Raw genomic sequence first — 144,179 nt, 5'->3', positions numbered from 1 at the left:
TATTTCTTCTTCGTGTCTCACTAGAGCTACGTATCGGGTAGTGACAGCAACACTGCCCCCATGGTTTCCAGTGGTACTGCTCCATTTGGGCGTAAGCTTTATGGAAATGTGCAGAAATATGGACGAAATGAACGCGGAGCACGGACAGAAGGCTCCGTCCGGATCCGTATCCGTATTTAACGTCGAGAAAAAATGGGCCTTTAAGGTAACCTTAAAACAGAAACTTTATTTTGAAAGGACAACAAGCTCCATAATAAAACTGAAGCTCAAAAATAATTTGCTAAAGAGAGTTTTAAACAGATTTAACCACGTGTTAGGAAAGAAGGACACTAGGAAAATAAATCTTTCCTAATACTGCCTTCGTAATAAAACAACAGTCACTTTAGAGTGGATAACTCTGAATATTCAGACATTTAAAGTCAACAAACTCAGACGACACCAGGGTGACTCAGTCTCTTAGTACGCTTTATTTCTGGTACAAATGCTGTGAAAATAAACCAATTTAACATTCACCACATGTAAATGGAAACAAGTGCTTGTTTCACTGGTAAAGCAGCATCATTAAAGGTCTTTAACCTTGGCCCACATGGAAACTATAATTAAACATTATTTATAATACGGCTTCTGAATGGAGCCAACAGGGAAATGATGTTATTTCATTTTATAGCCAGAAATATCACATTATAAAACATCCTTCTAAGTCACTTACATCTCACAAACTTTAACTGCCTCCATATCTGGAAGCCCGTTTTGTGCAGTGATCTCCGATACAGCCCCGTTATTCCAATAATGTGTCACATACTGCTCCAGGAGTTCCCTCGCTGCTAAAACATTCCAGTTTAAATTCCCTGGATTTTCCGTGTCCATATCTACGCTGAGGGATATTGGGATTCCTGATTAAATGGGGTTGATGTTTGGGGAATGGGACTGTCAGGAGTCTGAGCCAAACATGGAGCACTTGGTATTTTTCCAGTATTTGTTGATGTCGACTCTGAGAGACTAGCAGTTTGTGAACGAAGAGATACTAAGGCAGTCAACCACTGTGGCACTTAACATTATAAAGGCATCTGTGACATCACAAAAACATCTTCGTACAGTCATTAGTGGTACGTCTAGCATTAAGATAAGCTACATTCATCCTGTTTGCTCTAGCGGTTTGACGTCTCAGTGAGAACACGTTTCTAAACACATTAATAAACGTCTACGCAGTTTAATTTCCTGTACAAAGAGACCGCCACAGTCCTGGGACGGTCCGAGTCCTGTTCAAATACCTCCCTCGTTCCCCTCGGTATTCCCTTTACAAACAACGAGAAGCTGCATATTTATCACAGAGACACAGGGAACTTTAAAAAAAATGTAGAAGGCCACGGCTTGTATTTCATTGACAAGACGGATCGGTTCTCTAAACTGGTTAAACTGGTGTGTTAGAGTAGATCGCTTCAGCCAGCAGCAGGATTTAATGGCTTTAATGTCATCCTTCCTCTGCCCAGTCAAACATCTCTGTCCTTATTCAGCAGTAAGGTTAACCAGACGCCAACGTTACCATTGAAAGTCAGCTACTGGTCATGCTCTCCAACGCTACAATGCACCCCTGAGTTTTGCAGCCAGAACAACCACAATCACCTTTTAGGATCAAATACGTTCCTCTCCAAAAGTATTGGAACGATAAGGCCAATTCCTTTATTTTGTGTTGTTGACTGAAAACATTTGGGTTTGACATCAAAAGATGAATATGAGACAAGAGATCAACATTTCAGCTTTTATTCCCAGGTATTTACGTCTGGATCAGATACACAACTGAGAAGATAGCTTTATTTGTAACGGAACACCACATTTTAAGGTGAGCTAAAGTACTGGAACAGATGGACTTAAATAGATTAAAGACTTAAAATTTCGTTGCAAATATTTTGCTTGCAATAGCTGCATAAAGCCTGTGACCCACTGACCTCACCAAACGTTTGCTTTATAATTTGAGATGCTCTTTCAGGATTTCAGCCTCTTTCAGTTGTTCTTTTTTGGGGGAGTTACTCCCTTAAATCTACTTTTAATTAATTAATTTATTATTTATTTATTTATTTATTGCAAAAATTAAAAGTCAAAATTTTAAGGAAAAGACTACAAATCTTTGAGATTATAAAGTTATATATTTACAAGAAATCAAGCTCATAATGTCAGAGTTTAAATAGTCAGAAATTTTTAGAAAAAACTACATTTTCATGGTTTGAAAGTTTCTTATTTTGACAACAGAAACTTAAAATTTCTACTTTTAAAATCGGAAATTTACAACAGTAAAGTAAAAAGAAAAAAAGCTACAAGTTGGATTTTTTACTTTTCAATTGTATAGTCTAAAAACATCTTCATCTTGGTTCTTGTGCATTTACAATTTTTAAAGTTAAAAAAAAAAAACTTTTTAAACAAATATTCAAACTGAAAATTTAAGTTTTTTTTTAACTGAAAATGAACATATCCTCTATATGTATATATTTCTTGAGTGGGCTCTAAAACAGCGTTGTAATGATGGATAGTTTAACAGTGAGTGTGGGTAGGCCTATTATATTGGGATATTCACAATACCAACAATCAAAGCTGATGTGTACTTTTTCCAACTTGGCCCTGAAGGACGCTTAGGTTTTCTTAGATATGAGTAGTGAGGCTCCAAGTCAAAAAAGGTTGAGAAACAACTACTCTCTAAGGTTTAAGTCTGGATATTTACCTGGCCAGTCTAAAACCTTCCACTTCTTGCCCCTGACGAACCCCTTTGTTGTTTTGCCAGTGCGTTCTGGGTCATTATCTTGCTGCATGATGAAGGATCTCCAAATCAGTTTGGTTGTGTCTTTCTTTAAAGACAAAACAAAATGTTTTTGTAGACTTCTGAGTTAATTTCTGCTGCCATTCTGTGTTACATTGTCAGTGGTGATACCTTCACTCCTGTCCTCTGGAGGTTGTTGTTGACGTCACTAACAGTAGATGGTGATACCTTCACTCCTGTCCTCTGGAGGTTGTTGTTGATGTCACTAACAGTAGATGGTGATACCTTCACTCCTGTCCTCTGGAGGTTGTTGTTGACGTCACTAACAGTAGATGGTGATACCTTCACTCCTGTCCTCTGGAGGTTGTTGTTGATGTCACTTACAGTAGATGGTGATACCTTCACTCCTGTCCTCTGGAGGTTGTTGTTGATGTCACTAACAGTAGATGGTGATACCTTCACTCCTGTCCTCTGGAGGTTGTTGTTGATGTCACTAACAGTAGATGGTGATACCTTCACTCCTGTCCTCTGGAGGTTGTTGTTGACGTCACTAACAGTAGATGGTGATACCTTCACTCCTGTCCTCTGGAGGTTGTTGCTGATGTCACTAACAATTGTTGTAGGGTCTTTCTTTACAGCTCTCACAATGTTTTTGTCGTCAACTGCTGATGTTTTTCTTGGTCTTCCTGTTCGCCGTCTGTTCCTTAGTACACCGGTGGTTTCTTTCTTCTTCAGGACTTTTCTAATAGTTTACTGGCTATGGCCAATGTTTGTGCAATGGCTCTGTTTGTTTTTCCATCTTCTCTCAGCTTCACAGTTGCTTGTTTTTCACCTGTAGATAACGCTCTTGCTTTCATATTGGTTACGCCTCTAACTATAAATGCAGTCTGACCAGGCAAAACCCAAATCTGAATCTGAGTGTAGACATTCAGCGCTATTTATCATTTGAATAATCAGTGTAATAGGACACACCTGGGCAACAAAACACACCTGTCAGTCATATGTTCCAATACTTTTGCTCACATGAAAAATGGCTGGGTGCAAACAGAGTGCTATCTTCAAAGTGTTGTTAGATCCAGACTTAAACACCTGGAAATAAAAGCTGAAATGTTGATCTCTTGTCTCATATTCATCTTTAATGTAAAACCCAAATGTTTTTAGTCTACAGCAAAAAAGACGTGACCTCACTGTGCCTATACTTTTGGAGGGGACTGTATGTACTCTTGGTACCCCAGCTGAAGGGGGACAAAAAGGTAGGGCGGTACAGATCAGTTATGTTGGTACCGTCTCCAACTTTTGACAATTGAAATACAAGCAACTGCAAGGAATATAAAATTGAACGGAACCAATCCTTTTGTTGGGAACACATCTTGATTCTTTCGTCATTTTATTCCAGTTTCAATGATTTTGTTTGCAGAGTGACGGTCATTTCACAAAAAAGCGTATTTTCGAGCTTTAGAGTAGCTTAATTCAAAGCTGCTGTAGGGAATTAAAAGTGCTGTCATATATTTGGAGTAAAGTAAAGTTTATGCAAAGCCCAGTTCAGACCAAAGATTCCCAACTCAACAAGACTGTTTTAGAGTGTTGCAGTCAACAGTTGCAGCTGAGGCTTTGCAGCTCCGTTCAGGCAGGTTGACAGGGTTGTCTGCAACCCAGCTTGTCATGCTGCCTATGGATAGTATGTATGAATGTATGTATGTTGTGTTTCAACAGCCAGTCAGAGCCCAGAGAGGAAGTCAGCTGGTCATGTCCATGCAAAACAATCAGTAATGTAAATAAAGCTATGCCATGAAAGCAATGCTTCGTCTCCAGCAGTTGTAGCAGTGTGAATTGACAGGCTTCCTGAACGTTTTAGTCACAGCCCGTTGTAGTAGTTGCTAGTTTCAGTTAATCTTGTTGCAACCTTTTAGCCTAAACTGGACTTTACTTTTCCTTTAAACATATCAAAATGTTGGCTGCAGACCAAGAAAAGAAATACATCCCTGTGTTTTCATTGTACATAGAAACCGTACATCCTTACAGTGGGAATATGGAGGGAAGAGTCCATCCGGAGAGTCCTGAAACAGGCTCCTGCTTTTACAACAGCCGGTTGTGCAAGAACAGCAACTTTATTCTAATCTCACTAAAGATTAAACATCACTTCCTGCGCAGACAGGAAGCTGGAGGGAGAAATACTGTGTCCATGGAGGAATATACAAATGGAACAGAAAGATGGATGAAGGGGTTGTTTAGGTAATGCGTTATCAGGGATTAAAAATGCATTTTGGGTATTCAGATACCAAGTGAGATCGCTGTAGTCCATGCGTCATCACTCTGCAATAGCAATCTGTCTTCAGTGACCTGATATCAGAAGTGTAGGCCATAGTTGGCAACTTTTCCAAAGGTTGCCAACAAAAGACGATCAACAGAGAATAAAAGATGGTTGGTCTATATGTGTAGGTATGCATTAGTTTATATGTATAATGGCTGCCAATTAGCCATTAGCTAAGATGCTAATGGTGCCTCTTTAACAGCTATTCTCCCTCAAGTTGTCAGAAATAGTACATCTTGTTTACTAGCTAGCTTGAAATGACAACTGGGGGCCCAGACTTGCCCACATGTAAAAGACAAGGATGGAATGTTTTACTGACTTCAGAGGATGACATAATCTTCCTAAAGACCATTTAAGTCTTTGAGGACAACATCATCAGAGGATGGAATGTTGGTGAAGTTGGAGACTTTTCCAACCATTTTTCTCAAATAGTTGGCAACTTTTCCAAAAATTGCCATAAAAGGACAATAAACTTAAGGGAAAGGTGGTTGGTATGCATTTTAATAACTGGTGCCAATTAGCCATGAGCTGAGAGGCCAGTGATGCACATGCAAAATGCAAGGATGGAATGTTTAATAGACATCACGCCTCTTTAACAGCTTTTCTCCCTCATATTGTCATAAAAATGCTTTTAAAAGGCATGCTGATGTACTACTTGGCTAATAAATCTTGACTGGTTTGACTGAAATGACAACTGGGGGCTTAGACAGGCCTGCATGCAAAAAGCAAGGATGGAATGTTTTATAGACATAAAAGATGATATCATCTTCAAAGGCAAGGGTGGGATATTTTATAGACAAAAAAAGATGACATCATCTTCAAAGACATGGATGGAATGTTTTATAGACATAAAGGATGACATCATCTTCAAAGGAAAGGGTGGGATGTTTTACAGACATAAAAGATGACATCATCTTCAAAGACAAGGATGGGATGTTTTACAGTCATTATGAAAGGCTAAGGGCAGAAGGTTGGTTTTGTTGCATCCACACAAAGCATGAAGCTTTACCACCTGGTATCTGAATGCTCTCATCGCTAAAAATCCCTGTTAATGCATTGTCACAAAGAGGTGGGGAAAAAAAAGATCACTGATGCAGAAGTGTTCTGGAAGAAGGAAACAGATGGAGAAGAAACAAAGACTGGTTCACAAAACATGTCAGAAGAAAAGAACCTGGATTTAAGGAGCAACAGAGGGAGAAAGGAACAGAGAGAAAGGAAGAGGTGGATTGTTGGGCTTGGAGGGCTGATGGTGAAAGGGGGATCTATGGCTCTAGCTGGAGATGGACAAGATGGCCGACGTCTCTTTAGCCTTGTCGAAGAAGATGGACGTCTCATTGGCTGTCTTCAGTTTGACCTGGGCGGAGCTTGGCGAGCCTTGAGCCGCGGTTGGCTGACATTCTTGACAGCAGCAGCAGCAACAGTCCATGAAGGCCTGACCGAGAGCCTAGAACACAAAAACACACACCGTTACGCCTTTGTTTATCACGTCGATACAGAACGTTTACTGTCTTTAGAGTTCTCTGGCCGCTTTGAGCTCAAGAGCGGAACAGAGGAGTGTTTTCATGGAGCTATTCACCCTTTATATGCACTGTTTCCATCCATCCAAGCTCTGTTCCAACAGATACAATACAATCCTATACAGGTGTCAGATGTTGGAGAAAAAGGGGAATGGGTGTATGAAAATAAAAAAAATGGGCATAAATTCAAAAGCATTTATAGAAACTTTTAAATATGACATACTGAGTTTACACACGGTCTTTTAATGTCCACAAAAAGGATCCAAAATGTGCTTTTGCATGAAAAGATGGCTCACTGACCTGAACCAGGTCATATGGCCTTTAGAGAGCTTGCTGAAATGCCATTTCCTTTCCTGGGTGCTCTTATTTTGAAATGTTGCTTCAACAGGAAGTCATGTATTTCTTTAGGTCTGCTAGAGAGCAGACAGTAGAGATTTGCCATTCGAGTTTATATTATATATTTATATTTACTAATAATAGTTCTCTTCATTTCTTCACCATCTTAGCTGCTTATGCTAATACTAATTATATCAATTCCTACCAAATGAGGGACAAGTTCACGCCATAAATTTGTCTCTCATTTGTAGTTTTGTTGTTTCTCTTGTCCCTCTCCTCTTCCTGCTTGTCTTCTGATGACTGTAGCATCAGGCTGCAACAGAACATTTTCAAAAAAGTGACAGGCGTCTGAATAGTCTCTGAATGTGCTGTATTTTGGCTTCGCTCCTAGGCAGCTGTTGTGTTGTCCACCTTAATACACAGTCTACAGAGCTAGCTGGTACCCCAGAGTTGTCCCAGGTCATTGGATCATGAAAGCATAACTTGGGGATCCTGCCTACTTTTTTTCTCAGACATACCTTACAGAGACACAGCAGCAGCACCGGCGTCACCGATGACTTGAAGAACAACAGGAAGTGATGCAGTAGCGCCAGCATGGCGGCCGTGTCCTCGGAGACAGTGATGTGCGTATAGGCCAGTGTGATGTTACAGACGTGTTCGGGCAGAGCGCAGACGCCGTACACCACGGCTAGCGCCAGCAGCGTGCAGTTCAGCTGCCGCTCTACGGCCTGGTGCTGCTGTCGCTTCTGATTGGAGGAACGGTCGTCTTGGTTGCGCTGCTTTTGGGCTGAGCTGGAGTCGCTGTTGACGTTACGGGTGGCCATTTGGCAGAGGATGGTGAAGAGGACAGGGAGGCAGAAGTAGCAGCCGAAGCACCACCACATACGGCCCTGAAAGACAGACACAGAGATTTACATGGTTAAAGTCTTCACTTAGTTGGTTAAAAATCAGCTGTGTAGCTCTTTAGTACCGCCTGTTCCCACCCTGTGGAGGAATCCTTCTAGTGCAGTGGTTCTCAACCTTGGGGTCGGGACCCCATTTGGGGTCACGAGACACTAAGAGGGAGTCACCAGATGCCTTAAAAAAAACTAAGAATATCTTTTAAGTTACACTCTTGCCACTTTACACCAATTTGACCAAATTTTTTGCACATTTTCATCACTTTTTAACACCAATTTTGCCAATTTTAGCACATTTTTGCAACTTACAACCTATCTGGGTCAATTTTAAATCCTTTCCACCACTTTGTTCTGCCTGTTTTTGTCATTTCTAAACCACTTTCTGCCTATTGTTGCCCTATTTACCACTTTTTGCACCCCTTTTGCCCACGTTAACCACAGTTGTCCTATTTTTGCCGGTTTATATCAATTTTTCCTCCCAGTCAACCCATTTTTTTGCCAATTTAGTCCATTTTTGGTTATTTTATGCCACTTTCATCTAACTTTAGCCACTTTTAACCCATTTATGTTCTTTAAAAATCTAATTTCAACACCTTTCCCACCTTTTTCCGCCATTATTATTATTATTTTCATTTTAAGAGGGTTATTTACCACACAAATGAATAGAAAAAGATATTTGTTTCTTTGATAAGAGTGGTTTTCATTTAGGTCAAATATAAAATGTGATTTTCACAGCTTAACTTCACAATGGACCATGATTTTGCTGATCTCCGTTGGCCCCCGCTTTGCAAACTGTATTTACTTACACTGCAAGTACACCATGGTTCTCTTAAACCGCACAATTGCGACCAAACGACACAGAAAAGGTGGTAAAATATGAGACAGCCAGTAAGCTCTGTATCACTTTTATCCTAACAGAGAAGAAGACCCTTGCAATGAAGGAAGGGGACTTCCTTTCCAGTGGGTGACAGCAGCTGCCTTTGCAGTAGAGATGACTTGTGCCATATTGATTTAAAAGATCTTCCCACTGGCAGCGATGCACGCCCCACTCCAGAACTTTCTCCTTGTTGTCTTTAAACCATTTCTGTGTAGCTTTCTCTGGATGCTTCAGCTCATTGTCGTACTGGAACATTAACCTTCTCTAAGCCGAAGTTCTCTGTCAGACTGAATAAGATTGTCCTCCAAGATCTTCCTTTATTTTGCTGCATTCATTTTACCCTCTACCTTTACAAGCCTTCCAGGGCTGTCTGCTGAGAAGCATCCCCACAACATGATGCTGCCACTGCTGTGCTCCACAGTGGGGATGGTGTGTTGTGTGATGTCAGTGTTTGGCGTCTTGTCTGATGGTCAAAAAGCTCCATTCTGATCTCATCAGACCAAAGAACTTTCTTCTTGACCATGGAGTCTCCCACATGGCTTTTGGTGCACTCTAGTCCAGATTGAATCTGAGTTTTCATCTGTCTTCATGGTGTAATAGTAGCCATGAATACTGATGAACCAGAGACTGGACCTTCCTGACACAGGTGCCTTTATACTACAATAATGAGACTCTTGAATTACGTCACTTTAAAGCGGGTAAATATTTATGCAGTCACGTATTTTATGGTACATATTCTCACTTAATTGATATGAGCTAAATTATTGTGGGTAAATCGCTCTGTAATTTGCAGAGTTGTCGAATTGCACATGATAAAAACTGCAGACATCCTTCACAATTAGTACAAAAAACCTGAGGTCCACTGGTACTCCCAGGTAAAAAAGGCTGTAGTCTCTTTTGAGCAGCTCTTCACCTCAATCTAGCCAAACTGCAACCATTTAATTGAGTTGAATAAACCCAGTTTGATCAGGTTTAGTTGTATCTTAGTTTGAAAACAGCAGAGCAGTTACCTAAAATATGATGGACTGGAAACCGAACATCTAAAATGTAATCCTCCTCTTGTGAGTTCTTTCAAACCTTCCTGTTCGGCGTCTTTCATGTCCTCACCTGGTGGTATCGGAGCAGCAGGGAGTGGAGGGAGTCAGGCAGGTAGAGGGTGAGCGGGGAGGACGGGGTGATGGTGCAGGAGTCCACCAGGCGTCCCGTGGATGGGGACACGGCCTGGCTCAGCTGCCACAGGAAGATCTCGGGGCTGGACAGCAGCAGAGCGGCGAGCCAAACCAGGAGAAGCTTCAGCAGGACCGAGCGGCAGCGCTCCACCCGCCGTGCCTTCGGCTGGGTCGAGGAGGTGGCGGCGTGGAAACGGTCGATCCCCAGAGCGCACAGGGTGAAGGAGGTGATGCCGAGAGACACGGCCTGCAGAGACGACAAGGAGAGAACGGCGGTCAGAGAGGAAAATGGAGGTTTCTGTCCCCTGGTGATGTTTTCAAATTGATCTCAAAATATAAACCAAAAATTCACCTTCTAATGTTTGTTTGATTGCTTTATATTAAGGATGTGCAATTAAAAGTAAATTAATCCTCAAAAGACCCAAAGAAATTAAAGAAAATTAGAAAGTCTAAGAGATGGACCAGGATGTATGCCGTAGTTTGTTAGCTTGATGCTAACAGCATTTAAAATATGAACCCAGCTGTACATTTACAGTAAAGACTTAAAAGCCAAGCATGGTTGTAATAGGATAAAATCAAATATGAGCATATCTGACTGTTGATTGGCCGTCAGAGTGACTCTGTGACTGTTGTCAAACAGGTGTGTTTGATCAGTAGGGTTAGCGCTGTCCTTCCAGCTAACATTTGCCCTTTTTGGAGCATATAAGTGTTCACAAGCTAGTTTTTAGCATTTTAGAGAAGCACTCTTGTAAAAGACTGTCTAAAATTTGTGAAACGATTTCAGAAAAATGTTCCTTAATAGTGAAGATGAATTTCCCACCATCTACAATATCATCAAAAGATTCAGAGAATCTGGAGATGCTGGTGATCTTGGGGCCCTCAGGGGCCACTGCATTAAAAACAGGCATGATTCTGGACTGATATCACTGCATGGGCTCAGGAACATTCCAGAAGTGGCAGTTAAAATAAGTTTAAGGTGGCAAAAATGGTCAAAAAGTGGCAAAAATGGATGGGAGGTGACCAAATAATGAGTTAAAAGTGACAAAGTCATTGCAAAACATGAGTGAAAGGGCAAAAAATGCAAAAAGGAGGATAAAAGTGACAAAAAACATGGAGAAAAATGAGTGAAAAGTGACTTAAATGGGCACAAAATTAGAAAAAAATAAGGTGGGAAAACTGGGCAAAAAGCATCAAAGAGTGGCAAAATGGTAAATCAGTGGCATTTAATTGCAAAAGACAGCTTAAATGGGTGAAAAGTGGCAAAAATGGCAACAAAAGGGGCAAAAAACTGCAAAAAGCAGGATAAAAATGCCAAAAATGGATGGAAAGTGACCAAATAATGAGTTAAAAGTGGCAAAAACATTGTAAAAATTAGTGAAAAGTGACTGAATTGGGCAAAAATTGGCATTTAAATGCAAAAGGCAGCATAAATGGGCAAAAGTGGCAAAAAGTTGTCTCATTGTCTGTCAACACAGTTGGCCGTGCCATCCACAAATGACAGTTAAAGCTGGATCATGGAGAGAAGAAGCCATATGTGGACAGGATCCAGAAACACAGCCACCTTCTCTGGACCAAAGCTCCTTTAACATGGACTGAGAAAACATGGAAAACTGTTCTGTGGTCAGAGGAAACCACAGACGCTGTGTCCTGTGGACTAAAGAGGAGAGGGAGCATCCAGCTTGTTCTCCTGGCTCAGCTCTAAAGCCTGCATCTCTGATGGTATGGGGTTGCATTAGTGCCTATGGCGTGGGCAGCTCTAACATCTGGAAAGGAACTATCAATGCTGGAAAGTAGAGAGAGCTTTTAGAGACACATATACTCCCATCCAGACAACGTCTCTGTCAGGGAAGGCCTTGACTATTTCAGCAAGACCATGCTAAACCACATACCACATCCATCACAACAGCATGGCTTCACAGGAGGAGAGTCCAGGTCCTGAACTGGTCTGTCTGCAGTCCAGACCTTTCACCAATGGAAAACATTTGGAGCATCAGAAAAGGAAACATCCAGCAAAGAAGATCCAGGACTGTTGAGCAGCTAGGATCCTACATCTGACAAGAATGGGACAACATTCCTCTCCCAAAGCTCCATCAGCTAGTCTCCTGACTTCCCAGGACGTTTACATTGTTGTTAAAACAAGAGGGGATGCTACACAGTGGTAGACATGGCCCTGTCCCTACTTTTATGGAATTGGGGTTGTATTTTCCCTCATTTGGTTCCAAATGTTAATCAAACAGACTCAGTTTTACTGAAGCAACAGTAAATTGTGTTTTTGTTGCTTTGGTAAGAAAAGTTCATATTGAGGTAAGAAGCAACTTTGACCACGTTTAGATAACCTCCATGTAGCTCAAGCAGCACTGTGGCGGTTTTACCCTTTTATTGATTTTATAAATCAATCATGGTCAATATAATTTGACAAAAACTGTCAATTAAATAAAAATCTGTACTGTAAAACCAGTGACAGCATAAATACTCACCCCCTTTAAAGTGGCTAGTGCTAGTAGTCTCACAGGTAGTGATTGTAGAATAAAGATACCTGTGTCTGGGAGGTCCAGTCACTGGTTCATCAGTATTCATGGCTACCATTACACCATGAAGACAAAAGAACACTCAGAGAAAAGGTTATTGAAGTCTAAGTCAGTGGTTGGGTATCAAAACATTTCCATGTCTCTGAGCATCCCCCAGAGTTCAGTTAAGTCCATCATGAAGAAATAAATGAATATGTCACATGTGTAAATCTGCCTAGATCAGACCGTCCTCACAAACTGAAGGAGACTAGTGAGAGAGGACACCAAGACCCCTGTGACTACTCTGAAGGAGTTCCAAGCTTCAGCAGCTGAGATGGAGAGACTCTGCAGACAACAACTGTTGGCCGGGTTCTTCACCAGTCAGAGCTTTATGGGAGAGTGGCAAAGAGAAAGACACTGTTGAAGAAAACTCAGATTCAATCTGGACTAGAGTTCACCAGAAGGACTGTGGGAGACTCCATGGTCAAGAGGAAGAAAGTTCTTTGGTCTGATGAGACCAGAATGGAGCTTTTTGACCATTATCACAGCATCATGCTGTGGGGATGCTTCTCAGTAGCAAATATAGGAACATCCTAGAGCAGCGGTTATCAAAGTGTGAGGCGGGCCACCCCTGGGGGGCGCCACAGAACTTCAGGGGAGGCTCAGAACCATAAACCAGAAAAAAAAGTGATTTGCTTTGCTAACGTCTTCCATGCATGGAGCAAAATGAATAGACTTATGGTTACTTTAAGGCAGTGATACTATGAATTATTTGTGGCTCTTTTATGTCTTGATTTTAAATATTATTCCCCCAGGAAACCTTAAAGAAGGGAAACTTTTTTGCCCTTTGTACCTTTAAATGACACTTTTCATCCAATTAAGCTACCTTTGGTCATTAAATACCTTTTTTTCCTACTTTTTGCCCCATTTTTGCCCCATTACACAATTTTTTTTTTTTTTTTGCCATTTTTGGCTCATTTACTCATCCTTTTGTCACTAAATCCAACTTCTTTCCTACTTTTCGCCACTTGTTACTCATTTCATGTCACTTCTCACCCTTCTTTTTTTTTCACATTTATCCCCATTTTTGCCTATTTTCACCCATTTTTGCTGCTTTTTGACCATTTTTGCTATCTTTAACTTATTTTTATTGCTACTCTAAGCTGTTTTAGCCACTTTTCACCAATTTAAGCATCCCTTTGTCATTAAAAAACACTTTTTTCATACTTTTTGACCATTTTGGCCACTTTTTCTTGCCACTTTTTTCCAACTTTTGCCCTTTTTACCATTTTTTTTCACCCATTTAAGCATCCTTTTGTCATAAATACTGCTTTTTTCCCTACTTTTTGCCCATTTTTGCAACTCTTGACAGGGTTTTTAACTAATTTTTTTGCCTTTTTTTGCCACCTTTGGACCATTTTTTTGGCCACCTGTTACTCATTTTATGCAATTTCTCACCCATTTTTTTCACTTTTTATCCCCAGTTTTGCCCATTTTCCCTCATTTTTTTACTGTTGTTTGACCATTTTTGCTATCTTTAACTTTTTTTATTGCTATTTTAACCAGTTTTTGCCACTTTTCACCACTTAGATTGACTCTTGCAAAAAATATTTTCTAACAGTTTGGCTCTTTGGTTGAGTAAGACTGCTTTAAGGATTATCAGAGTAGAATAATCAGGTAGTACTGGCAATAAATTCATTACTGAAACCAAATAACTGATTAGCGATTGCAGACCGAAATATCAAAGATATAAAAATGTTAAAATATTTAAAATTAGACATAAATGTTTGAAAATATGGTTACGTTTTTTTTTTTTTTTCAATCTGAATCTTTATGTGGGTGGGGTCCACAGAATTAATAATTTTCTCTTGGGGAGGCTCACTCTCACACACTTTGAAAACCCCTGACCCCTGACAGTCTCACATAGAACTACGGCTTGGGAGAAGATTTCTTTTCCAGTAAGACAATGAGCTGAAGCATCCAGAGAAATGTACTCAGAAATGGTTTAAAGACGACAAGGAGAATGTTCTGGAGTGGCCGAGTCAAAGCCCAGACCTCAATCCAATAGAGGCAGCTCACGCCTGATCCCAATCACTTTTCACTTTTGCCATCAAAGAGGTTTTTATTTACATTTTCTTGTCTGAAAAAGCCAAATTACTCTGGCCATGATTGATTTCATAAACCTATAAAAGGGTAAAACCTCCAATGGGGTGAATCCTTTTTTGTAGGCACTGTAATCTACATAAAGAGTAGATTCAGAGAATACGTCAACAAACAGAACTCAGCAGGCCGCCATTGTTGTAGTCCACCTACTCAGACGTGTGCAAAAAGTCTCCGTTTTTTTAGAGGGAACTCCAGATTACCAGTATTTATGACAGCTGTACTGAAAACTGACCTGTATCCCAAAGATTCCACTCAGAAACCCTTTTTTCAAAAGTTGTTTCCTCATTAATGAACTGCATAAATGCAACAAAAGGTCGTTTTCAGATGATATCATTCAGTAAATGTGGCTGTAATTCTCCCCAACTTCCTGTTTGTGGCTCTGAGCTCCTCAACTCTAAAAATAAGCTCACAGCACGATACTAGGCTGATTGTTTTTCTACAGGGCCAAAATAGTCCATTGATTATCTTTTAAAGAGGCGTCTTAGAAATTAAATGCACATCAAGACTGGACATAACTCTCAAAACAGGAAGTCTACAACATACAGATCATTCAGAAAGCATTCACTCTTTTAATTTGGTGACGTTGCAGCCTGATGCTACGGTTGAAAAAGTATTCAGAGCCTTTGCAGCAACACTGTTAATGTAGCTCAGGTTTCTCCATTTCTCTGATTGTTGCTGAGATGTTTCTACACCTTGATTGGAGTCCACCTGTGGTGAATTACACTGATTGGACATGATTTTAAAGGCACATTCCTCTCTATAGAAGGCCTTACAGCTGACAATGATATCAGAGCAGAAGCCAAGCCATCAGGTCAAAGGAGCTGTAGAGCTCAGAGACAGATCTGGGGAAGGTTACGGAAATATTTCTGCTGCTCTGAGGGTTCCCAGGAGTACAGCGGCCTCCAGGATTCTCTAACGGGAGACGTTTGGACCAACCATGACTCTTCTAAGAGAGTCAGAGAGGAGACCAAGAACCTGATGGTTCCTCTGACTGAGCTCCAGAGATCCTGTGTGGAGATGGGACAAAGCTCCAGAAGGACAACCATCACTGCAGCCCTCCACTGATCTGGGCTTTATGGCAGAGTGGCTAGACAGAAACCTCTCTTCAGTGCAAGAAACATGAATACCTATGAAACCCGCTATGTTTGCATAAACCTCCATGTGAAAACCAAGCGGGCAGCTATCAGAGCAGTCTGGGCTCAGCATGTCGTTTTGCCTCAACTATTAATGCAAAAGGAGCCCAGACCAAGTATGTAGTGCAGAACAAGGTTATAATAGTTTTGGAATTTTCATTAGTTTTTATCTTTATTTTGTTTTCACTTTCTGTGTTTGATTTCAGTTTAGTTTTTATTAGTTTTAGAGTTGGTTTTAGTTTTTTACAGATAGATGACGAGACTGAGTGAATATAATACATTTTTAAAAACATTAAAACATGCTACTCTTCACTTGTCATTTTATTTATTTAATGGTGATGTTTGAGTACAACTCCAGACATAAATCCACCACTTTGTGAAGTCTTAACCAATCAGATCAGGCCATTTTACTCTCCCTGGACTTGGGTGTAGATCCCAGTCAGTATGGTTGTGTCAAAGACTAAAACTAAGTATTTTGTCTCCATTTTTATTTAATTTTATATTAGTTTTCTAAGCACACTATACAGTTTTAGTTAGTTTTCATTTTTTTGGTAAAGCTTTGTTACATCCACCAAGGAGGTTATGTGATCGGGTGGGTTTGTTCATTTGTTTGTTAGCAACATAACTCAAAAAGTCATGGATTTTGATAAAAATTTTCAGGAAATAGCAGAAATGGCATAAGGAAGAACTGATTACATTTTGGGACTGATCCAGATCACCGTCTGGATCCAGGAATTTTTTAAAGGATTCTGTACTATTGGGAGATAGGGCTAATGGCAGAGGTCTGCGCTGTTGCCGCTTTACACCAGGAGATGGCAAACATGAGTAACTTCAATCCCAGCAGCATTTTTGGGTGTGTTTCTGTTCAAAGTTTTGAAGTTTAAAGAGTTTGAAAGACGCACGCCCGGTCAAGGAGACAAGTCGGAGCATAACAGAGAGAAAGACAGCGAATCGTAGCGAGAATACTCACAATGCTGGTGGGAATAGAGGAATATTCACCCTCTGCCCTGACTTCCAGTCATCCAATGAGACCATGGGTGCATCTAATGGCAACCGTAGCAAAAGCCAATGCTTTGCCTCACCGTGTTTCCACCCTACTGGGGAGGGAGTAATCGACGAATGCCGTGGTGGGGGGCACATGGGGATGGATCCAGGAATTTTTTGAAGAATTCTTCACTATTGGGAGATAGGGCTAATGGTGGAGGTCTGCGCTCTCCGAGTGCTTTTCTAGTTTTTATTTAGTTTCAGTTAACTAAAATGATTTTTGAATTTTAGTTTTAGTTATTTAGTTAGTTTTACTTAACTAGAACAACCTTGGTGCAGAAATTAGTAGAATTTTCCAAAAGTAGACATTTCTGTGCTATAAAGTATTTCCTCAATTGGTCTCAAAGGGTGAATCAGCCAGCTCATCACTTATTTACAGCTTGCTACCTGTTTCCTATTATGGACTTACAACACACCCGTTTGTGCCCCTTTGGAAAAAAATGGGTCATTACATACATTCGGCTATAAAAACATTATACACTATTTTTTTTATTATTTTATTTTGGATATTTTTTCAAAAACACCACTTCCTCAACTTAGAAATATTAAATATCCATTGACAAAATAGAGTGGGAGTGTGAATATCTGCACAGAAACATTACAAACATAGTCACTTCCATTCCAAACAGACGTTTCCCTGCGACCAGGGGCAGAGGGCAGAGAATGAAGTCCCAATAAACACACACACACTCACATGCCCACACACATACTTCCAAGTCTCGGGTATAGAATAGGGGAAGTAAACAAGACAAGACATTATTCTAAATATTCATTGTTTTTCCCCATTGACCACAATAGGGGAAATGGCACCATCTGGTGGAAAAAAGTACAAATGACAACTTTTATAAAAGATACTGAAAATAGTCCCCTGCATGCATGTATTTATGTTCTAATGGCTCCAGGCTCAAAAAATCTAATTATAATGGAAGTAGATGGGACCAAAATGGACACTAAAGACACAAACGTCAGGATTTTTGTACACAGGACATTATAGGCATGGGGTATGAATCAAGGCTACGTTTTAGAAATGCCACAAAAATACACAAAGTTGCCATAGCTCATGCCTGAGGCCTGAAAACTCATAAAATGGTGTCAAGACGAAAATAAATTTGTCCCAAAAAGGTTCAAAGGGGCACATGAGGATTAAATCCAAGCCAAATCCAAGGATTTTTTATTTTCATGAGCTGTAAGCCATAAAAATGAAGAGAACAAAAAAAGCTTTAAATATTTTACTTCATGAATCTAATAAATGTTCAAATCTAAAATTAAATTAGAAGCAGCATATTCTACTTTTTTAAATCCACCTGTATGTCACAAAAAGAGCAAATCAGTTTTACCTCACTTCAAAGCCCCACCCACCTCCATATATGGCACCATACGGCAGGTGATGTCACCCAGGATCCTCCTATGGGAGAGCTGGTTGAGGACCACCACAGGAAGGCAGAGCACCAGCACCAGGAAGTCCCAGAATGCCATGCTGGCCAGCAGGTAGTTCCAGGCGGACCTCATGTAGTAGTTGTTCCAGACGACACACATGACCGCCATGTTTCCCACCACGCCCACCGCCAGCACCAGGCCGGCCAGGAAGAGGACCGCGTAGGCCGCGTACGAGCTCTCCACCAGCGGGTAGAATGGATTGAAGAGTCCAGGGCCTTCTTTGTTGGGTCTAGAGGAGTTTCCATGGTTATCGTTGTCATCGTCGTTGTCATCGCCTTCTCCTACTTTCGTCCCATTGTCAAACTCAGTGTCCTGCGGCGCCGTCACAGAGTCGTTCTCAAAGGACTGGCTGAAGGTGGACTGTTGCTCGTCCTCATCTGCGCCACGGACCTGACGGCGGCGCTGCTGGTCCACGTCAAGATCCAACATCTCAGGGAGGGGGAGGCTCTGGTTTGGGGCGTTGCCCCCCGTCCTGAGATGTTTGGCGATCCAAACGGGTTCCAGTTTGGTGTTGGATGGTTTGTCAAGGTTGTTGCGTTGACCATCAATGCTTTTACCATCGGTAAAGAGCATCGGCAGGCACAGACACACCCACAGACCAACAAATGGAGCCATGGTGCTGATTTAAATGTAAAAAAAATCCTCTTAGATGTCAAAGGTACAAACCAGAATGTTCCAGGTAGGATTATTTACGTCCCTCAAAGGGTTTGACCGCTGAATAAAAAAGCAGAACGTGGTGAAACACGACAATAACACTCCAGCAAATGTTCCCAAAAAAGCGGGAAAAAATTGTCAGCTGTTTTTTAGAGTCAAAAAAGTTTCCCAGGCAAAAGAGTCTCCAAAGTTCCTTCAACAAAGAAGACGAAGCTTATTTGAATTACCCCAAAGTTTGCTGCTGCTTACACGACATCCATCAGATCTTCTAAATGATGAAGATTGATGTTTGTAAAGGCATCCAAAACTTCCTAAAAGTCCACAGAAGATGAGATTCTCCCCCAAACTTACCCTCTCCTCTTCTCCTCTCATTAAACTCCCACACCTCCAAAGTTTCCCTCTTTAAACACCGACTTTCTTCCTCCCATCCATCAGTAATCCAAACAGCTGCTGGAGCTCCAGGAGGAGGGGGAGCATCGAGGGCGTGTGTCCGTGTTCGGGCTGCTGTGACTGGGCTGTGGGCGGCTGAGAGACTGGGCGTCCTGGAGCTCTGAGGGTCTCTGGGTACAAACAGCCCTCTGCAGTACGGCTGGATGGAGTCTTTGTCAGGACAAACACAAAAAAACACAAATACACACACACAAACACACACCGACGCTGTGACAGGCCTGCAAACAAGGTTGGCACTCACACAAATACACACATTTGTCTGCAGGATCATGCATGCATACTTTCTTTGGCTTCTTTTGGCTCTCACTTTCTTTCACACACTCACAAATCACAGCCTTCATCTCTGCTGCCCCCTGGTGGAAAGTGGAGGTTTCACAGGGGACCAGAGCCAGTTGAGAAACATGTCTGAATTTAATACATATAAAAAAAAAACGAGAACATTTCTGCAGTACGGTGTCCACGTAAGGACATTCTTAGGTCTCAGAGTCAGGCTTCTATAAACTCACATGTCAAGACCTTATACCTTTTTCCTAAGACCTTATCATTTTTGTCCTGAGACCTAATGCTATTTGTCCTTAGACCTAATGTCTTCTATTCTGAGACCCGATGCCTTTTATCCTAAGACTTGATGCCTTATGTCCTGAGACCTGATGCCTTTTGTCCTGAGACCTGATGCCTTTTGTCCTGAGACTGGATGCCTTTTGTCCTGAGACCTCACTTCTTCTGTACTGAGACTTGATGCCCTCTCTGAGTGCTTGCAGTTACACCTATTGGATGACTCTAATTTATAAGGCTCTCCTTGGCTTAGCTCCTTCCTATTTATGTACTCTTCTTCAAAGAACTGGAAGCCATTATGCCTTGCGCTCTAGCAGCATTGTCCATCTGCTCGCTCCTCGTGTCAGAACTGAATTGGGGAAAAAAGCGTTCAGTTTTGCTGCCCCCTCGGCATAGAACTCTCTCCAGACTGACTTGAAATTGTCTGAACTCATTTCACTTGGAGCATTTCGTTCGGTCTTAAACGACAGACATCGTGAGACCTCAGGACAGTGCCTGTGTTTATAGATTTGTTTCTGAGTCATTTTCCAGCACTTTATCTGCAAATACCTGTGCACTTTCTATAGTACTATTTGTTTTTAACTTATTGTTGCGATCTAACACTGAAATGTATTATTTATTATGACGTGTGCTGTTGACCTCTTGGCCAGGTTGCCCTTGTAAAAGAGATCTCGATCTCAATGGGAATTATCTGGTTAAATAAAGGTTAAATAAAGATGCCTTTTGTCCTGAGACCTGACTCATTTTGTTGTGAGACCTGATGCCTTTTGTCCTGAAACCTCACTTGTTTTGTCCTGAGACTTGATGCGCTTTGTCCTCAGACCTGATTCCTTTCGTCCTGAGACCTGATTCCTTTTGTCCTGAGATTTGATGCCTTTTGTCCTGAGACCTGACTCCTTTTGTACTGTGACCTAATGCCTATTTGTCCTGAGACCTGATGCCTTTTATCCTGAGACCTGATGCCTTTTGTCCTGAGACCTGATTCCTTTTGTCCTGAGACTTGATGCCTTTTGTCCTGAGACCTGATTCCTTTTGTCCTGAGACTTGATGCCTTTTGTCCTGAGACCTGATTCCTTTTGTCCTGTGACCTAATGCTATTTGTCCTTAGACCTAATGTTTTTTGCCTAGCAGCCTGATGCCTTTTGTCCTGAGACCTGATTCCTTTTGTCCTGTGACCTAATGCTATTTGTCCTTAGACCTAATGTTTTTTGCCTAGCAGCCCGATGCCTTTTGTCCTGAGACCTGATTCCTTTTGTCCTGGGATCTGTTGGCTTTGGTCCTGAAACTTCACTCCTTTTGTCTTCAGACCTGATGTCTGCTGACCTGAGCCCTAATGCTATTTGTCCTGAGACCTGATGTCTTTTGCCTGGAGGCCCAATGTCTTTTGTCCTTAGACCTGATGTCTTTTTTCCTGAGACCTGATGTCTTTTGCCTGGAGGCCCAATACCTTTTTTCCTGAGACCTGATCCCTTTTGTCCTGAAACCTCACTCCCTTTGTCCTGAGACCTGTTGCCTTTTGCCTTGAGAACTGATGCCTGACACCTTTTGTCCTTTAACCTGACTCTTGATGCCCTTTGTCCTGATGCCCTACTCATTTTAACCTGAGTAGTATAAATAGTGAATTTCATCAACTTTATTAAAAAAATTGTGATATAATGGCAGCATGGGTAGGGAACAATTATTTTACATTGACAGATTTGTTCAACTTTATTATTCAGTAGTTTTATGTTTTGTGTCCTCACCACTAGAGGTCAGTGTTGCTCAAGTTTGGCAAGACTGATGACCAGCAGGATCCACACCACATTCTTTGATTACTGATGCAGGAAACAGCTGATAGTTAGGCAAATATCATAGTACAGGGATCATGTGCTGCAGTAAAACTACAAATACCAAAACCAAACATGAGTTCCTAAAAAGTTGGGATGTTCTATAAAACCCCGTACTTGAAATCTGACTAAAAATCCTGCAAAGACAACATGAAAGTGAGAAATGGTTGTTTTGGACAATGGTGCATGCGCAGCCTTGGATTTGATACCAACAGCATTTTTCAAAAATGTTGGGACAGAGGCAATAAAAGGCTGGAAGAGTTGAAATGCTTGATAAAGTTGATCATGTAATCACTAGCATAAAAATAATCTACAGTGAATAACTGACAAGTTAATCATGGAATCAGTCATCGTAAAAATGTAAATTCCATTTCTGAAAAACAGGATTATGCCTGGTTAAATGGCTGAAATGGGTTAAAAATGGCAAAATTGGAAGAAAAGGTGGAGAAATTGGATTTTAAAAGTATCAGTAAAGAATTAGAAGTGACAAAAATGGGATAAGAGTAGCAAAATCGGCAAAAAGGGTTAACAGTGGTAATTATGATTTGGATGTGGCAGAAATGGGTGGAAAAGGTGGTGAAATGGGATTACAAGGTGGGAACATTTGGTATAAATTTGCAAAAATGGGTTAACTGATGCAGAACAATGGGCAGAAATGGGTTAAACTGGCAAAAAAGTGGTGAAAAGGGTCAACAGTGCAGAGAACCCGGCAGACTGAAGCGATTCAGGTCTGATGAAGCCATCGGTGCTAGGATTTCCAAAGGTTGTTTTATCAGGATGTCATCATGTCTCTGTGTAAACTCGGTGTGACTAAAGGCATTTAGAGGAGAGATCAGCGTGTTGTGACAGCGCGGTGATGGCGTGAACATGATCTGCACGTCCATGTGGATGTGAGGTTATCGTATTGGCAGAGTGGGTGGTGTTTGTATAAACCATCCTCGGTTCAGTGTTTGCTAAATGGGCGGTGTGTTTGTCAGGGTGCCAGTCATCTTCAGGTGTTCTCCCATGATGCATCAGGGCAGTGTTGTAGTTTGCATTCGCTCTCCAAACACTTACATTGAAATCTAAACTTGATCCTGCAAAAAACACTGTACCCATACCATCCTCCTTAATCTGGTTCAGACTGACGATTCCTGAATCTCATGAGAGCGTTTTTGGAGAGATGCAGCTCATATCAGGCCAGCTGATGGTGCTGCAGAAGAGCTCAGAGCCTGGAGTGTTCTTTTGTCTTCACGGTGTAATGGTAGCCATGGATACTGATGAACCTGAGACTAAACCTCCCAGACACAGGTGTCTTTACACTACAATCACTAATTAGGTAATTGAATTAGGTAAGTCACTTTAAAGGGGGTGAATATTTTTGCGGTCACTTAGTTTACATTACAGATTTTTATTGGATTGATTTTACTTTGTAGAAATCTGTTTTTATAATTAGATGAGTGCTGAGTGATTTATAAGCTTTGCAGCAGTTTATAAAGTCATTTAGATTAGCTCCACCTTTATCTGCCGCCGTATTAAAGTGAGTCATTAAAGAGCAAACAAAGAGAGCTGCTTATGAAATACGCTCCTATATTTAGGTCAGCCGTTCTTTGGAAAGTGGTGCCAGCCTCCACCGACCAGGATAAACAACGGAAAAAGAATTTCCAGGAGATTAAGTGTAATATCATTAAAGCCCAGAGTCTTTTACAGCTGTACGGTCCGCATTAGGAGGAAACAAATAATGAATCTGCTGACTCAGCAGGAGGAGAACGCTCCTCATCTGCCAGGGCGAGTCCATACGTGCCCGGATGAATAACACAAACATCCACTGTAACTGATTTAAGATTCCCTGTCTACTCTCTGCTGACGGTCTGTCAGTGTTATCTAAAGTCGGAGTAACAGGGGACCTACAGTCCACAGCAGCTCAGCATGCGTGTTCTACTGGATCAGGGGTTCACAGCGTTGGGGTCGGGACCCCATTGGGGTCGCGAGACGCTAAAAGGGGTTCTCCAGATGCCTTAAAAAAAACTAAGAATATAATTGAATTATACTGTTGCCACTTACCACCAATTTTTAACACATTTTTACAACTTACAACACTCAACGTTTGGCTCTAGAGCCACATGTGGCTCTTTAATGTCTTAATTTTGATTATTACCTCAGAAAACCTTTAAAAAGGGAATCTTTGTTGCCATTTTTTTTTTTTACATTTTTGGCCACTTTTTATCCATTTTTGCCCCTTTTCACCTTTTTTGCCAGTTTTCACCCATTTAAGCTACTTTTTACCATTAAATACCACTTTTTTCCTACTTTATGCCCATTTTGACACTTTTTGCAACTTTTACCCATTTTATGCCACTTTTGTCCCGTTTTTGCCCTTTTTCTCAATGTTTTTTCCATTTTTTTACCCATTTAATCTACTTTTAGCCATTAAATACCACTTTTTCTCCTACTTTTTGCCTCTTTGACTGCTTTTTGCAACTTTTGACCCATTTTTGTCCCTTTACTACCACTAGTTTCATCTTTTTTTTTTGCCCGTTTTTGCCACTTCTTTTTGCCACTTCATCCCATTTTTGCCCCTTCCAGCATTTCTTCTCACACTTTTCACCCATTTAAGGTATCTTTTGCCTTTAAATACCACTTTTTCCTACTTTTGCCCATTTTGACACTTTTTGCCACTTTTTATACTTTTTGCTGCTGTTATCCCAGTTTTTTGCCCCTTTTCACTTTTCTTTTTTTTTTTTTGCCAGTTTTTGCCCATTTAAGCTTTCTTTTGCCCTTAAATACCACTGGTTTCATCTTTTTTTGCCCATTTTTGCCACTTCTTTTTGCCACTTTATCCCATTTTAGCCCCTTTCACCCATTTAAGCTACCTGTTGGGATTCATTATTACTTTTTCCTAGTTTTTGTGATTTTTGCCACTTCTTTTTACAATTTTTATCCCATTTTTTCCATTTTCAACATTTTTGCCAGTTTCCCCCATTTAAGCTTCCTTTTACCACTAAATACCATTTGTTTCCTATTTTTTGCACATTTTTTGCCACTCTTGACTGCTTTTTGCCCATTCTAGTCACTTTTCACTCATTTTTTCTGCCACATTTAGACCATTTTGTCACCTTTAACTCATTTTTTTGTCACTTCTCACCCATGAATTGCTACTTTCTGACCCCTTTTCCACTTTCCTCCCCATTTTTACCCCTCTTCACTCATTTTTGTTGCTTTTTAACCATTTTTTGCCACCTTTAACTTATTGTTATTGCTACTTCAAGCTTTTTTGCTGTACCACTTAGACTGTGGCTCTTGCAAAGGTATTTTTCAACCATTTGGCTCTTTGGGTGAGTAGGGTTGAGTAACACTGATCTAGCCATGTGGGGGTTTCTAGCCATGTGCTTTCTGGAAAGTCAAAGCATGCTGATGTCTGGCAGGGAGCATCTTTAGAGCAGAGCCTTCTCCGGTGACTAAAACTGCAGATCCATTTAGCAATGAAATGGTTGAATGTATGACGAGAGTGTTCCTGACTTGAAGTAGTGACCTCTCAGTCCACTTCAGCTCCACCTTAGTGCCTTATAATGGCCACTTCTGCCTCCAAGAAAGCCCATATCTGAACTTAACCCCTGCATAACTGAATCATTTTGATGTTTTTATGTTTATATTTCGATTGGCAGGCTGGTCCCAGGTGTTTAAGGCCCCCAGGTGAGCAGCCAGGCCTGATATGGACAGACGCTTGTCTCTGCAGCTGCAGCTCTATATAAGGCGGCCAGAGTCTCTGCTGGAGAGAGATGGAGGGCAGCACAGGTCAGTGCTTACACCTTATATGGGAGAGAAAGCCGCTGGAAAATGTTGGTGTGATACAGCGGAGCGTGAAATTCCTCCTTTGCCTTAAATCCCATCTAAACTTCCCCGAGCCGACAGTCCTGTTTGGTTTGGAGTGAAGCGTCGAGCTGCAGCTCAGAGATGACCTGAAAAATGATCTGCAGAGATCTAACCCACATCCACTCATGATCAATGTTCGCTTCACATTAGCAGCTTGCACATCCACACCGCGCTGTCAGAGGAAACGCCAGGCTGAGTTTTCACCTGCTGCCTCCTGTGACACGTTTTCAATTAATGATGAATGTTAAAGACAGCCTTTATGTGAGGTTTGGTACCAAAACAGCAGGATGTGGAGCGGATTTCATCGACCAAATTTAAAATAGAAGAGATTTAGATGCAAAAGTTTTGGCGACTGTTATCATCATCAAATATTGTATCGGAAAATAACCCTTTAAAATGTACCTTCCTCTGCAGGCTGAATGAAACTCTTAATTACAACCTCAAATTCCAGAAAAGTCGGGACACGGTGTAAAATGTAAATAAAAACAGTAGTCGATGATTGTCAAATCTCATGAACCCATATTTTATTCACAATAGAACAGAAACAACATATCAGATGGTGGACCTGACACGTTTTACCATTTCATGAAGCAGTACTACCTCATTTTGAATTTGATGGCAGCAACCCATCTAAAATAAAAACTCATTACCTAAAGCAAAATAAAAGTTTTACCAGGATAAAATTAACAACTCAGTTTTGGTCTTTGATCTGACTCGTCTGACCACAGAACAGTTTTCCATGTTTCCTCAGTCCATGTTAAATGAGCTTTGGTCTGGAGAAGACGGCAGTGTTTCTGGATCCTGTTCACATATGGCTTCTTCTCTCCATGATCAGCTTTAGCTGTCGTTGGTGGATGGCACAGCCAACTGTGTTGACAGACAGTGATTTCTGGAATATTCTTGAGCCCATGCAGTGATTTCACTGCAGAATCATGCCTGTTTTTAATTCAGTGGCCCCTGAGGGCCCCTTCAGCCTTGTCCCTTGCTCACAGAGTTGGGGGCCATTTTTCTGAAATCGTTCCATAAAATTTTAGACCCAGTTTTTCTCAGATTGGTGAATCCCTGCCCATCTTTCATTCTGAGAGGCTCTGCCTCTCTAAAATGCTCCTTTAATACCCAGTGATGTGACTGACTTGTTGACAGTTAACGTTATTGGTTGCAAAATACTCCTCCAGCTGTTTTTCCTTTAAACACCAATTACTTTTCCAGCCTTTTGTTGCCCTGTCCCTACTTTTTTGAGATGTGCTGCTGCCATGAGATTCAAAATGAGCTAGTTTTACATCTGATATTTGTTTGTGTTCTATTATGATTAGAATATGGGTTAATGCAGTGGTGCACGGGGGCGGGGGTGGGCTAAAGTGTGTGCTAAAGTGTGTGCTAAAGTGCCCTCTTTGGAACCAAAACACTTGCTAAAGTGCCCTCTTGGGAGCCAAAACGCGTGCTAATGTGCCCTCCTGGTTGGCAAAACACGCCTAACTGCCCTCTTGGTTGGAAAAAAACACACTAAACTGCCCTCTTGGCTGGTTAAAACATGATAAACTGCCCACTTGGTGGCAAAAAGGCGTGTTTTAGTACCCTCCTCATTGGCAAAACACACTAAACTGCCCTCTTGGGTGAAAAAAACCCACTTAATTGCCCTCTTGGCTGGGGTGAAACATGATAAACTGCCCTCTTGGGTGATAAAAACGCGTGCTTTAGTGCCCTCTCAGTTGGCAAAACACAACTGCTCTCTTGGGTGGAAAAACACACTAAACTGCTGCTGTTGGATGGAGAATATTGATTCCAATGAAGGCATGCAAGCTTTCCCAGAGTCATTAACAAGTTAAGCCCTGTTTATGTTCAATACACTTTGTATGGCCATTAGCCCATATTTTCTGTTTTTTTATTTTTATTTATTTATTTATTTATTTTTTGCAAACGGCCAATGGGCTAGTAAATTTTCTAGATTTTATTTTCAATTTACACTTTAGGTTAGGTCAGTTAGATTCATCGTATTTAGTAAATGATGGAATAAATTGATAGCTGAATTGTGGCTGTATATCAGTTGACATATTTACATATGAAATACAGTTGCATAGATGCATCCTAGGTCTGCTGCCTGATATCTCCCTAAAGCGCTGAGTGCTGATGTGTTGGATTTTGGAGCAGATCTGATTCTAGTAGCACCTTGGAGTCTGATCCAGATCTTATAATAAGACCAGAGCTGATACATGAGTCTACTTTATTTCCTCTCTACCTTTATAATACCTGAAAGCAAGGATTCATTGAATTTAACTTTTTTACAGCCAAAAACAGCACAAACTTGGAACTCTTCACTGCTATAATAATAATAGGTTAAATATAAATCCTTTGGCTTAAATCTCTGCTACGAAGCTCCTTTCATTTTCTTTCACTTTTGCGTTCTAAATCTTTAAACTCCTGTTTTTCCTCCCTCATTTGTTCCACTTTTCCTCCTCGTCTGTACCCTGCAGAGAAGTTTGTGTTGTTTTTCAGTTCAGATGGAAAATCTCCCCTCTTTTTTTTTTTTTTTTTTTTTTTTTTTTTTAGATCTTCTCCCTTTTTAGACATTTGTCTAAATCTGTCCATCCTCTGAGCAACCAGCCTGCATGGTTTCAAAACACAGACACAACTGTGTCACAATCACATATGAACCAACAGGCCAGCTACAGCCCAGATCCCTGAAGTACTGAGGCTTAGGAACACTTTTACCCAACTATGTCAATGATCAGAGACAAGTATTGATCTGATAATTATAAATAACTGTACATTAATGATGTTTAAATTATTATAATGAAGTCTGGGTTAAAATACATCAGTCTGATGACTGAATGCCATTTCTTACCGCAGTTTTCCCTTCAGTCAACTCTCCATTTATCTACTTTGATTTAGCCTCTGAGACCAGCCTGACCTTTCAGGTTTACAAATGATCATTTAGAGGAAATATTTTAGTTTAGTTATGCTTTATACATGAATCCTGTGGAGGGTGCTCTTGGAGTATGGGGTACTGGACATGATAAGGGCTGTTCGGTCCCTGTACCACCGATGTCAGAGCTTGGTCCACATTGCTGGAAGTAAGTCAGACATGTTTCTGGTGCGGGTTGGACTCCACCAGGGCTGCCCTTTATCACCGGTTCTGTTCATAACTTTCATGGACAGAATTTCTAGGTGCAGCCAGGGTGTTAAGGGTGTCCGGTTTGGTGGCCTCAGGATCAGGTCTCTGCTTTATGCGGATGATGTGGTCCTGTTGGCTTCATCAGACCGGGACCTCCAGCTCTCACTGGAACGGTTCGCAACTGAGTGTGAAGCTGCTGGGATGAGAATCAGCACCTCCAAATCCGAGGCTATGGTCCTCAGTCGGAAAAGGGTGGAATGCCCTCTCCAGGTTGGGAATGAGATCCTGCCCCAAGTGGAGGAGTTTAAGTATCTCGGGGTCTTGTTCACGAGTGAGGGAAGAATGGAGCGGGAGATCGGCAGGCGGATTGGTGCGGCGTCGGCAGTGATGCGGTCTCTGCATCGGTCAGTCGTGGTGAAGAAAGAGCTCAGTCGAAAGGGGAAGCTCTCAATTTACCGGTCGATCTACGTTCCCACCCTCACCTATGGTCACGAGCGGTGGGTTGTGACCAAAAGAGCGAGATCCCAGATACAGGCGGCAGAAATGAGTTTCCTCCGCAGGGTGTCTGGGCTCTCCCTCAGAGATAGGGTGAGAAGCTTGGCCATCTGGGAGAGACTTGGAGTAGAGCCACTGCTCCTCCGCGTTGAGAGGAGCCAGGTGAGGTGGCTTAGGCATCTGGTCCCGGATGCCTCCTGGACGCCTCCCTGGTGAGGTGTTCCAGGCAGGTCCCACTGGGAGGAGGCCCCAGGGACGACCCAGGACACACTGGAGAGACTATGTCACTTGGCTGGCCTCGGAACGCTTTGGGATCCCCCGGGAAGAACTGGACAAAGTGGCCGGGGAGAGGGAAGTCTGGGCTTCCCTGCTTAGGCTGCTGCCACGCAACCTGACCCCAGATAAGTGGAAGAAGATGGATGGATGGCATACGGAATTCTGATGTATTTTTCCACTTATTCCCATAAAGAGAACACATTTCACATTTCTTCGTTTGTTTTCTGTTGAGTGAACCTATCTTATGTACATGTTGCTAAATTCTGAAGTTTTGGAGTCCAGGAGGTCAGTTTTTTTGTTGCAAACAAATGTTATTTGATTTTAACTCTTTTGATAATTTCTGATATCATGACAGCTCTAGTTAAACCTGACCTGAGTGTTGATGAGTTCAGTGAAGATAGAATGTTGATGACTAAGGATAAAGTTTTCTTCTAAAACTCCAGCAGGTGTAAACTGGACTCCGGTCTACGTGTGCCTCAGTCGTCTCACGTGCTCGGCATAAACACAAACTCCAGCCCTTACGGGTCCTGATTTATTCCTCAGCGCCCCAGCGGAAGTTTCCCGCCCCCCGTGAAACAAACGTGCTCTTGGCCTTTTCTCACAGTCTGCATGGAAACCACAGAAGCTCTGGCTGCCTGCTGTCACCATGGGCACCACACACAGACACCGTCTCCATACTATCAATCTCTGCTGGGGCAGAGAGGTGAGTGAGCAGACTACTAATGAAAACATCAGGGTTTGGCCTCTCTCCTCTTTACAACTTCATCAGACTTCATCTGTTATTGTTTTCATCATTCAGCCTGTGCAGTGGAATAACACATGAATAGTGTTGGGGCTTTTATATCCAGCTGATAAGTGTTGAGCACTAGCAGAACAGTAAAAAAAAATGTATATATGGAAATTAATTCTAAAAAAGGAGCAAAGGTGAGCAGTGAAAATCAGACTGAGACCTTCATGGCTGAAGATAAAGCCAGTCCTGAAGTTAAAAAAAACGAGCTGCAGTCCACCTCATGTCCACTAGAGGCTGTCTGCAGAAGAAGCATAAGTCTCATCTACAGCCATGTTAAAATGTTCTTTTCTATAGCAGAGATAGATAAACACGTTTACAGCCTGGTTAAAAAAAACACAGGTCAGAATAGTTCATTTTTTATTGACCCACTGAGGATGAGGGGGATTATTTATAACTTGGCTAATTTGGTTTAAAGAAGGATAAAAGTTACGAACAATTAGGGGCATGGCTGAACTCAAGCCACCATGTATGCAAAGGGCAGAGAATGGAATGTTATTGGCTTCAAAGGATGACATCATCTTTAAAGGCAGAGGATGGAATGTTATTGGCTTTAAAGGATGACATCATCTTTAGAAGCAGAGGATGGAATGTTTTGAAAGCTTTAAGGATGACATCATCTTTAAACGCAGAGGAAGGAATGTTTTATAAGCTTTAAGGATGACATCATCTTTGAGGCAGAGGATGGAATGTTTTATAAGCTTTAGGATGATGTCATCTTTGAAGGTAGGGGATGGAATTTTTTACGAGCTTTTAGGATGACATCATCTTTAAAGGCAGAGGATGGAATGTTTTATGAGTTTTAAAAGATGACATCATCTTCAAAGGCAGAGAATGGAACCTTTTAAAAGCTTTAAGGATGACATCATCTTCAAAGGCAGAGGAAGGAATGTTTTAAAAGCTTTAGGGATGACATCATCTATAAAGGCTGATGATGGATTGTTTTATAAGCTTTAAAGGATGACATCATCTTTAAAGGTAGCAGATGGAATGTTTTATAAGCTTTAAGGATGACAACATCTTTGAGGCAGAGGATGGAATGTTTTATAAGCTTTGAGGACAACATCATCTTTGAAGGTAGAGGATGGAATTTTTTACGAGCTTTTAGGATGACATCATCTTCAAAGGCAGAGGAAGGAATGTTTTAAAAGCTTTAGGGATGACATCATCTATAAAGGCTGATGATGGATTGTTTTATAAGCTTTAAAAGAGGACATCTTTGAAGCTAGAGAATGGAATGTTTTCTGAGCTTTAATGGATGACATCATACTGAAGTCAGAGGATGGAATGTTTGTGAAGCTGGGGATGCTGGTCTTTTTTTCCTCCATTTCAGCTCAATAGTAAGCCATAGTTTGCTTTGTGTGAGGTCCTCGCCAGCTCCACCCACTTTTCCAAAAGAAACCATCAAAGAACCGTCGATATAAGTGAGAGAAGATCATATATCTTTTCTAATAATGATATTTTTTATAAATTAATGATGTTTTCATAATGAGAGATGATGTGTGTTTAATCTGTTTGTCAGGAGGCTTAAAACTGTGTCCTAATTAGATGCAAAACAAGTCAGTGACAAAATAAACATGGTTACACTGACACCTTTTATCCTAACAGCATTCCATTAGTTAAGCACTGGTATGGTTCTTTCCCATCACAAGGTACCATTTTCACCTTTCTGTCGTTTGAATTTTCATGGGAAGGAAACAAGGAAATAGACGATGTGATATATTTCACTTGTCACATGTCATTATTCTACCAGGAAAAAAAAAACAAACTTTTTTTAATTTTAAAAGTTAGACATTTCTAGAGTCAATACTTAACATATTTGAGATAATAAAGACAATGATCAGCGAATGCATGGAAGAAAGTCAGACCAGGTGAAACTGTTTTCTCACAGTTACTGCAGCTTAGAAGCTGATAGAATTACACTTTTACTGCAACTGATGAAAACAGAAATACAGAAGATTTTTTATTCCAGAATCATACAGTCATTTTCATCTGGACTTAAAAAGCACATTTCTGTAAATTTGGAACTGTTGAACCACAGTTTCATTTTGTCTTCCTGTAAATTTATGACTTCAAAAACTTCAGATTTCTGAGTTAATAAAGTCAAATTAGTGATTTTTAAAAATTGGAAATTTTAAGATAAATTAATGGCTTTTTAAACTGAAAAATTCTAAATTTTGATCACATATTTAACAGTGCGATAATAATAATAACAAAAAAATTCCCTTCTCAAAAATTAAAAAATCCTCTTTAGTTTTAATTTATTTTGTTTTATTATTTAGAGTGGCTCTGAGATGCTTTTTTAAGCATGTAGGAGAGGAATTAATGATTCAAGAAGTGCAAAAGTACCATTACACTGGCAACGACTTCCTGCAGTTTAGGCAGCATGTCTGCTGGTTGTTGCTGTTGACTAACAGGTGTGTTTCAGGTTGTTTTATCTGAAGTAGAATCATGTTCAGGTCTTTGTTTTTAGCTCTAGATTATAGAAGTTAATGTTGTCTGGTTTAGATAAAATACGTCATTTCTCCCTCCTCTCACATCCCATAATAATCCACTCAGACTTTCCCTGAACTTTTCAGATCTTTAAAAGTAGACAAATGTTTGAGGAGAGTTGTTAAACCAAGTTAACACAGACCTTCAGCCAATCAGGAGAGAGTATTGTGTTTGTTCATGCTGTTAACCTGTTTGTTCTCGTGTTCTCGGGCAGTTAGAGAACGTCACATAAAGAGAGAGGCTTTAGACCAAAGAGAACCACAGAGAGAAACTGAAATACTAAAAATACTGGAAATGCCCTGAATCTCCACCGTGACCACGACAAAACCACTGAACATTCACGGGGTCACAGAGGTCATCCTTGTCTCTGTGGTTAAAACCCCAGTCAGACGAAAGGCAGCCCGCTGCTTTAACAGCACGTACAGGAAGTCCAGTCAGCATGACTCCACACTCACAAATGCACAACAGCTACACAGCATCTACACATCTATGCAACATCAACACAACAGCTACACTTCTACTCATCTATACATGTACACATCATCTACACAACATCTATACATCATCTACACATCTACACAACATGAACAAAACATCTTCACAACATCTACACATCTACACAACATCTACACATCTACACAACATCTACACAACATGAACAAAACATCTACACAACATCTACACATCTACACAACATCTACACATCTACACAACATCTACACAACATTTTTTGCAGACTGCCTCACAGTTTCTCTCAAAGGTCAGTTTAGAGTCATTAACTGTTTGTATTTGTAACTTTCCACACATTTTTATCATAGTAGGCTGGTGATTTGGGGCATGGGCTCTAAAATCTAAGATCATTTCTTTTGTCTTGGGGGCGGAGGGAATGGATTTTTCTGCTACTTGAGGGGATTGTGGACAGGAGAGGGACACATATTTTTGTTAGAAAAGCCTGAAAAAGAGATTTTTGCATAATATGTCCCATTTAAAAATCACTCTGGACCCATCCATCCTGACAGAGAGCTTCATTCAGTTGTCTCCTTTAGGTGGCTATGAGGACAAACCTGTGCCCTTATGTGTCATATTTCCATGGTTGATATCCACATAACACACGGACAAACCACGGTGTTTAAAGTGAGGTCATGGTGTGAGAGAGGGAGAGAGAGAGAAATAACCTCATTATTATGGGAGAAGCAAAGTTCCTTTTGCTAATATAATAATATTTAGGGATGCACGATATTATCGGCCAGATATTGCTATCGGCAGATATCAAAATTTTTGCCGATATTTACATCCCATATTTTGGCTGTGAAAAAAAAGTTTTTCTTTTTTCATCCCCAAACCTATAATTGTGTTCAAAGGGCAGATGTCAATATCGGCTAAAATAAATCTGTAAATATCGGCATATTGGATATCAGCAAAAATCCAATGTTGTGCATCCCTAATAATATTGATATTATATATTTAATAAGAGTTTGCATCATATGAAGGCTGTCAGACATGTAAACCAACATTTTGACTCATCTCTAGAGTGAAACTAAAATCCATCTACAGCACCAGATATCTGAGCGTGATGAGATGAAAATTCTTTGCAGCACACAGTGAGGAACATTTTCTATCTTTCAACAGCCATGAATCAAATACTTAGAGAGTGCTAACAGTACGTGTACATTAAGGATTTGTTACCTGACTTTTCACGCTTTATTTAATGTCATGGAACACCTTGAGCCTAACAGAGATCAGGATCTCTTCACTGAGATCCTATCCTTTCTTTATCTTCTGTTTTTTTAAGCTTTTTAAAATGTCACTAAATTCAGGTCAGTTACAGACTTCATTATCCAGGATTTGGTTGCTTAGAACTGTGCTCATGCTGGACACAGTTTCAGATTTTTGCAGTATTGTCATACTTCCTGTCTCATCTTTTCTGATACCAATATATTCATAGTTCTGCTCTAAACACCGAAGACTTCACACTACAAGGTTAAATACTGCAGAGCATCCATGCATTCTGCAGATATGCACAACTGATACAGTACACTGGCGGTAAATATCTGCAGAAATTTTAGGTTTAGGAATTTATCAGGTCAGCCTGTTCTACTCCAGCCTCCTGGTAGAGAGGGCAATTTGTTAAATTTTTCTACTCAGAGAGCACCAGAGAGGGCACTTTGTTATATTTGTCTACTTAGAGAGCTCCAGAGATCCTCTCTGGTGCTCTCTAAGTGGACAAATTTGACAGAGTGCCCTCTCTGGTGCTCATTTAGTGGACAAATATGACAATGTGCCCTCTCTGGTGTTCTCTTAGACTTAGACTCTTAGACTTTAATGTTGTATTGGTTAAATCATCCATCGATTTATTGCTTGTGTTTGCTGAAAAATAGATTAAAGAAGAACCTTAAAAAATAATTACATATTAAATTGAAATTGCAATGTTGGGGGAAAAAATATCCCGCTTTAATTGTTTCCTCAAATTACTCAGTCCTAAGTATTTTGAGACAATGAATGGAAGTGCAAGATATTCAATTTTAGCCAATATGCAAAATGCTGATATTTTTATATACATACACTCATTAGTCACTTTATTAGGTACACATTACTATATTTGTGCCATATTTTCTAAAAGGTGTTGGTAACCTTTCTCAGAGATTTTGGTTCATATTGACATGATAGCATCACACAGGTGCTGCAGATGTATATACGTTCCACCACTTTCCAAAGGTGCTCTATTGCAGTGGTTTTCAAACTTTTTTTTGCCAAAGGCAACCTAAGGTTGAGCCAGAATCTCAAGGCACACCATGTTTAAATCGATAGAGACTTTTAAATAATGTTACAGTCAAGGTGGCCTATGACGGGAGAAAAGGGTAGAGCTTTCTGGGGCCCAGCCAACTGGGGATCATAGAGATGTGGCGAAACAAAGTCAGAAATGGGCAAAAGACAAATTTGACAAAGCGCCCTCTCTGGTGCTCTCTTAGTGGACAAACTTGACAAAATGCCCTCTCTGATTCTCTCTTAGAGTATAAATATGACAGAGTGCCCTCTATGGTTCTCTCTTAGTAGACAAATTTGACAAAGTGCCCTCTATGGTTCTCTCTTTGTGGACAAATTTGACAAAGCCCCCTCTCTGGTGCTCTCTTAGTGGACAAACATGACAAAATGCCCTTTCTGAATTTCTCTTAGTGTATAAATATGACAGAGTGCCCTCTCTGGTGCCCTCTCTGGTGCTCTCTTAGTGGACAAATATGACAAAGTGCCCTCTCTGGTGCTCTCTTAGTAGACAAATATGACAAAGTGCCCTCTCTGGTGCTCTCTTAGTGGACAAATATGACAAAGTGCCCTCTCTTGTGCTCTCTTAGTAGACAAATATGACAAAGTCCCCTCTCTGGTGCTCTCTTAGTAGACAAATATGACAAAGTGCCCTCTCTGGTGCTCTCTTAGTAGACAAATATGACAAAGTGCCCTCTCTGGTGCTCTCTAAGTGGACAAACTTGACAAAGCGCCTTCCCTGGTGTTCTCTTAGTGTACAAATATGACAAAGTGCCCTCTCTGGTGCTCTCTTAGTGGACAAATTTGACAAAGTGCCCTCTCTGGTGCTCTTTTAGTGGACAAATATGACAATGTGCCCTCTCTGGTGCTCTCTAAGTGGACAAATTTGACAAAGTACCCTCTCTGGTGCTCTCTAAGTGGACAAATATGACAAAGTGTCCTCTCTGGTGCCCTCTCTGGTGCTCTCTTAGTGGACAAATATGACAAAGTGCCCTCTCTGGTGCTCTCTTAGTGGACAAATATGACAAAGTGCCCTCTCTGGTGCTCTCTAAGTGAACAAATATGACAAAGTGCCCTCTCTGGTGCTCTCTAAGTGGACAAACTTGACAAAGCGCCTTCCCTGGTGTTCTCTTAGTGTACAAATATGACAAAGTGCCCTCTCTGGTGCTCTCTTAGTGGACAAACTTGACAAAATGCCCTCTCTGATTCTCTCTTAGAGTATAAATATGACAGAGTGCCCTCTATGGTTCTCTCTTAGTAGACAAATTTGACAAAGTGCCCTCTATGGTTCTCTCTTTGTGGACAAATTTGACAAAGCCCCCTCTCTGGTGCTCTCTTAGTGGACAAACATGACAAAATGCCCTTTCTGAATTTCTCTTAGTGTATAAATATGACAGAGTGCCCTCTCTGGTGCCCTCTCTGGTGCTCTCTTAGTGGACAAATATGACAAAGTGCCCTCTCTGGTGCTCTCTTAGTGGACAAATTTGACAAAGTGCCCTCTCTGGTGCTCTTTTAGTGGACAAATATGACAAAGTGCCCTCTCTGGTGCTCTCTTAGTGGACAAATATGACAAAGTGTCCTCTCTGGTGCCCTCTCTGGTGCTCTCTTAGTGGACAAATATGACAAAGTGCCCTCTCTGGTGCTCTCTTAGTGGACAAATATGACAAAGTGCCCTCTCTGGTGCTCTCTAAGTGAACAAATATGACAAAGTGCCCTCTCTGGTGCTCTCTAAGTGGACAAACTTGACAAAGCGCCTTCCCTGGTGTTCTCTTAGTGTACAAATATGACAAAGTGCCCTCTCTGGTGCTCTTTTAGTGGACAAATATGACAAAGTGCCCTCTCTGGTGCTCTCTTAGTGGACAAATATGACAGAGTGCCCTCTCTGGTGCCCTCTTAGTGGACAAATATGACAAAGTGCCCTCTCTGGTGCCCTCTTAGTGGACAAACTTGACAAAGTGCCCTCTCTGGTGTTCTCTTAGTGGACAAATATGACAAAGTGCCCTCTCTGGTGCTCTCTAAGTGGACAAATTTAACAAAGTGCCCTCTCTGGTTCCCTTTTATTTTAACACATTTGACCTCTATGGCGCCCCCTAAAGTAACCCCTGCTAACTCTAACAGCTCCAGACCCAGGCTGTGAGCAAAGCTTCACACAGATAGACTGATTATAGATTGACTGGGTGTGAAGCCTGTTGTGTTTCCTGTGTATGAAATGTCTTTTTTTTAAGTTTTACTTAAAAAAAACCTGGCAGCTCTCCCTCTCTCATTTATGAGGATGTGTCACCTGAAGTTTGCGCATTAGATGGGGGCTAATTCAGGGAGCGTGTGTTTGCGTGCACGTGCCCTATAGGCATGTCCGTGCACGCTACGTGTAGGCTGTCACACCCGGGTTACACACGTCATTGTGTATTAATGTGTGTATCTTCGTGTGTGTTAGTCCCTGCTGTCTGTCAGCCTTATCAACACCTCAGCTCACTTCCTGGTTTTTAAAGTCTTACCGCGTTTACGCGCACATGCACGCCCACATACACACTGAGGTCGCGCGGAGGCAGGGAGGGAACAGAAGTGTGTGTGAACACTTTAACCTCCTGGACGACACGCACACACACTGCTCGGAGGGTTTCAGTCCGTCAGCCGCGTTTCTGTTTCTGCGGCGTAGAAGTTTAACTTCTCTAGAAACTTCCCCGGAGGTTTTTCCAGATCGGGTCCAGGCTGGAGGAAGAACCCGGCAGTGAGGGAGTCTGAGCCCGCAGGTCCAATGTGAAGACCTGCGTCTGCTCCTCTCTGGACTTTGTGGACAGGAGCAGGAAACGGGGCTTTTCTTGTGAAGTTCCCCCAGCAGGAGAGAGTCTGAGGTCTGGTTCTGTTGGAGTCTGAATCAGCTGCAGGATGTCGGACTCTGCCTCCAGTTTCCTGCATATCGGGGATATCGTGTCCCTGTACGCGGAGGGATCCGTGAACGGCTTCATCAGCACCCTGGGGTGAGTCTGCCTCTCCTATAGTACTCTACCTGAGAATGTCTGAAACACTCAGAGCGGACTGACGGTCTGCAGCCATTCATTAGGCTTCTACCTGCCAAGGTGGTCTACCTTCACTTCATGCTCCTGTTTGGTGGCACGAGATACCACAACACATGGTTTAGGAATCGATATATCGCGATATTTAAGAGGGCCAGCCAAAATTACAGTTGTCATGATTAAAAACCACCTACTAAGGCTATAAATGAAGTTTTTAAAACTAGGTGGCAATCTTACTAGACTCCTAGGGATTGGGGTTTAAACTATCCCATTAAACCTGAATTTATCCTGATGTATTATTCTGCTTTAGTCCAAAAAAAAAAAAAAAAAAAAAATACTAAGCGTCTTTGGTGGCCACTGTGTTGGCAGAAACTAAGAAAATTGAAATGTAAATATTTGTGTGAATTTTTGTAAAAACTCCTTAAATTGCAATAAGCATTCACATTTTTCAAATTATAGGTGTAATATTCCTCTGACATGAAATGATAGTCAAAATAAAAGTTTAATACACTTTCTATGCAGCAAAGATGTTATGTTTAACACATTATGCAAACACTCAAGTGTTGCTTTTTTTCTAGAATTATTTCCAAAAAATCCCACATTTCTCATTTTTGTGTAAAATCTAAAAAGGAGGGTATAACATAAAAATGAGCAATACCTTCAATGCAAAAATTATAATCAAATTTGCATTAGGGTAAAAAAAACGACAGAGTATTAGGGCCACAGGAAGAGAAAAATATATATATATATATTTTTGACATTACAAGAATAAATTCATAATATTACAAGAAAAAAAGTCATAATACTACAAGAATAAAATATTACAAGAAAGAAACTCTGCCGGGGCGCCGCCTATGTTAAAATGAGCAGTGTTGAGCATCTTGTGAATCTGTACTTTAGTATCGGTTACACAGATAAGGAAATAGGCTACTTCATCTTTTGGCACATCAGCATCAAATTATTATCAGAATCAGGACAATACTCCGTCGTAGATACACGGCGCCGCAGCAGACTGTCTTTCTTGTAATATTTTATTCTCGTAATATTACGACTTTTTCTCTTAATATTATGACTTTATTCTTGTAATATATATATATAAAAGATTTAATTCTTTTATTTTGTTCTCTTCGTGTGGCCCTAATACTCCATCGTAGTCAAAATGATCACAATTAGATATTTAGATATATTTTCAACATAGCTCAGCCCTACTTTTATTAATTTAATGTTGTATCGGTTAAATCATCCATCGATTTATTGCTTGTGTTTGCTGAAAAATAGATTAAAGAAGAACCTTAAAAAATAATTACATATTAAATTGAAATTGCAATGTTTGGGGAAAAAATATCCCGCTTTAATTGTTTCCTCAAATTACTCAGTCCTAAGTATTTTGAGACAATGAATGGAAGTGCAAGATATTCAATTTTAGCCAATATGCAAAATGCTGATATTTTTATATACATACACTCATTAGTCACTTTATTAGGTACACATTACTATATTTGTGCCATATTTTCTAAAAGGTGTTGGTAACCTTTCTCAGAGATTTTGGTTCATATTGACATGATAGCATCACACAGGTGCTGCAGATGTATATACGTTCCACCACTTTCCAAAGGTGCTCTATTGCAGTGGTTTTCAAACTTTTTTTTGCCAAAGGCACACCTAAGGTTGAGCCAGAATCTCAAGGCACACCATGTTTAAATCGATAGAGACCTTTAAATAATGTTACAGTCAAGGTGGCCTATGACGGGAGAAAAGGGTAGAGCTTTCTGGGGCCCAGCCAACTGGGGATCATAGAGATGTGGCGAAACAAAGTCAGAAATGGGCAAAAGTTGGTAAAAAAAAAAAAAGGTGGCCAAACAAAAGGAAAAAAATTGGCAAAAACTTGTTGAAGGTGTCAAAAAGGTGGTAAAATGGGTTCAAGGTGATAGAGAAGGGCCAAATTAGGCAAAAAAGTGGTCAAACAAAGAAATAAAGTGGGTGAAAATTGGCAAAAAGGTGGCGTAAATGGGTTAAAAGTGTCAAAAAGGAGGCAAAATAGGTCACAAGTGCAGAAAAGTGGCAAAAAGTGTTTAAGTTGCAATAAGGTGGTAAAAAGCGGTTAAAGGGATTAAGGAGTAAAAAAAATGGACAAACATTTGCAAAATTGGCCTAAAAGTGGATAAAAGGTTGCCAAAATAGACAAAATGTTTCAAAAAAGTGGCAAAAATGGATCAAAAGTGGTAAAAAGAAATGGCAAAAGTGCAAAAAAGCATCAAAATGGTTTACGCTATCAAAAAAAACCAATCAAATCAACCCAAAATAAGCTTGCTCTAAATGAGGTTACTTTTAGCCTGGATGCTAGCACCAATGCTACTGATCCAACCCACATACACTGATATCATTAATAAATCACAACAGGGGAGGGCCCATTTTCTGTTTTTTTTTTTATTTTTTATTTTTTCCCTGCCAGATCTGTGGGCAGGCCTGGTTACAGTAGGCTACTTGCCATAAAGTCGTAGTGATAACATATGAATGTACAAGTCTAGGCACACCTAGACTTGTCTCAAGGCACGCTATTGTGCCACACCATCTGAGAACCACTGCTCTACTGGATTGAGATATGGTGAATGTGGACACCATTGGAGTGTGGTGCACTCATTGTCATGTTCAAGAAACCAGTTTCAGAGTGACATGATGCATTATTCTGCTGGAAGTGTCCACCAGAGGATGGGTAAATAATCCTCAGGTAGGCTGTGGTGTTTTAAAAATGCTCAGTTGCTACTGAAAGGCCTAAAGTGTGCCAAGAAAATCTCCCCCACACAATTACGCCACTACCAGCCTGAGCAATTCATACAAGGCAGGATAGATCCATGCTTTCATGTTGTTTCGCCCAAATTCTGACTCTACCATCTGAATGTCTCAGGTGATATCGATATCCTCCAGTCTTCTAGTGTGCAGTTTTGGTGAGCCAGTGTGAACTGTAGCCTCAGTTTCCTGTTCTTAACTGGCAGGAGTAGGACCTGGTGTTCCACGTGTTGTTTTCAGAGATGGTTTTCTGCTGACCTTGGTTGTAATGAGTGGTTATTAGAGTAACTGTTGTCTTTCTATCATCTCAGACCAGTCTGCCCATTCTCCTCTGACCTCTGACATCAACAAGGCATTTTCATCCACAAGACTGCCGCACACCGGATATTTTCCCTTTTTCAGACGCAGGGGTCCGCGTCTATGGGGCGTGCCTTTAACCACTAGGCCACCTGTGCCCCCTAGGTGGTGGAATTCTGCAGCACTCCCTTCAATGAAATTCTCAACCTGCAGATAAAGCCATGCTGTTGTGACTTTTACTGAAGTACTCAATGTAATCTCTTCTTCTATAACATCTCTAATCTATTCTCATATCACCCTCAGATACCTTATTAAGGTTACCTAAGGTCATTCACTCATAAAGTCTCCAAGAACCTAAATCAGTCGTTCTATCCAAGTCAGCCAGATTTATTAAAGACAAATAAAAGAAAGATTCATAGAAAGACTGGTAGAACGGACCTCCTTAAATGGCTGGAGTGAAACAAAACTCCTTATGTAGTCGTGTTCAGGCTTCACAAAGATCCAGATCAGAGCTCAGGATGTAAGGAATTAATGGAACCTTTGATTTCACCTTTGGTAACTGATATTCAAAAATCTGATCTACATTGATGTCCTGTAGCTCACTACAAATATCTGTTTAGAGATACGCTTTAAAAAAGTGAAAATATCAACCTTTTTAATGCTAAAGTTGGCTCCATAGATGTGTCATGTACTTTTAATACCTTTGCAGTGTACACTCTTATTCTGACATGTTGTTAGAGGACGCTTTAGACCAAGACTGTTCTATGATCAATCCTAAAGGGTCAGATATAAAACTGAAGAGTAAGATGGCTCACTGACAGCCTTCTTTTGCACACATTGTCCTTGCTCTTTAATTCAGTTTTTCTTTTATTGGATTTATCTGTGGTGGTTGGTCGCCTTCGGCCCATATTCAGCCCGGTTCATGCTCTTTCTACTCCAGAGTCTGAATTAAACCCAGCAGAGACCCACCTTATCGAGAGGTTTCTGCACGTTTACTTTAGTCCACACCAGAGTTTGATTCAGCTTTCACACAGCACAAACCCACTGCACCAACTCTGCAATCAGACTGGAGTTCATTTCAACTGGACCTACCAGGTTTAGTGCTGTACTGAAGCAGGTTTGACCCCCCCCCCACCAAGTCCTGGCCTGCCCGGCACTTACATTGGTTTAAGCCCAACACAGCCTGAGCACAGACACATCAAACCATCACACATGAAGCTTATTTGGCTTATTTTGAGTAATTTTGGTCAAATACATCTTTTTTAACATCCTGTCATTATTTAAAAGGATTGTCTAGAGCAGGGTTGTCCAAACTATGGCCCAGTGGCCAAATGTGGCCCATTTTTGATTGGCCCGCAGCAAATTCTATAACAGAAGTGAAAAATGGCCAACATTAGAACATGAAGCCTTCGCTTGACCGTATATTTTATCTGTGCTTTCTAATCTCCGGATGATTATAATTTTGTGTTGCCTTGGGGGCTCGTCCGGGACGGTAACACTAAACTTTACTCGTCTGCCACTTAGAAAACACAGACAAAAATATAGCTTGTAAAGATGGTATGAATTTATTTGTACTAGTGTTTATTTTAGTCTCGGCACAAGGCAGTGCTACTATGCTAATTCTGTAGACAAACATTTTGACTTAAACTGAGACAACTCTTTAAATTCTCTGATACATGGAGCATCATTCTCATTATGACCAGGGCAGATCTGGTGATAGCCAGGCTCAACCAGGGTTGAATAAAATCTGAGAGGCCTTCTTAAAATCCTTGAAATGACTGGCTGTTTGAGTTGTTAGCCATGAATTAGCCAGTTAAGCATATCCAATCACCAAGCACAGCTTTACCTAAGTTAGACTGGATTTTCTGACTTCTCTATCATAAACCAGGGGTTCTCAACCTTTTCAGCCGGTGACCCCCAAAATAAAGGTGCCAGAGACCGTGGACCCCCACTGGACCTGAAGGTGGTTGAACACAGACATGAACATCCTAGAATCCTAGAATAGTCGTGTGCAGACAAGGCCGTCCATAAGGGGGATAAAGGGGAGAGCTTTCTGGGGCCCAGCCAACCTGGGGGCCATGGAGGTCAACAAAGTCATGGTCTGTTGTAAAGTTAATCTGTGATATCCATGTTTTAGTTTTAACCTGAAAAAATAACAACTCCTATCAATGAAACAAATCTCTTTTTAAATCATTTGTGTAGAATATAGCCTTCTTAAAAAGGTCTGTTTTGTTAAAAAAGAATTAAAATGGGTTAGAAATTGAAAAAAAATGGGTTAATAATGGCAAAAAATGGTGGGAAAGGTGGTGAAACTGGATCATAAAAGTAGCAGAAATGGGTTAGAAGTGGCAAAAATTATATGAGAATGGCAAAAAATAGCCGAAAAAGGCAAAAATGGGCATAAGTAGTGGTAAAAGGGGATTAAAAAGTGGCTGAAAATGCTTCAAATTGGCAAAAATGGGTGGAATTCCGGTGAAATCGGAAGAAAAATCGATCTGAACTGGCAAAATAGTGTTAACTGAGAAAGAAAAGATAGGCAGATATTGGATATTGGTCAAACTGGCAAAAACGGGCTTGTCAGATAGTGAAATGTGGATAAAGTGGGAAAATTGGGCAATAAAAAGTGGTAAAATGGGGTTAATAGTGGCAATTATTGGTCAACAGAGGCAACAATAGGCTTAAGTGGCAAGAACAGGCAGAAAAAAGTGGTGGAAAGGGTTAAAAATTCTAAAAATAAGTGTTAAATGGCAAAAATGTGTTAAAATTTGTGGGAAAAAAAGGATAATTGATTAAATAAAACTTGACAAGCTTGGTGTGAAGTGGCCACAAAAATTTTCTTAGTTTTTTAGGGAATCTAGAGACCCCTCTTAGTTTTTCGTGACACCCAAGGGGGTCCCAACCCCAAGGTTGAGAACCACTGTCATTAACTAACCTTATAGCGTCCAGTATGTGGCCCTCAGTGGAAGAATTTGGACACCCCTGGTCTAAAGGGACGGTTGTATTGATTATACGTCACATCCATGCAGCACTGGTGCTCGTTCACATGTAAGGGCAATCATGTCGTGCTGAAGCACACCTCCAGAGCTAAGACAGTGAGTTATTGTTGGCACAGATTGTCTAATGCAGGGGGTTTCAAAGTGCGGGAGAGTAACCCCCTCCCAGGAGGAAAGAATTTATTCCATGGACCCCCACCCCTTAAAAGGAATTAAAAAAAAAAAAAAAACTGTAAGCAACTATAATTTCAAACTTTTATGTCTCATCTTTAAACATCTTATTTGAACTCTTTCTGATGTTTTGGAGTGCATGTGTAAACAGGCAGTCAGTTATTTAGTTTCAGTATCACTACCTGATCATTTCACTCTAATTTAAAAGGAACTATGAGTTTGCATCTGGTGCAGGATTGCATAAAAGCAGATCCTCCTCCACTTTCAGCCTTTCCTGCTGCTCACTCTTGATTATTGTCGACATTGGCGTAGCACGGGGGGAGGAAGGGTACTGATTACGCGGGTCCACGGTAGGGGGGGGCCCTGGGAAGCCTGCAATGAAAAGTGTGTTGTTATTTATTATTTCTTAGTAATAAGTGTCGTTATTGAATCGAAAGCAGCTAAATGAATGGGTCAACAGACTGAAATTTGTATCAAATAGAGAGAAATAAAATACTGGGGGGCTCGCTCCCCCCTCAGAAATGTCTAAATCAGGGGTGTCAAACTCAACCACAGCAGGGGCCGAAATCTGACTGTAGTTCTAACCTGAGGGCCCAACAGGGTCAACATTTAACCATAAACTGTAAACCGCGTTTTCACAGGCAATTAATTAAAGGGATACTTCATCATTCTGGCAAATTCGTCCATTGCCATAATCCCTATAGTCTTAGTAATAGCTTCGTTGCCTTCAGTTGTCGGTGCAAGCTGTTTCTAGATTGGCCGCTGCCGAGTTCAGACCTGCTGTGCCAACTCAATGTAAGCAGACGGTATTCCGGCTTTCCTTCATCAAACTCATCAATTACACAATCCAACAACTCCAAAACGCTCTCGTGGACAAGTTGTGACCTGCACATTCATCACGCTATGAAATAATCAGGGAACATTACCAGACGGAGATGTTTTAAAGTTAAATGCAAAGCCGGAGCTACATTCCAGACATGGCTGCTGCACTGTGTCACTCCGCCCAGTGATTCACTCAAGAAATAGTTCTGAGTATTTGCTTCATGTGTTGTAATGTTACATAATTATACGTTATTATTTCATAGTGTGGTGAATGTGCGGGTCACAACTTGTCCACGAGAGCGTTTTGGAGTTGTTGGATTGTGTATTTGATGAGTTTGATGAGGGAAAGCCGGAACTGTCTGCTTACATTGAGTTGGCACAGCAGGTCCAAACTCGGCAGCGGTGATCTACAAACAGCTTGCACCGACAACTGAAGGTAACAAACCTATTACTAAGACTATAGGGATAATGGCAATGGACGAATTTGCCAAAATGATGAAGTATCCCTTTAAGGAGGAAAAAACTGATGATAAATGATTTGAGATTTATTTTAAAAAAGTCAAAATGATAAATTTAAAGGCTCAAAATCTGAGATAAAAAGTCAAAATATTAGTTAAAAAGGTCAGAACACAAAGTTAAAATGTTTTCAAAAGGCAAATATATGAGATAGAAAGTCAAAATCATGAGTTTAAAGGTCAAAATATGAGATAAAATACAAAATTATGAGTTTCAAAGGTTGAGATATAACTTAAAATTTAAGATTGTGAATCTAAAAGGTCAAAATATGAGATTAAAATATAAACTGTGATTCCATAAGGAGCTTGCTCTGGGTTTTTGAAATACCCCAAAATCAATAACGTTTCAGCTTATCGAATGCTATCGAGTCTCACAGGCTCTGTTTACCTAACATCATTTTAAGATAAGACTGGTGTAAAAACATGCATCAGTTCTTTCAAGGGGAACATAAACTAAAAGCACATTAATATTGTTCATCACCAGAATGTACAGTGCTTATCAAATGTATGAGACCACCCGTCCAGTTTGTCTCAGAGACCATCCAGCATCATGAAGTGCTTTAATGCGGACTCTTCCATTTTCAGTCAGCTCTCCACGTTTTACCATTTTGAACAGGAATGAGGAATTTCAAACTGAATTCACCCAAATTTGAGCCGGCTCACTGGGCTTCTCTGAGAAGTCAGAAATTAATCAAGCATAACATTCAACCACTAAAACTATTTTTTCTCTTCAGGAATGACAGTAAATAACTATAATTTGACAAATTAATCAAGAAAAAATAATGTGCTTTACTATTTTTTCAGTTTTTTTGTAAACCAGTAAAATTGAAAATTCATGGATAACAATAATAATTTTATTTTAGCATTAAAAATATCATTTGGGTTAAAGAGCTTCTACATATTGGTGTATTAACCGTTGCAGAAACATCAAAAATGATTTTGGTAATTACCAATGCTGTTAATTTAGGGCAGCTGTTGCATAAACCTTACTTTGGTTAGGGTTAGGGTGGTCTAATACATTTGTTAAGCCCTATATATTTGAAACTGATATTTATTTACAACAAAAGAAACTCTTTTAGTGAAAATTCTGAATTTGAATTAGTATAGATAAGTAAGTAAAATGGTGATAAAGGTAAGGTTTTTATTTCAGGAAACTGTGCACCTTTTACAGTTCATGTAACTGATAATATAAGTGGCCCCTTAATAAAGAGAGACCCTCTTTATAAATAAAAAATAAAGATAAGAAAAAAATAAAGCTCAATGATATCCAGCCAGTAATAGCACACAGACTGAAGTACAGAAAAATAAAAAAAAACATCTGAACGCACCACTTTGAAAATATTTAGAAAAATTGAGCTAAAAAATTCTGGTAAAAAATATTTAATTGCAATTATTTTGACTTGTGTTGCAAATTTGAAACAACTTGTTTAATTGAAATGAATGATCATTTTCATTTTGATTGAGAAAAACTTTTTTGCAAACAAAAAACTGACACATTATTGTTTTCCTTAATGTGAGGAGCAGATCATCTCCGCTGCTCTGCAAAAATAGCTCATATCAAACTGTTGTTTTTGGTTTTTATAGATAAATTTCTCGTAATGATGGAGAAAAGCGGTTAAAAATGTAGGAATGTTACGTGCTACCCTCAAAGCGTTCTCTCCTCTGCAGAGCAGGAACATGCAGCACAGTTTCACCATAAAGGAACACATAAAAACATTTGAATCTGGATTTCAGTGCAGGGAAATAAAGAACATGAAGGGGATTTGCAGATCTGCATGTCCTGTATAATCTTATTGTCTGTGTTAGCCGTGCTCTGTTGGTTTATTGTCCCTTATCTCTCTGTAGTGTTTTATCAGCAGTGTTAAACTCCTGTCTGATATTCGACAGTGTCTCCTTTGTCTGTTGGAACTCTCCCTGTTGAATATTCTTCATATCTGTTTGTTCTGTGGTTTATGTGCTGGGAGAGGTTTGAGCGTTTAGGAGGATGCACAGTCAGATTTCTGTGTTTACATTTGGACGGTCCTGCGATAAATACATTTAAATAATAGTAACTCTGATGAAGTTACCATGTTTACAGCCTTCCCTGCCACCCGATAAACGCCAGGTTAGTTTTGTCTGTTAGGACTTAAAACCTTTTATCAGGTATTTTGTCCTGAAGGCGTCATGGAGTTTAGACTAGTTTGAAGTGTGTGTAATTTATTTCTAAACTCCTCAGTCATGTTCACACCTTTAAAAACCATCTAAAACAGCGTTACTCAACCCTGCTCAACCAAAGAGCCAAATTGTTGAAAATTACCTTCACAAGAGCCACAATCTAAGTGGTGAAACGTGGCAAAAACAACTTAAAGTGGCAATAAAGATAAGTTATAGGTGGCAAAAAGGTTAAAAAAGGCAACAAAGTGGCAAAAACAGGGAAAGAAAGTGGCAAATATGAGTGAGAATTGACAAAATAATGAGTTACAGGTGGCAAAAACAGTCAAAAAGCAGCAAAAAATGGCAGGAAAATGAGTGAAAAGTGACTAAAATGAGCTAAAAGCAGCAAAAAAGTGGGAAAAGTGGGCAAAAAGCAGCAAATACTGGCAAAAGCAGCAAATACTGGCAAAAATTGATCAAGAGGGGCAAAGTAGGCATCAAATGGCAACAACTGGGTGAAAAGTTCCAAAAATAGGCAGAAAAAGTGGCAAAGTAAGGGCAGGAAATGGCAAAAAAGGGTGAGAAGTGACACAAAAATGGGTTACAGGTGGAAAAAAAATGGTCGGAAGAATGGCATAGACATGGCAAAAATGAGTACAAAGTGAATAAAACGGGCAAAAAGCAGCAAAAACATGGCAGGAAAATGAGTGAAAAGTGATTAAAATGAGCTAAAAGCCGCAGAGAGTGGCAAAAATGGGTAAAGAGTAGAGCCTGACCGATATCGGATTTTTGGGGCCGATACCGATACTGGGGGCTAAAAAAAGCAGATATCCCATAAATTGGCTGATCTATGAAATAAGAACATTGATATACACAGGATATATACTGTACATGAACACAAATTCTTATATCTATATTATCTTTGTTTATTTCACAAAGATGCAACTTAGCCGACGTTAAAACGCTGTATAAGAGTCTTCGATTAGATAATGGTGGACATGTGAATTAACTGTTGCATTTGTCATTGTTTATTCTCGACTCTCTACTCCTCTAAGCAGTAGAGACGCAACTGGTCGACAACTCCCACAATGCTTTGCATGTCAAACAAATATGGCTGCCCACTGAAGAAAGTCAAAGTACATGATTGAAAATGGATTAAAAATGGATAAAAAGACGCTTGTTATCGGATGTAACGCTGTGGATTTAATCTCCAAAGACCCTGAAAAGTCACCAAAGTTCCGGGCTCACTACAATGGGGTCCTTTAGAGCTATGGAGACTTGGATGGTAGCAAACGAACGGCAAAATGGTCAACTTTCAGAGGAAAAAAAGAGTACGTTTCTATGACTTACGGTTCAGAAGTTATCAATGTTTTATAAACTGCGTCACGTATTGTTGTAGAGGACAACACCGTCCTCAGAGACTCTGGAAAGTCAGCCAAGTTCCAGGCTCACTAGAAAATGTTCTGTAAGAGCTAGGAATGCTTGGAAGACATGATTAGAAAGGCACAACGGATCTCTGCCACGTGAGCTCTAAGGGTTAATATATCGGCGACATATTGGCCGATGTTGATTGATCTGTGATGCGCTATAATTGGCCCAATTAATCGGCCCGCTGATCAATCGGTCAGGCTATAATCACGAGGGGCAATGTAGGCAACAACTGGGTGAAAAGTTACAAAAATATGCAGAATAAGTGGCAGAATAAGGGCAGAAAAGTGGCAACACGGGTGGGAAGTGACAAAAAAAATGAGTAACAGGTGGAAAAAGTAGTCAGAAGAACCGCATAGACATGGCAAAAATGAGTGTAAACTGAATAGAACAGGCAAAAAGCAGCAAAAAGGTGGGAACATGGTCAAAGAATGGGGAAAACGTAGCATTAAAAGGCAACAGTGGGCTTAAAGCAGAAAAAATGGATTAAAGGTGGCAAAACATTGCAAGTAAGGACCATAGAAATATACGGACAAAAATTAGGATTGACAATTAAAGCAAGCTCTGTAAGTGTGAGAAACAAACTGATTAATGTGACTTGCAATGGATAATTTCTGAGGTCAAAGTTTCCCTCTTTTTAAGGTTTTCTGGGGGAATAATATTTCAAATTATGACATAAAAAAGCCACAAACCATCGCTGAAGAGCCAGGCGTTGAGGATCACGGGTCTGAAAGCTCTCAGGGGTGACAGACAGGAGTATTGAGTGAGCGGTGGAAACATTCGGTGACATGCTGCTGTGAGAAAAACACCTTTAGACTGCCGCTATCTCAGAGTCAAGGTTAGGAGAGGATTTGTTTTTGGATTTGTCTGCAGTAAATTTCCTCTGTGGTTCAGCGGTTCATGCAGCCGCCTCAATTATTAGAATCTCTGTGTGGAGTTTGAAAGTTCTCCCTGATAGCTCTTTGTATCAGCTTCCCTACACTCTGGTTTTATGTTGAAATATGTTTTCAGAGTTTTTTTTTTACACCATCAGCCGTTGAAGAATTCTGAACTTTTAGATCCAACATGGCCAAGTCCAGTAAAAACATCCTGCAGCAGAACAACTCTTCTTTTTTCATGTATTAACTGTAGAATTTCTGCCTTAATGACGGTGTAGTGTTGACATAAATACAACCTTTAACACTCAGACAGACGGCAGCAGCTGTGTGTGGTTGTATGGCAGGAAGAGGAAGTGGTAGAGAGTATGTCCAGGAGAGATTTCCACTGTGCCAGTTTCTCTGTGAGTGTGCGTGTTTCCTGTGCTGTGGTCTTACACCCACCCTCCTGTGTGACTTCATCTTGGCCTTTACAGCGTCTCCGTTTAGCCTTTAACTTGTTGACTTTCACTCCCTCCTACTGATCCGAGGGGCCGCCGTCAAAACAGTCGACTCTGTTTTTAGCCGAGCCGGCGTCAGCGTCATCCAGGATCAAGACTTAAATATCAACCACTTTAGGATGGTTTGGCCCGGCTTACATTTCACATTAACGATGCATTTTGGTCTTTCAGATACAGAGTTAGGTCACTCTAGTCCATGCCTCTAAACAGCCAGGAGTTAAGAGGCTAGTGGAGCCTTTTTAACAGCTTTTCTCCCTCATGTTGTCATAAACATGCTTGTTAAAGGCATGCTGATGTACTCAGTATTTCTTTTGGGGTACTGGTAGGACTGGAATACAACTGGGGGTCTAGACTGGCCTGCATGCAAAAGGGAAGGATGGAATGTTTTATAGGCTTCAAAGGATAGAGTCATCTTTAAAGGCAAGGGTGGACTGTTTTACGAAGTTCAAAGAATTACATAATCTTTCAAAGCAAGTTTGGAATGTTTTAAAGCTTCAAAGAAGGACATCATCTCTAAAGGCAAGAATGAATGTTTTATAATCTACATATGAATACAACACATTTAAAGACAAGAGGGAAACGTTTCATGAACTTCAAATTTTTGCATATTTAAAGGCAAGGCTGGAATGTTTTATAAGGTCCAAGGAATTACATTATCCTCAAAGGCAGGGATGTAATGTTAAAATGATGACATCATCTTTGAAGGCAATGATGGAATGCTTCATTTTCTTCAAAGAATAGATGTTCTTCTAAGGAAGGGATGGAATGTCTCATGCACTTCAAAGGATGGCATCATCTTAATGCAAGAGGGGAATGTTTTATAAGTTTCAAAAGATGACATCATCTTTAAAGGCAAGGCTAGGATGTCTTACGAGGTTAAAAGAATTACATTATCTTAGTGGAATGTTTTATTAGCTTCAAAGGATGATGACATCTTAAAAAACAAGGATAGAATGTTTTATAAGCTTCAAATGATGACATCATCTTTAACGGCAAGAAAGGAATGTTTTATAAGCTTCAAAGGATGGAACCATCTTTAAAGGCAAGAACAAATAAATTAGAAACAACATAAATGTAAGAAACAAAAAACAAATGAAAAACAACACAAATGTCAGAAACAAACAAATTAAAATAAAAATAACATTAATGTAAAAAAAAAACCAAATAAAATAAAAACAACATAAATGTCAGAAACAAACAAATAAAATAAAAATAACATAAATATAAAAAAAAACAAAATAAATTAAAAACAACATAAATGTCAGAAACAAACAAAATAAATTAAAAACAACATAAATGCAAGAAAAAAATCTAAACAAATGTAAACAAAATGTAAAACAAAATAAATCAAAATCAACATAAATGTAAGAAACAAACAAAAAATAAAAATAAAAAACATAAATGTAAAAAACAAACAAAATAAATTAAAAACAACATAAATTTCAGAAAATATCAAAATGAATCAAAAACAAAAATTTAAGAAACAAACAAAAAAATTTTTAAATCAACATAAATGTCTGAAATGAACAAAATAAAATTAAAACAACATAAATGTCAGAAACGAACAAAATGTATTGTGTCTGAAAATGAGCAGGTAGAAGATGTGACCAGTCTAACGCTGGGATTCCTCTAGATTTAGTGCTATAATGACCCTTTGGTGATCCATCATCATGAAGAATCATGAAGTCAGGCGGATTCCTCTAACTCCATGCAGCACCATAACAAAAGTTTTTAGGACTAAATCCTGCAGCAGTAACAGCCCTCAGCATCAGCTCTGTACATGCAGCATGCTAACATGCTAACCTGTGTCTGTGACCATAATGAAACATTAACTTAAAGCTGTGTGACACAAAGAGAAATGTCAATAATCCGCGCCTTTGCTGAGCGTCTGACCGTGTCTGTCCCCCGCCTTTAATCAAACAAATGAAACCGCCCCGCCTTAAAGTCCTGCAATAAAAACATAAAGAGGCCAAACAGAGAGAAGTGGAGCTTTATTATGTTTAATGGAGGGCTTCATCATGTGATTGGGGGATTCTTCTTCTCTGTTCTTCCCTCCATAGTCTCAGAATGTCCTGATGTAATCTCATCATACATCTACAGCGTGACAGTTTGTTACTTTAGAGTTTTCATTCCTGACTCCAGTCATCTACACTGAAACCTGTAAACATCTGGAAAGTGAGGAGACAGTTGATGGGAGAGGAATGTTGTCCCATTCTTGTCTGACGTAGGATTCTACCTACCCAACAGTCCTGGGTCTTCTCTACGGGATTTCCTCTTTTTCTGATGCTCCAAATGTTTTCCAGTGGTGAAAGGTCTGGACTGCAGGCAGACCAGTTCAGGACCTGGACTCTCCTCCTGTGAAGCCATGTTGTTGTGATGGGTGTGGTATGTGGTTTAGCATGGTCTTGCTGAAATAGTCAAGGCCTTCCCTGACAGAGACGTTGTCTGGATGGGAGTATATGTGTCTCAAAAAGCTCTCTCTACTTTTCAGCATTGATAGTTCCTTTCCAGATGTTAGAGCTGCCCACACCATAGGCACTAATGCAACCCCATACCATCAGAGATGCAGGCTTTAGAGCTGAGCCAGGAGAACAAGCAAGCTCCCTCTCCTCTTTAGGCCGAGCATGCGCTGCAGTTTCCACCAGACTTTAACAGTCGTGGTGCAGAGTCAGTTCATGTTGGGTGCAAAGACATTCTTACTGTTTCATGCTGGTTTAGGATGCTGTCTGACTGTTTGCACTGGAAAAAAGACTAAAAGTTGAGGATTCTGCTCGTGGTTCTGCTTTCAGTCTGAGAGTTTTATGGAGTTGCACAACCAAAATATCAAACATCCAGCAGCGGGCTGTTGTCAGGTCACGGTTGGCTGTTGTATCTCTCTGTACGCAGCACGACAAACGGCACACAATCCACCTGAAAGTCGGCACGACTTCCAAACGAGTCTTGGGACTTAAAATATTAGTCTGAATCGGATGAAATTTACACAGTGTTTGCCAGGCATAAGTCCACAAAACACGGTGTCTGTGGTTTCGATTTATATGACCACAGAACCGTTTTCCACGTTTCCTCAGTCCGTGTTAAATGAGAGAAGACGACGGTGTTTCTGGATCCTGTTCACATATGGCTTCTTCTCTCAATGATCCAGCTTTAACCAGAAATGCACAATATTGAATTTTTGCTGATATCCAATGTTCCAATATTTCCAGATTCATTTCACCCAGTGGTTCTCAACTGGTCCTGCCTCAGGACCCACTGGTCTGTCATATAACAGATGGTGACCCACGTTTCCAAAAAAATGTTCAACAATTCATGTTTATTTTATTAAAGGAATACTTCATAATTTTGGCAAATACACCCATTGCAATAATCCCTATAGTCTTAGTAATAGGTTCATTTCCTTTAGTTGTCATTGCAAGCTGTTTCTAGATCTGGGGGGAACAATAAACCAGCTGCACAGCTAACGCTATGGACGGAGACGGAATTTTTTGCTTTCCCTCATCAAACTCATCAAATACACAATCCAACAACTCCAAAACGCTCTCGTGGACAAGTTGTGACCTGCACATTCACCACGCTATGAAATAATCATGGAACATTATGAGACGGAGATGTTTTAAAGTTAAATGCAAAGCCAGAACTACACTCCAGACATGGCTGCTGCACTGTGTCACTCCGCCCAGTGGTTCACTCAAGAAATAGTTTGGAGAATTTGCCAAAATTATTAAGTATCCCTTTAAATATGTTGCCATTTAGAGCATGAATTGACCACAACACCTGATAATAAGAAAAGGGACAAAACTGACAAATCTTAAACCCTCTTTCCCCATCATTATATGTTAATTTTTGCCAATTTTTCAGAGAACTTGTGAAATTACTTCATTGTAAGGAGATAAATTAGTTGAAATATTGATCAAACATTTAAATTTACCTAATTTCACAGTAAAACAGGGCAAGATAAAACGCATCGATGCATGTTCAATAAGGACGTCAGGACTTTTAGACCCAGTTTTTCATAGATTGGGGAATCTCTGCCCATCTTTACTTCTGAGAGACTCTGCCCCTCTAAAATGCTCCTTTTATACCCAGTCATGTTACTGACCTGTTGTCATGCTAAACTAATTCGTGTCCAAATGCTCCTGCAGCTGTTTGTTATTAGTACCACTTACTTTTTCAGCCTTTTGTTGTCACATCTCTACTTTACTGAGATGTGTTGCTGTCATGAGATTCAAAATGAGCCCAGATTTTTCCTAAAAATATCTTGGTTTTAATATCTGACATGTTGTTTCTGTTCTATTGTGAATCAAACATGGGTTTGTGAGATTTGAAAAACATTGACTTCCATATATTTACACTCAACACAGCGCCCCAACTTTTTAGGAATTGGGATTGTATTTTTACACCTCACCACTCTCCTGACATGGATACTGCGTACATACATGTGTAGAGCATGATGTCTAAATGCAGAAATGTAGTTTTCATGTAAAAATGGCCTCTTTGACGTCTACAGACAGGAGAGTGAGGAGGTCGCTTCACCCCCCGTTCACGGGACATTAGGGGTTGCAGATGTCACACCTTGGCATGGCAGTGATGTCATCAGACAGGTTCAGGTGTTGTGGATGCTCATTTCCCTTCCACTCTCAGTCTTCCGGCGTGTATTTTCAATCGTCACAAAGAGAGACGTTTGAATACCTGCCAGGTGCGAGAGAGAGGGAGAGGGTGAGTGAGGGACCTGATGAATATACGGGGGGGGTTAGAGTGGACGAACCTGCTGCTTTCCCTACATGCAAATATCACGGCATCAACACAAACAGGATTCAAACAGGACACAGCAGCAGGAGCTCTGAGCGCTCACACAAACAAGCATGAGCGCCATCTCCTCTTTATTTACTCTTCTCCTTACTCTCAGAGCGCTTGTCCTCCATGTTTAACTGAAAACTGACCTCTCCTTCCGTAATGAGCCTCATCATTAGTGTGGTCACTCTCATCCTGTAGGTTCATTAGACTCCCTGAGGTGGAGGTGGAAAACTCTGTGCTGGTTTGACACACAAATCTTTATTCAAATCTGCTTTTCTGTAGAGCACGGAGGAGAGTGAGAGTCCTGGAGAGAAAATGACTCAGTGTTTACAGATGAAGAGTCTAGAGTCTAACAATACCGACTAAAAATATAAGACTTAATATTATTCCCAATAAATTAATTTAAACTCTGTGCTGGCTTTGCATAGAAACAGGAAGCAGCAACAAATGTCACATTTTCAAAATTAAATATTTGAGTCTGCAGAGAACAGCAGCACAGGGCTAATGCAGCAAACTGAATGTTTCAAATAGAACCGTCGAACTGTGTGAAAAGTAAACCTGTAGAAATAAGTATCAACAAAAATAAAGTAAAAACACACTCTTCAATTAAAGAAAAGGAAACATAGATTCCACCAAACAGCAGATATCAAGGAAATGTTGAAGCAGGAAGCAACAAGTACAAGTTTTCAAACTGAAAGCTGACATACAAGTTTAGCTGCTACTAAAAACACTACTTCCTGTGAGGACATTCACAATAAAAGCACTCAAGGAAAACAACAACTACAGATTTTATTATGAAGGATTTGTTGAAAGCAAGCCCATCCACAGGATTGTCTAGGCCCCTGATAAACTCAGAGAATGGACCCTGATAAACCCTGAGAATGGACCCTGATAAACCCAGAGAATGGACCCTGATAAACCCAGGAATGGACCCTGATAAACCAAGAGAATGGACCCTGATAAACCCAGGAATGGACCCTGATAAACCTGGAGAATGGCCCCTGATAAACCCAGGAATGGACCCTGATAAACCAAGAGAATGGACCCTGATAAACCCAGGAATGGACCCTGATAAACCAAGAGAATGGACCCTGATAAACCCAGGAATGGACCCTGATAAACCTGGAGAATGGACCCTGATAAACCCAGAGAATGGACCCTGTTAAACCCAGAGAATGGACCTTGATAAACCCGGAGAATGGCCCCTGATACACCCCGAGAATGGACCCTGATAAACCCGGAGAATGGACCCTGATAAACCCAGGAATGGACCCTGATAAACCCAGAGAATGGACCCTGATAAACCCCGAGAATGGACCCTGATAAATCCGGAGAATGGACCCTGATAAACCCAGAGAATGGACCCTGATAAACCCTGAGAATGGCCCCTGATAAACCTGGAGAATGGCCCCTGATAGACCCGGAGAATGGCCCCTGATAAACCCAGAGAATGGACCCTGATAAGCCCAGAGAATGGACCCTGATAAACCCAGGAATGGCCCCTGATAAACCCGGAGAATGGCCCTTGATAAACCCAGAGAATGGCCCCTGATAAACCCAGAGAATGGACCCTGATAAACCCGGAGACTGGACCCTGATAAACCCAGAGAATGGACCCTGTTAAACCCAGAGAATGGACCCTGATAAACCCAGAGAATGGACCCTGAAAAACCTGGAGAATGGCCCCTGATAAACCCAGAGAATGCCCCCTGATAAACCCAGAGAATGGCCCCTGATAAACCCAGAGAATGGACCCTGATAAACCCAGAGAATGGACCCTGATAAACCCAGAGAATGGACCTTGATAAACCCAGAGAATGGCCCCTGATAAACCCAGAGAATGGTCCCTGATAAACCCCGAGAATGGCCCCTGATAAACCCAGAGAATGGACCCTGATAAACCCCAAGAATGGACCTTGATAAACCCAGGAGTGAACCTTGATAAACCTGGAGAATGGCCCCTGATAAACCCAGAGAATGGACCTTGATAAACCCGGAGAATGGCCCCTGATAAACCCCGAGAATGGCACCTGATAAACCCCGGGAATGGCCCCTGATAAACCCAGAGAATGGACCCTGATAAACCAAGAGAATGGACCCTGATAAACCCAGAGAATGGACCCTGATAAACCCAGAGAATGGACCTTGATAAACCCAGAGAATGGCCCCTGATAAACCCAGAGAATGGACCCTAATAAGCCCAGAGACTGGACCCTGATAAACCCCAAGAATTGACCTTGATAAACCCAGAGAATGGACCCTGATAAACCCAGAGAATGGCCCCTGATAAACCCAGAGAATGGACCCTAATAAGCCCAGAGACTGGACCCTGATAAACCCCAAGAATTGACCTTGATAAACCCCGAGAATGGACCTTGATAAACCCAGAGAATGGCCCCTGATAAACCCAGAGAATGGACCCTGATAAACCCAGGAATGGACCCTGATAAACCTGGAGAATGGACCCTGATAAACCCAGAGAATGGACCCTGATAAACCCAGAGAATGGACCCTGATAAACCCAGGAATGGACCCTGATAAACCTGGAGAATGGACCCTGATAAACCCAGGAATGGACCCTGATAAACCCAGAGAATGGACCCTGATAAACCCAGAGAATGGACCCTGATCAACCCAGAGAATGGACCCTGATAAGCCCAGAGAATGGACCCTGATAAACCCAGGAATGGACCCTGATAAACCCCGAGAATGGACCTTGATAAACCCAGAGAATGGACCCTGATAGACCCAGAGAATGGCCCCTGATAAACCCAGAGAATGGACCCTGATAAACCCTGAGACTGGACCCTGATAAACCCAGAGAATAGACCCTGATAAACCTGGAGAATGGCCCCTGATAAACCCAGAGAATGGCCCCTGATAGACCCAGAGACTGGACCCTGATATACCCAGAGACTGGACCCTCCCCAGTTGTGTTGTGGATCATTAGCATTGGTGTTAGCATCCTGGCTAACAGTTTCCTCATTTAGGAGCTGATCAGTTTATGACGCTGTTATTGGGTTCCGCTGTTTGAAGTTTTTTTTTTTTGCCACTTTATTTACCGTCTATTTGAGACCATTTTTTCCACCCTCAAACAATTTCTGCCACTTTTCATTTCTTTTCACAATATTGCCAACCTTTTTTTTTACCCTTTCTGTCTCCCTTGACCCATTTCTGCAGTTTTTATTGTTTTTTCCTCTTTAACACATTTTTGCCATTCTATGCTCATTTCTGACACTTTCTAGATGCTTTTTAGGCTTTCCACCCCTTTTCACTACATTTTTTGCCGCTCTGAATCTATTTCTGTAGTCACTATCCTGGTTTTGCCTCTTTCAACCAGTTTCTGCCACTTTTACCCCATTTTGCTTCTTTTTCAAATGCTTTTCACACTTTTTCCATCAAGTTTTGTCGTTACAAGTTTTTGCCTTCCTTAACCCATTTTCTAGCATTTATTCTGTTTTCGCCTCTTTCAACCAATTTTGCTGATTATGAATGATTTTTTTCAACATTTTCCACCCGTTTTCACCCTTTTTTTGCCTTGTTTAGTCCATTTCTGCAGCTATTAGCCCATTTTTGCCTCTTTCAAACCATTTTTGCTAACCGCTTTTCACACTTCCTCGCCTTTTTTCCTTCGTTAACGATTCCCGAAGCTTTTCTTTTGTTTTTGCCACTTTCAACCAATTTCTGCCACCTTTAACCCATTTTTTCCACTTTTTAATGTTTTTTTTTTCATTTTCTATCCATTTTCACCACTTTTTTGCCTTTTTAAATAGATTTCTACAACTATCATCCTGTTTTTCACTCTTTTAATCCATTTTTTCCCCTTCCTGTTTTTACCTCTTTTTTCTGCCAAGCGTTATCCATTTTGGCACCTATTTCAATGCTTTTTGTCTTTAAATCAGTTTCTGCAGCAATTATCCCATTACTGACTCTTTTAATCCATTTTATCTCTCTGTTACCACTTTGTACCACTTTTTGTCGATGATTTTTGCCATTTTGCTCATTTTTGTTGTTTTTATTTTTGGAATTATTTCATTATTTCTCTATAAAGTTATTCAAGTTTCCTCTACTTTATTCTCTGGCATGCTGGCGTTTGTGAACACCATACCAAAGCTATGAAGTCTGACATTACTTTCCTCATCTTTAAATCAATCTACATTTTTAACATTAGTAGCAAAAACATAAAGGCTCTAAATATCAGCTCTTGCTCTATAGAAAGGCTAATAATCTGTGCTGGTATCTGCTCTGAGACATCAACATAAGTCAATCATTAGTGTTTTAATGCACAGTAAAGATGCAGACACTAAGACGAAACAGACTGAAGGAGCGGACTGTTAGAATGCTGTCTGACAGATTTACTGTCCCGTTTATTCTGGAACATGTTAGTGAAGGGATTTCTGTTCAACATTAGAAACATGTCAGAGAACATGTTAGTCACTGAGTCAACAAACCAGCCCGTCTGTCTGACAGCTCAGTGAATAGAGCAATCAGCAGACACACGGCACTGAGAAAGGAACGCACACACCTGGGACACACCTGGCAGGGAGACAAAAGACGTGATTGGCTGTTGTGGTTTCAGCGGCGGCCGACTCTCTGGGCGGTCGAGGAGGAAGACGAGAGGAAGGGGGGGGAGATTTAAAAGACGCAGAGCGAGTCAGAAAAACACTTGAGACTGAAAAAATAACAGGAGAATGAAGCTCTGGCAGATTCAGTGGTTCTCTGTTCTCTAAAGAACGTTCTGATCAAACTGAAGCTCTGGCAGATCCAGTCAGGTTCTCTGTTCTCTACAGAACTTTCTGATCAAACTGAAGCTCTGGCAGATCCGGTCAGGTTCTCTGTTCTCTACAGAACTTTCTGATCAAACTGAAGCTCTGGCAGATCCAGTCAGGTTCTCTGTTCTCTAAAGAACGTTCTGATCAAACTGAAGCTCTGGCAGATCCAGTCAGGTTCTCTGTTCTCTACAGAACTTTCTGATCAAACTGAAGCTCTGGCAGATCCGGTCAGGTTCTCTGTTCTCTACAGAACTTTCTGATCAAACTGAAGCTCTGGCAGATCCAGTCAGGTTCTCTGTTCTCTAAAGAACGCTCTGATCAAACTGAAGCTAACTTGAAGACAGATGGAAACAGCTGCAGTCTGAGAACAAAAACAGCTGATCCCCCGCTGCTAGCGTCTGTGTGAGTGTGGTAATTAGAGTAAATCTCTTCATCATCAGTGTTTAGTCAACAGAGCGGCTCTGCAGCCACAGAGGCTCACCTGGCCTCCTAATGAGAGTTAATGGACAGGTAATCCTGCTGTCTGCTCGCTGCATGAACAAATACTCTCTGAGCAGCTCCAGTGTCCAAACTATGGCCTGAGGGCAGAACAGTCCACCGATAATCTGCAGTCTATACACTTTAAGTCTAAACCAACCAGGATTGTTATTTAGTTCATTGTTTAAACCAGCGGTGCCAAACTCAGTCACAGCAGGGACCAGGTTCTGGATTTAGGTCTAACCTGAGAGCCTAGCAGGGTCAACATTAAACCATGAACCATCAACCTCATTTTCACCAGGAACAGTTATGGAGAAAAACTGATTTTAAGATGTAAAAAGTAAAAATGATTACTTTAAAGAAAATCTAAGATAAAAAGTCAAACTTATAAGTTTAAAAGGTCAAAACTCGAAATTAAAAGTCAAAATAATGTCAAATAGATTAAATAAAATTAGAAATAATGAGTTTTAAAGGTCAAAATTTGGGATTAAAAGTGGAGAAAATATTTTTTAAAGGCAAATAGATGAAATAAAATTACAAATTGTGAGTTTTTAAGGTCAAAATATGAGATAAAAGTCAAGAAAATGTTTTTGTAAAGGCAAATAGATTAATTAAAATTAGAAATCGTGAGTTTTAAATGTAAAAAATATGAGATAAAATTCAAAATCATGACCTAAAAATGTCAAAATATGACTTAAAATTTTAGATTGTGCATTTGAAAGGTCAAAATCTACGACATGTCAAAAATATGAATTGAAATAGAAATACAAAATCATAAATTTGATACGTTTAAGTTGTATTTGTGAGATACAAAATTGAAAATATAAAATGAAAACATAACTTAATATCTTTCCCACATTCCTGACTTTGTATGTAATTATTTTTAATCTTTAATTGTTTAGATTTCATGATTTAAGGATATTTTATACCATCAAGGTTAAATTTACATTTTTATACTGGAGTGAAATCTGCAGACCTCATGCTGGGGGGACAGTTAGAATAAAAATATGATCTGGTTTAAACCTTTTCCTCTGTAGCTTTCTCTGGATGCTTCGGCTCATTGTCTTACTGGAAATTAATTCTTCTCCCCAGCAACAGATCTCATGGAGACCGAATAAGATTGTCCTCTAGGATTTTCCTTCACTCTGCCACATTCATTTACCCTCTACATTAACAAGCCCTCCAGGGCCGGCTGCTGAGAAGCATCCCCACAGCATGATGCTGCCACTACTGTGCTTCTCAGTTTGGTCTCATTGGACTAAAGAACTTTCTTCCTCTTGACCATGGAGTCTCCCACATGCCTTTTGGGAAACTCTAGTCCAGATTAAACCTGAGCTTTTTCTCTTCTTTCACGCTCACTCAGTTTGTGAGGACGGTCTGATCCAGGCAGACGTGGCATATTCCTTCATTTCTTCATGATGGATTTAACTGAACTCTGGGGGATGTTCAGAGCCTTGGGAATGTTTTTGTCTTCATCCCCCGACTTAGACGTTTCAATAACCTTTCCTCTGGAGTGTTCCTTCGTCTTCATGGTGTAATGGTAGCCAGGAAAAACAAGTAGCTTTGAGGGAATAATGAAAAGAATGCTGATAATAAAACAGAAAACTATGTCACTACCAGTGGTGTTTAGTCATTATTTGAATGAGGCGGTGACTCCTCGTATTACCAGAGTCAAAGTTTTGCATTCAAACAGGCTGAGTCGAAGGGAACCCACATCCTTTAAACAAATCAGGAGCCTGGAGTCAGTGCCAAACATGCTGCGTTTACTGACTCGTGGTTTATCTGATCAATAAACCCACAGGATAAACAAAAACACCGGCTGCATTTCTTTAAACCCTTTTTAAAATTTATTTATATATGTATTTTTTATGACTCGCGTGTACTAGTATAATGCTCAGTAAGATATCTATTTGTGTGCATGTTGTATGTTTGTACTGTAACTTCATGTCTTATTGTGTTTTTTGTGCTTCTCGCTGCAACCCAGTTTGCCCTCTGGGACACTAATAAAACTGAATCTTGATTCTTGAATCTTGAATGACTCCATAATAGATGACTAAATACACTCAATGATGTCTGCTCTGCAGCACAGTTAGGGAAGCATTAAACAGGGTCAGGGACCATATCATTTTGAATAATTTGCACAGATTTAGAGAGTGCAAAAACCGCGCAATCATTGAAATACAATGCATTTATTGGTGGAGATAACAGTACATTCCCTCCTCTCTCTCTCTGTGACTTTTAAATCGATGTACGCATTCCTACTCTGACATTTTGTCCTGTTGTCTTTGTCTGTAGGTTGGTAGATGACCGATGTGTGGTCGAACCGGCCGCTGGAGATCTGGAGAATCCCCCGAAGAAGTTCAGAGGTAAGACCGAGTCTGTGGGGTCAAGGTTTAAGGGTCAGGGTGTCTTTAATAGAAGTGAAAAGGTAAATTTGTCAGATGTTGTTTTTAAAAGGCAAGTAGATGAAATATAATTAGAAACCATGACTTTTAAAGGTCAAAATATAAGATTACACTCAAAATCACGACTTAAAAATGTCAAAATATGAGCTAAAATATCAAGAAAATGTTTTAAAAAGGCAAATAGATGAATTGAAATTAGAAACTGTGACGTTTAAAGGTCAAAATATAAGATTAAATTCAAAATCATGACTTAAAAATGTTGAAATATAAGAAAAAAAGTCAAGAAAATGTTTTTAAAAGGAAGGAGATGTGGCTTACCCTCCTTCTGAACAGTGTTAATGAATCTAGAATTTCTAAAGTTTAACCTTTTTTTAAAGAACTCTTTAAAGATATTCTCATTCTTTTTAGATGCACCTGTAGGTCAAAGGTCACATCTTATTTTTTATCTGTTCTGTACTTGAGATGAATAAAAATATCAGGGAATCCTGGAGAATGAGGAACACTGGCTGTATCTCTTTACAAACAACCACAGCAGCTGTTTATCTGTGATCTGGTTTAGTCACTTTGTCTCGTCACTCAGCAGTGTGAATATTTGGTTACCTCGTAGTGACTGGTTTTAGTGGTAGAACCAGTTTGAAGTGAGAGTACGATGATTAAAAACATCTGGTACAGCCGAGCGCAGGATCAGAGAGTCATCATCCTCACACTGACAGTGGAGTCTGAGCGTCTGGGATGTTTGCTGTGATGATGATGATGAGCTGCAGGAGGAGGAAGAGTTATTCTAGAAACAGAGGACACATGGTCTCCTCTGTGAACGATGAGTGAAATATAAATAACACGTCTGATGTGACTCCAGCGTCCGTCTTTAGAGGCTGCTGCTGACGTTTCCATCTCTGACGGGGTCACGTATAAAAACACGGGACGCCATCTGCTCGCTGCTCGTTTGGGTTTGGAGCAGCTGAGGTCTGAACTAGTTCAGAAGTAGATCACAGGAAGTGACTGGCAGAACCAACTTTATCCCATAGAGCGGATATCACATCATTACAGATCTAAAGGTGAGCTAAACCCGGCCTCCTTTAGTAAACCTTGAGACAGGACCTTAGACCGGGTACTCACCAGGTCCTACAGGTACAGGTGAGACATGAGAGCTCATTTACATAAAAGTAAACACCAGAAACATCACTTTAAAAAATGGAAGTCATGTTTTAAATCTTAATGAAATATCTGATCACAGATTTTTAAAGCCAATAAACAAACTCAGCGAGAAGATTTACCATAAATTACACGTCACCTTTCATCATTTATTTGATCTGACGGTGTCACGGTTTAACTGGTGTTAGATTAAATGGTAACACTACATCAAACCTTCTATTAGGCTGCTTCCTCTAATCAATTTTATTCTGTTCATTTAACTAGAGGAGGATAAGGGCAAGTAAATATTTTTAAGATCAAATTTATTTTCAGACCCAGAGATTAAGGGCAGATTTCTGAGAATAAAGTCTGAATTCTGAGATTAAGTCATAATTCTGGGATTAAGGTTTGAAGTCAGAAGTCTGACATTTTGTAAGTCTTTCTGAAAGTTCTGACTTTAATCTCAGAAACCTAAATTTAAGCTCTAAATTTGGAATTTAATCTCAGAATTTTGACTTTAATCTCAGAATTTTGTCTTTAATCTCAGAATTGTTATTTTAATCTCGAAGTTTCTGCTTCAATTTCAGAATTGTGAATTTAATCTTAGAAATTTGACTATAACCTCAGAATTTTGACCATAATTGCAAAATTTTAAATTTAATCTCAGAATTCTGACTCTAACCTCAGAATTTTGACCATAATCTCAAAATTTTAAATTTAATCTCAGAACTCCGACTTTAATCTCAGAATCCTGACTTTAATCTCAGAATTTTGACTGTAATCTCAGAGTTTTAAATTTAATCTCAGAATCCTGACTTTAATCTCAGAGTTTTGACTTTAATCTCAGAATCCTGACTATAATCTCAGAGTTTTGTCTTTAATCTCAGAGTTTTGACTATAATCTCAGGGTTTTGACTTTAATCTCAGAATCCTGACTGTAATCTCAGAGTTTTGACTTTAATGTCAGAGTTTTGACTTTAATCATAGAATCCTCACTATAATCTCAGAGTTTTGACTATAATCTCAGAGTTTTGACTTTAATCTCAGAGTTTTGACTTTAATCTCAGAGTTTTGACTTTAATCTCAGAGTTTTGACTTTAATCATAGAATCCATACTATAATCTCAGAGTTTTGACTTTAATCTCAGAATCCTGACTATAATCTCAGAGTTTTGACTTTAATCTCAGAGTTTTGACTTTAATCTCAGAATCCTGACTATAATCTCAGAGTTTTGACTATAATCTCAGAGTTTTGACTTTAATCTCAGAGTTTTGACTATAATCTCAGGGTTTTGACTTTAATCTCAGAATCCTGACTATAATCTCAGAGTTTTGACTTTAATCTCAGAGTTTTGACTTTAATCTCAGAGTTTTGACTATAATCTCAGAGTTTTGACTTTAATCATAGAATCCTGACTATAATCTCAGAGTTTTGACTATAATCTCAGAGTTTTGACTATAATCTCAGAGTTTTGACTATAATCTCAGAGTTTTGACTATAATCTCAGAGTTTTGACTATAATCTCAGAGTTTTGACTTTAATGTCAGAGTTTTGACTTTAATCATAGAATCCTGACTATAATCTCAGAGTTTTGACTATAATCTCAGAGTTTTGACTTTAATCTCAGAGTTTTGACTTTAATCTCAGAGTTTTGACTATAATCTCAGAGTTTTGACTTTAATCCCAGAGTTTTGACTTTAATCTCAGAGTTTTGACTTTAATCATAGAATCCATACTATAATCTCAGAGTTTTGACTTTAATCTCAGAGTTTTGACTTTAATCTCAGAGTGTTGACATTTATTTCCAGATTTAAAAAAATATTGTCTGAGATTTTTCAGTGGCCCTAATCCTCTTTGACCCTTATGTGACCAGGAATAACCTTGAGATTAACAGTCTTTATATTTAAGAGCATCCTGGAAAGGACAGGCAGCAGCACAGTTAACCAGCAGCAGTCATTCACAGCAACCTTAACTCATTGAGTGCCATTGATGTATATATACGTCAAAGTGTTTTTTTTCGGCGGCTGGCACAAGGGGACGCTCTCACGCTCCCTGTGGGTAATTTTGGGGCATCTGGGATATGTAGTCGGAACACTACAGTCGGAAGTGACGGTAGATCAAACGTCAGAGGTGGGCACCCTGGGGTCAAAGAGCAGAGCGATCATTACGGAGGTAATCTAAGCTAAAAGTTCTAACTTAGACGCTGGAAGAAACTTTAAACTTTTGCCTGAGAAATCGTTTGCTCACTGAAACCGACACTGAACTTAACCACAGCAAATCCAGGGATCGGCGCTTTTATTGATCTGCCTCGGTCGGCAAAGAGGCTAAAGAATGCCGCAAGGTTCCCCCCCGTGCATCACAGAAATAAGGCAGCCTCTCGCCAGCTGGATGCATACAGCGACAAGCAGGAGAGGACGTGGGCGTATAGGGAGGTCCTATGGAGGCCGTCCAGTTCCATAGTGTGAATGGTATAGCAGTGACTGGAAGCATTGTTATTTATTTTACAATAAAATAACATTTGTAATACAATTTTCAGATGTCTTTTATGTCACTGAAGGCAAAATTATAACATTCAGATTACTGCTCTGCTTGACAGACTCTCTTTCAAAAAAATGCATTTTCTCAGCTTTCTAGAAGAAAAGTGGTCTTTTTGGTGAAACAAGCCTCTATTCAATTTCAGATAAATCAAGAACAGAACAAGCTACAAACGTTTTTTTCCATGATGAAGTAGAGAGTTCTTTCATTTGAGCTATTTGGTGTTTTCAGAATCATAGTACAAAATATTCTGTGGGTCTTGAAAGGTGACTCAAAATGGCCAAAAACGCTGGCACAAGGCATTTCCCATTTTATAAAAGGGCTGGCACTGAATGAGTTAATACAATCGACAGAGACGACATTCATTCACAGACACCAGATAAGAGATTTTTAGCGGAAAACATCTGACAGAATCAGCCATATCTAATCAAAACAAGTTTCAGGTCTTTTCTAAGTATTCCAGGTAAAGAAGCAGCGAACTTAAACTCTTTTCCTAGTTCAGCTCTGAGCTTTGGCACACAGAAAGAATAGATTCTGAGACAGAAGATTTTAAGTTCCTGTGCTCCTCAGACTGATGTGGGTCAGGAGAGATGAAGGAAGTAGTGGAGACTGGCCTTGTAAATAAGAACACACCACTGTTTTAGTCTAAGACCATCCAACATGTCAAACAGTGAGGGCTTTAAAGTCAGAGATGAACCTCAGAGCTCCATGATGAGTAGAGTCCACAGCTCTGAGACGAGGCGCTCGTCTCCATAGTCCAGCTCAGACGTCAGACCGGCATCATCCAGACTCTTTTTACTCTCCAAAGAAAAGCAGAGTTTGATCCTGATATAAACACACAGATTGAGTTTGAACCAGCTGAACCACGCTCTTATCATGATGGATTCAGTCAGTCATGTTTGCTTTAACCTTTTAATGTTAGTTTTTAGTCTATTTTGTCTGATTGTGTCTAGAACTGTTAAATTAGTGCTGCTGATATTATTTTTTTTTTATCTGAGGATCGCTGAAGCTCCTTCTACCATACAAATTTACCTTTTTAGGTTCCAATAAAAATATCTTTAACCTGAGAAAGAGAGTCATGGATTACAGTATGATGATATCTGGAACTGGAGAAGGACAGGATAGACTGTGGAGGCTCGTTAATCGTGCTTTAATCATGCAGATGCTTTTCTATCAGCAGTATGATGTTTTTATTTCAATATTCAGTGTCTAATTCTATTCAACTGCATTTCTTTACACACAAATTCTTCATTTATAAATTAAAAAATCAAGGTAAATACTTAGAATCCCTACTGTGGAGCACGGTGGTGGCAGCATCATGCTGAGGGGATGCTTCTCAGCAGCTGGCCCTGGAAGGCTTGTAACGGTAGAGGATAATAACTTACCATGTTATTCAGTCATTTAAAATTCTCACATAGGTGTTATACAAGTCAATAAATGTTCTCAGTCTCAGTCATAAAGCCATAATTAAGCAGCCCTTCAAGTCACTTTGTGTTCAAAACTGATTTTTACGTCTTTATTTATTTAATCAAAGGTAAAAATGCAGTCATCAGGACAGTGAGTGTGTGTTTGCTATGAAAAACAGGCCTGTGGTTGTATTTGAGGTGATTTCAAACCCACACATCTGTTAAGATCTTCCAAACATGAAGCAAAGTGCTTACTCAGGCAAATAATGTTTACTCTCTGAAACTGTTGGTGGAGAGTCAATATTTACCTCTTTGTTTCTTCCTTTATGCCTTTAGTCCAGCTTTATTTACTGAATTTCTGCTTCCCTGCAGCCTTAGTCCTCATGCATCCTGTTTGCGCTAGCACGGTGGTTCCCAACCTGGGGTCCGAGCACCCCTAGGGGGGGCGCCAAAGATCTCAGGGGGACGCTGGACCCCGTCCACTCTGACGTTGTCAAAATCAGATGTAGAGTTATATTTTTTAAAACCATGATTAGAAACATAATGAATTAGGACAAACCTAAACGCTGAAAAATGAAATATTTTTACCTTATAGACTCACAATTTAAAATTTAAACTAATATCTTGACCTTTTTAACTTATTTCAAATTTGATCTCACATGTTGACCTTTTAAACTTCCAACCTTGACTTTTAATCCCATATTTTGACCTTCTAGACTTACAATTTTAAATTTTATCTCACATTTTGACATTTTAAACTAACTTTTTAACATTTTATCTCATATTTCAACCTTGAAAACATGATTGTAACTTTTTATTTGATATATTTGCCTTTTTGAAACAGTATCTTTACGCTCAATTTCATGTAGTGACCTTATGACCTAATAAGTTAAAGTCTTATCTTAGATTTCTTAGCTTTTAAACTTTAATTTTGACTTTTTTAAAATCTCAGGATCATTTGTCATCTGTGATAAGTTTTTCTCCTCATAATATGAAACAGAGGTTGACAGTTTATGGTAAAATGTTGACCCAGTAAGGCTGTCATGTTAGACCTTAATTCAGAATCCGGCCCCTGCTGTGACTGAGTTTGACACCTCTGGTGTAAAGTAAAAGAAGAAAGCTGTGCATTTACTACTTTTAAAGTAAAAAAAATTCTACTTTTTTACTTTTAAATGACTTTTCAGCCTTAAGAACTTTGGGTTTTTTCTACCAAGTCTTGCACTTTTGGCTCAGGTAATATACGTCATCACCCCAGCGTAGAGGTCTGCTGCTGAACGCCTCACCATGGAGGTCTGCAGCAAGATCCTCTTGAACCATCGCAAACATTATGGACTAAACAACATTTATAAATAAAAGATCAGAGGTCTGATGGACCTGTTTTAGAAGAAGTTATAGTCGCTTATCCACGTTAGCTTTAGCCCCTGGAGCACCAAAGACAGATCTGTTAGTTTGGTGTTTTGGGGATACTTTAATGGTGATGCTACAATGCTAAGCTAAGTTTACAGTCTAAAATTCTCTTAACGACAATCAGCGTTAACGTGTTGAACATTATGAGATTAACATCTGAAATGGATGCATTGGTTTGTTTTTGTAGCATTAATGCTATTTTGTTCTTTTAGTGCTCTTTAAGAAGCTACCACAGCGAGGTAGCAGCTGAATGCTACTCATGGTAGCAGCTTCCTGCTCTTATAGTGATGTAAAATAGTAGATTAACTACGGTGCATCTGAAAGGACAAAATAGCATGTGATTGAAATGTACAAAAATGATAAATGCATTAGTTCTGAGTCTTAATGACAATGTGGTTTAAACATTAAGGCTGGAACCCCTAATACTTTTAAATTAAAGTTAATGGCTAAAACACAACAACGAAGAATTCGGCTCATTTATAATGGGACAAAGATCTTCCTTTTCTCACTGATTAAATTCATTCATTTCATCATCTTTAATTACGGTCACTGCTGGGTAATCAGATCACAGCCAGAGGGACTATCTTTGGTCATGGGACGGTCATTATTCCAACATTCCTGTCCAGAGAGGCTTAATGTCAGACACTTCACCAGTTTGATGTTCTGATACCAAAACAACCCATTATCCTCCTGTACTGGTCCGCTGGTCCATCCATTGCTGCTGAACTAATCCCACCATGAGGCTATAAATAGCCTCACGGTTTGAAAATGACTCAAAATAAAGAGGGAATTAAAGGAGAATATAAATGTTAAACATTTCCAGGCTTCCCGTGGTGTTTTTACCAAACTAAAAGTACCTTTTCTCTTCTAACCAGAGCTGTTTTCCTTTCTCAGACTGTCTGTTCAAAGTTTGTCCTATGAGCCGCTACTCGGCTCAGAAACAGTTCTGGAAAGCCAAACAAGCCAAACATGAGAAAGACAAGATCGCTGACGTGGTCCTGCTGCAGAAACTACAGGTAAAAGCACATGTACACCTCATCATTAGACTTTTGTTACTGTGGAGCCAAGCCAAATATCCGCCTGTACACTCCGACTGCAGCAATGACAGACATTTTTATCCTCATGCTAGTATTTCTATTATTTAATAATGCTGTTTTATGTTGTAGTTTCTGTTTATTTTCATAGTTTTATAAAATAGCTGCAGGTATCGTCATCAGCGGCCAACAGTCGACGTTTCCAGGTGTGGTAAACATTTCAATGGTAACAGCAGCCTCCACCAATCAGAGATGTCACTGAGACACTCCAGGATTGTGGCTTGTGTAGTTTTTTGTCTTTTATTGTGAATAAGCCGTTGTGTTTTTTTTATCTCTTGAAATTAATAAGATACAGTACATAAAAGTTCAATAAAATATATTATATCAAGGTCAATAGGACACAATAAAATTGATGCGATATGGGAGCGTATGATGCAGTACAGTATGATTGATAGAAGGCAATACAGTCATACGGTACAGTACAAAAGGTACGTTACAATACAATCAATACAATATGATATGATCAATATAATTTGGTATGGTTGCGTGTGATCCCATTAATTTGATACCCCATGTTACGTTACATAACAGCATGATGGGATATGATACAAACCAACAACACGACACAAACCTGTGATTTGACATGATACAATACAGTACAAACTAACAATGCCACTAACCTTGCAAAGCAGATGGATACACCCATTTCCTGTTTCTCACGGGTGAATCCATCTTGCAAAGCTCTTGTCTGAACTGTTTGGGCCCAGTTAGAAAGTGACAGGACCAATCAGGAGTAAGAGGAAGTACTTTTGCCCTTTCCCAAACACTGTCATGTAACAATACAACATGATAGGACATGACATGATACTGTATGATCCAATCCAGTGAAAGGATATGTTACAACATGATAAAATAGCATACAAACCTTCAAAATGATACAGCATGCTACAAAATATGACCCAACGATATGATATAACAGGATACAACAGGATACAGACCAACAACACTGTAAATTATGATGTTATACCTTACTTTACAAACCAGCAACACTACATGATGTGATGGTTCGACCACATGATGCGAAATATTACTTCATGATACAATACAAACCTTCAATATGATATGACCCAACGATAGCAAATGACAGGAAACAAACCAACAATATGAGATGTTACCGCAATCCGTTACATGATGCAATACAAACCTTCAATATGATATGACCCATCGACAGGAAATGACAGGATACAACAGGATACAAACCAACAATATGATACAGTGTGTTACCACGCTATGTTACAACATGATACGATACCATACCAACCAACAACACCATACAATTTGATACATGACAAAATACAATATAAAAAAACCCAACGATATAATACTTTATGTTACTATAAGATATGATACAATACAAATCGTGACATGACATGATACGATATGTTTCTACATAATACGATATGAGACAATAAAATAGGATACAAACCAACGATATGTGTTACAGCACAACACGATACGGTATGAGCTGACCCGAGCTGACCAGTATCATACCCAGTATGATACCATACCATACCAACCAACAACACATTACAATATGATACAACATTATACAATAAGATATAATATGATCCAGAGATATATCTTACAACATGATACGATATGATATGAAAAAACGCAACGATACAATACTTTACATTACTATAAGATACGATACAAACCAAGAACATGACATGATGCAATCTGATATGACCTAACAATATGATACGTTACTACATGATATGATAATATTATTCTATACAGTAAGTTATGACATGATATGACATATGATCTAATGGTGTTTCTCCAATGGTGGGTCGGGACCCAAAAGTGGGTCACGGAGCAGTTTTCAATGATGGCAAAAGTCTATGAAGAACATGCAATTATAGTGTTTATTTTACTCTGTTTTATTGTGATATTAGGTAAATCAGTGACATATTACAATGACATATAATGGCATACAGTGCCATACAATATGATGATGATATAGTACAGTATAGATTGTTACAGTATGTTATGATACTATTCCATACAATACATCTGACATGATAGTGCCTTGAATTTCTCTCTGAGGACCAATTAAGCTTTTTTCTTTGAATTGAATTGAGTTTGATACCATTGATATAATGCAGGAGGATACGGCAGGTTATGGTGGGGTACGATATGATAACAAACTGTTCCACAGGAAAAGATCATTGCCATGCAGTTAGATGCAATTCAGTACAGTTAATGAGATACAGTACAGCACATATGGTATGGTACAATAAGATAAAATACTACATGATATGATATCAGTGATATAATTAGATAGGCCATGGGATAGTAGCATCAAAACTTAACCCTTAAATACTCTCTAGTGGTCAAATAGCCAAAAGAAGCATGATTTAACATTTTAATGGGTATGAAAGAGTCTCCAGCTTCTTTTCCACTGAGAATAAAATATTTATGATGACAGGAAGCATGAGTGATTGAACCTTACTACCACACATGGTCTGTCATATTGCTGTTTAATGTTATTGTTAGGATGTGTTGTCTGGGAGGACTGCTAAAGGACTGTCTGTGTGTTTCTGTGTGGCAGCATGCGTCGAACCTGGAGCAGAAACAGAACGAAACAGAAAACAAGAAAGTCCACGGAGACGTCGTCAAATATGGCACCGTCATACAGGTAGAAAACTCATTTATTAACTCTCAATACCACAAAGATCCCAGTGCATCAGTCTGGGGAGTCCTGGACCAGTGCATAGACCGGTCTAGGACACACTGATGACAGTTCACTGTCATAGCCTCTCCATGTTTCTATGATTCGTCATCCTCCTCATCAATGGGACATCTGTCATGTGTGATCCCAAACCAATCTGCCGTTGTGGTTCACTCATTGTGTCGACGTTTGGCTATCTGTCAGAGTCAATATTGACCTGGCCTCATGGCTGGAGATCTGTCATAAAACCACACAACCGCACAGCCGGCGTGACGACTCTGAGTGGAACTGTGTCAGACTGTTATTAACAGATTCCTGTAACAGAGAGGCGTGGGTTTGTTTTGTCTATTAGAGGTGTGTAGCAGTTCCACAGGTCTGTAGAGCTCAATTAAACTGTGTAATTAAAGTGTAGCCGTCCCTTTAAGAGTTGAAAGGAGCTAGGGCTGGGGAACATCAACCTGAACTCTTCACTCAGTACTTTTAATCTGAGTAATGATAAACGAGATATGGACAAAAGTATTCAGATGCTTGATCATTAACTTAATGACATTGTATTCAAAAACTTTATTATAGAGTTGGCCCCCTTCTGCAGCTATAGCAGCCCTACAGTGCAGTCAGGTGGGTGACATCATCCCAGAGTCCTCCAAACCCAGACTTGTCCAGCAGAGAAGCGTGATTGGTCACTCTTCAAAGCATGTTTCCACTTCTCCACAGCCCAGCCTTTATATCGCCTCTCTATGCATTCTTTATGCAGCATGATGCCATCTGCAAACATCCTCTTCCCTTGAGTCTCATGTGATTCTAACAGACCAAACTACTTTTATGATTGATGGTTTTAGAAAGTACAGAAACTTCCTAATTTTCATCCAGATTTCTAACCTTTCAGAGAGAGAGAGTTCTGTCAAAACTCTTTAGAAAAGTTGACAATGACTTTGGAGTATTTGGTAAAGTCGCTATCATTGGTGCTTTTTAATGAGAAATAAATAAGTTTATATTAATGTCATAATGTCTCTTGTATTATTCCTCTGTCCTCAGTTACTCCACATGAAGAGTAATAAATATCTGACGGTGAACAAACGCCTGCCGGCGCTGCTGGAGAAGAACGCCATGCGGGTCACTCTGGACGGGACGGGGAACGAAGGTTCCTGGCTCTTCATACAGCCCTTCTGGAAGCTCCGCGCCAATGGAGACAACGTAAATACACCTCACACCGTACACCTGAGCATCTGAGGGTTTAATGGACTGTTAGGGATGCACCAGTACGGTATTGGATATCAGTGTTAATTCAGGGCCTACGATACTGAACCTGCTATCATTTTACTGTGAGATATTAGTCTACCAGTGTTAAAGAGGGTAGGCAAGTTAAAGCGATGTCTGCAGTTTGATAGTTTATCATAAACAGGGGTGATAAAAGTAGAGCATACTCATATCTAAGCACTGATAATTGTCAAGAGGAGGATTGAAGAACATCTGATGGAATAAACAAACTATAATCCCTTTTAAAGGTATTATTAGTATTCATATTCTGGATTATTAAGTACTCGTACTTGGTCTGAAAATAAGTGGTACCAGTGCATCTCAGTGACACTCAACGCGTGGCTCCTTTGGGATGATTTGTGGCTCTTTTATCTCTTAATTTGAAATACCATTCCACCAGAAACCCTTAAAAAGGGAACTCTAGCCTCACAAAATATCCATGGCAAGTAACATTTATCAGTTTGTCCACCTTTTTTTGTCTGTGTATTTCTATTGCCCTCCGTTGTAACTTTTGGCCCCTTTTTCCCCCATTTTTGCTGCTTTTAGCACATTTTTGCCACTTGTTTTTGCCACTTTTCATCCGTTTTTACCACTTAAATCTGCTTTTTGCTGTTTGCAATTTTTCTCCCTTTTTGCCAGTTTTTGCCCATTTAATCTGCCTTTTGCCATAAAAGGCCACTTTTTTTTTTCATTTTTGCTACTCTTTGCTGCTTTTTCCATTTTTTCCTAAATTTCTTCTCATTGAAGTCACTTTTCGAAATTTATTTTTCAGTTTTTGCTGCTTTTTGACCATTTCTTTGCAATTTAAAGCCTATTTTGCCCCTTTTTGCCCATTTTTGCCACTTTTTTGTCACTTTTTACGATTTTTGCCACCTTTAACTTATTTCTGTTGCCACTTTAACCCTTTTTTCCACTTATCACCCCTTGGATTGTGGCTCTTGAAAATTTATTTTTCAACAGTTTGGCTGTTTGGTAGAATGGGGTTGAGTAACACTGCCCTACATCCTTCAAATCCCTTTTTTGGAATTGGTGTTTTAATTTAGTGTCAAACCTATTATTGACTTTATGGAAAATGGAAAATTGTATTTCTCATAATTTTTATGAAGAGTAAAATAACATGTTGGCCCACTCTGTTTTTGATGACCTTTTGAAACTATTTTGTCTCGTGACCTTCTACCCTCTAGTACAGGGGTCGTCGACTACATTTTTGTTAAAATATTTCAATTTTCTTTCAGATGTATGTAATTTTTACCAGTGAGATCAGTCCTATTTATCAGAGCCAGCCACAAGGGGGCGATTGAGATATTTTAGCTGAATATTCCTGAAGCCAAAAGTTGACATAGAAAATGGCAATTTCATCAGAAATGGACCGATAAATTCATGTTTAACATGCATCATATTTGCTAGTAATGGCCAACAGGTGGTTTTCTGGGGAAAAAAAATTAATGAAACATAAAGTCATCTTGATAAAACTGTATAATGTCAGTTGTTTTGGAGTTGTTTTAATAGCTGTTGGGAGCACCTCTGCACATGTTCTAAATTTGGGGATGCTCTGGGGGCCAGTTAGGGGGATGTGAGGGGCCTGATGTGCTCCAGTATATGTATAATGGCTATCAGATCATAAATATCATCTACATTAACCTTTATCTGGCACTGGGGGTAAATACCTGGATTTTTAACCCTTGGCTTGACATTCTTGATTCTTCTTTGATCCTTAGGAAAAATATTTGGGGAACTATGGTTTTCTTAATTTAGTTTGTCTTCTAAACTAAACTCATTGCTCTGTAATCATCATTATTTTTGTATTTACCACCCAAAGAGATATTTCCTTTGGCGGTATTATCAGTGTCTGTGCCTCGTGTTTCAGGTCGTTGTAGGAGACAAAGTGATCCTGAACCCGGTGAACGCCGGACAGCCGCTCCACGCCTCCAACTATGAACTGACTGACCACCCGGGCTGCAAAGAGGTGACGCACCCACACACGGAAGACTGACCATGAGATCATGTACTGTACTGATAAGCTGCTCTAACACTGCTGTCGCCACCTGCAGGTGAACTCTGTGAACTGCAACACCAGCTGGAAGATCAACCTATTCATGATGTTCAGCGACCACAGAGAGGAAGTCCTCAAAGGAGTGAGGCTTTTATTTTTATCTCTGAACTGAATCAGGAAAAACTGAATAACATTAAACTATGATTTCATAAAAGTCTGGAGATGTTTGTCCTACATCACAGTTTATATCTCCATCCCTAGTCTTACTGTTGGCTCTTTTGTCATCTGGATTAAAAAACGCTGTTTCTCTCCCTTCGGCAGGGCGACGTCGTTCGTCTGTTCCACGCTGAGCAGGAAAAGTTTCTCACCTGTGACGAGTACAAGAGCAAAATCCACGTTTTCCTCCGAACCACGCTGAGACAGTCTGCAACGTCGGCCACCAGCTCTAATGCCCTGTGGGAGGTCGAGGTTGTCCACCACGACCCATGCCGTGGGGGGGCAGGCCACTGGAACAGCCTTTATCGATTCAAACACCTGGCCACAGGACAGTACCTCGCTGCTGAGGTAACCATGGCAACAGTGGGGGAGGGGGGTCTAATAAAATGCACATCTTTTATCATTCAATGTTTGATTACTTCTGGTGTGTAAAACTTTTTAAAGTGTAAAATTCTCTATACACCCGGCTCCTTCCCACTTGGAAGAATGAAAATAACCATGCTAGTAGATTTTCTGACTTTTATTGATCTTGGACTGAGCCGTTGTTTTTATTTTAGGAGAACCCGGGTTATAAAGGAGACAACGCTGAGCCTCCTCCTGCTGTGAGTAAATGTTTTTACTTTTTTGCTCATGTAACTATTGACTATATATAAATATGGACAATATGCTTCTGTCCCTTTCATCAAAGGAAACAACCCCAGAGCCTCGAAATTTACAACACACCTTCAACCAAAACACATTTAACTTCAACCAGTGAAATTTTCAAGAGTCCACTGTAGAAACAATCCTTCTTTAAATCAGAGGTTCATCTCAGTTCTTTATTTACACCCATGTCCAATCTGTTAACATGGAGGAGGCGGAGCTTATGACCTTCCCTGCAGCCAGCCAGTAGGGGGAGCTCTAAATCTTTCTATCTGTTTTGGAGTTAAACGATTTTAATATACTGTTATTATTTGATATACATCTCATCCTCACATTGACCTCTAACCTCTCTGCAGGTGGATGGTAGTCGTAGCAACAAGCGTTCCCACGGTGAAAGGATAAAGTATAAGCTGGTGGCAGTGACTCATGGGAATGACATCGCCTCACTGTTCGAGCTCGACCCGACAACGCTGCAGAAAACGGACTCATTCGTACCACGGTAGGAACGCAGACCTTACATCTCTCAAATTAAAACTAACAAAAGCACACAAATATTTTTAAAATATATTCTTAAAAATCATAAACATCTGCATTTCAAGTTAAAGTTCAGAAAAACTTAGAGGAATAAAAAAAGGAATTTTGAAACTTTTAGACCCACAAAGGTAAAATGATGTATTACAAAAGTGCCGTTAAGATTTATTTTTATTCTCACTGATCTATATTCAGTACCCCATCATGGCAAGGTGAAAACAGAATTTTTGAAATGTTTGTATGCAGAGCCTTCACAGCAGCACTACAGTATGGTGGTGGCAGCATCATGCTTTGGGGGGATTCTTAGCAACAGGGACTGGGAGACTGAGTGGAGCAAAGTACAGATATATTCTCAATAAAACCTGGACCTCAGACTGGGCCGAAGGTTCACCTTATAACATGTAAATGACCCTAAGAGAACAGCCAAGACAACATAGGAGTGGTTTAGGGACAACTCTGTGAATATTCTAGAGGGGCCCAGCCAGACTGGAACCCTGTCAAACATTTCTAGAGAGACATGAAAATGGCTGTCCACCGACGGCCCCCATCCAGCCTGACTGAGCTTGAGAGGATTTGCAGAGAAGAATGTCCGCAAATCCCTCAATCCAGGTGTGCAAAGCTTGTTGAGTCATATCAAAAAGGACTCGTGGCTTTAACTGCTGCCAAAGGTGCTTTTTTGTTTTTTTTTTAATTCTTTTTAATAAAATTGCTAGATTTGCTTTTACTTTGTCGTGATGGGTTACTGAGTGTAGATTAATGAGAGAAAAATGATTATATATGACAGTAGCATCAGGCTGCAACAGAAAGTAGAACATGTGAAGAGGTCTGAAAGCTTTCTGAATGAACTGTAGTTAGACGTTTTTCTATTTGACAATCTTCTCACCCTCTCTGTCACTGGAGTTAGTCCACCTAACTCCAGTGAGTCTGTTAGCCATGATGTTTTTGCCATCCTCCATTCTTTTCTTTCAGAAACTCTTATGTACGGCTGAGACACCTGTGCACCAACACCTGGATCCAGAGCACCAATGTCCCCATTGATATTGATGAGGAGAGACCCATCAGACTCATGGTCAGTCCTAATTCGGGTCAAATATTCTTTATGTTCATTTTGCTTTATATTCACCAAAAATGGTTTAATTACATTATTAAAAGATTTAAATGTACTGGATCTCTTTAACAGCATCATGTTTAAATCAGCTGGGATTACAGCTGAAACATCTTTAACCAAACTTCCATCATTTACAGCTTATTCATTTATTTATTTATGTATTTATATCATTTATTTATATTAATTTTTTTTGTTTTTCTTCTTTTTTTTCTTTTTCTTTTTTCTTCTTTTTTCCTTTTTTTCTTTTTTCCTTTTTTCTTTTTTTTTCTTCTTTCTTTTTTTTTGTCCATTTATTTTTGTTATGGATTTGATATTGACAATACAGATGACATAGGACACCTTTGGCCTGTTACTAATAATCTTAAAGTTATGATGTTTCACACACAGAGATGACAGCTGTTTTTCTATCTTTTGTCCCTAGTGAGGTTATTAGTAAAAGAAAGAAAGGAAAAAATAAGAAATATCAAATTTATGTCAAATCACATACAGAAAAATAACGTTTTAAAGAAAAATCAAAGTCTATAGGCTAGAAATTAAAATACATCGTAGTTTCGTAAAATTGCAGCAGTCATGAACTAGTTAAGATGCTCACATCTCTGATTTTATTTTAGCCATTCTCTAATGTTTTGTTAAAAGTCTTTATGTCTTTGTTTATTTCCTTTTATTGGTTGTGCATGCCACTGGATAAACCAAACTGTGTTTGTGTGAATTGTGTTTATTTATTTATTATGAGACACAGTGTGCATTAACACAAGTCTCCCTGCAGTTAGGGACGTGTCCCACCAAAGAGGATAAGGAGGCGTTCGCCATCGTCTCAGTTCCTGTGATGGAGATCAGAGATCTGGACTTTGCCAATGATGCCAGCGCCATGCTGAGTGTCGTGGTCGACCAGTTCAACCAAGGCTTCATCAGCCAGAACGACCGCCGGTAACACACTTTGTCTATATACAAAAAAAATAGATAAAATACCTGCAGGTAGTCTCTCCTGGACTTTTTGTCTTACCAAGCTTGAAAATTATCAACCCTGTGGTGCACAGTCAAGCTCTAAACATCCTTTTATTCAGGACAGCATGAGCTTTGAGAACATGTGTGCTACAACAGCATCACTGGAATTAAAGAAAAATATGGGCCTATAAAGACAGAAGAAAAAACTGAACAGAAATTAAAACTCATATGTTTTTATGTGTCATCTCTTGGGGACCAAAAACTGAAAAATAATCATTCTGTGACAAAAAATCTTTCATATATCCACATATTTACAAAAATGACCTGTACTTCTTTGTATTGGCTCTTTTAGTGCCATTATTCAAAGCAGTTCCTGTCTGCAGAGACACAGGGGGCCACGTCACGGACTCTCTGTGTCTCTTTCTCTCCATTCTGACCTCTTCAGACTATTTCCTTCATGATGTGTACAGTTAAAGCTGCATAATTTTAGAAATAATCACACAATGACAGCCTGTCATTGGTTGTCAGTCCCTCACAAAGTATTCTGGGAAACGGCATAGCAATTAGCTTCCTCACTAGTGGCAAAAATGATCAACACTGGATTTGAATAATGGATAAAAACACATCTATTGACAGATCTACCTTACTTTATAGTACCAGAGAAATAACCCAAGTTCCAGGCTCACTTGAAAATCTTCTGTAAGAGCTATGAAAGTATGAATAGCATCATCAGAAGGGGCAACAGCTTTTTATAAGCAAAAAAGAGGCTACAATTATTTAGAGTTGTCCCGATGACTCTGTTCAATAAAAACGTCACCTCATAAGATGAATTTACTGAACAGAAAATTGATGTTTTGTTTTCTTAAAAAGAAACTTCCGCATTCATGCTGGAAGCAACACTAGACCACATGTCTACCCTGGGATCCTAGAGTGCATGTAGTACATTCTGGGACCGCTTCCAGCACGAATGTGGAAGTGCACTTTTAAATGAATTTCTCTCTCATTTCGAGAGATTTATGAATTCAAACAAAACCCCAATTTTCTGTTTAGTAGACATGCTCTATGAGGTGATGTTTTTATTGAAATGAATCCTCTATTCAAAACGAGAAGTAAACCTGCTTAGCCTGCTGCCACCATGACTCAATGTCCAATAAGAAGAAAGAAGATGGACTGCTGGATGGAATTACAGGCAGCATTTTGGGAAAACTTGATCACCTTTTTTATTGCTTGTCAGATTTGCCATCAAGCTGCTGGAGGACGTAGTTTTCTTCGTAGCTGATGTCATTAACAGTGGTCAGCCGGTCTTGGACGTAGTCATGACCAAAGCCAACCGTGAGAGACAGAAGCTGATGAGAGAGCAGAACATCCTCAAACAGGTATGATCAAAGAAGAGTGTTGGAAAGGAAACATCAAGAATGTGGAATGTTAAGTGTTTCATGAAAGAGTCGTTTGTTGTTAAGAAGCTTCTGTGTATGTTCAGATCTTTGGCATCCTGAAGGCTCCCTTTAAAGACCGGGGAGGGGAGGGACCTCTGCTGCGACTGGAGGAGCTGGCAGACCAGAAGAACACTCCCTATCAGTACATGTTCAGGCTATGCTACAGAGTCCTCCGACACTCCCAGGAGGACTATCGTAAGAACCAGGTTAGAAAGAACCATTCAGTTCTCTGGATGTGTCAGGTTTAAAGGGTGTTCCCCAGGGTTCTATTCTAGGCCCAGTTGTCTTAACAGTACACTGGTGTTTCTCAACTCGTCTAGTGTCATGATCATTGTTTATAATGAAGATGACAACAAGTGACTAACCTTATTTCCACCTCCAGGAGCACATAGCAAAGCAGTTTGGTGTGATGCAGAGTCAGATCGGCTATGACATCCTGGCTGAGGACACCATCACTGCCCTGCTGCACAACAACCGAAAACTTCTGGAGAAACACATCACCAAGACCGAGGTGGAGACCTTCGTCAGCCTGGTCCGCAAGAACAGGGAGCCCAGGTACGCATGGCAAGGAAGGCAGGGAAGGTAGGATCTCCACATGTTGTTGTGCTGATTCGAGTCTTTTCTGTGTATTTTTGCAGGTTTCTGGACTACCTGTCAGATCTGTGTGTGTCCAACAATGTAGCCATCCCTGTCACTCAGGAGCTCATTTGCAAGTGTGTGCTGGACCCCAAAAACCAGGACATCCTCATCAAAACAGAGTGAGAATGGAACCCTAACCTGGAGCTTAAACATTTTTACCTATCCCTAACCCGGCTGTACCTAAACCTAACTCTAGATTTATCTAAACTTACCCTAACTTTACTGATCCTTATCTGTACCTAAACTTTAATCTAAATCTACTTAGACTTACCCTAACCCTAACCCTAACTTATCTATGCCAAGACCTTACTCTAACCCTAACCCAGCCTTAACCCTGCCTGTGCCTTAACCTAACCCTACCTTTACCTAAGCCAAGCTCTGCCTCACCCTTACCCAATCTTCGCCTAACCTTGACTCTACCTGTACATTAACCTAACTTTATCTTTACCCAACATTAAGCCTAGCTGCACCTTAACCTTACCTTACCTTAACCCTAAATGCACCTAACCTTACTTTCCTTAATCTTAACCCTAGCTGTGCCTTAACCTTACTTTACCTAACCTTAACCCTAGCTGTACATAAAGCTGAATAATAATATGATTTTAAAACTTGCTACATCTAGGAGTAGGACCTGTTTTTTCTGATGTCCTTATCATAATTGTACTGTTTGAGTGATACTTTTTAACCTCACTCTAACCAGGTAAATTTCAATTGATTGATAAAAATATCTTGTCCAAACTTGCTGTTTAACGTTGGGTTTATGCTTGTCCAGCTGCTTAGTGAGCATAGTTGTAGCTGTACTTGACAATGCTTAATGCATGCTACTGGAGGATACCTGCCCACATTTGACATGTCTGTTTTACTTCATCTAGACGCCGGGTCCCCAGGGAAGCGCCACCTGGTGGTGTACCGGGAGAATACATGGGGATGGATGACTATGGAGATGAAGATGAGGTAGATGTGTTTGCGTCACTGTTATTTTGTCTTACGTTTTGGTTTGTGCAATCACTTTTTCTAACCTGAAGTTCACACAATGATGGAGAAAAACTGTTTACGTGGTCTTCCTGGTTTGTGCTTCGAGCTACTTGCAAGGATTTCTTGCAGCAGAAACCAGTAGAACCTCCTTCAACTACATCTCCCTCATAATGTGAAATTCATCCATGGAAGAAAAAAAGTGGTTTGCTATTAAATAAATTAATGTAAATCATCTTTATGGGTTGCAGTTTTTATTTGTCGTTGTATCAAAGCACTACGTTAGCATAGGAGGCTGCTGGCGCCGCTGTTTTGATTGAGAACTCCCTAGTGGTGGATTTACATATAATGCATTTAATGGTCTTTTTTCATTCCCTCTGTTTCTTTTGTTAGGTATGGCTGGTATGGACGGATAAAACCAATGAAAAACAAGAGAAGAGCATCAGACAGCTAGCCCAGGAAGCAAGACAAGGAAATGCTCATGATGAGAATGTCCTCACGTACTACAGGTCGGTAAACACAGCCGGCTCATCCTGAGAAAAATGACTCAGTCATCTTAGTTCACTGTCAGTTTCTCATAAAACAAATGGAAATAGAGCAAAATCATTATTATTTCTCAGGTACCAGCTGAAGCTCTTCGCCCGGATGTGTCTGGACCGTCAGTATCTCGCCATAGATGAGATTTCAAAGCAGCTGGATGTAGAGCTCATCTTCCTGTGTATGATGGATGAGACTCTGCCCTTCGACCTCCGGGCCTCCTTCTGTCGCCTTATGCTCCACGCCCATGTAGACCGAGATCCTCAAGAGCTGGTGACACCTGTCAAGTTTGCACGCCTGTGGACGGAGATTCCCACCGCAATCACCATCAAAGAGTTGGTAGATTTTACTTTACAATAAAAAAAAGTACCAGAATGAGGAATTGTCATACCTTTACCAACATGTTTGTAGTGGTTTGAAGTTGGAGGTTGATAATTATCTCTCCTAAAGCAGTGGGAAGAGGATATTTGAGGATATAAGGCAGGACATGGCCAGATGGGCTCAGAGGCATCAATCTTGGGTGCTGACTCCACAAAAACTGAGCTACCAAGGGTTAAAGAATCACTGTACTACGTGGGTCAGTTCATTAGATTGATGCTACTGAGCCCCTCTGGCCATGTTTCCCCAGTCGGTTGAGATTCCACACTGAAGATCTTCTTCTCTTTCTAGGATGGTGCTTTCTGAAGCCTGGGTAGCTCAGTTGGTAGAGCATCAGACTTTTAATCTGAGGGTCCAGGGTTCAAGTCCCTGTTCAGGCGAAAAATGCTCTCATTTGATTAATGTGCAGGGAAATGTGATGTTGCCCTCCAGTCATGGAGATTGTGGCACCTTTGGGGAGGCTCTTGCATGCATGAAAGTGATGCTTATTGAAGTTGTTGTGGTATTCTGTGTATTCAATTGAGAGGACTTGCATTTGAGATCATCTCTCCATGTTTTCTTAATCAAGTCGAGGTTCCCTAACCCCCAAACAGATGGATTGGACCTTTTCTGTGTTTCTCACTGGTGAATCCATCTTGAAAAGCTCCCATCTGAACAGTTTGGGCCCAGTTAGAAAGTGACAGGACCAATTAGCAACAAGGGGCAGTATTTTTGGGTGCGGCAGAGTCGCGACGTAAGCAATTAGCAACAAGAGGCCGATGCAGTTATGGAGAAAGACATTAGCGTGGATGCTTTTAAAGCGCCAGTTTTATCAGAACTTGACAACATTTCTTCATTAAAAGAAGAAGAAAGAACAGCAGTGAGTTGTTTTCTTTTCAAAAACCACAAAAGTCATATACTGACATGTCTACAGACCGAGCTACCCAGGCTTCAGTAAGCACCATCCTGTGACTGAACGTGAACATGACAGCATATTGAAGAGAACATGTCTAGATGGACATAACAGTCCATCAGGCCATGTTCTCCTAGAATGGTTAAGTTTCCATAATGAGGTGTCACCTTTCTGTGAAGTCAGTTCCCAAGATTGATGCAGTCATTTCTATCTGACCGTGTTCTCCCTGATTTGTTTGAATGCCATGCACCGTCTCTTGCTTTCTTTCTGAGATGATGGTTCTTGAAGTCAGGGAAGCTCCGTTGGTAGAGCAACTGAGTTACCTGAAAGTATGAGTTTGAGAGCATTTCCACCTGGACCCTGGACTCTCAGATTAGAATTTTGATGCTCTACAGACTGAGCTACCTAGGCTTCAGTGAGCACCATCCTATGACTGAACCTGAACATGGGAGCTCAACATATTGAGGAGTACATATCTAGATGGACATAACAGCCCATGAGGCCATGTTCTCCCAGAATGGTTAAGGTTCCATAATGAGGCTCTTCTTCCCTGCCCAGGACAATGCTTCCTGAAGCCTGGGTAGCTCAGTCGGTAGAGCATCAGACTGTTAATCTGAGGGTCCAGGGTTCAAGTCCCTGTTCAGGCGGAAACATGCTTGGTCAATTGCCAGTAAGAGAACTACTGATCAGCTGTCAATGTGACCCATTGTCAATTGCACCTTTGACAAGCCTCCTGCATGAAAGTTGTGCTTGAAGAATTCCATGTAACTTTTCTGTCAGTTCCCAAGATCGATGCAGTCACTCCCACTCCCTGATTTGTTTGACTGCCATGCACCGTCTCTTGCTTTCTTTCTGAGACAATGGTTCTCAAGTCAGGGAAGCTCAGTTGGTAGAGCAACCAAGTTTCCTGAAAAGTATGAGTTTGAGAGCATTTCCACCTGGACTCTCAGATTAGAAGTCTGATGCTCTACCGACTGAGCTACTCAGGCTTCAGGAAGCATGAACCTGGGAAGGAAAGAAGACCCTCTTTATGGAACCTTAACCATTTTGGGAGAACATGGCCTCATGGACTGTTATGTCCATCTAGACATGTACTCCTCAATATGTTGTCATGTTCAGGTTCAGTCACAGGATGGAGCTTTTTGAAGCCTAGGTAGGTCAGTCTGAGGGTCCAGGGTTCAAGTCCCTGTTCAGGCAGAAAATGCTCTCGTTTGATTAATGTGCAGGGAAATGTGACACTGCTCTCTGGAGATTGTGGCACTTTAGGCGGGGCACTTGTACGACAGTGATGTTTGATGTTGTTGTCCTCTCTCTGAAGCCTGGGTTGCTCAGTCGGTATATCAGACTTTTAATTTGAGGGTCTAGGGTTCAAATCCCTGTTCAGGTGGAGAAAATCTCATTTGGTCATTTTGATCTTGGCAACATTCCTCTGATAAAAGGGTTTTTGTTGGTCAGTAGCAGTGTTAATTACGTTAACTAAAACTGTTCATCGACAGCCTTTTCTTCCATGACAATAACTAGACTAAGACTAACAAAAATAGATCTGTGATGACTAAAACTGACAAAAACTAAGTTTAGTTTTCATCAAGATGACTAAAACTAGACTAAGATGGAATGTAGTTTTCATCGGACATTCAAAATCTGTGATATTTCTCCACTGTGGGTAAATCTGTCAAAAAACAATGCAGCTGTATCTATTCTGCCTCTCAGCTGTAGAAAGCAGGGACCCCAGGTTTGGCAGGGTGCAGAGAGCACACTACCATGATTTGGTACCAGATTTAGGCGAGAGAATAAAAACTTGAACTAAAAGTAAAGACTAAAATGTGAGGACTTTTTATGGACTTAAACTAGACTAAAATGTTTTTGAGTTGTCATCGACTAAAACTACCCAGAAATGACTAAAACTAAAAGACATTTCATCTAAAGAATAAAATTTAAAATAGATGCCAAAATTAACACTGGTCAGTAGCTCATACCACATTGCATTTATTTTCTTTCTTCACTGTTTTTAGTGGGTAAATTTCTCTGTTTTTAATGTAATTAAATTGGCTTGTTTTGTGTCATCATAGCTATGACTCCAACATGGACGACAGCAGAGACAACAAGAAGAACCGCTTCTCCAACACCATGGTGTTCATGGAGGAATATCTCAACAACGTTCTGAATGACGAGCTGCCGTTTCACAACGAAGAGAAGAACAAACTCACCTATGAGGTCAGAGATTGCTCTTTCCTTTATCTCTCTGTTTGCAACTGAATTCTCCTGTCAGTCTTTTAATTTTCACTTCCTTTTCTACTTCTCTGTCTCCAGGTGGTGAGTTTGGCCAGACATTTGATCTACTTTGGTTTCTACAGTTTTTTTGAGCTGCTTAGACTCACCAGAACCCTGCTGGGCATCATCGACTGCAGACCCAATCCTGGATACTCTGGGCTCTTATTCCATGATGATGGATCAGGTAAGATTACTCTCCTAATGACTGCAGATGTGGTCCAGTTTTAGGCTTGTTGCCTTTGATTATTTGTCCGAATTATGTGTGGTGTCAATACAATTACTGTATTTTCCAGCTCACGGTTAAATTAGAGCCTCTCTGATTTAGAATTGTACAGAAAACCTGTTTGAGATCTGTGACCCCAGACTGGGCTGTCTCCAGCAGAATATAATATAATAAGCCTGAATAAGCCAGTGTGAAGGAGCAGACCTGGAATCATCTTTATCTGATGAAACTCACAAGCACTCAGAACCCCCCTCTGCATTTTCACCCTCCAGTCCATTTTCACATTCTCACCTAAAGATGGTTTAATGGAGATGACAGCCTGTGAATGTCTGTAGAGTAAAATCACTGAGGTGAAGTGGTGTGAAAATTCTTTGAAACTTGGAAAAATGAAGGCAGTAACTAGATGACAAATACTCCAAAAGCATCCATATCTCAGAGGGGAAAGTCCTCCAGGACATGCAGTTAAATGTCTTTAATTAGTCATATAGAAGAAGAAAAAGGACATTTTCTATTTGGTTATACAGAGGCCCTTTGGTGACAACTATGTGGAAAAATAATGTGATGGCCATGACGTAGTGAGTCATGAGAACAAGACAATTCTAGCTCCAGATTGTGCACACTCATTTTTTAATGAATGAATGCAGTTAGACTACTTTCATTTCAGTCAGTAGATGGATGCTTTGTTAATCCTGAGGGAAACTCAAGGTATCCAGTAGCATATGAAGTGAGGCATTTTACCACAGTGATTTAGGTTACGATAAATAGATTAGCGCCGTATGCATATGAGGTGAGGCTTTAACCCAGTTTTACTCAACCCTGCCCAAAGAGCCAAATCGTTGAAAAATACCTCTGCAAGAGCCTCAATCTAATTGGTGAAAAAAGGTGAAAATGGTCAAATAGCAGCAAAAATTGATGAAAAGGGGTGGAAATGGGGAGAAAAGGTGGAAAAATAGTCTGAAAGTAGCAAAAATGGGTGAGAAGTTTCAAAAATATGAGTAGTAAATGGCAAAAAATGGTCCAAAAAAGGCATATACAAGGCAGAAAAATGAGTGAAAAGTGAATAAAATGGGCAAAAAGCCGTCAAGAGAGTGGCAAAAATGTGCAAAAAATAGGAAACTAGTGATATTTAATGGCAAAAGGTAGCTTCAATGGTTGAAAGTGGCAAAATGGTGAAAAGTGGCAAAAAATTGGATAAATGTGGTGAAAAATGAAAAAAAAGTGGCTAAAAGAAGTTTCAAAAATAAGCAAAAAAATTGGAAAAAAATGGTAATTAATGGCAAAGGTAGCTTAAATGGGCAAAAAAATGGTGAAAAATGGCTAAAATTGGAAGAAAGTGGCAAAAATGGGCAAAAAGTAGGAAAAACAGTGGCATTTAATGACAAAACGTAACTTAAATGGGTGAAAAGTGGCAAAAATAGTAAAAAAAAAAAGTGCAAAAATTGGGGGAAAACTGGCAAAAAGAAGTTTCAAAAATAAGCAAAAAAAAAAGAAAAAAATGGTAATTAATAGCAAAAGGTAACTTAAATGGGCAAAAAGTGGCAAAAAATGGTGAAAAAGGGGCAAAAATGGGAAAAAAGTGGCCAACAGAAGAGGTGAAAACGGGGAAAAAGGAAACAAGTGGTAATTAATGGCAAAAGGTAGCTTAAATGGGCAAAAAATGGTGAAAAGGGGCAAAAAACTTTCACTTTTTAAAGGTTCTCTGGGGGAATGATATTTAAAATTAAGACATAAAAAAGCCACGCGTTGAGTATCACTGCTTGAACTACTCTTACAGTATTTGAGATACAGTAAAACAGCAGAAAATGTAGGATATTTTTCACTGGGCAGGGCTAAGGTGCTTGTTAAATCAAAGTTCTATTTTTTGTCACTGTGTGATTGTTAAATGGTAATCAGAATTACTCTGTGACTCTCTGGTGATGTGGTCTGGCAATGAAATCTATTACTGCTCAGCTGTTTTTAAGCTACATGTTAAAATAAGTGATATATAGTGAATATAAGTGATCTGAATCATTTCTAATAAATTAAAAGAGTCTGAATGGAATATTGTCGGTAATATTCAGCTTTGTGTCACTGCTGTGTCTGATGTCCTAATTTTGGAAAGTGAATGAATTGAAATCATTTTTATTTTCCTCCCCATTTAAAGGGAAGAACGTGAAGCGCTCCATACATGGGATGGGTCAGATGATGTCCACCATGGTCCTCAACAGGAAGCAGTCCTTGTTTGGAGGTCCAGGAGCCAGAGGCTCAGGGGTGGGGGCGGGGCTTATTCTTGATGGACAGAGAGGCAGTAAAGATAGTATTGACCAAACAGACCTGACAGTGATGGACACCAAGCTGAAGATTCTGGAAATATTACAGGTAAAAACACTCTCACAGGTAAAAAGTGCTTTTTTTAGCTCATCATAAGAGACGTTAAAGGTTTATCCATGAGGCCATTTCAGCTTTAACTCACCTCCTCTCTCACTCAGTTCATCCTGAACGTCCGTCTGGACTACCGTCTGTCCTTCCTGCTGTCCGTGTTTAAGAAGGAGTTTGTGGACGTTTATCCCATGGCTGACGCCGATGCCACCACCAATATGGAGCATGCAGGTACATTAACATGGAGTTTAAGTCCAGCAGAGAGTTTTAAGTAAGCCAACCACCTGGAACAAGATTTTTTCTGATAATGACACGCAAAAGAAAATAAATACAGGACATGATTATGTGAGACTGTGTGCATCCAAACTATTAAGACATTTTTAGGCACATATAGGATACGATACAAATCCATTCACCCTCTGTGATTTCTCTTTTTTTAACCTGTGTGTTTTTTGTCCCTCCTCAGCCACCATCAACCTGCAGCACATTGGAGAGCAGGCAGAGGCCATGTTTGGAGTTGGGTATGTATGTGTGGATTAAGAAGACGGTCTGGGGTGTTTTCTGTGGTATAAATGTTTTAAACAAAGTCTAAGGCCCAATGAACTTAACCTTTGACTTTTGTCCCCCAAAATCTAATAATTTTTCTTCTTGAGTCAGAATGATTTGTGCAAAGTTTGGAGAAAATCTCATCAAGCATTCAAAGATTATGCATCCAGAAGAATGCCTTAAAAATCCAGCGATGCCCATGAGGCTCATGTGCACGATTGGCTTTTTTGTGTCTTTTCGTGCACAGGAAGGGGAACAGTATCCTGGAGGTGGATGATGAAGGCGGTCGTATGTTCCTGCGGGTGCTGATACACCTCACCATGCACGACTATCCTCCGCTGGTGTCTGGAGCGCTGCAGCTTCTCTTTAGACACTTCAGCCAGAGACAGGAAGTGCTGCACACTTTTAAACAGGTAATCACAAAAACAAACAATGACAACAATTACTCACAAATTATTATCAAACTTTGATATACTTTTTCTAATCACTTTCTTGGTTGCGTTTATACAAAACAATTTGGTAGAATCTAAAACATACTGGTTTAAATTTATACCAGTTTTCATTTTAATAATTTTTAGGATTTTTTCTACCAAAACTAGGCTGGCTATGTTTTGGTTTAATTTAGTAAAAATAGTAGGGGTTCGCTGATATTGGTTTGTCAGGGCCAATGCCGATTATTCGTAGTTAAAGAGACCAATGACTGACATTTGGAACTGATATGCTTTTATTATGATGTCCTAAAATTATTTATTTTGGTAAAAGTCAAATCGCATGATCAAAACATGAAGGTAAATAAACAACTCAGCTCTAGCAATAGCAGAATAACAGGAAGTGATTCCATACATTAGCGCCCAAGCTTATCTGTTGACTGGCTAATTCTCATGGGATATCTAGCCAGTCAGATTGTGTTGTATATAGAACATTTTTGTGACTCCTGGATTCCTACACACTTTTAACCCTTGGATCCTACTATGTCCATTTTGAGGACATTCATCATTTTTATCATCATTATTTTGAGTTGATAGTCACATTTTTATAGATTGAGGCATCAAATTTGGCCAAAGTTATTATTTTTCTTCATATTAAAAAAAAAATGTGTTGCCCATAGAACTGATGCCAAATAGCTCCATCCATCCTTGTTTGTCCAAAATCTAGACAATAGACTTCCATTAAAAACACGTTTTTTGACTGTGTGTCTATGGCACCAAAACAACATATAGCAACCTTTTCTATGCAGTCACTCGATCACCAGGGCTCTAAATTTCACCATTCCACAGTGATCCAGCAGATAGTGCCAGCACACCATTTTAACCCCTTCAGCAACGCACATGCAGGATTTCTTCCATGGACTCGGAGTGTTTGAAGCGCTATTTCACCCATTAAACATCATCAGAATTAAATGAAACGATTCGCACCACTAGACATGGATGTCTGAGAGTGGACTACATGTGTAAGGAAAAGTTTGTGTGCTCCTATGTGTGTGCTTGGCCGCGAATCTGCTGCTGTGTTTACAACCAGACATGCCGTAAGTGGAGTGTTTAAAGTCGAAAATGCTACTTTCGAGTTTTGCAGTCTGGGACTAAGAAAGGGGAACATTTGGACAATTTCAACTTTGCCCTCACTTCATAGCAAGTGGATGGACATGCATGAGGATGCACGGGTCCTTTCGATCAATAGGAGAGAATACATCATACCTCAAATATGCAGTAAATTTATATATGTGTATAATGAGTGTAATCACGGTCACATTTTGGTTAGAGGTGGAAATGCGCATATTTGTGATTCATATCCTACATATATCCTCTGATTTTTTATGCCTGTACATAAAATAAACCTAACATGAACAAATGCATTCGCTCGCATAAGATTTGGTAGAGGAGGAGGCTCGAGTAAAGGATTGTAAAACTGGCATGTTTTTTGCTCCAGTAGACTCATCTGTCTAGCATGGACGCTATCTAAGTGAATCCAAGTTATAGGCATAGTGTACAATAACTGGCATAAAAAGGGTGTAACACTGAATTTTTTTACTTATTTGTTTTTTTAGTGGTCAGGGTTGAAGTTGTTGAAGAGATTGAAGAAAGTAAAAAAAAAATGAATGAGTGTTTTATTAACACCTTTCTGAATGTCCGATAATATTTAAGACTTTTTAAGACCTGAACCGAGAAAAATTAACACCACTTTTTGCACAGCCAACGGTCAAAAATGACAGGTCTGATGTCTCTGATTTTGGAAGTGTTTCTGAAATGTAAAATGGTGTAAGGCAAATCTTTTTTTGGTGATAAATACCCAAATTTTATTATTTCTGGCACATGTAACGCCTCTTTTCTATTAGTATTCTTTATGGTGATATTTATCATAATACATCATAGCAGAAGTGCTGGACTGCTTCTAAACAATTTAACTATGAAAAAGCAGAATGAAGCATTTTTGACCAGGGAAGACCTGTTAAAAAAGAGTGAGCTACATGGATTTTTAAGTGGGCAACCTGATAGCCATGATGTCAGAGAACAGGATGTTTTTTTTGTTTTGTTTTGTTTTGTTTTTTTCCTCCCCCCCTACAGTACAGAGTTTATTCATTCACAGTGAGTCTGATAAAATCAGAGAGGAGTCTGGGATCCTCAAACATGAAAATTAGCAAACCAACACTGAATTCCCTGAATCATGGAGAATATTTATGCAACAATTTGTGGACAATGATTTTGTAAAATCATTAAAGGTTGGCTACAAAACTCAAATTGGATTAGGACCTGTCTTAGTCAAAAGTCTAGACCTCTCACTGGTAAAGATCAGACTTTTCATTAATTAAATTAAATTTCAAATGTACAGTTTAGGACATAAGGCTTTTCAAGGATCTGCAGGAACCCTGTTCCACTGTGGAAAGAGAAAATAAAGCCAGAGGGGAAGACACACTTTGCACTGGAACCAAAGAAGTGCACTTTTGATTCAGTTTAATTATTGGTAAAATAAAATGCAGATACTAATAATCTGCAAAATACTAAATATCTGCCCCAATAATCATCCAGGCCTATAGTCAGTGGACTTGTAGCAAATAATACCACTGGAATATACAGAAAAGAACAACCAATGCATCAGTACATAAAATGTCCCTAATCGACTGACCTCAGAGCTGTCAGCTGGACCCTCTTATTTATCAAACAACATGCACGTCTCTCGTCTGCAGGTCCAGCTGCTGATCTCCTCTCAGGATGTGGAGAACTACAAGCTGATCAAGTCTGATCTGGATCGTCTCCGAACGCTGGTGGAGAAATCTGAGCTGTGGGTGGAGAAGAAGAGCTCAAGTGGAGGGGACGGGAAGAAGGACAAAAAGGACAAGAAGGAGAAGGTGGAGGTGAGGAAAATAGTCACCATCATTTTCAGATTTCACTGTCGTAGACATCACGACTGATTCCAACATTAAAAACACGCAACAAGAGCATTCACCCTACTAAAATTCAGGAAGACTGCACAAAAACTGGCAAAGTTAAACCTAACGATGAGTAACTGATACTTAACCAGATATCGGAGTCTATGATACAGAGAACCAGAGTGTGTATAACTTATCTTGTTTTTTAATGAAAAGAGGCTAGAAAAGGAAGCATTATATAACACGGTATCATCAGCGTAAAGGTTTAGTCTAAGACTAGGAAATCTCATATGTTCATGTAGAAAAAAACAATGTTGGTATTCCTTGTCATATTTTCATGAAATGTATTAAAAAAGGAAGCATTATATATTTCAGTATCGTCAGCATAAAGCTTTAGTTTGATAAAGAAGCTGAATTGTTGATTTAGAATAAACCAACATGTGTATTTTTTGTCATGTTTCATAAAAGAAAAGGAAGCATTGTAAAACACCATATCATCAGCGTAAAGCTTTAGTCAAAGACGAGGAAAGCTGATATGTTCATAATTAAAAAACAATGTTGGTATTCCTTGTCATATTTCCTTGAGGTATGTTAGAAGAGAAGGCATTATATATCTCAGTATCGTCAGGGTAAAGCTTTGGTTTGAGAATAAGAAAACTGAGATGAATTTTTATCCCACCTTAAAATTAACTTTTTAATCTTATCTTCACGTCTAGAAGGCTGAGAGAAATTACTGTGAATAGACAACAAAGAACTAACAGAATAACCACTAACAAATTAACGATCTAAAGGTCAAATAAAAAAAGCATTACGGCAGAAAATTTACATATATTAACAGGTACAATGCTACTCATATAACTAACATACTAAACAGAAAAGGAAGTGTTTTTTTTAGCCTTGGCATCCTGGTTTTTGGACTTGCTGTCTGAAGATTGGTGGTGGGATTGCTACGTTCTCGGTGAAACATGGACCTGGTTTCATATTTGGCTTGGGACTTTGGTTGCATGTTGCATCTCCCTTTATGTCTTCATTGTTTCTTTTACTGTGGCATGACGTCAAAATGCTTAAAATGTCTCCATATTTCTATTGAATTATTATCATCCATGCCATGCACACACTTACACTGCATACAAAAACTGTTGAAGGAACAACTGAGCAGTCCAGGGTTCAGTTCAGTTCTCTGTGGGACTTTTTGGCTCTTACAAATCAATACTGAGGTATGTATCTCTTGAAATAAACATTTCTGTGTGCTGTAATCAAAATGTTTCAATACCAATCAAAGGTCTTTTTTATCAGATTTTGGGACATTTTTTCCTGCTTATTTTAGATACTAGAGATGCCCCAAGAGCCCATCATTATCAGACAATTTCCATTGAAAATATGTGATCAAAATTACCACTAGAACAGCCCCCATAGGTAGTTTGCAGATGGCATAGTGTCACAGTGAAAGACTCCAGATAGGGGGTAGGAAGTGATTTCCGCACAGAGAAGCTCTGTCAACATGCTCAAGTTTAGTGCCGTTTATTTCTGTGCCAACCGTGCAAATTAGGGGGGAAAAACGTTCATGTAATATTGGGTCCTGAAATTGGTGACTCCTTCAGGCAAAAAGTTAAAAAGCTAACAGATACAGCAGTAGACATAGATAAAGATAACACAAGAACTTAATACATCTGGAAAGATGGAGTCAGACAACACTCACATATGGACCGTAAACCCTGATCTTACACGTGTCCATCCGGTCTTGCTCGTTGTGATGGGAAATCCATTTCTTTTAGAGATCTGGATCATTTGGCTCCACCCAGTAATCAGAGCTGGTCTTTAAGATCTCAAACAGGCCTTCATTTTAGACCAGTTTGGCTTTTTAGATGTGGATTATTAGTGTACATATGCACCAGCAATCTTTCCCAAATGTCGTTTGTCTTTTGTTGGTAACTTTTATAAAAATGGGTGGAAGCTCTGACCTTGAAAAGCAGATGGATTCACCCGTTTCCATATTTCTCACTGGCAAATCCATTTTGCCAAACTCCCGTCTGAACTGTTTGGGCCTGGTTAGAAAGTGACAGGACCAATCAGTGACAAGGGTCAGTACTTTCAGCCAAAAGTCGAGTAATTACATGTTTACAGTCGCCATGGTTCGCGTTATGCAGTTCTACATAAAGTTTACTCCTTTGGTACGGGTGCAGCTTGTTAGCGGCTACGTCACGTGTTTTGTTGCTCTGATTGGCCTGTAAAGATGTGACAGACAGAACGATCATCCAGTCACCCTCCAAGTTTTTTCAAAGGTTCTGCCCTTTCCCAAACGCTTTGTATGAGGGATTTACCAGATGGATGTGTGAAACAAATACATCTGGTGTGCCAGGTTACGGAAGTTCCACCCAAGGGAAGATTTCGCCACTATGCCTTGTAACTCTGTTTCACAGGGCATCAAGAAGTAGGGGTAAAGGTTAGATTAGGCTCAGCCATAGATGATCAGTGGTGGTATCAGCAGCAAAAACATAAGTGGGGCATCCATAATAAATACCACTAGGTGGTTGGCCATTTGCTTCTGCCTGTAAAGGCCAGTAGGTTGGTTTTTGTAGCATATCTAAATCCTGAACAAAAGTGATATAGGCTACTGACAGTGCGTACGTGTTTGTGCACGTTTGTGTTTTAATGACAGATAGATTTTTTAATTCAAGTGTGTATAAGCTAGAATCATAACCACAGAGAACTGCATATGCCGTCTTACCTTCTACGTCCTCTAGGTGGCATCAGAGGAAGTGACGCCCAAGAAAGAGAAACACGACAAAGGCAACGAGAACTACCAGAAAGTCAAAGAGGTGAGAGCACTGGTCTGTCTGCCTTTAAATCTGTCCTGGGTTTTTATTCTGGTCTCCATTTTCATTGTGGTGTGTCTGAAGCGTACTTTCCAGAAATCAGCTGTCAATGAATCAGTGTTGGAAGGGGTTTGATGTCTCTTTCTGATGATGACTTCCTTTATTGAGGTGCTCCTGTCTTTATTTCTTGAGCGTTCATGGCTTTCATTGCCCTAAATGATTACAACATAGAATCGTCCAAATATCAGAAATATAAATATGGAGGAATGAATTAAAGAACACCTTTCACTTATAAGAAATCCTCTCTGAATTCAGTGGTATTATGGCAAAATGAAATTATTTCTTCTTTTTATGTATATTTCATCACACTTGAATGTTTCAGATCATCAAACTAATTTATATTAGACATAGAAAACCTGCGTAAGTACAAAATGCAGTTTTTAAATGATGATTTTATTCATTAAGGGAAAGATCAATTGAAACCTACCTGGCTATATGGGAATAGTTAGTACCCCCTAAACCTAATAGCTGGTTGTTCCATCCTTGGTGGCAACAACTGAAGCAAGCGTTAATGATAACTGTCAATGAGTCTGGAGGAATTTTGTCCCACTCTTCTTCACAGAATTGTTTAATTCAGCCACATTGGAGGGTTTTCCAGCATGTATGGCCCGTTGAAGGTCATAGCACAGCATCTCAGTCAGATTTAAGTCCAGATTTTGTCCCACAGGTCTTTAGATGCTATTCTGGGTTCTTTTGAGACCTCCTGGATGAGTCGCTGATACAGTCCTTGCATAATTTTGGCAGGCCAGCCGCTCTTGGGAAGGTTCCCTGCTCTTGAACCTTCTTAAACTGGCGAGGAATGAGGGAAACCCTTGTTTTTGCCAGTTCAAGCTATTGCCTACTCTTTGGCATTATTGAGGAAGGATGAACAAAAAATAAAAATGCCTTAGCTAAATTCAGTCTGTTGGTCCTGACTAAAACAATATCAACTTTATCAACCATATAGGCCAATATTTACATCTGATATAGGCCAATATTTACAGCCGATATAGGCCAAGATTTACAGTTGATATAGGTCAAAATGTACAGCTGGTCTAGGCTGATATTTAGAGCTGATATAGGCCAATATTTACAGCCCATATAGGCCAAAAATTACAGCCGATATAGGCCAATATTTACAGCTGATATAGGTAAATATTTACGGCTGATATATGCTAATATCTACATCTGATATGTGCCAATACTTACAGCTGATATAGGCTAATATATACAGCTGATATAGGTGGATATTTACATCTGAAATAGGCTAATATTTACAGCTGATATAGGTAGATTTTTACGGCTGATATATGCCTATATTTACAGCTGATATCGGCCAATATTTACTGCTGATATATGCTGATATTTACAGCTGATATAGGTCATTATTTACAGCTGGTATGGGCTGATATTGACAGCTGATATAGGCCTATATTTACATCTGAAATAGGCTAATATTTACAGCTGATATTGGCCAATTTTTACTACTGATATATGCCGATGTTTGCAGCTGATATGCCAATACTTAAAGCTGATATAGGCCGATATATACATAGCTGATATAGGTGGATATTTACATCTGAAATAGGCTTATAATCACAGGTGAAATCGGCCAATATTTACAGCTGAATTCGGCCGATATTTACCACTGATATAAGCCGATATATACAGCTGATATGAGCTGATATTTAAAGCTGATATAGGCCAATATTTACAGCCCATATAGGCCAATTTTTATGGCTGATGTAGGCCTATATATACAGCTGATATATGCTGATTTTTACAGATGATATAGATCAATATTTACAGCTGATATAGGCCAATATCTAAAGCTGATATAGGTACATATTTACAACTAAAATTGGCCAATATTGACAGCTGATATGGGTCGATATTTACAGCTTATATGGACTGATATTTACAGCTGATATAGGTCAATATTTACAGCTGGTATAGGCCAATATTTACATCTGATATAGGCCAACATTTACAGCTGATATAGGCCAATATTTAAAGCTAATATGGGTATATATTTACAGCTGATATAGGCGGATATATACAGTTGATATCAGCCAATACCTACAGCTGATGTAGGCTGATATTTACAGCTGATATAGGCTGATATTTACAGCTGAATTAGGCTGATATATACAGCTGATATGGGTCGATTTTTACATCTGAAAAAGAACAGATATTTACAGCTAAAATTAACCAATATTTACAGCTGATATAGGCGGATATATACAGCTGATATAGGCTGATATTTGCAGCTGATATAGGCTGATATTTACAGCTGATATAGGCTGATGTTTGCAGCTGATATAGGCTGATATTTACAGCTGATATAGGCTGATATTTACAGCTGATACAGGCTGATAATTAAAGCTGATATAGGCCGATGTTTACAGCTGATATGCCAATACTTACAGCAGATATATGCCGATATATACAGCTGATATAGGCCGATATTTTCAGCTGATATAGGCCGACATATGCAGCTGATATAGGCTGGTATTTACTGCTGATATAGGCTGGTATTTACTGCTGATATAAGGCCAACATTTACAGCTGATATAGGCCAATATTTACAGCTGATATAGGATGAAATATACAGCTGATATGGGTAGTTATTTACATCTGATATAGTCCAATGTTTACAGCTGATATAGGCTGATATTTACAGCTGATATGGGTCACTTTTTAAATAAAAAAAAATGTAGCTGAAATGTAGCTGATATTTACAGCTAAAATCTGCCAATATTAACAGCTGATATAGGCCGATATATACAGCTGCTTTAGGCTCATATTTACAGCTGATTTAGGCCAATATTTACATCTGATATAGGCTGATATTTACAGCTGATATAGGCTGATATTTACAGCTGGTATAGGCTGATATTTACAGCTCATATAGGCCAATACTTACAGCTGATATAGGCTGATATTTAAAGCTGATATAGGCCAATATTTACCGCTGATATCGGCCAATACTTACAGCTGATATAGGCTGATATTTACAGCTGATATAGGCTGATATTTACAGCTGATATGGGTCAATATTTACAGCTGATATAGGCTGATCTTTACAGCTGATATGGGTCAATATTTACAGCAGATATGGGCTGATATTTACAGCTGAACTCAGCTAATATTTACAGCTGATATAGGTGGATATTTACAGCTGAACTCAGCTAATATTTACAGCTGATATAGGTGGATATTTACATCTGATATAGGCTGATATTTACAGCTGATATAGGCCAATATTTACATCTGATATAGGCTGATATTTACAGCTGATATAGGCCAATATTTAAAGCTGATATAGGTATATGTTTACAGCTGATATAGGCCAATATTTACCGCTGATATCGGCCAATATTTACAGCTGATATAGGCTGATATTTACAGCTGATATGGGTCAATATTTACAGCTGATATAGGCTGATCTTTACAGCTGATATGGGTCGATATTTACAGCTGATATAGGCTGATATTTACAGCTGAACTCGGCTAATATTTACAGCTGATATAGGCGGATATTTACATCTGAAACAGGCTGAAATTCACAGCTGATATAGGCTGATTTTTATAGCTGATATGGGTCAATATTTACAGCTGATATAGGCTGATATTCACAGCGGATATAGGCCAATATTGACAGCTGGTCTAGGCCAATATTTACAGCTGATATTGGCCAATTTTTACAGCTGATAGAGGCTGATATTTACAGCTGATATAGGCCAATATTTACAGCTGGTATAGGCTGATATTTACCGCTCATATAGGCCAATACTTACAGCTGATATAGGCTGATATTTAAAGCTGATATAGGCCAATATTTACCGCTGATATCGGCCAATACTTACAGCTGATATAGGCTGATATTTACAGCTGATATGGGTCAATATTTACAGCTGATATAGGCTGATCTTTACAGCTGATATGGGTCAATATTTACAGCAGATATGGGCTGATATTTACAGCTGAACTCAGCTAATATTTACAGCTGATATAGGTGGATATTTACAGCTGAACTCAGCTAATATTTACAGCTGATATAGGTGGATATTTACATCTGATATAGGCTGATATTTACAGCTGATATCGGCCAATACTTACAGCTGATATAGGCTGATATTTACAGCTGATATAGGCCAATATTTAAAGCTGATATAGGTATATGTTTACAGCTGATATAGGCCAATATTTACCGCTGATATCGGCCAATATTTACAGCTGATATAGGCTGATATTTACAGCTGATATGGGTCAATATTTACAGCTGATATAGGCTGATCTTTACAGCTGATATGGGTCGATATTTACAGCTGATATAGGCTGATATTTACAGCTGAACTCGGCTAATATTTACAGCTGATATAGGCGGATATTTACATCTGAAACAGGCTGAAATTCACAGCTGATATAGGCTGATTTTTATAGCTGATATGGGTCAATATTTACAGCTGATATAGGCTGATATTCACAGCGGATATAGGCCAATATTGACAGCTGGTCTAGGCCAATATTTACAGCTGATATTGGCCAATTTTTACAGCTGATAGAGGCTGATATTTACAGCTGATATAGGCCAATACTTACCGATCTTGTGGGCTGATATGTCCGGCTGATATATGCTTATTCTTCCTCTGATATATGCCAATATTTACAGCTGCTGTTGGCCAGTACTAACAGCTTTTATATGCCAATATTTACAGCTGATTTAGGCGGGTTTTACAGCTAATCTAAGCCAATAGGTACAGGTGATATAGGCCAATATTTACAGTTTATGTTGGTTGATGTTTTCATCTAATTTGGGCCAATATTTATCCAGATATATGCCAGTTTACCAGCTAATAAAAGCCAATACGGGGATATGGTGATACAGGTGATACAGGCTAGTATTAACAGCTGATATAGACTGATATTTGTAGATTCTATATAAGCCAGTATTTACAGCTGATATATGTTGGTATTTACAGATTTCTGTATCAAGAGGAGAAGTTTATGCCACCAGAAACAGTAATTACTTATACTGTAGCATCGGTTATTGCTCCAAATCCAGTCAGTTCTCTCCTTGCAGGAGAAGTAGATGCATGTCTGTTAGTAATCCTTCAGCTCTCTCTCTCCCCTGCCTCTCTCCCTCTCTCTTTTGCAGATCCTGGAGAGGTTGAATAAAATGTGTAGCACTGGAGTTTGGAAGAAGCAGCAGAGGTTGCTAAAGAACATGGGAGCTCATAAAGTCATGCTGGACCTGCTGCAGGTGTCCTACGACCAGGTGAGAGGGATTAAAGTAAATGACAAAACACCATGGTTATAATCGATGGGTTGTGGCTGGCTGCTGCTAAGGAAAGAGGATAGACTCCACCTGCCTTACTCCGGCGTTTGTTTCTGTCTAGTGGTTAGATGTCCTGATTGCTGTTGGATTGAGGGGTATGGGGAAGTGCTAGGTCCAAAACTATGATTGCTCTGTTGGTTTACAAATGAAGTTTAACCAAAAACATATTCCTCTGAGTGTGAACCCTCTTCGTTGTCTCTCTCACTCTGCAGCACGATGTGAAGATGCAGGAGATCATTCGCTACACTCATCTGTTCCTGCAGAAGTTCTGCATGGGGAACCAGGAGAACCAGTCTCTGCTGCACAAGAACCTCAACCTCTTCCTTAACCCCGGGGTAACAATGCATTTAAAATGTTATCTAAAGTTTGCAAAATTTTCAAACTTGATAATTTGATTGTATAAATGCTGTACCTGATCAAACTAAAATGTCTGCAGCTGCTGGAGGCAGAGACGGTGCAGCACATCTTCAGTAACAACTACCAGCTCTGCTCCGAGATCTCCGAGAGCGTCCTTGGGCACTTCATCCACTGTCTGGCTACGCACGGCCGCCACGTCCAGTACCTCAACTTCCTCCACACCATCATCAAGGCAGAGGGCAAGTACGTGAAGAAGTGCCAGGACATGATCATGACGGAGGTGAGGATGAGGAGCAGATGACTCATTCTGTTTAGGAATGTTCTGTGAGTTTACGATGATGATTTTCTGTTTTCTTTCTGCAGTTAACAAACGCCGGAGAGGACGTGGTTGTCTTTTACAACGACAAAGCTTCCTTCAACGCCATGCTGGAGCTGATGGCGGAGAGCAGGGAGGGCGTCGGCGAGACCAGCCCGCTCAGGTAATCGCACAACTTCACAGGGTCAGAGATATCACCTGGAAGAAATCTGTAGATGCTTTATTTTAATGGGCCATTCTGCAAATACTCCATCAGAAGAAGTAAAACCTGTAATTGTCAGCGGCTCAAGCTCTTTCATAGCCCTCGGAAAATTAGCTCTTGTTGGTACATCACCCCCATGACCTCGAACATGTGGTGATCAGAGATGATATTGTTAACCACCAGACTTCTTCCCTGTAGTTTCTGTGTTTAAGGCTCCTCTGCTCACTTTGTGAAGTCCAAGCTCCTCTAGCTTGATCGTGAAGCCCATGTTGAATTCACCCTAAACTATAAAAAAGATTTTATATATTTGTTATGAATAAAGGTTGAAAAAAAAAATGTTTAATTGATTTAACTCAAGTAAATATGTTCTTTTCATACTTTTGACGTTCAAAAATCTTGTTTTTTTTTTTTGAGTGTATGAACTTGAAAGAGGCCTCATACTTTGTTTGTCGCCACTTTTAAAGCATTTTAATGAAAAAAAAAAAAACTATGCAACAATAGCATGAATCCATTAAATGTGTTTTTCAGTTTGAAAAATTATTGTTGTTGAGTTAATTCAGATAATTTTTGTTTTTGACTTATAACAAAATGCATTGCCTCATGCAGAGTTTATTGTTTTAAAAATGTGTTCAAATAAAAGTTTTGAGTCATTTCCCTGCAGGAAATAAACAGAATGAAAAAGCTGAATGTCCCGTTCCTCTGTGCAGGTATCACATCTCTCTGGTGGAGCTACTGGCGGCCTGCGCCGAGGGGAAAAACGTTTACACAGAGATCAAATGTACGTCACTGCTGCCGCTGGAGGACGTGGTCCGAGTGGTGACGCACGAGGACTGCATCACTGAGGTACAGATGGCGTGCACAGATATAAACAGACAGAGGTAAACGATTAAAAATAAATAAATAATATCCTTGGATCCGCTTCCTGCAGGTGAAAGTGGCGTACGTGAACTTTGTGAATCACTGCTACGTGGACACCGAGGTGGAGATGAAGGAGATCTACACGTCCAATCACATCTGGAAGCTGTTTGAAGATTTCACCGTGGACATGGCCAGGGTAACCCCTCCCTCCTATCAGAGGCCCAGTTCTTATCACAGAGGCTGATGGAGTCAGGGATCGACCTTAAAGTCTGAGTGGATCCACAGAGACTGCCAGTATTTTCATTGATATTTGTTCACGATGTCTGCAGGTGTGCAACAAACGAGAGAAGCGTCTGTCTGACCCCATCCTGGAGAAATACATCATCAACGTGGTTTTTGACACCATCAACGCCTTCTTCAGCTCGCCATTCTCAGAGAACAGCACGTCTCTTCAGGTCAGGACCACATCGATTTAGAAACCTACCATATGATAGGATATGATATACTTTACTGTTCCTATAGGGGAAATTGTCTGGGACTCCAAGTGCTGCACACATTTTTATTTACAAGAATCAAACACAATCCATATGTGAACAAGGACAGGAACAAAGGAAGATGCAGTAAACTACACATTAGGACTGGGAAATTCATTTAAATTTACATTTAATTGCAAAGTGTCTGACTGCAATTTTCAAATTGCAGAAGCTGCAATATTTCTGTAATCTGAAATTTGTTTCAAAATACCATTTTGAGATGTTATGCTCTACACATCAAACATGCAAACATTCGATTTTTCTTTTTTTTTGCTAGAACGGTTAGCAAAAATCCTACTTTCTTTGATTTTGTATGTGTTTGTTTTTTCAAAATTAGTCAGCCATAGTTTAATCTACCAAATATTGGGTTTGTCATAATATAGAATGGTTTATCGCTTTTTTTTTTTTAGAAATACATTAGATGAAGACCTCAAAAATATTGCAATTAGATAATTTCCCCAAATTGTTCAGCCCAACTGCACATGACTCTAATTGCACAGATCTGCAAGACACAAGATACCTAAGAGACAGATAAAAGACTAGAAAATATGATATAATAATATTTAAGAGCATCATAAAGCTATTGTTCAACCTGAGTTGTGCACTGTGTTGTGCTCACCTGCTGCATACACCAAATGCTCGGTTCATAAGAGACTGTGGTTTGAGTTTGCCACAGACTGGTAAACTGTTCCTGTATGTTCCTCAGACTCACCACACCATCATGACCCAGCTGCTGCAGTCGTCCGTCAGACTCTTGGACTGTCCGTGGCTGCAGCAGCAGCACCGAGGACAAGTGGAGACGTGCATCAGGACGCTCGCCCTGACGGGTAACAAACCAAATTTCATTTACTCAGAGACTTGCAGGCCTGTTAACAAGTGTTTAAAGAGTGGTTGATTTTCCTGATGATCAGATCGACGGTTACCATTTTACTGTTGATCACAGCTGTGTTTTTATCTTGCCTCTTAATGTTGATTTGGTGGAAGGAGGCAAACAGATTTGTACAAAGTGATGTCAATTAAAAAAAACAAGTAAAATAGAATAAGTGAGTGCAAAAATATTCACCCTTCTAGTCAGTATTTAGTAGAGTCACCTTTGGCTGCAGTCACAGCTCTGAGTCTGAGTGGATAGGTCTCAGTCAGGCTGAAACATCAGGGCTCTGGAATTTTACTCCATTCTTCTTTGCTAAACTGCTCAAGCTCTGTCAGGTTGTACAGGGATCAGGACTGAACAGTCCTTTTCATTTGGATTGAGGTCTGGGCTTTGATTCGGCCTCTCCAGAACATTCCTGTGTTGTCTTTAAGCATTTCTGTGTAGCTTTCTCTGTATGCTTCGGCTCATTGTCTTACTACTCACAAGCTGTAGTTCTCTGCCAGACTGGAGAAGACTGTCCTCCAGGATTTTTCTATATTTGCTGCTGAGAAGCATCCCCACAGCATGATGCTGCCGCCACCGTGCTTCACAGTGGGGATGGTGTGCTTGTGGTGATGTCAGTGTTATATGATTCTGCTGAAGCTTGGAACTCCTTCAGAGTAGTCACAGGTGTCTTGGTGGCCTCTCTCACTAGTCTCCTTCTTGCACGCCCACTCAGTTTGTGAGGACAGTCTGATCCAGGCAGATTTACACGACATATTCCTTCATTTCTTCATGATGGATTTAACTGAACTATGGGGGATGTTCAGTCTTGGAGATGTTTTTGTCTCCATCCCCTGACTTATCAGTAGCCTTTCCCTGAGATGCTTGGAGTGTTCTTTTATCTTCGTGGTGTAATGGCAGCCAGGAATACTGATTAACTAGTGGCTGTTTGTCTGCTGTCGCCCCAACGTTAGCTAATTAACTGTCATTTTATTATTCTTCCTGATTTCTCTGTTGATATCTTTAGCTAAGAACCGCTCCATCGCTCTCCCCCTGGACCTGGAGGCTCAGATCAGCTCCATGTTGTCCACGTCGGCTCTGAACTCTCTCTCCCGTTCCAACCCGAACTACAAGTCCTCATCCCGCTCCTCCAGACCCATCGCTCCCAGCAACCCCTGGGACTACAAGAACATCATTGAGAAACTACAGGTACCAACAACTCAAAAGAAAAAGAGCCAGAAAGTCAGATTCTGGCCTCCAGGGTTTTTGTCAGATATTTTTAAATATTTGTGTGATTTCTCTAGGACATCATCAACACTCTGGAGGAGCGTCTGAAGCCGCTGGTGAATGCTGAGCTCTCCGTGTTGGTCGATGTCCTCCATCAGCCTGAGCTGCTGTTTCCAGAAGGAACAGACGCCCGACAACGCTGTGAGGCCGGAGGATTCATCTCTAAGTAGGTGTACAGAGTCAGGAGTCACTCGGACAGTCACTCAGATATCAGAAAGTTAACATGTTTTTGTTTTAGGCTAATCCAGCACACGAAGGCTCTGATGTCCTCAGAGGAGAAGTTGTGTATCAAAGTTTTAAGGACTCTGCAGGAGATGCTGATCAGGACTCTGGACTTTGATGAAAAGGTCAGTGAGGAGACTCTTAAATCCTTGATATTTGTTTTTTTATGATTTGAAAGAAGTCTTAAGAATCAGTCCATCAGTGTTGACATTGTTTATCCTCAATAAACCTTTCCCAATGCTGTTTAAATGAATGATTGTTTTGTGATTGTGGAATTGTTGATTTTGTGTTTCAGGGAATCTCACTGAGGAAGGTTTTGCTGCAGAACTATCTGTTTCCAAACAAGAAGAACAACCAGAAGAACGACCTGGCAGAGCTCAGTGCTGCAGGTACTCTCATATTAAAACTACTGGCCTGTTTTTTCTTTTATTTAGTCACTTCTTGCTCCAAAAAATGAAAACATAGACATCCAGTCAAAGCGTGGTCTCTCTGGAGGTCTCACGATCTCCATTTCTCTCAATAAAAAGCCTTATAAAGGAATAGAGTCCATTTTATATGCTCACAAAGCTAGCTTCTGTAGCAATCATCTTCTAAATGTTTCATAAGATCTTTTATCTAAATGTTTTTCCGTCTTGTGTAATTTTACTGGGATACCAAAGGGACTTTGGCTTTGAAAGGTTGCAGGGCTTTTCCTGGACATACATCAGAATAATTTTTTGTTGTTTAAATCTTCTGTTGATGATTATGTTTGAATTAATGATGTGTTTGTGTGTCAGGCGGGGAGCAGGAGCGAGACTGGGCAGCTGTGGCGGCCGTTCAGTGTCGTCTGGACAGAGAAGGAGGAACGAAGCTGTTCACCGATCTGGTGATGAGCACCAAGAATGACAAGATCTTCCAGGAGAGCATCCAGCTCGCCATCTGTCTGCTGGAGGGAGGAAACACCGAGATACAGGTCTCTTTCTTGCTCTCTAAATCAAAACTGAAACAGAAACTGGTCCAAACAAGAAGTGGATGACGTTGGAGTTATTGTAATATCGTTACTAAACCTCCAGACTAAATGCTACGACAAATCTATGTTTATAGATATTAACTATGGTTAGGTTTTGGGTCTCAACATTGAAGTGTTGTTTTGGTTTATTCCCATTTCCATTGGTCTGGTTTGGTTTAGTACAGTTGATCACAGTAAACCCTGACCCTGCCTTGATGGCTGTCCAGTCTTACTCATTGTGATGGGAAATCCCTCTCTTTTTAGAGATCTGGATCATCTTGCTTGGGTCAGTAATCAGAGATGGTCTTAAGGCTCCTAAACATCTCTTCATTTGGTACCAGTTTGACTTTTTTAATGTGGATTAAATGACAACAAAAATGGAAGAAAGGCAACTGGCTCTTAAACGGGAGCCAGCTCCTGTCATTCTTATGAAAGTACCAGCCTGTAGAACAACACATCAGTACTTGGTCTCATGTGCATATATACAGTACTGTGCAGAACTTTTGGGCGTGTTTGGGCCAAAAACTGAGGCTGATATAAGGCCTGTAATGGCAATAAGATGCGGAGGATTGACACATAATACCCGAGGCATGGGAAAATAATCTGTTGAAAAAATAAAGTCTACACCTTTAGGGCAGATTAGGGCGTGGATGTGGTAAGGAAGCATGGCCTAAAGTACTGTGTGGGTGGGAGGCAGAGTTGCCATGATCTCCTGGTTGGGCTGTGGATGTCCAAAGGGCCTGAAAACCTCCGGTGGTCTATGGGCCTATAACCAGGGGTGAAAAGGTCCGGACAAAAGAAATGCTGTTGCACTTTTGGAGATCTCAATTTTCACCAGCATTCCATCCTCTGCATTTGATGATGTAATAAATTGGCTCCAGAAGATGACGTCATCTTTTAATGTATATAAACATTTCATTCTGGCCTTTGAAGATGATGTCATCCTTTAATGTATATCATCATTTCATTCTGGCCTTTGAAGATGTCATCCTTTAACGTATATAATCATTTCATTCTGGCCTTTGAAGATGATGTCATCCTTTAACGTATATCATCATTTCATTCTGGCCTTTGAAGATGTCATCCTTTAACGTATATAATCATTTCATTCTGGCCTTTGAAGATGATGTCATCCTTTAACGTATATAAACATTTCATTCTGGCCTTTGAAGATGATGTCATCCTTTAACGTATATCATCATTTCATTCTGGCCTTTGAAGATGTCATCCTTTAACGTATATCATCATTTCATTCTGTCCTTTGAAGATGATGTCATCCTTTAGCGTATATCATCATTTCATTCTGGCCTTTGAAGATGATGTCATCCTTTAACGTATATCATCATTTCATTCTGGCCTTTGAAGATGATGTCATCCTTTAGCGTATATCATCATTTCATTCTGGCCTTTGAAGATGATGTCATCCTTTAACGTATATCATCATTTCATTCTGGCCTTTGAAGATGTCATCCTTTAGCGTATATCATCATTTCATTCTGGCCTTTGACGATGATGTCATCCTTTAGCGTATATAAACATTTCATATTGGCCTTTGAAGATGATGTCATCCTTTAATGTATATCATCATTTCATTCTGGCCTTTGAAGATGATGTCATCCTTTAATGTATATCATCATTTCATTCTGGCCTTTGAAGATGATATCATTCTTTAACGTATATAAACATTTCATTTCCTTTAAAGATGACGTACTTCTTTAATTTCAAACTAACCAGTACTGAACAAGCTTTAACTGAATAGACTTGGTCCCGGATTTTTTTTCAGAGTGAAAGAACTACACATCCCATAGTCCATTAGGATTCCTTTTATTCAGATATTTAAAATATTTAGAATCTTTGTTATTAAATTAACTTGTATTTTCTCTTTGAAAAAAAAAAGTTAAAGACAGTTAGCTGATGATTAAACGTCGTCTTTTCTGCAGAACTCGTTCTACAAACTGATGATGGGTGACAACAAGTCTGAGAAGTTCTTCAAAGTTCTTCACGACAGAATGAAAGAAGCTCAGACCGACATTAAAGCTACCGTGTCAGTTAACGTAGGGGAGGTGACGCAGAAAGCCAATGAGAAGGAGTTGGAAGCAGGTAAGGAAATACCAAGTCTCCTTGGTTCCTAAAGCTTTCTAAAGATGAGAACTTCGAATAATGATGTAGAATTCCTCTTTGTGTAGGTGGCTCTTCAGGTTTAGTACTTCCTGGTTCAGGAGCCCACCCTCTGCTAGTTCAGGGTCAGGGCATCGCGCCAGCCCAGGGGGCCGCCGCTGTCCTGCCTGCCCAGCAGGCTGAAGAGCAGAGAGAAGTGGAGACAGAGATGGGACCGGCTGTGATCATCATGAAGCCCATCCTGAGGTTCCTGCAGCTGCTGTGTGAGAACCACAACCAGGACCTGCAGGTCGGTTTACCAGAACTATCTCACTAACTTACTTATTCCAATACAAGAAATAACCAGGACCTGCAGGTTAAGGTGCATATATACTCTACAAGCAAAGCCTGGAGAGAGAATTCAGCTGACAGTTTTATTTACGGCCTCCCAGCTCCCACAGCCAATCACAGCTCTTTTTCCCAACACAGCAGTGTATTTAAATATGACCATTAATCCCTGCTTGCATTAATGCTGATGCACTGTGCTGCTGCTGGCAAAGCTTAACCTCCTCCACCCCAGCCTCCTCCTTTATAGCATTAAGCTTGTTGCACCCTCATACTGAGATTCATGCTACTATGGATTAATTGCTGTTGAACTTGTTTTATTGTATTCAGTAGGGATTGTCATAAATGCATCTATGCATATAGGGGTTTCTAGCAAAGTGCTCCCTGAAAGTCAAAGCATGCTGCTTGTCTAACCCAGGGAGCATCTCTGGAGCTCCGCCAAATAAATCTGTAGATCCATTTTGTAAATAAATGGTATAACGTATGATGAGAGTGATTTTCTGAAACGTCATTCTATGAAAACCTCTCTCAACTTCAGTCTTTAGTCTGAATCAAGATAATTTTATAACTTAGCTCTGTGTTTTTTGTGTTTCCAGAACTTTCTCCGCTGTCAGAACAACAAGACTAACTACAACCTGGTGTGTGAGACTCTTCAGTTCCTGGACATCATGTGTGGAAGCACAACTGGAGGTCTGGGCCTGCTGGGCCTCTACATCAACGAATCAAATGTCCACCTGATCTGCCAGACTCTGGAGACCCTCACGGAGTACTGCCAGGGGCCCTGCCAGGAGAACCAGGTACCTGGATGTAGACTGGAGGGTCTTAGTGAGTTAAAGAGGAAGGTTTTTGACATTTTTTTACTTGTGTGCGTATTTCAGACATGTATCGTGACCCATGAATCAAACGGCATCGACATCATCACGGCGCTGATCCTGAACGACATCAGTCCTCTGTGCCGCTATCAGATGGGGATGGTGCTGCAGCTGAAGGTATGCTGCTTCATAAAAACACACTCTTATCACATACCAAGTATTCAACGATTCACATAAATAGACAAACACCTGCTGATTTATTACCTCCCTCTCTGGTTGCCAGGACAACGCCTCCAAGCTGCTGTTGGCTCTGATGGAGAGTCGCCATGACAGTGAGAATGCAGAGAGGATCCTGTTCAACCTCCGCCCTCGAGAGCTGGTCAGACTCTTCTCCACAGAGTCCTTTAAAGGTGATCTGCCTACCATCAGCTCATCAGTAACCCTTCTCTGCTCCTCCTCCTCCTACAGGTGGAGGTGATAAAGAAGGCATACCAGCAGGAGAGCGAATGTGAGGACGTGGAGGAGGTGGAAGTTTCTCCTCGTGAGGTTGGACATAACATCTACATCCTGGCCCAGCAGGTGATCAAACACAGCCTCCTCATTGGCTGACTGCATCCTCCTCTGCTTTGTTATTGGCTGACAGGAGGTCTCACTCTGCTCAGTTTTTGTAATCCTTTAATTTTTGTTTTTGTCTTTGTTTTTTTGTAGCTGGCGAGACACAACAAAGTCCTCCAGAATCTCCTGAAACCACCGAAGAAGAACAAAGAGGGAGAGGAAGGGATCTCCTCTATGGTAACTATCTGTTCATCCATCCATCCATCCATCCATCCAACCAACCATCCATCCATCCTAATCTTATCCATCCAATGATCCTAATCTTATCCATCATTCATCCTTATTCCATCCATCCATCCTAACCAACCTAACCACCCAGCCACCCATTCATTCACCCATCCATCCATCCATCCTTAACTCATCCATCCATCCATCCATACATCCTTATCTCATCCATCCATCCATCTTTAACTCATCCATCCATCATCCATCTATCCTTGTCCCATCTATCCTTCCATCCATCGATCGTTTCACTCAACCAGCCATCTTTAACTCATCCATCCATCATTCCTCCATCCTTAACTCATCCGATTGTCCATCCATCCATCCACAAACCCCGTCATCCAACAATCAGTCAACTAATCCACCAATCAGTCATTAAATTAGAAATGATATATTAAAAACGATGAAAAAAATAATAAAGTTAGTAGTCAGTATAGTATCATAATTGGTACATAAATCAAAAATCCAGGTTTAACTTGACAAATGATGGATCTCTCCCCCCCTCTGTCTTTTTCTCTCTCTCTCTCTCTAGTTGAACCTGAACAACCGTCCTCTATCTCAGATGTTGAAGTCTTCAGCCCCTGCTGCGGTGGTTGAACAGGATCCTCTGGAGTACTATGACCTGCTCACAGCACAGATAGAGGTACAGCTGACGCTGAGGTCGGACACCATCTTTGTGTCTGTTATGATGGTCGCTGTGTCAGAGTAGGCGTCACGATGGATGTGATGAAGAACATTCAGTATTTACTGAACTATACTGTAGCCCTTCATGTCACGGCCCGATTAAAGACCATAGAGTCTTATAGGGCCCACTAAAAAGTCTCATTCAACCATAACAAATATTAACCTCCTCGTTAAAGGCGAGGCCGCCTTTATTTTCTTTTGTACTATTACCATCTTAAAATGCACTTTGTAACTCCCTGAATTAGCATGATGCTAATGCAAATGGTCACACATTTTCAGGGTGTTACCCCACAGACTGGTTTAAGGGTAACTCCCCTAATAGGGGGCATTATTAGACCAGGTCCTTGGGTCATACTGTGGTGTTACCTGATGCATTAAAGAACGTAAATGACTGATGAAACTCTTCTCTGACCCTAGTGAGTCCCTGTAGAGGTGTAATAAAGTCGTCTCTCTGTTGTTCTCTGTTCAGATCGTGCGTGAGGACCGCAGCATGGAGCAGATCGTGTTTCCTGTTCATCCCATCTGTGAGTTTCTGACTGAGGAGTCCAAGATAAGAGTCTTCAACACCACTGAGCAGGACGAGCAGGGGTCAAAAGTCACTCACTTCTTTGAACAGACGTCCTTCCTGCACGGAGAGATGGAGTGGCAGAAGAAGCTGAGGAGTAAGAGCAAACACAGACACGCTAAGGATGCACAATATTAATGTTTGATATCGGTATCAGCAGATAATAAAGTCAGCTATCGTATCAGCAGATGTAATTTCTGCAAGAGTAAAGGAGCAGTTTAGCTTACGTTGTACCGTTGAACTGTGATCCGACAGGTGAACGGCGCTACTCTGTCATGCTGTAAACAAAGAAGTCTTCCCTGGAAGTCCTGTAGCACAACCACGGGCTTCATCAGAACTAAGCAGAGATTCACAGAGGCCCATTTAGTTATGAGATGAATCGAACTTACAGTGCCCCTTAATGATTTTAGAAATCAATCATGGTTAATCTAACTTGGCTTTTTTTTTGACCAAAAAGTGTTAAAAAACAACTTGAAATGTCAAAATGTAAACGGAAAATAAATCTTCTCCTAAGCTGTAGTTCTCTAACTCATTGGTTCCTGACCTGGAGTCTAGGGCACCAAAGATCTTGAGAGGGCGCAAGGCTTTGTCTGCTCTGAGGCTGTCAAAATTAAATTTGCAAATATTGACTAAACCATGATAAAGCAGTTATTAAGTCGTTTATACAAAGGTCTTTAGATAGGACAAGCATGCACGGGTCTTTTTTTAGACTTTTATCAATGAAATAATTCAAATCTACGTTGATTTTTGGTGGCAGCGTGTCACTTTTTCTTCTCTCTTGGGTCCTGGGGAGGGCTCTGCTATTCTTATGTACATGTAGGGGGGGCTCCAAGGAAAAATGGTTGGGAAGCACTGCTCCAACTGACTGAATAAGATTGTCCTCCAGGATTTTTCTATATTTTCCAGCATTCATTTCATCTTCTACCTTTACAAGCCTTCCAGGGTCATGTGCTGAGAAGTGTGCAGTGTGATGCTGCCACCACTGTGCATTGAATGGTGTGTTTGTGGTGATGTCAGTGTTTGGCATCTTGTCTTATGGTAAAAAAAACCCACTCCATTTTAGTCTCATTGCACAAAAGAACTTTCTTCCTCTTGATGGAGTCTCCCACATGCCTTTTGGTGAATTCTAGTCCAGATTGAATCTGAGTTTTCTTCAACAGTGTCTTTCTTTTTGCCACTCTCCCATAAAGCTTTGACTGGTGAAAAACCCAGCCAACAGTTGTTGTCTGCAGAGTCTCTCCCATCTCAGCTGCTGAAGCTTGGAACTCCTTCAGAGTAGTCATAGGTGTCTCGGTGGCCTCTCTCACTAGTCTCTTCCTGGATTTAACTCACTCTGGCAGATGTTCAGAGCCTTGGAAATGTTTTTGTCTCCCTCCCTTGATTTATACTTTTCAACAACCTTTTCTTTGAGCTGCTTTGAATGTTCATTTATCTTCATGGTGTAATGGTAGCCAGGAATACTGATGAACCAGTGACTGGAAAGAAACCATTTTGGTTGTTGCTGATCTGTTATTGATGTTGTGTTGCAGGTATGCCCGTGCTGTACTGGTTCTCCAGGAGGATGTCTCTGTGGGGAACCATCTCATTTAACCTCGCCGTCTTCATCAACCTCATCATCGCCTTCTTCTACCCCTACGACTCAGGACAAGGTACCCTAACAATTTTACTGTAAATATTTAATAATACCACCACAAATGTATGTAAGTAATGTAAGTATTACTGTATAAGCAGAAGCTATGGGACTGATATCAGAAATATGCCAGTTTACCTGTAGTTGTTATTTTTTCCAACTTGTTCAACTAAGATTCAAAAAGTCTGAATGCCAGGTAAATACAGGGATTCAGTATAAGTGCATCTTTTCTAGATCATTATAGACCATCACTTTTGTGTTTCAGGGTCTCATTTTTCTACGATAGTGGTTGTTTTAGTCTGGGCTGCATATTTTCTGCAGGGGATGCAGTACATGGTTTGTCCTGATGATGGTGCTGTTAGAGTTAGAAAAGTTTATTATCCAGGGCAGTGGTTTTCAACCTTTTCAGCCCCCAAAATAAGGGTGCAAGAGACTGTGGACCCCTACTTGTACCTGAAAGTGGCTGAACACCGCCAGTCACATTCAAGAAAAGTCATGTGCAAAGAAGATCACCCATTAGGGGGAAAATGGAAGAGGTTTCTGGGGCCCAGTCAAACTGGGGGCCAGCAAAATCATGGTCCATGGTAAAGTTGAGCTGTGCTATTTTATATTTACCTGATTAATAGTCTTTTTAAAGAAACAAATATTTGAATTCATTTGTGTAGTTAGTAGCCCTCTTAAAATGTAAATCCTTTCATTAAAAACAGAGTTAAAATATGTTAAAATAGCTAAAATGGCAAAAAAAAAAAAAAGGTGGGAAAGGTGGTGAAATTGGATTTTAAAAGTAGCAGAAAATGGGGTAAAAACAAAAAAAGACATTGTAAGTGGTAAAAGGGGATTAAAAAGTAGCTGAAATGGCGTTAAAGTGGCAAAAAATAGGTGAAAATTTGGTGAAATGGGATGAAAAATTTATATAAACTGGCAAAAAAGGGTAAGCTGAAGCAGAAATTGGTTAAATTAGGAAAAAAAGGGCATTACAAATGTGAAATGTGGCATAAAAAGTGACAAAGAGGGGTTAATATTGGCAATAATGTGTCAACAGAGCCAACAATAGGCTAAGAGTGGCGAGATTTGGTTTAGAAGTGGCAAAAACAGGCAGAAGAAAGTGTTGGAAAGGGTTTACAAGTGGCAAAAATGAGTTTTAAGTTGCAGAATGTGTTAAAATTGGCCCAAAAAAAAGTGATGAAAATGGTTTAAAATTTGGCAAAATTGGTAATGTAATCTAAAGTGTTTTTAAAGCATCTGGAGACCCCCTCTCAGTGTCTCGCAACCCCCAATGGGGTCCCGACCCCAACGTTGGGAACTCTTTTTCTAGGGAGGAGGAGCATGATTCAAACTCATCATGACAGCCCATGAGAGAGAATTCTGCATATCTGAACAAAAAGTGAAAGTCTTATTAAAGCATTATCAGTGATGAAACTCTCTCTCCTCCTCCTCAGTGGGGGCGATCGACAACTCCTTGCTGCTGATGCTGTTCTGGATCCTGACCGGCCTCTCGGTGTTGGGTTTGTTCTCTCAGCGTTATGGCCTTCAGCCGCTCACCGTCGCTCTGATCCTCAGGTCCATTTATCACCTGGGCATCGGGAACACGCTCATACTGCTGGGCTCACTCAATGTAAGAACACTACATTACCCATACTGCACCTGGGCACAAGAGGGCTCTGACACTCATGAAAAGTCAAGCTTCCTAAGGGGACTTTGTCTTTGAATGACCATGCCCTGATTTTTTACAACTCCCAAAAAAGTTGGGGCACTGTATTTTCCAGGGTGTTTGGCTTAAAATAACCTTTCTTTCTTGTGGCAATTGCAAAGATTTACAAATGAAATAAAACATCCCAAGTGTTCTGATAAATATACCCACTTGCATTCCTGCAGTATTGTTTTCCTCCAGGTTAGAGGTGAGTTTTAGCTGTAACCTGCTGTGTTTTTGTCCTCCAGCTGATCAATAAGGTCGTGTTCGTGGTGAGCTTCGTGGGGAACAACGGCACCTTCATCATGGGCTACAAGGCCATGGTGATGGACGTGGAGTTCCTGTATCACCTGGCCTACGTCCTCACCTCCACCCTGGGCCTGTTTGTCCACGAGCTCTTCTACAGCATCCTGGTAAACTCTCGTACACTCAAACATTTATATTTTACTCTCCTGAGGTGTGTATTCACCCGTCCTGTTTGTGTGTAGCTGTTTGACCTGATCTACCGGGAGGAGACTCTTTTCAACGTGATCAAGAGCGTGACAAGGAACGGGCGCTCCATCCTGCTGACGGCGCTGCTCGCTCTCATCCTCGTCTACCTCTTCTCCATCGTCGGCTTCCTGTGTCTGAAAGAGGATTTCATCATGGAGGTTGACCCGCTACCGCAGATCGCTGCAGGTAACGCTGCATAAGTATTCTCCTCCAGTCCTTTATTTATTTCCTTTCCTGTCAGATGTACTGGTTTTGTGGTTGTAACTCTGTCTGTGGTCGTTTAGATCCTCCACAGAGTGAAGCTTCTCAGGACTTCCTGAATTCGTGCTCTTCAGACGGAGTCAGCTGCACCGCCGAGACACAGGAAGTTGCAGCCACCGAGGAGGAAGGTGAGAGAAGGACTCATTAAGGGGGGTTGTATTAGTGTTCTTCAAGAATTATTTGGGGCTTTTATGCCTGTAATTTTTAAGGTAGGACAGTGTGTAGGGTTGGAAGAGATAGAGTAGGAATGACATGCAGGAATGAAGCCAGAGTTTAGAGCAGTGTTACTGAACCCTGCTCAACCAAAGAGCCAAATTGTTGAAAAATGCCAAGAGGCACAATGTAAGTGGTGAAAAGTGGCAAAAACTGATTTAAGTGGCAAAAGACACAAGTTAAATCTGGCAAATAATGGTGAAACTGCAGTGAAAAGTGGCAAAAAAGGGCAAAAAGGGGCAAAGTAGGCATAAAATGGCAAAAAGTGGGTGAAAAGTGGAAAACTGGAAGGAAAGTGGCAAAAAATGTGCAAAAAAAAATGCAAAAATATGGCAATGTGTGTAAAATGAGTGTAAAAGTGACTAAAATAGGCAAAAATGTGGGAAAAAATGGTCAAAAAGCAGTAAAGATTGGCAAGAATGCTAAAAACAGTGGCATTTAACCCTTTAAAGCCTTTGTAATATATTTGTTACGCACGTTTTTGATACCTCTATCTAATCAAAATGATTAACAATTTCCTTAAAAAAACTTTTGTGTATAATCATATAAATGATAAAAATGCCCTTTATTATCAGTTCAGACAATTCCTAATGTGTCAAATGTGGAACAAAAAATGTATATGTGAAATTGTATGGCCTTATTTCTTTTTCTGGATTTCAGTGAAATAATCATCTCATTTCCACATTTTCAAAAAATAAAGAATTTTCTGGGTATTATTTGAGGTATCAGGCTTTAAAGGGTTAATGGCAAAACACAGCTTATATGGGCGAAAAGTGGCAAAAAGGGAAAAATTTGCAAATAGCAAAAAGCAGCATGAAAGAGGCAAAAAAACTGGTGGCAAAAATGGGATAGAAGTAGTAAAAATGGGCAAAAAGAAATGGAAAAGAGGGCTTAAAGCAGTAAAAATAGATTAAAAGTTGCAAAATAAATGAAAAAATAGCCCAAAAATTGCAAATAAAGGCAATGGAAATAGACAAAAAAAATAAAGGTTGAAATTAAAGCCAACTGTATTAATGTGGGGATGCAAACTGATTAACGTGACTTGTAATGGATAATTTCTGAGGTCATAGTTTCCCTTTCTAAAGGTTTTCTGGGGAAATAATATTTCAAATTAAGACATAAAAAAGCCACATGTTGCTCTAGAACCACGCGTTTAGTATCACTGGGTTAGATTGAGCTTGATTGTTAAGTGGTCGTCAGAGTAACTGTGATTGTTTAGAGGGTTAAACAGAGTTCTGTTTTACATAATTTGATGATGTTAAAGTGATGTTTACTCTAGAGGTATTTAATACATCACCAATATTTTGTGTGTGTTTCAGAGGAGGACAACTCGGAGCGGGCGTGTGACACTCTCCTGATGTGCATCGTCACTGTGCTGAATCACGGCCTGAGAAACGGAGGAGGAGTTGGAGACGTTCTCCGTAAACCATCAAAAAATGTAAGCAAAACCCCCCCCATCCTAATAAATGTATTAAAACTCAAAACTGAAGAAACACATTGACCTAAGTATTCAGACCCTTTACTCAGCCTCGAGTCTTTTTAAATAGAACTCAACAAGCTTTGAACACCAGGATTGGGCGATTTCCTGCCATTCTTCCTAGCAAATCCTATCAAGCTCAGTCAGGTGGGATGGGGACCGTCGGTGGATAGCCATTTGGTCTTAGGGTCGTTGTCATGTTGGAACGTGAACCTTCGGCCCAGTCTGAGGTCCAGGCTTCATTGAGGATATCTCTGTACCCTGCCCCAGCTTTCCCTCCACCATGACCAGTCTCCCAGTCCCTACCGCTAAAATACACCCCCACAGCATGATGCTGCCACCACCATGCTTCACTGTTGGAATGGTATTGGACAGGTGATGAGCGGTAACTGGTTTCCTCCAGACAGAATGTTTGGAACTGAGGCCAAACAGGTCACTCTTGGTTTCATCATAGGTGCCCAAACTAAGGCCTGCTCACCAGCTGAGGCCCTTTCCTCATTTTAAATGCGTAAAGACTAAGGGATTACAGCAGCTGCTGCCATTAATGTAAAGCTGGCTGTTTGTTTCTGTATGTGGCCCTCAGTGAAGAAAGCCTGGACACCCCTGGTTTACTAAAACTGTTCCCCACCACAGCAGATTCCCTGAACCACTAACACCTCTGCATCCGTCTGCGTAGGAGCCGCTGTTTCCTGCTCGTGTGGTGTACGACTTGTTATTCTACTTCATCGTCATCATCATCGTCCTCAACTTGATCTTTGGCGTCATCATCGACACTTTTGCCGACCTGAGGAGCGAGAAACAGAAGAAAGAGGAGATCCTGAAGACCACGTGTTTCATCTGCTGTAAGTAGAAATATAAACCAGTGTCAGTGACCAATCAGAGAGGTCACAGCTGGGTCACATGTCTGGGTTATTTCTATATGTTTGCTTGTAGAACATGTTTAGACAATACATTTACAACCTTAATGGTACACATCATTTCTTGGCTTTCTTGGCTCCTACCATGACTTCCCGAAATGCTGTGTGCGGTGAAGCTGCTGCTGATAAGAATGAATGGGGGCCAATAGGCTAAGAGGCTAGCCGTCCCTCTTTAACAGCTTTTCTCCCTCATGTTGTCATGAACATGCTTTTAAAGGACATGCTGATATACTGTTCAGCCAATCTATGTTCTGTTTGTTTCAAAGACATAAGAAGTGTTTCTTAGCCCAAGATTTTTCACGTATTACTGAACAGAATATAGTAGATCATCTACACAACTAATCCAGTCCAGATGAGGCCTCCCAGAACAGTGGTGGGCAACTGGCGGCCCAGTAGCCACATACGGCCCTCCTTCTTACAGTCATGAATAAACAGTAATGATAAAGCGTGACAAAGACCACATATTAGTTCCTTTAGTAAAATTTAAAAGAGTTCCAATTATGAAACTGTGAGGATCCTGCTATTTGTGAAAATTTAGCCGTCTGACCACGAGAAAAAAAATCTTGAAGCCCTTTCAGAGTCCAAAGCTGCCCATCCTTGACCCGGACTACCATCATATTCATTACCATCACTGATCATGGTGTTGATGATGGTGATGATGATGGTGGTAATGGTGATGATGGTGATGATGATGATGATGGTGATGGTGATGATGATGGTGTTGATGGTGATGGTGATGATGATGGTGGCGATGGTAGTGATGATGGTGTTGATGATGGTGATGATGATGATGGTGATAATGGTGATGATATTGATGATGATGATTGTGATGATGATTATGATGGTGATAATAATGATGATGGTGATGATAATATTGATAATGATGATGCTGTTGGTGATGATGCTGATGGTAATGATAATGATGATTGTGATGACAATGAAGATGATGATGGTGAAGATGATGATGGTGGTGATGGTGATGGTAGTGATGGTGATGATATTGATGATGATAATTGTGATGATGATTTTGATGGTGATAATAATGATGATGGTGAAGATGATGATGATGATCCTGATGGTGATGATGATGGTGAAGATGGTGATGATGATGATGGTGGTGAAGATGATGATGGTGATTATGATAATGATGATCCTGATGGTGATGATGAAGATGAAGATGGTGAAGATGGTGATGATGATGATGGTGAAGATGATGATGGTGATGATGAAGATAAAGATGGTGAAGATGGTGATGATGATGATGGTGGTGAAGATGATGATGGTGATTATGATGATGATGATCCTGATGGTGATGATGAAGATGATGATGGTGAAGATGATTATGATGGTGATAATAATGATGATGGTGAAGATGATGATCCTGATGGTGATGATGATGGTGAAGATGATGATGGTGAAGATGTTGATGATGATGATGATGATGATGGTGAAGATGATGATGATGATCCTGATGGTGATGATGATGGTGAAGATGGTGATGATGATGGTGAAGATGGTGATTATGATGATGATGATCTGATGGTGATGATAATGGTAATGATAATAATGATGGTGAAGATAATGATGATGATCCTGATGGTGATGATGATGGTGAAGATGATGATGATGATCCTGATGGTGATGATGATGGTGAAGATGATGATGGTGATGATGGTGAAGATGATGATGATGGTGAAGATGGTGATGATTATGGTGAAGATCATGATGATGATGATGGTGAAGATGATAATGGTGATTATGATGATGATGATCCTGATGATGATGATGATGGTAATGATAATAATGATGGTGATGATGATGATGGTGAAGATGATGATGGTGATTATGATGATGATGATCCTAATGGTGATGATGTTGTTGAAGATGGTGATGGTGATTATGATGATGATGATCCTGATGATGATGGTAATGATAATAATGATGGTGATGATGATGATGATGGTGAAGATGATGATGGTGATTATGATGATGATGATCCTGATGATGATGATGATGGTAATGATAATAATGATGGTGAAGATGATGATGGTGATTATGATGATGATGATCCTGATGATGATGATGATGGTAATGATAATAATGATGGTGATGATGATGATGGTGAAGATGATGATGGTGATCCTAATGGTGATGATGATGGTAATGATAATAATGCTGATAATGATGGTTGTTGTTCCAGGTCTGGAGAGAGACAAGTTTGACAACAAGACGGTGTCATTTGAGGAGCACATCAAACTGGAGCACAACATCTGGAACTACCTTTACTTCATCGTCCTGATCAGAGAGAAGAACAAGACGGACTACACGGGACCGGAGAGCTACGTCGCTCAGATGATCAAAGTAAAACTTCTAGAACACGGGAGACAACAAACACGTGACCTGTATCCTTAAATGCCCCATTTAACACCCTAACCTCTGCTCTTCCAGAACAACAACCTGGACTGGTTTCCACGGATGCAGGCCATGTCTCTGGTGGTTACCGATGGCGACGGTGAGCAGAACGAGATGAGGATGTTACAGGACAAACTGGCGTCGACGATGAAGGTGGTGACGACTCTGACCACGCAGCTGACGGAGCTCAAAGAGCAGGTAAGGCACACACAAATATGAGAAGAGCTTTTCAGGGAAGTCCAGGAAAAACAAACTTCTGGATAGATGAAGGTACATCTGAGTTTGTTAGCTTGATGCTAACTCATAATGGCATTGTCTTTAATGGGCTAACCAGTTTACCACTGCTCAGTGAGAGACTTAACTGATTATTTACATTAGAACAACAGCAATGAGCCTGGATCTAAATCCCATTGAACACCTATGGAGAGATCTCAAAATTGCTGTTGCAAGAAGACACCCTTCAAATCTGAGAGACCTGGAGCAGTTTGCTAAAGAAGAGTGGGCCAGTATTCCAGTTGAGAGGTGTAAGAAGCTTGTTGATGGTTATAGGAAGAGATTTGTTTCAGTTGTTTTTCCCAAAGGTTGTGTAACCAAATATTGAGTTTTGGGTGCCAACAATCTTGTCTGGCCCATTTTCTGAGTTTTGTGTAAAATTATTTCAATTTTGGCTTTTTTCTTCTGCTTTTTTGTTTTGTTCAAATGCACATAAAGTAAATAAACATGTGTAAACCAAAAACATTTGTAATTGCAACAGTTTCTGGGAGAAATGGTTTAACTTCTGGAAAAAATTCCAGGGGTGCCAATACTTTTGTCCATGACTGTAGTTTTATGCTGTTATGTTCTTCTGGTAATGAACATTAAATGTCTACATTTTAAAGTAAAATTGGATAAGCTTTTTCGTTTAATCAACTGATTTAATCATTTCAAAATCAGTAGAATTGTGACGCTATCTCATTCTAATGAAGGGAAAGTTTCAGGTTCACTTTAGTTTGAAATATTGAGTTGTATGTGTTCTCTGCATGCATAGGCATTATTTATTTATCTATTTTGAGTGAATAAAATTAAGTTTTTCTATATTAGTCACAGTGTTTTGGGCTCTTGTGCTTTTTATAATAAAAATAATCATCTGACTTTAGAGAACAGCTGCGTTTTAAACCCTATTTGTGTAAAACAGCAACCTCATGACATTAATTCCTGACCAAAAAAAATCTAGATGTTATTAATACTGAGGGTTTTCTGTGCTCCTGCAGATGACAGAGCAGAGGAAGAGGAGGCAGAGGATGGGATTCGTTGATGTGCAGGCTGGAGCCAGCACAGCGCTGCCCCCTAGTGCCGCAGGAGGAAACCACCAGATCTACAAAACATAAGGAGAGAACCTGTTAAATAACTGACATGTAACTATCATGGATGGACTGACCAGATCTCCATCTGTTAGCCATACAGCTGGACTGAAGGAGGAAATCATTCACGTGGTTTTAAGGAAAAACACTATAAATGTAGAGCACATCAGCGTCTCACAACAAACACAGGAGAAGCAGTTTTTTTTGTTTGCTTTTACTCTTAAATGTCTCCTCTAAAATGGTCCTGAGAGAGTGAGATCTGCTTCTGTTCCTGAGGAAAAATGATGATGGTGTCTCTGCTTAGTTCAGTTTGGTTCATCTTTAGATAAATGTTCGCCACGTTTATGTGATGAAACCAGAAGCCTTCTGTTTGGTTTTAGTTGCTTATTTAGACCAGAACATGGTTTGGGTGCCAGAAAAGTTTTAAAAATGGGTTTAAATTGCAAACCTCTGGAAATGGCGCCATCTCTGTCATAGCATAAATTGGAAATAAGAAATTCCTTTGAAAACAGACTTGCACATGCTCACTGTAGCATTTGTAGTCATTTTTGGGAGCTGTGTGCACAGTGGTAATTGTTAAAACAGTTCTATTTTGAATTCTTGTGTAAATGTGGCCTTAGACGACGCACTTAAGCATAAAAACCTTCCCATGTACATCATCAACCACTGGTTTTAAAACAGTGTTTGTGTCTCCAGCATTTTTAGAGGCTCTAACTCACTAAACAGAACAATATTTCTGGTGTTTCAAAGCAGGATGGATCCTTCTGGTTGACTTTTTATATTACACCTTACTCTGCTGGAGAAAGGTGTCCTTAATGCTAACAGTAACAGATATACATCAGTGAAAAGTGTTTGCCCCCTTCCTGATTTTTGCGTATTTTTCACACTTAAATGTTTCAGATCATCAAACTAATTAAAAACCTACCTGGTCCTATGTGAAAAAGTCTTTGCCCCCTGAACCTAATAACTGGCTGTTCCATCCTTGGTAGAAACAACTGAAGGCAAGTATTTGTGAGAACTGTCAATGAGTCTCTTATCAATGTGGAGGAATGTTGTCCCACTCTTCTTTGCAGAATTGTTTTAATTCAGTCACATTGGAGGGTTTAAGGTCACACCACAGCATCTTTAGCATTTTTAGTCCATTCAGAGGGGGACTTGCTGGTGTGTTTGGGATCATTGTCCTGCTCCATAACCCAAGTGGTCTTGAGCTTGAGGTCATGAACCTATGGCCGGATATTCTCCTTCAGGATTTTCTGGTAGCGAGCAGAATTCATGGTTCAAGTGGTCCAGGTCCTGGTGAGATGAGCCTTTGTGTTCTTTTTGGTCAGAAGTGGCTTTTGCTTTGGAACTCTCCCATGATGCCATTGTTGCCCAGTCTCTCTCTTAAAGTTGAATAATGAACTCTGACCTACACTGAGTCAGTGAGGCCTGCAGGTCTTTAGATGTTGTTCTGGGTTCTTCTGGATGAGTGGTCCATGCGCTCTTTGAGTCACTTTGGTAGGCCGGCCACTCCTGGGAAGGTTCACCACTGTTCCCATTTGTGGATAATGGCTCTCAACATGGTTGGCTGGAGTCTCAAAGCCTTAGAAATAACCCTTTCCAGACTGATAGATTTCAGAGACTTTGTTTTTCATCAGTTTGAATTTCTTTAAATGGTTCCATGGTGTGTTGGAGATCTTTTAGCCGACTTCATGTTGTCAGACAGATTCTAATTAAGGGGTTTCTGGATTCAGCTGGTCTGGGTGTGGATAGAGAAATTGAACTCAGCTCTCCAAAAAATGTTCTCAATTGAGGATTTAACAAGGAGAGGGGAATGGCTTTTTGCTCAGAGCCAAGTATCATTTATAAAGGGCATTTTGTATTTACGCAGGTTATCTTTGTCTAATATTTAAACTAGTTTAACGATTTGAAACGTTTAAGTATGACAAATATGTAAACAATAAAAAGTCTGGAAGGGGGACACTACCTTTTCATGTCACTGTCCTGGAGACTTCTGGTTTTCTGGTCTCAGAGTCCAGCCATCTTGGTTTTATGGATTAGCCTTGGAGGAAGTGACACTCACAGGTTCCACGTCACATCATTAGTAGAATATTTTCCTTTTTTTGTTTCCTTTGAAAAATAGGTTTCCATTATTAAAAGTACAAAAAGATTTTCTTAATAGAAAGTGTTATGATAATAGAAAATGTGGAGAGAATCTAACACTTCCTGGTTCAAGGACAACATGGATGTCTGAATCCTAAATGTGTGCATAGTCATTCGTGTGGTCAGAGTCGAACTAGGCATCAACTCACCGTAGAAAAAGGGAGAAAGAGCTGCAGCAGTTTTTTTGCTGATGATTAATATGTGCTTGAAGGTAAAGCCTAACTGTGTGTTTTATATTGTAAATCTGTGGGACGTAGATGTATTTAAGTGATATGAATATTCTTATGGTTTAATGATGATATATTTAATAAAATAACAGCTCTTGTTTTGTTTTTAACACCGTAATTAGCCTCATTTAAGACACTGGATTATAAGGACCTGTGTGCACAATTACAGTTTCTCTCTTTAATCAATGCTTATTTAAAAAAAAACATCATATGTTTCAATAAGAGATCAGACATGATCTTAAATATCTGGCTTATCTTTTGCACTAATGTGTGATACTAACTAATAATGATTAAAGTCCTGTCCATTGTTGGTTCTGATTGGTAAGTCCTAGACATACTGAAACCAGTAAACAGCGGAAAAAATTAATTTGTGTTGAGAATGAGAGCTTCTGTCTGTGGACACAGGCCCAAAATGAGCTGCTTTAAAAAAAATTGTAAGTTTGTGACCAGAATGACATTTAAATTTTTGTCAACAGCAATGGAGAAAGAACCCAAGCATGGTGAAGAGTGATCATTGCCACAGATCTTGAAAATTAAAAAAAATTAAAAAGAATCTTTGGTAAATTGTAATTATAATCATTGCACTGTGACTGTAAGCAAAACATGCTTAGAAAAAGGTGATAATGTAAAAGGTGTAGAGATGATGATGTAGATGTACAGATGTAGAAAACGACAAAGTATAATATGTGATAGTATAGTCAGTGATGTAGAAAACAACATGGTATAATATGTCATAGTATAGACAGTGATGTAGAAAACATACTATAACATGTCATAGTATAGTCAGTGATGTAGAAAACATACTATAACATGTCATAGTATAGTCAGTGATGTAGAAAACATACTATAACATGTCATAGTATAGTCAGTGATGTAGAAAACAACATACTATAATATGTCAGTATAGTCAGTGATGTAGAAAACAAAATACTATAATATGTCATTGTATAGTCAGTGATGTAGTAAACAACATACTATAATATGTCATAGTATAGACAGTGATGTAGAAAACAACATACTATAATATGTCATAGTATAGACAGTGATGTAGAAAACAACATACTATAATATGTCATAGTATAGACAGTGATGTAGAAAACATACTATAACATGTCATAGTATAGTCAGTGATGTAGAAAACATACTATAACATGTCATAGTATAGTCAGTGATGTAGAAAACAACATACTATAATATGTCAGTATAGTCAGTGATGTAGAAAACAAAATACTATAATATGTCATTGTATAGTCAGTGATGTAGTAAACAACATACTATAATATGTCATAGTATAGACAGTGATGTAGAAAACAACATACTATAATATGTCATAGTATAGACAGTGATGTAGAAAACAACACACTATAATATGTCATAGTATGGTCAGTGATGTAGAAAACAACATACTATAATATGTCATTGTATAGTCAGTGATGTAGTAAACAACATACTATAATATGTCATAGTATAGACAGTGATGTAGAAAACAACATACTATAATATGTCATAGTATAGTCAGTGATGTAGAAAACAACACACTATAATATGTCATAGTATAGTCAGTGATGTAGAAAACAACATACTATAATATGTCATGGTATAGACAGTGATGTAGAAAACAACATACTATAATATGTCATAGTATAGTCAGTGATGTAGAAAACAACATACTATAATATGTCATAGTATAGACAGTGATGTAGAAAACAACATACTATAATATGTCATAGTATAGTCAGTGATGTAGAAAACAACATACTATAATATGTCATGGGATAGACAGTGATGTAGAAAAAACATACTATAATATGTCATAGTATAGTCAGTGATGTAGAAAACAACATGGTATAATATGTCAGTATAGTCAGTGATGAAGAAAACAACATACTATAATATGTCATGGTATAGTCTGATGTAGAAAACAACATACTATAACATGTCATAGTATAGTCAGTGATGTAGAAAACAACATACTATAATATGTCAGTATAGTCAGTGATGTAGAAAACAACATACTATAACATGTCATAGTATAGTCAGTGATGTAGAAAACAACATACTATAATATGTCAGTATAGTCAGTGATGTAGAAAACAAAATACTATAATATGTCATTGTATAGTCAGTGATGTAGTAAACAACATACTATAATATGTCATAGTATAGACAGTGATGTAGAAAACAACATACTATAATATGTCATAGTATAGACAGTGATGTAGAAAACAACATACTATAATATGTCATAGTATAGTCAGTGATGTAGAAAACAACATACTATAATATGTCATGGTATAGACAGTGATGTAGAAAACAACATACTATAATATGTCATAGTATAGTCAGTGATGTAGAAAACAACATACTATAATATGTCATAGTATAGACAGTGATGTAGAAAACAACATACTATAATATGTCATAGTATAGTCAGTGATGTAGAAAACAACATACTATAATATGTCATGGGATAGACAGTGATGTAGAAAACAACATGGTATAATATGTCAGTATAGTCAGTGATGAAGAAAACAACATACTATAATATGCCATAGTATACTCAGTGATGTAGAAAACATACTAAAATATGTCATAGTATAGACAGTGATGTAGAAAACAACATACTATAATATGTCATAGTATAGTCAGTGATGTAGAAAACAACATACTATAATATGTCATAGTATAGTCAGTGATGTAGAAAACAACATACTATAATATGTCAGTATAGTCAGTGATGTAGAAAACAACATACTATAATATGTCATAGTATAGTCAGTGATGTAGAAAACAACATACTATAATATGTCATAGTGTAGTCAGTGATGAAGAAAACATCATACTATAATATGTCAGTATAGTCAGAGATGTAGAAAACAACATACTATAATATGTCATAGTATAGTCAGTGATGTAGAAAACAACATACTATAATATGTCATAGTATAGACAGTGATGTAGAAAACAACATACTATAATATGTCATAGTATAGTCAGTGATGTAGAAAACAACATACTATAATATGTCATAGTAAAGTCAGTGATGTAGAAAACAACATACTATAATATGTCATAGTATAGTCAGTGATGTAGAAAAAAACATACTATAATATGTCAGTATAGTCAGTGATGTAGAAAACAACATACTATAATATGTCATGGTATAGTCAGTGATGTAGAAAACAACATACTAGAATATGTCATAGTATAGACAGTGATGTCGAAAACAACATACTATAATATGTCATTGTGTAGTCAGAGATGTAGAAAACAACATACTATAATATGTCATAGCATAGTCAGTGATGTAGAAAACAACATACTATAATATGTCATAGTATAGACAGTGATGTAGAAAACAACATACTATAATATGTCATAGTATAGACAGTGATGTAGAAAACAACATACTGTAATATGTCATAGTATAGTCAGTGATGAAGAAACAGCGTGGTATAATATGTCATAGTATAGTCAGTGATGTAGAAAACAACATACTATAATATGTCAGTATAGTCAGTGATGTAGAAAACAACATACTATAATATGTCATAGTATAGTCAGTGATGTAGAAAACAACATACTATGATATTTCATAGTATAGACAGTGATGTAGAAAAAACCATACTATAATATGTCAGTATAGTCAGTGATGTAGAAAACAACATACTATAATATGTCATGGTATAGACAGTGATGTAGAAAACAACATACTATAATATGTCATAGTATACACAGTGATGTAGAAAACAACATGGTATAATATGTCAGTATAGTCAGTGATGAAGAAAACAACATACTATAATATGCCATAGTATACTCAGTGATGTAGAAAACATACTAAAATATGTCATAGTATAGACAGTGATGTAGAAAACAACATACTATAATATGTCAGTATACTCAGTGATGTAGAAAACATACTAAAATATGTCATAGTATAGACAGTGATGTAGAAAACAACATACTATAATATGTCAGTATAGTCAGTGATGTAGAAAACAACATACTATAACATGTCATAGTATAGTCAGTGATGTAGAAAACAACATACTATAATATGTCAGTATAGTCAGTGATGTAGAAAACAACATACTATAATATGTCATAGTATAGACAGTGATGTAGAAAACAACATACTATAATATGTCATAGTATAGTCAGTGATGTAGAAAACAACATACTATAATATGTCATAGTATAGTCAGTGATGTAGAAAACAACATACTATAATATGTCATGGGATAGACAGTGATGTAGAAAAAACATACTATAATATGTCATAGTATAGTCAGTGATGTAGAAAACAACATACTATAATATGTCAGTATAGTCAGTGATGTAGAAAACAACATACTATAATATGTCATAGTATAGTCAGTGATGTAGAAAACAACATACTATGATATTTCATAGTATAGACAGTGATGTAGAAAAAACCATACTATAATATGTCAGTATAGTCAGTGATGTAGAAAACAACATACTATAATATGTCATGGTATAGACAGTGATGTAGAAAACAACATACTATAATATGTCATAGTATACACAGTGATGTAGAAAACAACATGGTATAATATGTCAGTATAGTCAGTGATGAAGAAAACAACATACTATAATATGCCATAGTATACTCAGTGATGTAGAAAACATACTAAAATATGTCATAGTATAGACAGTGATGTAGAAAACAACATACTATAATATGTCAGTATACTCAGTGATGTAGAAAACATACTAAAATATGTCATAGTATAGACAGTGATGTAGAAAACAACATACTATAATATGTCAGTATAGTCAGTGATGTAGAAAACAACATACTATAACATGTCATAGTATAGTCAGTGATGTAGAAAACAACATACTATAATATGTCAGTATAGTCAGTGATGTAGAAAACAACATACTATAATATGTCATAGTATAGACAGTGATGTAGAAAACAACATACTATAATATGTCATAGTATAGTCAGTGATGTAGAAAACAACATACTATAATATGTCATAGTATAGTCAGTGATGTAGAAAACAACATACTATAATATGTCATGGGATAGACAGTGATGTAGAAAAAACATACTATAATATGTCATAGTATAGTCAGTGATGTAGAAAACAACATGGTATAATATGTCAGTATAGTCAGTGATGAAGAAAACAACATACTATAATATGCCATAGTATACTCAGTGATGTAGAAAACATACTAAAATATGTCATAGTATAGACAGTGATGTAGAAAACAACATACTATAATATGTCAGTATAGTCAGTGATGTAGAAAACAACATACTATAACATGTCATAGTATAGTCAGTGATGTAGAAAACAACATACTATAATATGTCAGTATAGTCAGTGATGTAGAAAACAACATACTATAATATGTCATAGTATAGTCAGTGATGTAGAAAACAACATACTATAATATGTCAGTATAGTCAGTGATGTAGAAAACAACATACTATGTCATAGTATAGTCAGTGATGTAGAAAACAACATACTATAATATGTCATAGTATAGACAGTGATGTAGAAAACAACATACTATAATATGTCATAGTATAGTCAGTGATGTAGAAAACAACATACTATAATATGTCATAGTATAGTCAGTGATGTAGAAAACAACATACTATAATATGTCATAGTATAGTCAGTGATGTAGAAAACAACATACTATAATATGTCAGTATAGTCAGAGATGTAGAAAACAACATACTATAATATGTCATAGTATAGTCAGTGATGTAGAAAACAACATACTATGATATATCATAGTATAGACAGTGATGTAGAAAAAACCATACTATAATATGTCAGTATAGTCAGTGATGTAGAAAACAACATACTATAATATGTCATGGTATAGTCTGATGTAGAAAACAACATACTATAACATGTCATAGTATAGTCAGTGATGTAGAAAACAACATACTATAATATGTCAGTATAGTCAGTGATGTAGAAAACAACATACTATAACATGTCATAGTATAGTCAGTGATGTAGAAAACAACATACTATAATATGTCAGTATAGTCAGTGATGTAGAAAACAAAATACTATAATATGTCATTGTATAGTCAGTGATGTAGTAAACAACATACTATAATATGTCATAGTATAGACAGTGATGTAGAAAACAACATACTATAATATGTCATAGTATAGACAGTGATGTAGAAAACAACATACTATAATATGTCATAGTATAGTCAGTGATGTAGAAAACAACACACTATAATATGTCATAGTATAGTCAGTGATGTAGAAAACAACATACTATAATATGTCATGGTATAGACAGTGATGTAGAAAACAACATACTATAATATGTCATAGTATAGTCAGTGATGTAGAAAACAACATACTATAATATGTCATAGTATAGACAGTGATGTAGAAAACAACATACTATAATATGTCATAGTATAGTCAGTGATGTAGAAAACAACATACTATAATATGTCATGGGATAGACAGTGATGTAGAAAACAACATGGTATAATATGTCAGTATAGTCAGTGATGAAGAAAACAACATACTATAATATGCCATAGTATACTCAGTGATGTAGAAAACATACTAAAATATGTCATAGTATAGACAGTGATGTAGAAAACAACATACTATAATATGTCATAGTATAGTCAGTGATGTAGAAAACAACATACTATAATATGTCATAGTATAGTCAGTGATGTAGAAAACAACATACTATAATATGTCAGTATAGTCAGTGATGTAGAAAACAACATACTATAATATGTCATAGTATAGTCAGTGATGTAGAAAACAACATACTATAATATGTCATAGTGTAGTCAGTGATGAAGAAAACATCATACTATAATATGTCAGTATAGTCAGAGATGTAGAAAACAACATACTATAATATGTCATAGTATAGTCAGTGATGTAGAAAACAACATACTATAATATGTCATAGTATAGACAGTGATGTAGAAAACAACATACTATAATATGTCATAGTATAGTCAGTGATGTAGAAAACAACATACTATAATATGTCATAGTAAAGTCAGTGATGTAGAAAACAACATACTATAATATGTCATAGTATAGTCAGTGATGTAGAAAAAAACATACTATAATATGTCAGTATAGTCAGTGATGTAGAAAACAACATACTATAATATGTCATGGTATAGTCAGTGATGTAGAAAACAACATACTAGAATATGTCATAGTATAGACAGTGATGTCGAAAACAACATACTATAATATGTCATTGTGTAGTCAGAGATGTAGAAAACAACATACTATAATATGTCATAGCATAGTCAGTGATGTAGAAAACAACATACTATAATATGTCATAGTATAGACAGTGATGTAGAAAACAACATACTATAATATGTCATAGTATAGACAGTGATGTAGAAAACAACATACTGTAATATGTCATAGTATAGTCAGTGATGAAGAAACAGCGTGGTATAATATGTCATAGTATAGTCAGTGATGTAGAAAACAACATACTATAATATGTCAGTATAGTCAGTGATGTAGAAAACAACATACTATAATATGTCATAGTATAGTCAGTGATGTAGAAAACAACATACTATGATATTTCATAGTATAGACAGTGATGTAGAAAAAACCATACTATAATATGTCAGTATAGTCAGTGATGTAGAAAACAACATACTATAATATGTCATGGTATAGACAGTGATGTAGAAAACAACATACTATAATATGTCATAGTATACACAGTGATGTAGAAAACAACATACTATAATATGTCAGTATAGTCAGTGATGTAGAAAACAACATACTATAATATGTCATAGTATAGTCAGAGATGTAGAAAACAACATACTATAATATGTCATAGTATAGTCAGTGATGTAGAAAACAACATACTATAATATGTCATAGTATAGACAGTGATGTAGAAAACAACATACTATAATATGTCATAGTATAGTCAGTGATGTAGAAAACAACATACTATAATATGTCATAGTATAGTCAGTGATGTAGAAAACAACATACTATAATATGTCATAGTATAGTCAGTGATGTAGAAAACAACATACTATAATATGTCATAGTATAGACAGTGATGTAGAAAACAACATACTATAATATGTCATAGTATAGTCAGTGATGTAGAAAAAACATACTATAATATGTCAGTATAGTCAGTGATGTAGAAAACAACATACTAGAATATGTCATAGTATAGTCAGTGATGTAGAAAACAACATACTATAATATGTCATAGTATAGTCAGTGATGTAGAAAAAACATACTATAATATGTCAGTATAGTCAGTGATGTAGAAAACAACATACTAGAATATGTCATAGTATAGTCAGTGATGTAGAAAACAACATACTATAATATGTCATAGTATAGACAGTGATGTAGAAAACAACATACTATAATATGTCATGGTATAGTCAGTGATGTAGAAAACAACATACTATAATATGTCATAGTATAGACAGTGATGTAGAAAACAACATACTATAATATGTCATGGTATAGTCAGTGATGTAGAAAACAACATACTAGAATATGTCATAGTATAGACAGTGATGTCGAAAACAACATACTATAATATGTCATAGTATAGTCAGTGATGTAGAAAACAACATACTATAATATGTCAGTATAGTCAGTGATGAAGAAAACAACATACTATAATATGCCATAGTATACTCAGTGATGTAGAAAACATACTAAAATATGTCATAGTATAGACAGTGATGTAGAAAACAACATACTATAATATGTCATAGTATAGTCAGTGATGTAGAAAACAACATACTATAATATGTCATAGTATAGTCAGTGATGTAGAAAACAACATACTATAATATGTCAGTATAGTCAGTGATGTAGAAAACAACATACTATAATATGTCATAGTATAGTCAGTGATGTAGAAAACAACATACTATAATATGTCATAGTGTAGTCAGTGATGAAGAAAACAACATACTATAATATGTCAGTATAGTCAGAGATGTAGAAAACAACATACTATAATATGTCATAGTATAGTCAGTGATGTAGAAAACAACATACTATAATATGTCATAGTATAGTCAGTGATGTAGAAAAACATACTATAATATGTCATTATAGTCAGTGATGTAGAAAACAACATACTATAATATGTCATGGTATAGACAGTGATGTAGAAAACAACATACTAGAATATGTCATAGTATAGACAGTGATGTCGAAAACAACATACTATAATATGTCAGTATAGTCAGAGATGTAGAAAACAACATACTATAATATGTCATAGCATAGTCAGTGATGTAGAAAACAACATACTATAATATGTCATAGTATAGACAGTGATGTAGAAAATAACATACTATAATATGTCATGGTATAGACAGTGATGTAGAAAACAACATACTGTAATATGTCATAGTATAGTCAGTGATGAAGAAACAACGTGGTATAATATGTCATAGTATAGTCAGTGATGTAGAAAACAACATACTATAATATGTCAGTATAGTCAGTGATGTAGAAAACAACATACTATAATATGTCATAGTATAGACAGTGATGTAGAAAACAACATACTATAATATGTCAGTATAGTCAGTGATGTAGAAAACAACATACTATAATATGTCATAGTATAGTCAGTGATGTAGAAAACAACATACTAAAATATGTCATAGTATAGACAGTGATGTCGAAAACAACATACTATAATATGTCAGTATAGTCAGAGATGTAGAAAACAACATACTATAATATGTCATAGTATAGTCAGTGATGTAGAAAACAACATACTATAATATGTCATAGTATAGACAGTGATGTAGAAAACAACATACTATAATATGTCATAGTATAGTCAGTGATGTAGAAAACAACATACTATAATATGTCATAGTATAGTCAGTGATGTAGAAAACAACATACTATAATATGTCATAGTATAGTCAGTGATGTAGAAAACAACATACTATAATATGTCATAGTATAGTCAGTGATGTAGAAAAAAACATACTATAATATGTCAGTATAGTCAGTGATGTAGAAAACAACATACTATAATATGTCATGGTATAGTCAGTGATGTAGAAAACAACATACTAGAATATGTCATAGTATAGACAGTGATGTCGAAAACAACATACTATAATATGTCAGTATAGTCAGTGATGTAGAAAACAACATACTATAATATGTCATGGTATAGACAGTGATGTAGAAAACAACATACTATAATATGTCATAGTATAGTCAGTGATGTAGAAAACAACATACTATAATATGTCATAGTATAGACAGTGGTGTAGAAAACAACACTCTATAATATGTCAAAGTATAGTCAGTGATGTAGAAAACAACATACTATAATATGTCAGTATAGTCAGTGATGTAGAAAACAACATACTATAATATGCCATAGTATAGTCAGTGATGTAGAAAACAACATACTATAATATGTCATAGTATAGTCAGTGATGTAGAAAACAACATACTATAATATGTCATAGTATAGTCAGTGATGTAGAAAATGACAAAGTTTAATATGTCATAGATTGGCAGTGATGTTTAAAACAACATAGGATAATATGTCATAGTATAGACAGTGATGTTTAAAACGACATAGTATTATATGTCCAAGTATAGACAGTGATGAAGAAAAAGACAGTATAATATGTGGTAGTATAGTCTGTGATGAAAACAACATGGTATGTCATAGTATAGTCAGTGATGTAGAAAATAACGGTATAATATGTCATGGTATAGTCAGTGATGTAGAAAACAACATACTATAATTTGTCATAGTATAGTCAGTGATGTAGAAAACAACATACTATAATATGTCAGTATAGTCAGTGATGTAGAAAACAACATACTATAATATGTCATAGTATAGTCAGTGATGTAGAAAACAACATACTATAATATGTCATAGTGTAGTCAGTGATGAAGAAAACAACATACTATAATATGTCATGGGATAGACAGTGATGTAGAAAAAACATACTATAATATGTCATAGTATAGTCAGTGATGTAGAAAACAACATACTATAATATGTCAGTATAGTCAGTGATGAAGAAAACAACATACTATAATATGCCATAGTATACTCAGTGATGTAGAAAACATACTAAAATATGTCATAGTATAGACAGTGATGTAGAAAACAACATACTATAATATGTCATAGTATAGTCAGTGATGTAGAAAACAACATACTATAATATGTCATAGTATAGTCAGTGATGTAGAAAACAACATACTATAATATGTCAGTATAGTCAGTGATGTAGAAAACAACATACTATAATATGTCATAGTATAGTCAGTGATGTAGAAAACAACATACTATAATATGTCATAGTGTAGTCAGTGATGAAGAAAACAACATACTATAATATGTCAGTATAGTCAGAGATGTAGAAAACAACATACTATAATATGTCATAGTATAGTCAGTGATGTAGAAAACAACATACTATAATATGTCATAGTATAGTCAGTGATGTAGAAAAAACATACTATAATATGTCATTATAGTCAGTGATGTAGAAAACAACATACTATAATATGTCATGGTATAGACAGTGATGTAGAAAACAACATACTAGAATATGTCATAGTATAGACAGTGATGTCGAAAACAACATACTATAATATGTCAGTATAGTCAGAGATGTAGAAAACAACATACTATAATATGTCATAGCATAGTCAGTGATGTAGAAAACAACATACTATAATATGTCATAGTATAGACAGTGATGTAGAAAATAACATACTATAATATGTCATGGTATAGACAGTGATGTAGAAAACAACATACTGTAATATGTCATAGTATAGTCAGTGATGAAGAAACAACGTGGTATAATATGTCATAGTATAGTCAGTGATGTAGAAAACAACATACTATAATATGTCAGTATAGTCAGTGATGTAGAAAACAACATACTATAATATGTCATAGTATAGACAGTGATGTAGAAAACAACATACTATAATATGTCAGTATAGTCAGTGATGTAGAAAACAACATACTATAATATGTCATAGTATAGTCAGTGATGTAGAAAACAACATACTAAAATATGTCATAGTATAGACAGTGATGTCGAAAACAACATACTATAATATGTCAGTATAGTCAGAGATGTAGAAAACAACATACTATAATATGTCATAGTATAGTCAGTGATGTAGAAAACAACATACTATAATATGTCATAGTATAGACAGTGATGTAGAAAACAACATACTATAATATGTCATAGTATAGTCAGTGATGTAGAAAACAACATACTATAATATGTCATAGTATAGTCAGTGATGTAGAAAACAACATACTATAATATGTCATAGTATAGTCAGTGATGTAGAAAACAACATACTATAATATGTCATAGTATAGTCAGTGATGTAGAAAAAAACATACTATAATATGTCAGTATAGTCAGTGATGTAGAAAACAACATACTATAATATGTCATGGTATAGTCAGTGATGTAGAAAACAACATACTAGAATATGTCATAGTATAGACAGTGATGACGAAAACAACATACTATAATATGTCATGGTATAGACAGTGATGTAGAAAACAACATACTATAATATGTCATAGTATAGTCAGTGATGTAGAAAACAACATACTATAATATGTCATAGTATAGACAGTGGTGTAGAAAACAACACTCTATAATATGTCAAAGTATAGTCAGTGATGTAGAAAACAACATACTATAATATGTCAGTATAGTCAGTGATGTAGAAAACAACATACTATAATATGCCATAGTATAGTCAGTGATGTAGAAAACAACATACTATAATATGTCATAGTATAGTCAGTGATGTAGAAAACAACATACTATAATATGTCATAGTATAGTCAGTGATGTAGAAAATGACAAAGTTTAATATGTCATAGATTGGCAGTGATGTTTAAAACAACATAGGATAATATGTCATAGTATAGACAGTGATGTTTAAAACGACATAGTATTATATGTCCAAGTATAGACAGTGATGAAGAAAAAGACAGTATAATATGTGGTAGTATAGTCTGTGATGAAAACAACATGGTATGTCATAGTATAGTCAGTGATGTAGAAAATAACGGTATAATATGTCATGGTATAGTCAGTGATGTAGAAAACAACATACTATAATTTGTCATAGTATAGTCAGTGATGTAGAAAACAACATACTATAATATGTCAGTATAGTCAGTGATGTAGAAAACAACATAATATAATATGTCATAGTGTAGTCAGTGATGAAGAAAACAACATATTATATGTCGTAGTGTAGTCAGTGATGAAGAAACAACGTGGTATAATATGTCATAGTTGAGACATTGATGTAGAAAACAACATACTATTATATGTCAGTATAGCCAGTGATGTAGAAAACAACACACTATAATATGTCATAGTATAGTCAGTGATGTAGAAAACAACATACTATAATATGTCAGTATAGTCAGTGATGTAGAAAACAACATACTTTAATATGTCATAGTATAGACAGTGATGTAGAAAACAACATACTATAATATGTCATAGTATAGACAGTGATGTAGAAAACAACATACTATAATATGTCTCAGTATAGTCAGTGATGTAGAAAACAACATACTATAATATGTCATAGTATAGTCAGTGATGTAGAAAATGACAAAGTTTAATATGTCATAGATTGGCAGTGATGTTTAAAACAACATAGGATAATATGTCATAGTATAGACAGTGATGTTTAAAATGACATAGTATTATATGTCATAGTTTAGACAGTGATGTAGAAAACAACATACTATAATATGTCATAGTATAGTCAGTGATGTAGAAAACAACATACTATAATATGTCATAGTATAGTCAGTGATGTAGAAAACAACATACTATAATATGCCATAGTATAGTCAGTGATGTAGAAAACAACATACTATAATATGTCATAGTATAGTCAGTGATGTAGAAAACAACATACTATAATATGTCATAGTATAGTCAGTGATGTAGAAAATGACAAAGTTTAATATGTCATAGATTGGCAGTGATGTTTAAAACAACATAGGATAATATGTCATAGTATAGACAGTGATGTTTAAAACGACATAGTATTATATGTCCAAGTATAGACAGTGATGAAGAAAAAGACAGTATAATATGTGATAGTATAGTCTGTGATGAAAACAACATGGTATGTCATAGTATAGTCAGTGATTTAGAAAATAACGGTATAATATGTCATAGTATAGTCAGTGATGTAGATAACAACACAGTGTTGTATGTCATAATATAGTCAGTGATATAGAAAACAACATGGTATAATATGTGATAGTATAGTCTGTGTGGTAGAAAACGACATAGTAAAATACGTCATAGTATATTCAATGATGTAGAAAACAGCAGCATAATATGTCATAGGATAGTGATTGATGTATAAAATGACAGTATATGTCAGAGTATAGTTAGTGATGTAGAAAACGACAGAATAATATGTCATAGTAAAGTCAGTGATGTAGATAAAATACATGGTACAAAATGGCATAGTATAATCAGTGATGTCGAAAACGACAGTATAAAATGTGATAGTATAGTCAGTGATTTAGAAAATGGCAGAGTATAATACGTCATAGTATAGTCAGTGATATAGAAAATGGCAGAGTATAATATGTCATAGTATAGTCAGTGATGAAGAAACGACATAGTATAATATGTCATAGGATAGTCAGTGATGTAGAAAACTACATAGTAAAGCATGTCATAGTATAGTCAGTGATGTAGAAAAGAACATAGTATAATATGGCTTCATATAGCCAGTGATATTGAAAACGACATAGTGTAAAACGTCAACGCATAGTCAGTGATTCAGAAAACAACATAGTATAACATGTCAGAGTATAGTAAGTGTTCTAGAAAAGGATGTAGTCAGTCATAGTAAAGTCAGGAATGTAGAAAAAAATTTAGTATAATATGTGACAGTTTAGTCAGTCATGTAGAAAACGACATAGTATAATATTTCATAGTATAGTCAGAGATATAGACAATGACAAAGTATAAAATGTCATAGCATAGTCAGTGATGACGAAAATCAAAAAGTATAATATGTCAAAGTGTAGTCAGTCTTGTAGAAAATGACAGTATAATATCTTATTGTATAGTCAGTGAGGTAGAAAAAGAAAAATTACATGTTATAGTACAGTCAATGATGTAGAAAACAGCATGATATAATACGTCATAGTATAGTCAGTGATGAAGAACAATACAAAATATAGTATGTCATAGTATAGTCAGTGATATAAAAAAAAACATAGTATGATCAGTCAAAGGATGGTCAGGGACGACAAAACAACATAATATGTCATAGTATAGTCAGTGCTGTAGAAAACAACAAATTATTATATGTCATAGTATCGTCAGTCATATAGAAAACAACAGTATATGTCATAGTATGGTCTGTGATGTATAAAACGACATAGTATAATAAGTCATTATATACTCTGTGATGTATAAAACAAAAAAGTATAATATGTCATAGTATAGTCAGTGATGTTAAAAAATGATATAGTATAATATGTCATATTATAGTAAGTGGTCTAGAAAAGGACTTAGTCATAGGAAAGTCAGGAATGTAGAAAACGATATAGTATAATATGTGACAGTATAGTCAGTGATGTAGAAAATGACAAGGAATAACATGTCATAGTATAGTCAGTGATGTGGAAATTGACATAGTATCAAAAGTCATAGGATAGTCAGTGAGGACGAAAATCAAAAAGTATAACATGTCAAAGTGTAGTCAGTCTTGTAGAAAACGACAGGATAATATGTAATAGTATAGTCAGTGAGGGAGAAAACGAAAAAGTATATGTCATAGTATAATCAGTGATGTAGAAAACATCGTATAATGTGTCATATGAAAGTCAGTGATGAAGAAAAAGACAGTATGATAAGTCATACTATAGTAAGTGTTTAAAAAAAAGGACGTAGTATGTCATAGTAAAGTCAGGAATGCAGAAAACGACATAGTATAATATGTGAAAGTACAATCAGTGATGCAGAAAAAGACACAGCATAATATGTCCTAGTATAGTCAGTGATGTAGAAAAAGACAGTATAATATGTCATAGTATATGATGATATAAAAAACGACATTGTATAATATCTAATAGTATAGTCTGTGATACAGAAAACAACATGGTATGTCAAAGTATAGTCAGTGATGTAGAAAACGACATACTATAATATGTCATAGTATTGTCTGTGATGAAAATGACATAGTAAAATATGTCAAAGTATAGACAGTGATATAGAAAACAACATAGTATAAAATGTCATAGTATAATCAGTGACGTATACAACGACATAGTATAACATGTCATAGGATAGTCAGTGATGTATAAAACGACAGCATAATCTGTCATAGGATAGTCAGTGATGACGAAAATCAAAAAGTATAACATGTCAAAGTGTATTCAGTCTTGTATAAAACAACAGGATAATATGTTATAGTACAGTCACTGAGATAGTAAAGTCAGTGATGTATCAAACGACACATAATATAATATGTCAAAGTATAGTCAGTGATGTAGAAAACGGCATAGTATAATATGTCATAGTATTGTCTTTGATGAAAATGACATAGTAAAACATGTCAAAGTATAGACAGTGATATAGAAAACAACATAGTATAGTATGTCATAGTATAGTCAGTGATGTAGAAAACGGCATAGTATACAATGTCATAGTATATCCAGTAATGAAAAAAACGACATAATGTAATATGTTATAGTATAGTAATTAATATAGAAAACAACATAGTGAATTTTATAGTATGGTCTGTGATGTATAAAACGACAGTATAATACGTCAAAGTATAGTCACTGATGTAGAAAACAACATAGTATAATAAGTCATAATATACTCTGTGATGTATAAAACGAAAAAGTATAATATGTAATAGTATAGTCTGTGATGTAGAAACTACAGTAAGTGGTCTAGAAAAGGACTTAGTCATAGTAAAGTCAGGAATGAAGAAAACGATATAGTGTAATATATCTGACAGTATAGTCAGTGATGTAGAAAACAACATAGTATAATATTTCATAGTATAGTCAGTGATGTAGAAAACGACAAGGTATAATATGTCATAGTATAGTCTTTGATGAAAACAACATAGTAAAATATGTCAAAGAATAGGCAGTGATATAGAAAACAACATAGTATAGTATGTCATAGTATAGTCAGTGATAAAGAAAAAGACATAGTATACTATGTCAGAGTATATTCAGTAGTGAAAAAAACGAAAAAAAAATATAATATGTCATAGTATAGTAATTAATTCAGAAAACGACTTAGTATATGTCATAGTATGGTCTGTGATGTATAAAACGACATTGTATAATACGTCAAAGTATAGTCACTGATGTAGAAAACAATAAAGTATAGTAAGTCATAATATACTCTGTGATGTATAAAACGAAATAGTATAATATATAATAGTATAGTCAGTGCTGTAGAAAACTACATAGAATAATATGTGATAGTATAGCCAGTGATGTTGAAAACGACATACGTCATAGTATTGTCAGTGATTCAGAAAACAATATAGTATATTATGTCATAGCATAGTCAGTGATGTAGAAAATGATATAGTTTAATATGTCACAGTATAGCCAGTGATGAAGAAAACGACATAGTATCATATGTTATAGTATAGTCAGTTATGTGGAAAACAACAAAGTATACTATGTCAAAGTGACATCAGTGATGTAGCAAATGACATAGTACATCCTATAGTATAGTAAGTGATGAAAAAAAAAAGACATAGTAAAAGATGTCACACTATAGTCAGTGATGTAGAAAACGACCTGGTATTATATGTCATATTATAGTCAGTGATTAAGAAATACGACATAGTATAATATGTCATAACATAGTCAGTGATGTATAAAATGACATAGTTTAATATGTAACAGTATAGTCTGTGATGAGAACGCCACAGAATCCTATGTCATAGTATAGTCAGTGATGAAGAAAATGACAGAGAATAATATGTCATAGTATTGTCAGTGATGTAGGAAACAACATTGTATAGTAGGTCATTGTATAGTCAGTGATATAAAAAACAACAGTATGATAAGTCATAGTATGGGCAGTGACGACAAAACAACATAATATGTCATAGTATAGTCAGTGATGTAAAAAATGACAAAGTATTATGTGTCAGTATAGACAGTGATGAAGAAAAACGACAGTATAATA

The 144,179-nt window shown here is 38.7% G+C and overlaps 2 protein-coding genes and 2 non-coding genes across 4 annotated transcripts; 3 read left to right on the top strand and 1 right to left on the bottom strand.

Annotated features, from left to right (window-relative positions):
• Nucleotides 1-3,282: 3,282 nt before the first annotated feature.
• Nucleotides 3,283-19,338, bottom strand: gpr37l1b (G protein-coupled receptor 37 like 1b). Its single transcript, XM_041798648.1, has 4 exons — nt 18,065-19,338; nt 9,797-10,105; nt 7,432-7,803; nt 3,283-6,504 (listed from the first exon to the last, which is right to left on the bottom strand). The coding sequence occupies exons 1-4, from the start codon at nt 18,755-18,757 to the stop codon at nt 6,331-6,333; spliced, it is 1,548 nt and encodes a 515-aa protein (XP_041654582.1). The 5' UTR covers nt 18,758-19,338; the 3' UTR covers nt 3,283-6,330.
• Nucleotides 19,339-37,965: 18,627 nt separating this feature from the next.
• On the top strand, nt 37,966-124,685 carry itpr3 (inositol 1,4,5-trisphosphate receptor, type 3). Its single transcript, XM_041798983.1, has 59 exons — nt 37,966-38,380; nt 63,273-63,343; nt 70,756-70,877; nt 73,510-73,596; nt 74,665-74,823; nt 76,754-76,852; nt 76,938-77,021; nt 77,201-77,443; nt 77,653-77,697; nt 78,094-78,236; nt 79,238-79,337; nt 80,143-80,303; nt 81,556-81,697; nt 81,802-81,963; nt 82,140-82,312; nt 82,396-82,515; nt 83,269-83,350; nt 83,762-83,877; nt 83,989-84,240; nt 87,245-87,389; nt 87,486-87,630; nt 89,813-90,027; nt 90,138-90,258; nt 90,494-90,548; nt 90,821-90,986; nt 93,755-93,922; nt 96,682-96,756; nt 101,954-102,073; nt 102,346-102,468; nt 102,570-102,770; nt 102,854-102,969; nt 103,716-103,851; nt 103,937-104,062; nt 104,196-104,321; nt 105,106-105,226; nt 106,280-106,461; nt 106,557-106,705; nt 106,778-106,886; nt 107,057-107,150; nt 107,538-107,713; nt 109,690-109,849; nt 109,936-110,156; nt 110,788-110,988; nt 111,070-111,180; nt 111,287-111,382; nt 111,472-111,582; nt 111,712-111,795; nt 112,373-112,483; nt 112,994-113,186; nt 114,619-114,738; nt 116,159-116,334; nt 116,658-116,822; nt 116,898-117,087; nt 117,186-117,290; nt 118,695-118,813; nt 119,529-119,694; nt 121,970-122,130; nt 122,218-122,379; nt 123,432-124,685. The coding sequence occupies exons 1-59, from the start codon at nt 38,289-38,291 to the stop codon at nt 123,546-123,548; spliced, it is 8,091 nt and encodes a 2,696-aa protein (XP_041654917.1). The 5' UTR covers nt 37,966-38,288; the 3' UTR covers nt 123,549-124,685.
• Nucleotides 84,591-84,663, top strand: trnak-uuu. The gene has a single exon. It is a non-coding gene; the product is annotated as a tRNA-Lys (tRNA).
• trnan-guu lies at nt 85,750-85,822 on the top strand. The gene has a single exon. It is a non-coding gene; the product is annotated as a tRNA-Asn (tRNA).
• Nucleotides 124,686-144,179: the final 19,494 nt, after the last annotated feature.

The sequence above is a fragment of the Cheilinus undulatus genome, linkage group 11 (genome assembly GCF_018320785.1).
Source record: "Cheilinus undulatus linkage group 11, ASM1832078v1, whole genome shotgun sequence".
NCBI classification, from domain to species: domain Eukaryota; kingdom Metazoa; phylum Chordata; class Actinopteri; order Labriformes; family Labridae; genus Cheilinus; species Cheilinus undulatus.
This window is presented reverse-complemented; position numbering and strand designations above follow the sequence as displayed.

Bases quoted from the DNA above. Each gene is read 5' to 3' on its own strand.
- itpr3 (XM_041798983.1), top strand. From the start codon at position 38,289: ATGTCGGACTCTGCCTCCAGTTTCCTGCATATCGGGGATATCGTGTCC. The intron at 106,887-107,056 runs GTCAGTGAGGAG...TTTGTGTTTCAG, and splicing joins CTCTGGACTTTGATGAAAAG to GGAATCTCACTGAGGAAGGT. The intron at 117,088-117,185 runs GTAACGCTGCAT...GTGGTCGTTTAG, and splicing joins GCTACCGCAGATCGCTGCAG to ATCCTCCACAGAGTGAAGCT.
- gpr37l1b (XM_041798648.1), bottom strand. From the start codon at position 18,757: ATGGCTCCATTTGTTGGTCTGTGGGTGTGTCTGTGCCTGCCGATGCTC. The intron at 10,106-18,064 runs GTGGGTGGGGCT...TCGTCTCTGCAG, and splicing joins GTATGGTGCCATATATGGAG to GCCGTGTCTCTCGGCATCAC. The intron at 6,505-7,431 runs GTATGTCTGAGA...TTTGTGTTCTAG, and splicing joins TGCTGCTGTGTCTCTGTAAG to GCTCTCGGTCAGGCCTTCAT.